This window comes from Suncus etruscus, chromosome 13 (assembly GCF_024139225.1).
Source record: "Suncus etruscus isolate mSunEtr1 chromosome 13, mSunEtr1.pri.cur, whole genome shotgun sequence".
NCBI classification, from domain to species: domain Eukaryota; kingdom Metazoa; phylum Chordata; class Mammalia; order Eulipotyphla; family Soricidae; genus Suncus; species Suncus etruscus.
Genome location: NC_064860.1, coordinates 62,733,484 through 62,877,662, shown reverse-complemented (window position 1 = coordinate 62,877,662; position 144,179 = coordinate 62,733,484). Strand labels below are relative to the sequence as shown.

At 33.6% G+C, this 144,179-nt stretch overlaps 2 protein-coding genes and 1 non-coding gene across 3 annotated transcripts; 1 reads left to right on the top strand and 2 right to left on the bottom strand.

Moving 5' to 3' along the window:
• Positions 1–49,019: 49,019 nt before the first annotated feature.
• On the bottom strand, positions 49,020–70,776 carry LIPI (lipase I). Its single transcript, XM_049785504.1, has 8 exons — positions 70,471–70,776; positions 68,096–68,204; positions 66,258–66,359; positions 65,511–65,600; positions 63,483–63,650; positions 55,836–55,947; positions 53,756–53,932; positions 49,020–49,098 (listed from the first exon to the last, which is right to left on the bottom strand). Exons 1-8 carry the CDS (start codon positions 70,774–70,776, stop codon positions 49,020–49,022), a joined length of 1,143 nt encoding a protein of 380 aa, XP_049641461.1.
• Positions 70,777–75,315: 4,539 nt separating this feature from the next.
• Positions 75,316–92,876, top strand: RBM11 (RNA binding motif protein 11). Its single transcript, XM_049785510.1, has 5 exons — positions 75,316–75,461; positions 80,256–80,418; positions 82,874–82,946; positions 87,728–87,824; positions 92,570–92,876. Exons 1-5 carry the CDS (start codon positions 75,366–75,368, stop codon positions 92,855–92,857), a joined length of 717 nt encoding a protein of 238 aa, XP_049641467.1. The 5' UTR covers positions 75,316–75,365; the 3' UTR covers positions 92,858–92,876.
• Positions 92,877–123,872: 30,996 nt separating this feature from the next.
• LOC126026996 (small nucleolar RNA SNORA51) lies at positions 123,873–124,005 on the bottom strand. Its single transcript, XR_007502176.1, has one exon. It is a non-coding gene; the product is annotated as a small nucleolar RNA SNORA51 (small nucleolar RNA).
• Positions 124,006–144,179: the final 20,174 nt, after the last annotated feature.

The following is a 144,179-nucleotide window of genomic DNA, read 5'->3' as shown; positions in this document are numbered from 1 at the left end:
GGGTATGGTATCTTGTGTGGCTGGGCCCTGAGATGCCATCTTATTTTTTCCACCCTTTGTATCTAAGAACACCTGTGGACAGAAAATCTGAGAGGTTATTTTAAATATAGTAAGATTAAGGCATTAAAATATATTGTTATGAGATGTTTCCGTTGGAGTCAGTGATTTCCCATGGTATTCTTTACCTGTAATCCTGTATAAGATCCTTAAGGGATTATTATGGGCCTTATAGTAGAAGACTGATTGCATACCTGTTCTCTCTATGCTGCTGTTTCTGTTGTTGCTGGTTTCTTTGTGGTATAATGTGTAGTCAAGGGTTTGTGTTGTTCTTCTTTCATATGTTTTGGGCACTACTCCTCGGTGTATGTTGACTGTTACAATGTTTGGAATTTCTACCCTGTTAAACCCTTGTTATTTGATTGTTGAGTATTAGTTGTATATAAGATGTATGTTCTAGGTGCTCCAGAATAGTGCTATCATTCTGTGTTTATCTTTCATCTTCTGACTTACTTTGTTTAACATATGTTCTAGGTCCATCCACATTGCTGCAAAGTCCATGATTGTATCATTTCTGACTGCCATGTAGTATTCCATTCTGTATAGATACCACATCTTAATGATCCACTCGTCTGTTGTTGGACATCGATGTTGGTTCCAAGACTTGGCTATTATACTGAGTGCTGCGATAAATAGTGGGGTGCACACATACTTTGGGATGAATGTTCTTTCGACTTGGGGGTAGATACCTAGGAGAGCAATTGCTGGGTCAAATGGCAGCTCAATTTTGAGTTCCTTGAGCACTCAACAGACTGTTCTCTATAGGCGTGGACTAGGGAACATTCCCACGAGCAGTGGATGAGTGTGCCTTTCATACCACATCCCTGCCAACAGAGGCTGTTTGCATTATATTTGATGTGAGCCATTCTCACTGGTGTAAGGTGGTACCTCATTGTTGTTTTGATTTGGATTTCTCTGTTTATGAGTGAAAGTGAGCATGTTTTCATGTATTTGTTGGCCATCTTTCGGTCTTCCTCTGAGAAGTGTCTATTCATTCATCTTTCCATTTTTTATGGCATTATTTGGTTTCGGGGGGCTCAGCTTTCTGAGTGTTTTGTATATTCTGGATATCAGCCCTTTATCTGATATGTTGAGTGAAAAGATTTTTTCCCAGCCAGTTAACTGTCTTCTTGTGTTATGTAGGATTGCTTTTGTCTTGCAGAAGCTTTTTAGTTTGATGTAGTCCCATTTGTTTATGTTTGACGCTAAAGTTCTTGCATTGGTGCTCCATCCTCGAAGACCTTTTTGATATATAGGTCTTTGAGTATTCTACCTATTTTATTCTCTGTAAATTTTATAGATTCGGGTTTAATTTCAAGGTCTTTGATTCATTTTGAGTTGATTTTTTATAAGGAGTGAGGTATAGGTCAATTTTGAATTTCTTCTATGTGGTTTTCCAGTTGTACCAACACCATTGTTGAAAAACTTTCTTTGTTCCATTTCAATTTCTTGGCTCTTTTGTCAAATATTAGTTGACTGTATATCTGGGGGGTTATCTCTGGAAATTCTGTTCTAACCCACTAGTCTGAGGCTCTGTCCTTGTACCAGTACCATGCTGTTCTGATCACTATGACTTTATAGTATAGCTACAGGTTAGGTAACGAGATGTCACCCAGCTTGTTTTTTAGTTTGTGTTTGGCTATGCTGGGTCTTTTGTAGTTCCAGATGAATTTTATGATTGGTTGTTCTAATTCTTTAAAGAATGATGACTGAATTTGGATTGGGATTGCATTGAATCTATATAGTAGTTTTGGTAGGATAGTCATTTTGATTATGTTGATTCTACCTACCCATGAGCATGGGCTCTTCTTCCATTTCCTTAGATCTTCTTCAATTTCTTTCTGGAGTGTTTTGAAGTTTCTGTGGTATAGGTCCTTCACTTTTCTTGTAAGGTTGATTCTTAGGTACCTCGTATTTTTTGATATTATTTTAAATGGAGTTGTATTTTTGATCTCTCCTCAACTTTATTATTTGTGTAGAGAAATGCTACTGTCTTTTGTGTATTGAATTTGTAGCCAGACTCTTTGCTGTATTGGTTAATTGTTTCTAGAAGTTTTACTGTAGACTCTTTAGGGTTTTCAATGTATATCATCATACCATCTGCAAAAAAAGATAGTTTGAGTTCCTCTTTCCCAATTTGGATTCCTTTGATTCCTGTCTCTTGTCAGATTGCTGTTGCTAGGTCTTCTAAGATTATATCGAATAAGATTGGAGAGAGTGGACAACCTTGCCTAGTTCCTGAGTTTAGTGGAAATGCTTCTTGTTTCACCATTAAGGATAATGTTGGCTGTGGGCTTTTCATAGATAGCTGTAAGTGTTCTCAACATGAAAGGGTGTTGGATTTTGTCAAATGTCTTCTCTGCATCGACTGATATGGTCATGTGATTTTTGTCTTTCTTGTTATTGATGTGAAGTATGATATTGATTGATTTGCATATGTTGGACCAACCTTGCATTCCTGAAATGAAACCCACTTGGTCATGATGTATGATCTTTTTGATAAAGTGCTGGATTTAGTTTGCTAAAATTTTGTTTATAATCTTTGCATCTATGTTCATTAGTGAGATTGGTCTGTAGTTTTCTTTCTTGGTGGTGTCTTTGCCATCTGTGGGAATGAGTGTTATATTAGCCTCATAAAAAAAGTTGGGGAGGATTCCTGTTTCTTCGATGGTTTGGAAGAGCCTGTGGAAAAGTGGTTGTAAATCTTCTTGGAATGTTCGATAGAATTCGCCTATAAATCCATCTGGACTTGGAATTTTGTTCTTAGGGAGTTTCTTAATTATATCTTTGATTTCCTCCGAAGTGATTTGTCTGTTTAGGTTTTCTAGGTCTTCCTTATCCAGGCTTGGAAGATGGTATTTTTCCAGGAATCTGTCGATTTTTACTGGGTTCTCTAACTGAGTATAGTTGTTCATAATATGATCTCATGATATGTTGTATTTCTTGGGGTTCTGTTGTAATCTCTCCCCTTTCATTTGTGATCCTACTGTTTTGGTGGACTTGGAAACTTGCTAGGGTTTCTCTTCGTATCTCCAGATGTTAGGGTTCTCCTTAATTTACCCATATTTCTTTGCATTTATTGGTGTGGTTTGGAGTGCAGTGCCTTCCACGTTCAGCCTGCTTTTGCCCCCTGTGGCATGGGTATGAGTCCCTTCCCTGAGCATGGTTTTAGAGGGGTCTGTTGGGTGAGCTCCCCTAGCTTTGGCTCCTCCTATGCTCTCTAGTACGGCCTGGTCTGTTTTTTTCCTTTTGTTGGCAGCTAGTGCATTTCCCCTCCTGGGCACAATGTTGTACAGCGCTGTTGAGCTGAGCTCCCTGTTCTCCCTCCTTTCCCTGGGAGTCAGCAGAGCTCCACCCCCTCTGAGCCTCAGCTGAGGAAATTCACTCAGCGAAACCCACCTGTCATTCTCTCTTCGCCCCTGGGGGTCCCAGATCCATTCCGGGGGTTCAGGGACAGGCTGCTCTAAGATACCCCAAGGTCCCGGGAGTAGACCAAAGCTCACCCGGTCTATATGCTCTAGCCCTTCCCAGCCGCACAGAGTGGGTCAGGGGCAGGGTTCTCTGGGTGCCCACGTGGGTAGGTGACCTGGTGGCACAATCGCCCTGCCTGCAGTCGGGTAGCGGGTCCCTGGGGGTCTGGCAGTGGGCTGCTGCTGAGCGTGTAAATCTGCTGCCCACGTGGGGGATGGCCGGGTGGCGGGCTCACTCACCCTGCCGGTAGTCGGGTGGGGGGTCCCTGGGGTCTGGCACGGGGCTGCTGTGGAATGCGGGTCCGGCGCCCACATGGGAAGTTGGCCAGGTCTGAGTCTTTTATTCTCTTTCTCTCTATCTTTTTTAATCCTTGAATATAGCCCATGTCCACTTACTCAGCAAATGTGCTAAATTTCTATTCACAATAGATTCAGAATACAGGAAACACATTCTAGCCACTTTTTCTCAAATAAACCTACCCAAAGTACACTCACAATCTTTTTCTTCATTCTGTTTTATGGGGAAAAGTTTGCTTCCAACCTTACAAGAAAGATATATCTCTATTTATGTATTGGCAAATACCACACTCTAGTCTCCCAGAATCATACATCTTATCAGTTTCAGAGGCATCCAACATCCTTTCACATTGAATATCTGCCTATTCAAATGCTAAAACCCAAACAGTAGCATCAATTTTCTATATAACTTTTCCCCAATTCTCTCTGTGATCTTATGGCAGGTGTGATCCTATGGCACAGTGACCCAGTGATTCCTACCTTGATGACATTAAAATGCATAGATCACCTTACCTTCTCATTTTGGAACATCAGTTTCAAGTCCTTCATAACACAGATATTTACTACGTGGTGATTAAAAGCAATGTGATGGAGCTTCACAAGCTTTGGCACTTAGTTCATCTGTTTTCTTCCATTTTCAGAAGTCATCTGATTTGTATGAAGCACCCCACTGTTTCTAGAATAGCCTCTAAAATAACACTGCTTTAGATATAGAAAGCCAGACCCCTTACATAGCTGTCTGTTACCTGTTCTCAAGTTTCACTTAAAAGCAAGAACACAAAGCCAACATAGAAGCTTACTACAGGATCTCTTAACCAGAATTAAGCAGCTGAGAAGCCTGTAGATTCAGGTCACAGAAAATCAATTCTGTAGGGGTCATTATTTGGATACATATATATTTTACATATATACACATATATAATTCAAATATAGTTCTTTCAGTAGCTCCATACTTCAATTTATTCTGGAGTTTTGCCTGAATAGCATAGTGCGATCCTGCATTTGCAAGTAAAATTTCTCATGTACTAAACTGTCATTTACATTTACTTGTTGAATTTCAATTCAAGAATTTGATTCTCACTCCTTATTTATCTAACAAGCTCTCCTCATGAAGTAGACTATATATATATATATATATATATATATATATATATATATACTTCATGAAGAGAGCTTGTCAGATTATTGACTGACTATATATATATAAATATATACATAAATATGTATATATATTTATATATAGTCAGTCAATAATCAGCCAATAAGAAACAAACAAAATGTTTACTATATATGGGTCCTACCATCTTTTTCCTGTTGCTCATAATCCCAAATATCAGCTCTGTTCAACATATCTCATAATGCAAATCTAGGTGACTAAAGGTTATAAACATAATTAAAAGACAAATTCTGTAGTTGAAACTAAAGGCCTTAAATACATTATGATGTTATAAAAATAATATTATTTCTATAATTTCTATATTGTACTCCTATATATCAGAATATGATAATAAAAATAAAAATTTTGTGCATTAAGTTTACATTTTCCTTTTGTTATGTAATTTAATGTTATAAATATTTACTAGCATCTGTACAAAAGAATGGAGGTTCAAAGTGTTTATTGTAATAACTCAAGATGCTTACTTATAGTAAGGTAACCAAAACTAGATTCTTATGTTTCTTACAAAAAAATGAGGGAATAATCTTTATAAACATTAGATTAATTATATACTAATTTATTTGATAAAGTTTGTTTAGAAGTTGTGTTTCAACAATATTACAATTAGACAGTTTAAAATATCAAAATCATTGACCAAAATATATTGTAAATATTCTAATGAAGTTTGTTTTCTTGTATAAAATAATCTATATGCATACTTGACTAATCATGTTTAGATTCATGTCTTTAGTATTTTTAATTTTTTAGAAATTTTGTTGAATAAAATTTTTAAAGAAAATATTTGTTACCAAAACTGTTTTTTAAGAACACATTATATATAATATTGATGAATATTTTGAAGGATGCAAATGGTGGTTATTTTCTCACTGTGATGAATTGTTCTTAGATTTAAATAACATTTTATCATGGCAAAATTTGAAGTCTATTTTCTTTGCCTTCAACCTTCACTTTCTTACCCTTTATCACTTCTGGGACATAAAACAATCTACCTTTTTATATATCCTGTAAGGAGTCTGCCATTCACTCTTCCCAGTGATATAAACTGGAAATGATAAGATATAAGAAAATTACTAAAATTACATTTGACCAATGAAATATGTTTTAAATTAAATGTCTTTGAGATAATATGGTGCTAAGCCTTTTATCTCTAATTGCTGAGTTAGAGAATTTGCTCACTGACCCTTGAAATCTTCTACCTTAGTCAGCTGGAATAAATGATTGAGTTTGGCCAGATGAAAATGCTAATGGTGAATTTCAAGACATTTATAGAAGTAAAGGTGCCCATGTCTTCAGTAAGCAAATTCATTCCTAAACTTTCAAACCATATTTCCTACTTTGTCCTTCCAAACACATAGACTTTTGAATCTCAAAATTAGAAAAACAATGTATTATAATAAGTTCAATATCATTTATATTTATGTTCTCTTCATCTGAAAAGCATCATCAGAAAATATGCAGATAAAGACCAGGGGATTCATGTGTCAAATAGAAAGCAGGTCAACCCTATAATGCAGAGAAAATAAAATGAGAAAGACTAGTTTTTGAAGTTATAAACGTTTCTTCTTATTAATTTGATGCTCTCAAAGAAGTGGGAACCAAAAAAAATTGATTTCTGAGACAATTTTGTAAATCTGAAGAGACAGGAAAAAATGTAAAACTGTGAGCTTATGAGAGAGCTGATGAATTGGATTCATTATAACATTAATGTTCAGTTTTGTGATTTTATTATAAACTTAATGTGGGAGAAGACAGTGTGCTTTTGTAATTTACTCTGTATGTCCAGTTGCTCTGGTCAAAATGAAAATTGTGTGAAAATCTGAGTATAACCATAGTTATTAGAGCCAGTTAACAAAGAGAACAACTACAAGTTAAAGTTATATGTGAGAGATTAACCATAGAGTTTAAGCAGGATAACTGGCAAGACAGAACATTAAGTGAAGGCTAATGCTAAGTTGGTAATAATAATTTGGAGATTCCAGAAAGACTGAAAAAATTTAAATTAGAATAATAAAGGAAATTTTAAAAGAACATGCTCAGGGGCCACAACGATAGCACAGTGATAGGGCATTTGCCTAGCAGGCGGCTGACCTAGGACAGACTGCAGTTTGATCCCCGGTGTCCCATATGGTCTCCCAAAGCCAAGAGCTATTTCTGAGCGCATAGCCAGAAGTAACCCCTTAGTGTCACCGGGTGTTACCCCAAAACCAAAAACTAAGAAACAAGCAGAGTATGCTCCAAGACTGGGTTGACAAAACTATAAGCAAAAGAGACATTAAAAGGAATGGCAATATCTTAATTATTTAGAAATTGTGATTTCTGAATATTCAACACTAAAAACTTGTCAGAAAGGAAAATACTTAGACTTCACTTCAGATCTGTCATAAAATCTAGATAGTTGAACCTGGAAACCTCTATTTTAATTTGCTTTCAGAGAATTCGATATATGAAGTTATTAGACAAATTTTGTAATGTCACTTGTAAAGGATAGTGAACAAGATAGAGTTATGATATTTTGATGAAATAAATATGTATTTGTCTTTTGTCCCTGACTAATAATAATTAAAAGTTCCTGGGTCATATTGCAGAGATGATTATAGATAGATAGATAGATAGATAGATAGATAGATAGATAGATAGATAGATAGATAGATAGATAGATAGATAGATAGATAGATAGATGATAGATAAATAGATAGATAGATAAACAGGCTGGGGAAATTATCATACCATAACATATTTGATCTATTTTCTATTGTTTCTGCAAAGCACACTAAATATTTGTTTGCCAACATTTGACCTTATTTTTATGAGGAATATTTTTCTTGTCTTTGAAATCACAGACCCATGGATTGTCTGTGTAACCTAATTTATTTTCATGTTTTGAGGTCACTTTTGTCATCGTGAATCCCTGTACCTATGTAGATAAAATTGGTGTCCTGTTTTTAATTTGTTTTATGTCATTTTATTATTAGATAAACAGAAGAATCTAAAAGGATGAAAGAAATATGTTCTTCCATACAAAAATGAGAAGATATTAAAGAAATTAATTTTCTAGGGCCAACTTGACTCAGAGAGGTTATCCTTTTTTAGAAAATGTAAGAAATTTTTTTCTGTTTTTTTTTTGAGTCATTTTAAAAAATCATAAAACTTACATAGAGAATTTAGGGGAATGTCAATATATATCCAGCAAGCCAAAAGTAGAAGAAATTTTGGGTTTAGAATGATATTTAAACTAGAGACGTTGAAGGCCAGAGAGATTGCAAAGTGTAAGGCATTTGCCTTCCACACAGCCTATTCAGGATGGATAGTTTTGAATCTCATAAGGTCCCCCGTGCCTGCCAGGAATGATTTCTGATTTCTGAGAGCAGAGTATCTATCTATCTATCTATCTATCTATCTATCTATCTATCTATCTATCTATCTATCATCTATCTGTCTGTCTGTATCTGTCTGTCTATCTATCTACAATCATCTCTGACAATATTGAGCACAGCTGAATGTGACCCAACACTTCCCCACCCCAAATAAATAATTGAACTAGAGACATTGTATAGAGAAGTCTTTAACTTGTGATAACTAGCATTAACTTCAGGTAAATAGTCTCAGAAGACAAATAATAATGGAACATTCATTTAAAATATGGAGAGCTAATAAGTTGCTGTAAATAACAAAACTACACAGCTATTGTCAGAAGTGTTGAAAGTAGAAAATAATTTGATGTAAAACATTGTTAATGGAGCAGAAGAGTTCAATAAATTGTGCAGTGAGGATACACAGTCATCTATAATAATATAGTATTTATATAAACTAAATTAACTGGAAGAAATTACATTGAGATGGAAGTTAAAATTGTTAACATATGAAGGAGAGGTGACTTGATTTATTAAGATTCAATAAATCCTGCACATTAATTCTTAATTATGACCTTCATTTGTCTAAATTTTGAACTAAAATAGTATTTAAGTTATTCCTGTCCCTATTCTAAATCTTTTTCAGTATAAAAATTGAAAAATTTTATATAGCAAAAATATATATAGGCATTTTGCATATATATTCCCCAAATACCGTATAAACCACATTGAGCATGATACTTCCTAGTTTTTAGTTGGTATATTTTTTTAACATTATGCTAGCCATATTTGTTATTCAACTGTCAAGAGTATATCTTATTCTATTCAGTATCATCCCCTTACTATTTAGAAAGGTTACTACTGTTGCATATGTCATCTTTCCTTTAATATTCAGTTTACAGCACCTACTGTTAATGAATCATATATTATTGTTAAAAGATACTGTTTATGGGGCTGGAGCAATAGCGCAGTAGTAGAGTGTTTTCCTTGCATGCAGCTGACCCAGGAACAACCTTGGTTCAATCCTGGGCATCCGATATGGACCCCCAACCCAAAAGCAGTTTCTGAGTGCATAGCCAGGAGTAACCCCTGAGTGTCACCAGGTATGATCCAAAAACTTACTAATTAAATAAATAAAGTAAAAAATACTGTTCATATGTTAAATGTCCTACTTATTTATGATCTTATTTTTTCCATTTTTGGAGGGGTGATGAGGTTTCAACCATACTTTGAGGTACTTGGTGCAATTTCTATGTGTACTCAGGATACCATACATTAATACACTACTAAGATCAAACGAGTGAATAACCTCTGTCTCTGTCTCTCTGTCTTTGTCTCCCTCTGTCTCTCCCCACATGCTCTCTGGGTCACAATTTTATTTGTGATTATTTCCCAAGGTAACTGCCATAGTATGGTTTAGATAGCAAAATCTACTAGTTTCTATTTTATCTTTCACCATTATAGATTGTTATTCTATGTCTCTACATTAAAAAAATATTTTAAAAAGTTTCTATCTTGATGCCTGTTTTACCCTGAAGAATGTAAAAATAATTTGTTTTAAAAGTAAAAATTTCCCCTGGTTGTAAAAAAAGTCCAGTTTCTCTTTTTTCTGTTCAGTAAAATGATACAGAAGCAATATTTTAAGATTCCCACAAACCAGTGTTCCACAAAATTGAATTCCACCAGTTCGTTTTCCCCACATTGTAAACCATGGGATTAAAATCTATTATTTAACCTTTTTAAATGTGAAGATAATAACACTAATGGAAATATAAACAGTGTAATTGAAAAATTAAATCAATCTGTTTTTTGTCAAAAGGTTTATCCTTAGTGTACATGGCATTTCTTTGTGTGATTCAAAATCTACTGAATCTGTACTAAAATCCAGCAGTATAGTTTTTCCTGTACTTAGAAATTCCTTGTCACCTGTTGGACCTACTTTGTTTAAATTCAACTCTGGCATTATCTTCACAAAGATATTACAGATACCAAAGATTAGGACTCAGTTTCTCAAGAATGCTCCCTACATCAGATATTAATCTCAAATTAATTATCTTAGTTTATGACTGTTTGGCTAGTATTTAGTTTTCCAAAAGTGTCACACATTTTCTAATATAATTTTCTAATATAATTTCATGAACCAACTCTTTCCTTGAATTTTATATGGCTTTATAATATAGGAGCTATCAATTAAATCAGAGGCCATTGTTGATGGCTTGATTCAATTTCCATTCTGTCTCCCCTCACATGAAGTCAGTCCCTCTTTGCACAGTTGTTTTCTCTCTTAACCAAACTCTTTCCCATATACACTATCAGGATATTTATAAAAGGTCACCTCATTGACTTAAAATAGCTTATAAGATGCATCCTGTAACAAGATAACAATTATATTTTTGTTCCAAAGTATATTAATAAGAATAGACAAGATAACAGGTATAATAAAATATGTTCTTACTGATTTTTTTCACAGAGGAAATTTTAGAATTTTTGTGCTCTGAATCTGAAACCATGAAAAATATGAATATATAGATTTCTAATAAATCATATTAATAATGGGCCTGAGTACAATCGGTAAGGTACTTTCCTTGAACATTGCAAACTCCAGTTTGAACCCAAGCACCACATATGGTCTACTGAGCCCACCCAGGGTGATCCCTGAGCATGAAGCAAGCTCTGAGGATGGCCAGGTGTGGCTCCAAAACTAAAACAAAATAAAATCACAGTAACATAGTGTCTAAGTAAAAAATTACCTGGAAAATTTAAGACAATAGTTTGAAGATAACAGTTCATCAGTGAGGCTTCAATCATGAAGACTTTACTATATATAAAGCAAGCTAACAACTCTGTTCTTCTCATACCCACATTAAATTAAAGATACAGAAAACCGAGCTACTACCAGGAAGAAGACAGTATCTGTGTACTGCTAAGAAGAGATGAATAAAATAAGAGACAAATTATTTTACTATCAGGTGATCTCCTTTTACTGGCAATAATATCTGAAGGACTTAGGGGCACATGAAATAGACATTAAATGGTCTTAAGTGCTGGGAAATTTTTATAAGTGTCTAATTTCTTTTATGGTAAATCAGGGAACCAATAAAATTGCACTGATAATTCATTAACTGTGTTCTTTCCAATCAAAACTATTTATATTTTAAGCTTTGTAGATATGCTCTGCTTTTGCATTAATAATTATAATGCATTCTATTTGTGAATACATAAAAACTAACTGCATAGCAAGGAAATGTAAATAAGATAGTCCTTGAGGAGGCTGCATAATTTAACAAATGTTTATAAATTCCTGCCCCTGCTGAAAAAAGCATATTTACTAGCTATAATTTAAGGTATTTCATCTTTTAGGAAACTTGACTGTGATATGTGTTTTCTTTTTATACAATAATATTGTACTATATTTAAGCATAAATCACTAATGTGAGAAAAATATTGCTTAGTAACACTTTGTTTTATAGATTGAACCTGTAAAATTAAACATTTCTTTTAGGGACAAAACTACAGTGTAAATTGATTTTGTTCATTTTTTACTCTGATTATTTATTAGAAAAGTACAAAATTTTCACTTAAAAACTATATTTCAGATTAGGTATGTTCTAAGCAGATATTCAGAAGTGCTAAAATTATTATCAATAATTATTGGTACTGACCCTTTACTTATTATAATGTTACTATAATCCAGAGTTAAAAGCTTTAGGCAAGTTTTAGGCATCTTCAACCTTTGGAAAATTCAGTTTTAATTGAGAACAAATTTTAAAATATTATTTATACTCAATCATATTTTCTCACAAAATTAATTTTATGGTGTAAAAGCATGAAAATTTTATAACTAATGGATAAACAGTTTAATATTTACATGCAGCTATAAAAGGAAAAATTATACTAGCACATTGAAAGATTTAGGTGTCACAGAAATAAATGTTGTTGAATAATTTTTTATCTAAAGCAATATTTTATTTATATTTTTTATAAAAATATTTTGGGTTTTTGGACAACACCCAGTGATACCCAGGGGTTTTTCTTGGCACTGTACTCAGCAATTGCTCCTGGAAGGCTCAGGGGACCCTATGGGATGCTGGGGATCAAACCTGGGTCAGTCAGGGAAACATCCTACTCACTGTGCTATTAACTTCATGTTGTTCAAAATTTAAAAAAAAATACTAGATAACTAGTCATTCTTAAGGATAAAATAATTCAGTGTTTCATAAATAAGCTATATTATGAATTGATAATATAAAATCTTCATTTAAAACTCTTAAAGGAGAGGCCAGAGCAATGACTCAAGCAGAAGGCATCTGCCTTGCCTGTGCTAGCCTAGGACAGACAGCGGTTTGATCCCCTGGCATCCCATATGTTCCCCCAAGCCAGTGTAATCCCAGAGGGTAATTCAGGTGTGGCCCAAAAATAACAAAGCAAAACAAAACAAAAGAAAAAATATCTTAAAGGAAATACAGTCAAAATAAATAAGCAAGTTTTAAGTATTATAAGTTTTCACTGATAACCTAATATGAACATATTTATGCTAAAATATATTTATAATATATAAATATCTAAAAATATTTATGCTAAAGATATTTTAGGAAGAAAACATCTCCATAATGGACTCACTTATGCTAAATCAACATATCATGACATACTTTTTTTTTAAATACAGAGATGAAATCTTAAGCTAATCTTGAAAGGAATTATCTTATTAGCTTTATTTAGGTGATTTAAAGAAAAACCATTTAGTACCCCCAAAAAATAACTGTAATATCTCCTTTGTCACCTCATAACTTCCTTATCCTTATTTCTTTTGGTCTAACATATGTCCTTTACATAGCTTCTCAGAGCCTCTTTTTATAAGCTAGATAAAATACTGCCCAGTTTAAATTGATCTTATTTCAAATAAACTCATTTTAATATAGGTGTTTATTTTTATATATATATGTTTATTTTTGAACACAAGTTAAATTAGTCTCTAATGAGGTCCTTTCCTTATGATATTAGTTTTTACTCCAAAGAAAAGAGGTAATTTTAAAGAATGTGTGAAATCCTATACTAACCATAAACTTTCCATGTATCATCTCAAACCAACTTAAAGGACACCAAGTTTGAAAATATCCTAACTCAGGTAGTTAGAGCCTTATCAAATTTGATGCTGTCTTCCTGGACCTTAAGGTTCATTTACATGGGGATAATGTAGCATACAAATTATAAAGGAATGCATTTCAGTTTCACCCTTAATACAACCAACTTCAATCACACCCAATCTAGACCACAGAGGACTGAAATATAGTTCAAAGACTAGTAAACATTATGTGAAACAGCCATGTCTAATCCCAAGAATCTTAGACTTAGGCCCTGAACACACCCAGAAATGAGAACAAAGCTTAGAGTAGCTCCAGAGCACTGTCAGAGTATTCCAAAAGCAAAAAAATTAAAATAAAATAAAACAATAAAATAAATAAAATAACATATATTACAGTTATATACACTAATAGGTGGGTGGTTATCACACTAGTGTTTATAATGGTCTGGCTTGTTATCATTGTGGGTAAATGCAACTTAACTTGGCATCTAGAAAAACTGCAGTGTAAGCAATAACCAATAACAACATTTGTAACTTTAAGATTTATATCTTCAGAGTGACATACTGCGATAAAATTATACCTACACTTAAATTATTTAAAGACAACAGAAGTGGCACCAGAGCAATAAACATCAGTAGGAAGTTTGCATTGTATGCTGCCGACCTGGGACAGACCTGGGTTCAATCCCCGGCCTTCCTTATGGTCTCCAAAGCCTGGCCCAAAAACCAGAAGTAAAAAAAAGACAACAGAAAATAATTTTCCTTAGGATATTTTTCTTCTATCTTTATCATTGTTATTATTATTGTTTTAATGTAAGCAACATGTGTATTATTGACCTTTGTTGACACAGTTTTTTATACAGTTATTTGTATGGCCACCAAGAAACTACCTATTATCCTTATATTACCTCAAATTTACTTCCACATTTTCACCTCCCTTCTTCATGCCACAGTCCACACTTAGTAATCTCAGTTTTGTAATTCAAAGGCTTGTCATCATGCAATATTTTCTACTTGCTACACAGGATTTTTTTTTCAATTTCTTTTTTTATGTGGTTTTAAAAGTGAGTATTTTTTGTTGACATCGTGATATTTTTACTGGAATGTACTTTCAATATGAAAAGTGAGTTGAAATGATGCTATAAATATTATATCATCAAACCTGCAATAGTATTATCCGTAAACTGAATATAACTCTTAACAGGCACTCCGGTAGTCATTTACTCCATTTGAAATCTAAATACTCAAAATGTAAGTAAAATTGTTACTAAATTGGCTTTTTAGGTTTCTCTGCCCAAATCTATAAAATGCGAAGAAACTTCCTAATTGCTCGTAATCTGCTCTATGGAATTGCAACAGATGGAGCATAAAGATGGCTCCATGCTAAACAACTAAATGTGGTAACTACCTTCTGTGCTTTTCTGGTTTATATTTCTATTTTTTAAATTTCTTTTCTGTAGTAACACAAATTTATTTTTTTAAATGTCATAGCCATTTTTTCTTTGTTATAGGTGTCTCTTTAATATGGTAGAGAAAACAGTAAGTCTGGTTTTAGAAAGAAACAATAAAAATAAAGTTTGAAAAGATATAAATGATTGTATTTCCAAAATAAACATTTGTAAGAACTAGGCAAGATAATTTACAATTTAAGATACTTTATAGTATGTATTTCTTAAAAAATTTTAATGGCAATAAATAAAAAACATTTATTTTTGCATGTAGGAGGCCTGGATTCTCAAACACCAGTACTCCATACTCACCTCAATACAGACAGAGAAATGACTATGCACAGAACCTGAATAGACCAAGAACAACATTAGTGAAGATACAAAACCAAGCAACAGCATTCAGTATAGTGATGTTGGACTAGCAATATTAGAGGGTTATTTCTGAACATCTAGTTTTTTCAATATGAATTTTACAGCATTAAGGATTTGTAAAATATGAAGGGAAATTAAATATCTTAGTAAGATGATCACACTGATTTCTCTAGAATGGACAATATATTTTCCTATTGTATTCCACAATATTAGCATAAAAATTAAATATAGATATTATTTTTTGTAAAAAACAATATGGCTAGAGCCTATTATTTAATATATTTAATCTTTCCCCAAGAAAGCTACTGCCTATTTTTTAAAAAACAACTGTGCTACATTTTATAATCATATAAAGACAGTAATAGAGTTAATCCAGTTAAAAATATTACAGTATTAGAGTGAAATTCAACATTAAGTGAAAAACTTTTCAAACATGCAAGTTGATCATTAAATTAATTATTAGAGTCAGAGATATAGAAGAATGAGCAAAGTGCTTGGTTGCTTTGAACCCAAGAGACTTGGGTTAGATCCTCAACATCTCATTTGTCTCCCCTAAAATAACCATAAATAATCCCTGAGTGTAGAACCAGGAATAAACCTTGATCATAGTTGTAAATGGCCCAATAAAATAACCAAAGTAATTATCTATCATGCGATAATTTTTCAGGTAAGGAAAGAAAACTACAAACTGTTGTTAAATATATTTTTGTTCAAGTTACCTGGCATTTTATAAAATAAGTATCTCAAAAATCATGTTCTCTTATAAGAAACACACAAAATTTAATAATGAAAATTATCAGATTATGATCATTAAATAAATTGTTATTTGCACAAATAAATAATAAATTATTATTTACAAATATACTAGAGTAGAGCCACCACAGTAACCCAGGGCTAAAAGGCACATAAAATATTTGGGGAAATAATTATATTGATAAGTGAAAGAATTATTGACTTTCTGATGAAATAATGATTGGCTAAAGATATCTAGTTAAGAAAGAAATCTATGGAGTAAAATCTAACCAGAGGTCATTCTCTCTACTCAATAGAATAGAAACAGAAGCCAAAAAGCAAGAGCTACTACTGATATATTAACTAAAGATCATCCTTCTTGAATAAAATAAAGATAAAAATGAGATAGAACTAAGTATAAAGGACACAGAGGAAATATCTATTTCAATTTCCATCCCATATCAATCAAGTTCATAGTGAAAAGACACCTTCAACATTTAAGTGTTTGAATGAAACTCATTAACATTGCTCTGTAACTTCGCATTTATCATGAGTCAAATAATAGGAGCAAATGGAAAACTTGTATTACCTTTCATTGTATTTAAGTAAATATTTAATCATCACTATATAAATTGATTTTAAATTATTTCTTCTCTATTATTATTTATTTATATTTTATTATTTATTTATATTTATTATTATTTATATGATATATGATATATTTGTTGTTTTTAATGATTTCAGTTCATGTGTTAATTTTATGAATGTTTTATAATACTGAAAGGGCCAGTCATGATTTCTTATGAGTTAGACATATAAGATCACATAGAACAAAAACCAAAGTCTTAGAATTGTTATCCATTCTGTTATGAAAGGTCTATTGTAACACATATATCTACAATTCCTTTATAAAATGTTTAATTATTTTAATCAGAGACATATAAAATATCACTTGAGGGGGTAGTGAGCACTTTTTTCTAAACAAGTAACAAAGGGAATCATTGTCATTAATTTAAAATGAAGTGAAAGTTTTAATTATAAAATGTTAAGATGATGAACACTGAAGTGAAAAATATGGTCACAGTTTTCAAGTAGTTGTCACTTGACTGAGATTACATAGTAGGTAGGTTGTTTGAAGAATATTCAACAACAGAAAATATAAAAATGCATTTTGTTAATACTATATGAAATGTAGATATTTTAGTCCTTCATGTAAAGAATTTTTCAGATTATCTAATAAATAATCAGAGTATGTTCCCCAGAAATTGATCCCAGGAGAAGGGATGGGCAGAGTAAAGAATCATTGGAGCTTCTCATTAAAGTTAGACTGGAAATATCTAGATTGTATAAATCTACCCCTTTTTCCTATCATTTAACAATATAATCTAACTACATTTTTACATAATTTACTCTTAATAAATTATAGCACTCACCTCAAGGAAATTTCTATTATTGTACTCATTTTGAATTTATCCCTTGCCTCTTCAATAAAACCTCTATGGATGCTTATAGTTTCCTAGTCTAGCAACTTATCACTCTTATTCATCATATCATCAATATTATTTACAATAACAATTTAAGGAGATATAAATAGATTTATCTACTAGTTTATCTCTCTTATAACACTGGTGCTCTAATACTATCTCTCCACTATCTAAACTTAGGGTCATCTTTGTGTGCCTTCTTTAAAATTATTTTACAAATTTTATTCTGAGAAATAATTCCTACTATCATCACCATGACTTTAACAAAAATACCTTAGTTATATTGTTATTTTCAAAATTGCATGGCATAGAAAAGCTAAAATTTGTCCAAATTCTCATTTATCCCTGTCTCTACACTTAGGTATCATTCCTGGCTGACTCAGGAGACCATTTGTGATGCCAGGAATTGAACCTGAATTTGCCGTATACTAGGCCTAACACACTGAAATATGATTCCAACCTTATCCACCAAACCGTAAAAGTTTATATAAGGTCAGTCAACAGTCTCAGTAATTGATTAAAGTTACCTTTCCCATACATCTATGCCAGAACAATTGGTTTTGAATATTTATCAAGAATAAAAAATTTGAGTTTTCATAAATACAAAATTTAGTTAAACCCTCATAAACCTCAAGCGTTCAAAAAATACTATTTCAAAAAGCTATCCCCTTTTGTTTGTGGCAGCACTACTTTCAATAACAAAGATCTGAAAGTAACCAAAGTGTCCAGGAATGATGAATGGTTAAAGAAACTTTGTTATATATACATACACAATGGACTACCTCTCAGCTCTAAGAAAAGAGAAAATCATGCATTTGCTACTAGGTGAATAATAGCTGAAGGTATCATGGTGAATAAAGTTGGTCAGTAGAAGGATATATACAGTATAATCTCTCTCCTATATGAGATATAAAAAAAATTAACAAGTGAGCAACAAATGGACAAAGTCAACAGAATTGGAGAGTTAATAGAACTGAGCCTCGCTAGGGTGACAATGGAGTGGTAACTGAAACTTGAGAAGAAATAGGAAATTCTAGAGGTAGATGCGGTATTGGAAGAAAACAGGCATAAGTCTGCCATTAACAGTATTGCAAATTACAGTAACTCAATTAAGATAGGATTTGTTGCTTGTTCATCATTCAAGATGAGTTATGTTCTTGAGTTAGATTTTTGGAACCACATGATCCTTCAAGCATAGCCAAGTACAATCCTAGAGTCCTCCAAGCACTGCATCACTGGCTTGAATAATACCAGCCAAGACAGGACAAAGCTGCATGGTGTTCTCTGAAATGCTTGACTGAGAGTCAATAGTGGGTTCTTGAGAAAGATTCACTTCCTGAACAACATGTAAGAGTTCCCATCAATTTCCTGCATGCAATTTCCTCCATGCAATTTCTCTCTCTCTTCTTTTTCTAACATACAAGTTCAGTTAGAAGCCTAAATTGATCTTAGCCAAAATATTTATTTAAATAGTCTAAGCATTTTTATTCTTAAAGCAGTTTCTATTATGAAGAAGTATAAGCAGAATGCACATTTCAAAGACAGGAGAAAGTACAGGGACCTCTGATTGCATGGGTTGAGTTATTGGGTCAATGAGTAGGCTGACAGTATTATCTTCTACCCTAATACTACAAAAGTCATCAATTAAAAAAGTATATTTATTAATATTATATACATAAAATTTAGACCACTATTAAACATTAAATGTTTATCCTTAATTGAACTAAAACACACTTAATATCAAACTTACATGACATTGGTATATTATTGAGAAAATAAGAGTTATCATTATCCAGTTTTATCCAACATCATCAACAACTAGTGTAAAATTTAGTTGTTCAAATCGTGGTTGAGAGTATGCACTCTGGATTTAAATGCTAGTTCAGCCCCTGAGTTTCAGCATGATTAGGAGAGTTTCCTTAATTGTCTCAGCCTTCATTTTGCATTGCTACCAATTTGTGTTTCTCTCATAAGCTGGAAAACTTATGTTATTCAATTGTTAGAACAGAGCCCAACTTGATTAGACTCTAGTGTCATTTTCTGCACCTTGAGTAGTTCATGGTCCAAAAAAAATCAATGTCATTATGTACAAGTGCTTATTAAAGGCAGCTGGAAGAAATACAAGACCACATAAGCATCTATCTTTTACTGGAAAGAGTATTTGTCTTTTAAATTGAGAAGGGACAAGGAAAACTTCTAAAAATGATATCACAATAGCAAACCAGTAACCAGAAGTTGATGAAGTTTATCTGGACTGTTTTTTTGAATATCCAAGAATTACATGTTTTTACAAAGGAAAAAGGTCATATAATGTTGATAAAGTGACATTTCCTAAAGTCAACGGATATAATATTTAGATATTCAAAAATACAAATGCAGTAAGAGAAAACTATAAGAAGCAATACTGCATTTGAAGCACTTATAAATGGTTAATTTATAAAATATTTTATATTTAAATTATCATTATGATATAATATTACATTTCCTGGCTAGTACTTCTAGCTGCATCACTTAACAATGTGAGATCTATTTCTCAAGCTTCAGAAAATACCAATAATATACAATTGGAAATATAAGAAATTATCTCCCATAGCTAAACTGTCTTTGATAGTAGCTGTGTAAATTTGACTGTTTTCCAATTTGTTTCAAAAATGTTAAAAACCAATGGCCCATCTGTGAACAAAATAAATAAATATCAGGATCAACACATTTGGCTTTATTGGTTCTCAAGCCACAGTATAGTGTAATTATCTATTGGCTTTTTCATATTTCATACTTAATTTTTATGGTAAAAATAATTCTATATTGAAACTTACATTATTTCACCTTGTCTTCACTCTACATCTTTTGAATATGTCATTCACAGACAAGAAGATATATAATATTCTCTTTAATCCAGAATTTTATTTAATCTATGGTAGCCCCCTCCATACAAACTTACCTGCATACCTTTTTATTACTGATTCTGGTTACTGAACCCTGAGACATACCCCTGTCTTTGAGTTATAGATTCAATCATTCTTCTTGAAATCTCTTCACCATTAATCAATCTCCAGTTTCAAAATAATCTCCCAATTTAAAACTGGAGATGTTCTCTATTTATACACTTTTTGAATATGTCATTTATAGGTCACCAGCCTCTTGCTTACTCTCATAATAAATAATTTCTAATTATGTTACTTTTTCATTATACTTTCAACTATTTCTATTATTCCCTCTCACTTCTATTTTTGCTTTTTTTTAAATCTCTCAGCTTCATTGTGGCCTAAGCATACTATGAACTTTTATGATCTTATAAATTTTTATTTTTTCATAATTTCATATATATATTTCATCTTTATTGTTTAGCAGACATCCTTGAGTACAGCCTAAAGAGTCAGTGTAATACCTATATATTGAGACCAATATCTAACAAATACAATAAAAGAGAATGAGCAATGGTAGAAATAGAGATATGCCCATTTTCTGACAATAGTTGTACTATTTTGTCAGTTTTCACAATGCTCTAACAATGTTTCTTGATTGCACTGATTTGGCAATTAAAGTGGATGTAAGATAGACTCATAAATGATACTTACAATTCACATCATATCTTAAGAGAACATTTCTTAAGCTAAATATTACTTTCTCTGATAAAATTATGACACATGGTCAGAAAAGTTCAAGACAATTTTTTTTACTATTTTGATATTAATAAGAAGGTACACTTCCTTTTGATGTCAAATTTATTTCCATATTCTACCAGGTGATCTTCATTATTAATCAACAGATAACTACAGAATCTTTTAAATATTACAGAATTTCAGAAACTGCAGACTATATGATATTAGGTAGACATTGACTCTTATTTCAGATTATTAGAATTGTCAAACATAGTTTTCCTCTGTGGGAATCTCAATAGTCACATCTGTACTGTATATCACTAATTAATTGTTTCATTACCAAGTAATATTATGCAACTTCATGGGAATGGGAAATAGAACATTACCACAAATGGGAACAAGTGTTATGACAATAAAAATAGAAAGCCCAGTAGCAAAAATCAACCATTGTAGTTATTTCACATAGTATCTTCACAGATGACAAACATTTCAGTTTCTCAGATGGTTATTGCCCATGTTTGGTTTCAAGTCATTCCATCAGTTTTGAAAGCATCAGTTATTAATTTTCAGGCTGGTACTTTGAAGTATCTCGAGAAATAGAAAACAGTACTGTGTGAAGTAATTTAGTTGCTGGATGCTGAAAACTTGCTTATTATGGCATAATTTTCCACCCCAAATCAAGGGCAGCAATAGACTATTGCCCACTAGAGAACATTCAAAAGGGAGAGTTGGGCAATAAAAATACCATGGTAAAAGATTGCTACATGCTAAATATGCTATTCAGTCTTCTGCTAAACATGAGTTTGAAATTGATGCAAAGGATAGGTGCCATTCATGGCCCTTAATAGGTCCATATCAATTTTTTCAGCACAGCCTTCTATTGCTAATAATGTTGATGTATGTATAAAAAATACCACTAAAATTTTATGAACAGGCTTTTGATCCCAGAAGTGTCTTTATCATAAGTGTGTGCTCCAGAGATATTACAATGACCCACATATCTTTGCTTGTTTCTTGTTTTATGTTGTCTGAATACTTGATTTACTGAACTCTACAGTAATAACAAGAAACTTCTGTGAATAGTTGCATCTTTCACTTAAATGCATCTTAACTTTTGTATTCTGTGGTCTTATAATTCTTGTTCTTGTTGTTTTACAGAATATATCTAGATATAATGATCAGAAATAGTACTTTTGTTACCCGTAGGACTGCAATTGCTGCCCCATATTATAGACTGCATCTATTTATGCATAAAAATTTTACTAGCAACTTGAGAAACATAGCAATAGCACATATATCCATTTTGTGGGTGACTTCTAAGGGAGAAAGAGTAACTATGAATATGGTCATCAAAATGTTTACAACTTGAACTAAATTCGAATCTATCCTAAGCTTTTTTTTTTTTTTTTTGGTTTTTGGGTCACACCCGGCGTTGCTCAGGGGTTACTCCTGGCTGTCTGCTCAGAAATAGCTCCTGGCAGGCACGGGGGACCATATGGGACACCGGGATTCGAACCAACCACCTTTGGTCCTGGATAGGCTGCTTGCAAGGCAAACGCCGCTGTGCTATCTCTCCGGGCCCTATCCAAAGCATTTACATGCTTTCTCATTAACACATACTATAGAATAAACATCAAGTAAGAAAATAGAGATTTAAGAGAGTGAGACAGAGAAGCAAAATGCCTGCCGCAGAGATAGACAGGGATGGGGGTAGAAGGGAAATGGAGGACAATGTTACTGAGAAAGTTACACTGTTGAAGGGTGATGAGATCAAAGAGACACAAACTATAACAATCTAAACTTAAAATAGACCTGTACTGGCAGGCCAGAGTGAAAAAGGATCATAATATAGGATGCACTCTGGAATCATTGGTGAAGGGAGGTTAACACTGGTAGTGGGATTAGCCCTTCATTGTATGTCTATGAAGGACTTTGTAAATCACAATGGTTTCAATAAAATAAAATTTAAAAATTGAATCACTCTTTAAGAACAAAGAATAAAAGTGTCCTCAATTTTCACTATAAGGTTCAACTAGTTTTATTTTATCATTTTTATATTGATGTCTATTAACCCTATGAAGCTGTAATTCAATAAAATAATATAATATAACAATTTTTTTCTTCTATAGGGTAGAATAGCACAAAATTTGTCAAAACCAAACTATAAATTCCCAAACTTTCAATTTACTTAACAGCTTAGAGTTAAAGCATTTTCCAATATTCACCATTAGAAAACCTATTGAGGGATATTTTCAAGAAGTTATAACAAAATTTTAAAATGAGGCCATAGCAATAGCACAGCACAATGGGTGTTTGCCTTGCATGCAGCTGACCCAAGTTCAATTCCTAGCATCCCATATGATTCCCTGAGACTGACAGGAGTGATTATTTGTTTGTTTTTGTTTTGGGGCCACACCTGATGATGCTCAGGGGTTACTCCTGGCTATGCACTCAGAAATCGCTCCTGGAGTTGGGGACCATATGAGATACAGGGGGATAGAGCCACAGTTCATCCTAAGTTAGCGCACGTAAGGCAAGCGCCCTACCACATGCGCCACTGCTCTGACCCCAGGAGTGATTTCTGAGTTCAGAGCCAAGAGTAACCTCTGAGGGTCACCGGTGTAACCAATAAAAAAAAAATATCAAGTTTGTTCCTTTATCCAAAATATAAATAATTTATTCATTATTAACTACTTTTAATTTTCAAAGAAATAATTATCATTGCTTGTTTTATTTGCATGATCCATATGATGTAATGGATTTTCCTTTTATATGACATATTCAAAATTTTTTTTAGTATACCATGCTTTGAATTTGTCACTAATATGACAATTTTTCATAAAATCATGCCCTTTTAGGAGAATGTTTGCATTATAACAATGATAGTTAGACATGATCACTCTGGACTAGAATAGAACTAAAATAGAACTAGAACTGGGTGTTGAGTAATGGTAAAGTGATATGCATGATACCCCTTCAGTAACAATATTATGAGCCACATTGGCAAAAAGGGAAAGAGAAAAAGAATAATGTGTGTCATAGAAGCAGAAAGAGGAGAAGGTAATGGGAAGGGAAAGGAAGGGGGGAGATGCAGGTAGAAACTGAGAAATTAGTAACAGAAAATATGCATTCATTTAAAAAAGCCCAATTCTATTTGCTACATTTTTCAAATGCACCCCATCTCCAACCCTTTGACTGTACCTTAGGTTTATTTTCTGGAGAAATATAATACGAAGATTACATATGGAGAACAACACATCTCTATCAAACTTTGTTTTAACCACAATTATCTTTGTTTACTCCCATCTGGACAACATGTATATATTTCATCATTATTGTACGTTTTGACTATTTATCATCTAAATCAAAAATTGTTGGAGCCAACTGTTGGAGTCCAAGATCAATAAAATAATAGGAAGTACACTTGATTTTCATGCCACAAACCTGAGTTCAGACTCAGGACTACACTATGTTGCTTGAGGCCCACCAGAAGTGATCCCTGAGTGCATAGCCTGGAGTAAGTCTTCAGCACCATAAGATGTAGCCCAAAGACCCTCCAGAAAACATATAATTTTAATTTTATGTTACTATTAGGATAATAACTTATATTTCACAATTAAAAATTGAAAGAATCTCTACTTTCATGAGATATTTTGTTGTTCTGTTTTTGTTTAGGGGGGCCAGACCCAGTGACACTCAAGGGTTACTCCTGGTTATGCTCTCAGAAATCACTTCTGGTTTAGGGGACCATATGGGATTCTGGGGGATTGAACAGCTGTCCATCCTAAACTAGTCTGGGCAAGACAGAAGCCTTGCTGCTTGTGCCACCCCTCCAGCACTTTTGGCTGTTTGTTTTTTCTTTCTTTCATGGGATTTGTAAAATTGGAGTGAAAGCTTGCAACAGAGAGCTTTATGCATTACATATGTGTCTAATTTCTATTTATTTGGCTTCTTATATACCATTAGCTCAAAAAATTTGGACTGGCTAGTAACTGTAATAATAATAAAAAATGATAGACGTCTCAATCTTCTATAGGAATCTAAATTAAGGAATTCACCACCTTGAGAAAAAAAATTACACATCCTTCAAAAATGAATTATTTTCACTTTTGAAATAAATCACACAACTATCAAGTGTAAGGGGAAATAGAAAAATTGTTTTTCACTTTTGCAATTTTGTTAGTTGGATAGTTTTGCATTTTAGCTTCGTTGGTGTGCTTTAAAGAGAAACATTTTTTTGGAATATTCTCATAAATAAATTAACTGGCATTTACTTAAGTTACTCTTTAACCTCTCCAGAACACATTTTGAGAACTCATTAGCTATACAATGCCATAATGCAATCTAATAATAAATGAAAATAATGGGTTCACTGTAAAGTTTAAGCCAACGATAACTTATCAGGGATTTTAGTTAACCTAGAATGCATAATTAGCTCTAGAGGTGAATTGAAAGACAAAATCATTTCACATTATATTAAAAAAATTTAAAAAAACGTGTAAACTACCACAGTTTTCTTGCTATTAAGAATCAATAAAATTTGTAATTAGGGAACATTAGGAAAGGTTAGAGATGAGAAAACATCCAGTCTGTCTACAGGAAACTTAGATTGCATGTTTAGATTAATGAAACATCTATAAAAGTCATATTAATTAGCGGGTTTAAAGAAGTGTAACTTTTATTTTGTAAATGTCATTATAGAAAGTATTAAAAGTCCTTGCACATCAACTGTGTCTTTTTTTTTTTTTTTTTTGGTTTTTGGGCCACACCCGTTTGACGCTCAGGGGTTACTCCTGGCTATGTGCTCAGAAATCGCCCCTGGCTTGGGGGGGACCATATGGGACGCCGGGGGATCGAACCGCGGTCCTTCCTTGGCTAGCGCTTGCAAGGCAGACACCTTACCTCCAGCGCCACCTACCCGGCCCCAACTGTGTCTTATTTAGTCTACCACAATGTTTATCTTTTCTAATCTGTTAGCCAGTTTTCTCTAATGATGTTAGTTTCTATCACATATTTCTTCATGAGGAAGAAATTTTATTCTGGTATGACTTTGTAGATGATGATGCATAATAAAATCTATATTTTCCCAAGAACTATTAAATTTTTATTAATGGTATGAGATTACATATATATTCTCTTTTCTCTTCATTATTTTCTCAAGATTTTAACCAGCCATTTCTTTTACTTGGAATGCTGTCTAGTACAACCTTTAGAGAAAACAATATGGAGATTCCTTCACAAGCTGGAAATATACCACTCCTAGGAATATACCTGAGGAACACAAAAATACAATACAAAAATCCCTTCCTTACTCCTATATTTATTGCAGTGCTGTTTAAAATAGACAGAGTCTGGAAACAACCAAGATGCCCTTCAACAGATGAGTGGATAAAGAAACTGTGGTACATATACACAATGGAATACTATGCAGCCGTCAGGAGAGATGAAGTCATGAAATTTTCCTATACATGGATGTACATGGAATCTATTATGCTGAGTGAAGTAAGTCAGAGGGAGAGAGAAAGACGCAGAATGGTTTCATTCATCTATGGGTTTTAAGAAAAATGAAAGACATTTTAAACAGTATCTCAGAGACAAGAGAGATGAGGGCTGGTAGGTGCAGCTCATGATATGAAGCTCATCACATAGAGTGATGAGTGCAGTTAGAGAAATAACTACACTGAAATTATCATAACAATGTGAATGAATGAGGGAAGTAAAAAGCCTGTCTCGAGTGTGGGGGGTGGGGGTGGGGAGGAAGGAGATCTGGGAAATTGGTGGTGGGAATGTTGCACTGGTGAAGGGGGGTGTTCTTTACATGACTGTAATCATACAACTATAATCATATTTGTAATCACGTTGTTTAAATAAATATAATTATAAAAAAATAAGAACTATATGAATCCGGAGTGATAGCACAGTCAAAGGGTGTTTCCCTTGCACACGGCCAACACAAGACGGACCCAAGTTCAATTCCCAGCATCCCAAATGGTACCCTGAACTAGCCAGGAGTGATTTCTGAGTGCAGAGCTGGGATTATCCCCTGAGCGCTGCCGGGTATGACCCCCCAAAAAATAAAATTAAAATAAGAGCTATGGAGTGAGCCAGAAGGACAGCACAGTGGGTTGGTTGCCTACCTTGCATGTGACCAACCAGATTTCAATTCCTGGTATCTCGTATCGCCCTCTGAGTATCTCTCGGAGTAAACTCGTAGTGCACAACCAGTAATACAGTCAAATGTATCAAAAACAAAAACAAAGATAAAAAAGAGAGAACTAGAGAACTATAAGTATAAAATAAAGCTTAAGCCATAAAACAAGAATTTAAATATCAAATAATATTTCAAAAAGTTATATGTATGTCTCTACACATTAACACAACTTCATACCTGATGTAACTTCATAACTAATGCATTCCAAAAAGAACTGTACCATGAAAACTTAAATGGCAGGACAGAGTTCCAGATTAACAGACTGAAGAGTTAGGAAATGTGGGTGAATATTTTGTGTCCAATGGTACAATTTTATCGTTTTAAATAGAAGAGTATTATTATATTGAGAATATATAGTATCAGCTCCATATTCACCACTTGTTGACAGGCACAAAATTGAGTATCTATTTGAGTTTTGTGGATAATACTTTTATAAACATATAGGCTCAAAATTACTTTTGAATTGGTGTTTCTCTATATTTTAGATAAATATCTAGTAGCTGTATTCTGGATCATATGGAGTGTCTGTTTTAAGATTTTTTTGAGGATTCTGTGTGGTTTTCAATAGAAGCTACAACAATATACTTACCCATCAAATAGTACACAAAAATCCCTTTTCCTATATTTTACTAATGCTTTTTGTTTCCAATCTTTGTAGTTTCAAGAATTTTAATTAATGTAGTGTGATATATAATTATTTTATTTTTATTTCTCTAAAATAAATGACATTGAGCATTTGCTCTAATAAATTATATGCTCTCCCTGAAGAATTATCTATTCAGATTTTGTCTACTTTTTTTCTGAATTATTCACATTTTGGGTTTTGAGTTGTATAAGTTATCTTTATTTTAGATATCAATCCCTTATCAGTATATAAGGTGCAAAAATATATTCCCATTGCTAGGTTGCTTTTGGTTTGTAGCAGTTTCTTCATTTTAAGCTTTTTGATTTGGTCTTGCATACAGTGAGTAGGGTACTTGCTTTGCATGTAGCCTATCCAGTTTAATCTCCCACATTACATATGGCATATGGTTCCCCAGAACTGATAGGAGAAATTCTTATGTGCAGAGCCAAGAATAACTCCTGAGCATTGACAATTGTGTCCCCCCACAAAAAAGTTTTTTGACTTCTTCATTGTTTTTCTTGTTCCCTTTACCAAAAAGATTCACTCCCTGACCAATAAAATGTATACCTGATTCTTAAACAATGTGCCATTCATATATTTAATGATATTAGTGTATAACATTTAAGTTTTTAATGCATTTAGTTACTTTTGTGTGTGCTTTTAAATAATAATCTAGTTTTCATTTGAATATGTGACTCTTTGATGTTACAACTACTTCCCCCCCTCCCCTGCAACTACTTTTTTTTCTCCAACCCACCTCCCCAGAAACCCCTGCAACTACTTTTAAAGATATTTTTCTGTTTTCATCCTGTTTACTTTCTTATGTTTATTTGCAAGTGGAACAGTATCATTAGTGTTAAAGCCTAGAGTTGAGATTTTCCCACTTCTTGGTCTTTGTCCTAAATGTTCTTTGTATAAATTTAGATTAGATTAGGTTAAAGTATGGCCCCCGAACCTGATGGGAGCAATTTCTGAGCTTAGAACCAAAAGTAACCCCTGAGCGCTGCCGGGTGTGACCCAAAAACATAAAAACTTTTTTTTCCTATATTTAGATGGTGATGGTAGGAGTAGAAAGGAAGGGGATAGCAAACATGTCAATAAAGCATAGAGATTCTAGATTAGGTAGAAATGAAACACTAAGAGGCAAAATTCTACACTTCCGGTCAACTCAGGAGTCGCATGCATTTCCTATCTTGGCACACACACACACACACACACACACACACACACTCACAACTTGTGCTATAGTTACCTAAACTTTTGAATCATATCTAACTCTCTGGCCTATTAAATTCTTGAGGGATTGGAGGGGATTCTGCAAATCCAACTCTTGCTAAACTATAACACCAGGGCTCAAGTTTTAATCCTCAAGTTACTTCTGCCAGTCACTCAGTCATTTATCATGCATCAAAGTACATCTATACTAGGAATTATAATGTCCACAGTCTTTTTCTTTTTTTTATAATGTCATTATTACAGAAAGAAATGGGCAAGTCACTACTGCTAAGCACCATAATGTAAATCACTGCTCAATTCTCACTCTTATAATTCTATATGTATCGTTCACAATTTTCACTCTGCAGTTCCCTTAGAAAAATTTCACTGTGTATTGATGAGGCTTTTTTATATTTTAGGTTTCAAATATATTTTTGATATTTTAGGTTTCAATTTATTTCAATAAATTTATTTCTGATTGACTTCTGTTTGTGATTTAGATGCTTTCTGGTGGGGTTTCTCCAAAAGCAAAACAAAACACAACAAAAAATATACTTTGAAAATAAGTCATAACAACTTAATGATTTGAGAGCACAGTATATTCAATATACTTAATAAATATTTCTATAATCAAAGTTTATTGATAACTGATTCTTTTTTGGGTGGTGGGGCACAACCACAGTGCTCTGGGTTTACTTCTGGCTCTGCACTCAGAAATCCCTCCTGGCAGGCTCAGGGATCCTAGGAAATGCCGGGGATTAAAGCCGTGTTCATCCTGGGTTAGTTGTATGCAAGACAAATACACTACAACTGTGCTATCACTCCTCTGGTCCCTGATAACTGATTTTTTTTTCGTTGTGTTTTGTGTTAAGTTAATTTTATATGCCACCTTTCCACGCTGCCAAATATCCCCAGATAGACTGATCTTTAGCTTTAAAACTTGGTTGTCAGAATGATGGCCAGTGGATACCATCTTTCTTCCAGATAGGACCAGAAGCTGCCATATTTTACATCCTTTGACATATTAACAGTCTGTCTCCACAGCTCCTAGAATGTGAAGTCACACAACACTCCTCCAAATTTTATAGAACTAATAGTCCATTTTATAGTACTAATAGTTCAGTAGGAGCACAGCAAATTAAATGGAAAAGCTTATGAGCAAAAACAATAACACAAAAGGTTCAACCAGCACCAACCAGCTCAATATATCTTCAGTCAATGGTTTTAGTAACAACATAATAAGACATATAAATTTTCACAAATTGATCTGTATTTTGATAATTCCATTTTCCACATTGTTGATGCAAGTAATTTGTAGTAATTCTTTTGTGATTCTATGGGCATGCTATGAGTTTTAAGCTCAGGCTTAAAGTGTAGGTGAGGAGCTGGGGACATTGGTCAAAGTAAGGTCATATCCTAAAATGTAGCTGAAAAAATTTTGCTGATATTTTAAAATCTGAGAGCTAACATTTGTCTATAATAAAAAGCATATGATCCCAACATCAGATTACATCATTGAGTATCTGAATACCTTATTCCTTATTTCATAAAAACATATCCTATGAAAACACAGAAATTGTTTACAATATCATAATTTAATTTTAAACAGCTTAGGTATTTAAAAATTTCTACCATCATCTTTCAAAATTATTTGGTGTACTGATTTTTTGAAGCTTATTCATCTGTAAAGTTCTGTCATAGAATAATAAATGTATCTAAATTCAACTAATAAAGTGATGCTTATTGGTATATGATCTTGTGTTACAAAAACTTTAATATTTGGAGTCCAGTGACTGATTCAGAAGTGGACTACCTGCCTCAAGCATGAAGACACAGCTTCAATCCTTGGCAGCATCCTCATGTTACCTGGTATTATTCTCAGTGTCAGAACAAGCATGTGTTTTCCTCTAAACTGCTAGCATGTGTGTGAGCCACACTTGGTGGACACCACAACTAAGTGTAAACTTTGTTTATAATTTGGGACTATAGAGGCCAAGAGATATTATATTTTGTCCTTTACAATATGCAAATGAGAGAAGTCTGCTCTAACATAAGGCCCACACACCAGGGGACACAGTTTGGAAGACTAATCCCCATTCATGGTCTGCTAAGGAAAGTCTTTGCAGCTGAGAAGTAATACAAAATTAACTATTTCAACTACGTTTAAGCTAAATAGACTAGTGATGGTGTGTGAGAAAAAAAATGCTCTACCAACAATGAAGTGTATAATGTTTAGTTAATACCAGACATTATGCTATTAAAAAAAAGAAATTTTTGAAGTTCAAATAAAAATTAGACCTCTTTATAAAATCACTGGAAGAGGAAAACAAGAATCAGATTAATAATCTAAAAAAGGGGCCCAGAGAGATAGCACAGCGGCGTTTGCCTTGCAAGCAGCCGATCCAGGACCAAAGGTGGTTGGTTCGAATCCCGGTGTCCCATATGGTCCCCCGTGCCTGCCAGGAGCTATTTCTGAGCAGACAGCCAGGAGTAACCCCTGAGCACTGCCGGGTGTGGGCCCCCCCCTCAAAAAAATAATCCAAAAAGATACAATATAAAAAAATTTTAAGAAATGAGAAAAAGTGAATTGTTACACCAATTATTAAAGAAACAAGTCATGAACATGAATCCCACCAAGTTGTGAAAAATGATATAGAAAAATTACTAAGCAAAGTAGCATTTTTCAAAACTAACATAAAGTAGAGCACCAGTATGTAAACAGTCAGTATCTGAAATGGAATAAGTTAAATAAATATTTACTATTAATTTGTATAAGAAAAAGTCTGAATATTCGAAAACCTCAAAAAATAGTCTTGGAAATTACACCAAATAAGACACAAGAACTAAAACAACACTGACCATGCAAAGTCAGGATCATTCTGATTGGTCTCTGATTGTTTTCCAGCTGATTGGTTCCCTTCTTCCCTGTGGAAGAAACTAGGTGGTTTCATAGACTTCAGGGAGTCAGCTGCCTCTAGAACCTACTGACAAGTTTACTAAACTAAAAGCCAGCTTCTTTGCTTTATTTGTATGTCTGATGCCAAGACTCAAAAATATAAAACAAGTTCATCATCTGTGAGCTTAATTTTTGGCCCACTAGTTTCATTTACTTATTTATTTTTGCTATAGAATTTTTTCTTTGTTTTTAAAAAGTTGTATTGTGTTTGAGGTGACCTGCATGTGATGGTGTCAATGTTCACACTTTCATTTAACATTGATCCTGCATCTTTGCCAACATCAAATTACCAAAGAGACCCTCCATCACTGTTAAACAGGCTTATTTTGTTTTTGAAATGTATCTTTTATTTACAATAATACTAATACTAAAGTACACCAAACATAATGAAACCAAGGTTCTACTGTTAGCATAAAAGCAGATTTTCCTGAGCTGGTAGGTTCTTCAGAATTGCACACAAAACCTGGAAGGTTACGAAATTTGAATTTATAGAGAGGGGGGAAGAAAATGCCTGCCACAAAGCAGGTAGGGTTAGGGAAAAGGGATATTAGGGACATTAGTGGGAGGACATATACACTGGGGAAATGAACAACTTTGAAAATCTGTGTCTCGTAATTAAATTGAAAAATAGTTCATTAAAATATTTAGACCTTATACAGTTTAATTAGATGTGTCTATATTCTTCTCTAAATATTACCCATGTTTTACTTCACTGGTTCTACTTGACTCCGGTCTTCCAATATCTGACCTTGATCTATTCCCTATTATGTCCAATGACCAGGTCTTGACTCCCTGCATTAATCTCTGTCCCATATAACCTTTTTTAGTCAGAAATTGTCTCAGGCTCTAGCACAATTGGTCACTGCCATCTTGTCCTGATTTTTCTTAAGGCTCCAACCTGCCACCACATGTCAATGTGTGAGATCCCTGTGCTATAATTGTCTCTGAGTCTCTCTCAAATGTTCCCCAGCAGTTCCTGGGATTCCACCCCATCTATACTTAATCTCTTATCACAGCCATGGTACTCGAGGGTGAGATGACTGGTACCTGCCTGGGTGTTCAAACCCTTCCTGAACTTGAGATTTCCAGGCCATCTCAGCCCTGTTTGCATTCTGAACCAGTGAAGGCCTAACTCTACTTGTACTTAGCCATAACTGTGAGCACCTGAGTACTACCTGATTCTATGTACCTGAAAATGAGAGAGCGAGAAAGAGAGAGAGAGAGGGACTGGGCTTCCTTTATCTCCATCTCTCCCACCCACCTCCCCCTTCCCTTTATACCCCAACATTACATAATCTACCTTTTTTATTAATTTAAAATGATAGACTAAATTTACTGGATGCTCCAAATTTTCACTTCCACTATGTGCTTCATATTTTACTCTTTTACATTCACCTTTCACTCCACCCTCTCCCTTTCCCTTAGCATCTTCAGATCTCAGTTTAACTCAATTCAGATTTAGACCATATTTCAGAGAACAGTTCCATTGCTTTATTCTTGTTCTCATGTAAGAGTGTGATGGCATTTATGTTCTTCTCAGCATTGCCAAGATTTGGAAACTATCAGTTTTAATTTTTTAAATTAGTGATATTAGATAATGAGGAATGTCTTAGATAAAAGCCTTTTGAACTTTCATAAAACAGTAAGCACGTGTCCTGAGAGAAGTAGGAAATGAAAGTGTGATAAGGAAGAATTTGAGACAGGGAATAAATGGATTTGGTCCTGTGATCAAAACTGGAATACACCATAACTGTTAAATTGTATGAAAAAAATAAAACTTAAAGCTCTCTCAATCCCTGTTGTCACTGGTCAATAATAGTACCAGTCAGAAGGGAATAAATATAGCTTAGAGATACGAGTTAGATGGAGTATGATAAGGGACATTCTTTTGGTATTGAAAGATTAAATTATAGAGAGAAGGAAGGCACTAATACCTCCCTTGATAAATAATGAAAAGCTACAAATTTTTACACTACACAGTAAGACCTGGCTCTTTGTTGAACCCTACCAAAGGGTGATAGAATCAGTAAGTAGCTCTTTGTTGAACTACCTGGAGAGCTTGCAAATTCAAAGTTGCTGGAAGAGTTTCCAATTCAGTAAGTAGATAAACCCCAATTGTGCAATGTGAGCCAGGAAATTACAGCACAGAAATTACAGGGCAGAAGGTAATGCTACTGGGAAGAACAAGGGACTGCATGAGGCAACTCCATTCATTTGAAGCTGAATGAGGAAGGAGACAGGCTGGAACAATGCAGCTGACAGTGACTATCTGTCATGATCAGGTCTGAGAACATACCAACACTTATTATAAGTTCCTCTTTATTAAAAATATTCAAATAGGATTCTGATTTTAGACATTTAGGGGGTGAAAGGAAAATCAGTAAATAATCCAATCACACTCATCTACCTTTAACAGTTTCTAGTCTGGATACTTCCTGCTTGCCTTCACTTTCAGTCTGGCTGCTGCCAGTTTGCCTTTGCTGGTTCTTATTTGGAATAGATAGTAAGAGAATTAGTATCTGCTTTTATGACATTTTTGTACATTTTTAATTATCAATAATAAAAACAATGTGTGGTTAGTACTTGCTTGGAGTTTTCATTATTTCTCATCATAATATCACATACGGCTTAAACCATTTCAAAATTTCAAGAAGTGTTTTTAGATTGGGGAACAATTCATGTTAAAAGGCTGCCCTCTGGTGACAATGTGATTGTATGCCACACTGTCAAAATGACTATCCAACTCATATAACATAAATAAAATGATTGAGATTTTTAGAGAACTTTCTTTACTTGGTACCTTTGATTAATGACTAGTCCTTATGAAACCTTTATCTCAAGGTAGTTGGAGATTTGATATTTAATTATTAATTAACTTTATGTGTATAGTTCTAGGATGCATAAGAACAACAAAATGTATATTCATATAGATTGATATGTTAGTAGCACATATCCAAAATCCTATTTACATGAATAGTCATTAACAGTGTTATGAGTCTTCCCCCAGATTGAAGAATCAGTTAATCTTTAAAAAATTACTCATAGGCATGAATTCAAACTTACTGACTCTGAAGAGCTCTTGGTCTAATGTATAATACAAATATAAATTTAAAAATATAAAGAAAAATCACAAATACTATCATACAAGTGTATAAATTAACTTCGTAAATATAAAAATGTGTTTAAATTTAGAGTACCAGAAAAATGATAAATATAGACTATTTAAGTTATTGCTAAAATTTGAAGTTATAGTTAAGAACAGATAGTATAGAGAATAAGGCAATTGCAATGAGAGTTGATCCAAATACGATCTCAGCACTGCATATTCTATCCTCAAAACACCATAGGAATTTGTTATTAAGCATAGAGCCAGGTGGGGCCAAAGTGATAGATAGCACAACATGTAGGTATTTGCATTATATACTGCTGAATAGGTTCATTCAATCTCCTGATCCCATATGGTCCCCATTTTTCATGTGATCCAGGTTATATTGATGTATTTAGAGAAATATCTTCCCCATATTCAGAACAAAACTATCCCTGATACTTCTACATTTCTTTTCTATTAACTGTGGTTAACAGGATGAGGAAAAATATCAATATAGTTCCCTAAAAATATCTCAGAAATTCCAAATAAAATTAAGATTCATATTATCTAGGCAGTATGGGTCACATGGGCACACTCATGAAATTTTTTTTTACACCCCAAGTATGGCCAAACAGAGGTAGTACTTGGAGCTTGAACAGGCCTTACACAAATGAGGGAAAATAGAGAGCTGCTGTATATTACTCTTGCTCTTCTTAACAAGGCTGTGAGCTGCTGCCCAAATACCATCTTACTCTATTATCATAAATAACATGCATAATTATAATAAGGGTCATAATTAGATATTATTTATCCATGATTTATAGTTTCAATTTTATTCACGTAAGTATCTGCATCTACTCAATGGGAAAGGATAATAGAAGATAAGGTAATTACTATTCCACAGGTAATTACTATTCCTACCAAAGAATGTTAATGTGATTTTGAGTAATATGTGATTGCGAGTTAGTGGTCATTTTATTAGGGAGAAAAAGAACATTTCAAATCTATTAAGTTCTTGTCTTATAAACTTAAGTTTATTAAGTAAATAAAGATGCCCTTATTCTGGGGAAGAAATGACAAAGTCATGAAAAATATGAGCCTTAAAAATGTGGATATAACTCATTTAGGATTCTTAGCAGACATGAATCTAGAAAACGTTCTACTAGAAATTCATCAGACAGCAGGTAGCATCTGATTTATTTTCTTTTTTGAACCACATATGTTACTCTGGGTTTCTATTGGCTCCATGCTTAATAATTCCTGCCAGAAGTCATAGCAAAGGTAGAACATTTACCTTGGCCTTGACCAACTCAGATTCCAAATCCATCATTCCATATGGTGCCCTAAATACCATTAGGAGTTATTCTTAAGTAGAGAGTATGGAGAAATCCCTAAGCATCATTGTGTGTGTATCCTAAACAAAACAAAAGATCCCTTCCAGAATTTGGGCACCCAATGATACCAGAAATCAACCCATAGGAGAAGAATGCACATGGCCTTTTGAACCACCTATTTCTTCAACTGCAACATACAGATTTTATCTTTATAGATAGTCACAGTAAAACTACTAATTTCCTCATTTCCCTGCCCTTGCCAGAAGGGAAGTATGTTATGTGGACTTATAAAAAGTACATCTTCTCAATTGTTAATTGGATGTTACGGAGACCTCTGTAGTGGGTAAGAACTCGCTGCATGTAAAAATGGGATTTTTACCTTTGATTAAGTGTGAAGTGGGGTTGCAACATGTTAGAGAAGAGATGGGGAAAATTATGTCACATAAATTAGCCGTGTCTGTATTATTTTGGAACATTCCTTTTGCTTTTGTCGGCCTGTTCCCACAAAAGTTCAATATACCAGTATGTTGAATTTTTTGTTTTCCTTGTTTTCATTTTTATTATCAAATCTCAGAATGCCTAGAGCCTGCAGAGAGGTTGTTAAGCAATTTTACTGTGGTGAACAAGAGATATATCTCCTGTAAAATATAGCATGCTATGTCCTTATCGGATCATCTGATAGCTGCTGCCAGAAATAATTCCTTTTCTATGATGTACAAAACTTTGCATAATCTAACCTGTCTGTAGCAGCAAATAAATTCTCCTTCCTTGCCTCATACTTTACATCTGCATGATACATTTGTATGATACATTCTTAAAACTGTAAAGATGCATTCTTCTTCATACTTTTCTTTTTGAACAAGAGAAAAATCCATCAACAAACAACTCAAGCCTTCTCTAAGTTATTCAAGAAGTTAAAAATGGTCATCTTTGCTACACACAACAACTAAAAAGATAATATTTCTGCCTTTGTCACATGAGTTGGCTACAATAAGGTTATATATGTAGCTTTGGTAACAGAATAAATTCAAACTCCTTGAGTCTAGGAATTCAATTATTTCGCTTTTATAATCTAAATATCTGTCAAGTTTAAAGAAGTTTGCTAAAGAGATGAAAATAATTAACTATATTATGATTCTACTTTCAAATACAACCATGAGGAATATTTGAGTGTTTACTAAATATTTTAAAACTGCAAAAGTTATACTCTCTATATGTATAACACTTGTTATACAATATTGAATGAGGACATTGGATAATTGACTCTAGGCAAATTAAAGATATAATATAATGTAATAAAGATTTTGATTTGGGGGGGGGTTGAGCCATACTTGGTGACGCTCAGGAGTTACGCCTGGTTCTGGACTCAGATATGGCTTCAAGCTTGGGGGACCATATGAGAAGTCGGGGGGTCAAACCATCAGTCAATCAGTCCTAGGTCAGCCACATGGAAGGCAAATGCCCTACCACTTGCACCACCGCTCCAGATCCCAAACTAGTATTTTTTTTCTTTTTTTTTTTTTCGGTTTTTAAATAATTTTTATTTTGACCAAAGTGGATTAGAAATCATTCACAGTAGTATTTTAGGTACAAGCGACTGGTATTTTTAAAAAAGAAAAATTGATCAACAGAGCAGAAAAAGAGCCAGAAATAGACCAATATTTCTAATAAGTTCTTATTTCCAATAAGAACTAATGTTTGACATAGAAACAAAGCAACAGTATAAGAAATATGTAAATTTCTATTAGAAATTTTTTGCCTACATTAACATTTTTCTACTAAAGAAGCCTATTAATTTATAAGTCAAAAACTATTTAATTAATATTTAAATGTACTGATAAATATACTGGATTAGTAACTATATTCACATAATACAATATGTCAGGATTCAATTAATGTTTGTTTTTTTAATATTTTTAATTCAATCACTAATATTTAACTATAAAACTATAAAACTAAAAAGTTGTTCATAGTTAAGTTTCAATCATACAATATCCTTCACTATTACCTTCCAGTCACCTGCAGCAAGCAAGTCTCTAGGAAACATGCTTTTTTTTATCTCTTTTTTCTCCCTTTGTCCCATTTAGGTACCATGGTTTGCAATACTGTTTCTAAATGGATAATATGTTTATCAATAATTCCTTTTAGTTCCAAATTCTGTTCAGAGGGATCATTTTTAACTATTATTGTCATAGCGGTCCTTTCTCTGTCCTAATTGCACTTCCCCTCATCATTTCCATTGACTTTGGATATTATTCCCATACTATTTTTATCATATACTGTAGATGTGAGAACTCATTCTAAATCTATCCCCTTTGTCTAATTAATTTTATTAAGCATGATACTCTCCAAGTGTATCTAAGTGTAAGCAAATTCCATGACTAATTTTACTAATAGCTGCATAATATTTCATTTTTGACATACCAAAGTTTCTTTATCCACTCTTCTGATTCACTCATCTGTTCTCAGACACTTTCTTGGACTGATTGCAGATTCTTTATATTGTGAATAGTGTTGCATTGAATATAGGAATGCAGGTGCCATTTCTATATGTGTTATTGGGTATATTCCCAGGAGTATATTCCCACAAGTTGTATTGCTTGGTTGAATGGATGCTTAATTTCAAGTTTTTTGAGAAATGTCCATATAGTTTTCCAAAAAGCCTGGAAAAGTCTATAAGTCTACATTCCAACCTTTCTTCCTGTTTCCCCACCAGCACTAGTTGATCTTGTTTCTTTTGATGTGTGCCAGTCTCTGTAGTGTGAGATGATATCCCATTGCTATTTTGATTTGCTTCTCCTTGATGATTAGTGATGAGAAGCATTTTTATATGCTTTTTGACCATCTGTACATCTTTGAATATTTTCTGTTCATTTCTTCTCTCTATTTTTGATGGGGTTGGATTTTTTAAGCCCTACCAGTGCCTTATATATCTTAGTTATTAGTTCTTATAAGATGTGTCTTGAGTGAAAAATATCTTCCTTTATGTGGGCAGTCTTTGGATCCTAGTCATTTACTTTAAAGTACAGAAGATTCTCAATTTAATATAGTCCCATTTGTTTATCTTTACCTCCACTTGCTTGGTCAGTGGTGTATCACCCTTGAAGAAACCTTTAGCTTTAATGTCATGGAGAGTTCTTACATTTTCCTCTATGTCCTTTATGGCTTTAGGTCCAATGTCAGTCTTTAATCCATTCTGATTGGTCTATTGTGCATGGTGTTGAGGTTTGAGTTCATTTTTTTACAAGAAGCTGACTAATTTTTTCCAGCACTTGAGAATTAAAATTTTATATATAGTATCTAAAAACTAGAACATATTTTATATATCAAGTAGTTACATATAAAACACATTATTCAAACTATATTCTGAGGGGCTCAAAACTTGAAATTTTCTGAAGATATGTTTCCTCCCATTATTATTTATTTTCTGTTTTTTTTTCTGATTTTATTTTGAGCCAACACTCAGCTGTGCTGTAAACTTACTACTGGCTCTGAGTTGAGGTGCCACTGTTGATGACACTTGAGCATCCATGTATGGTCTTGTTCATGTTCAAGCCAACTTCCGTACTTTCTCTCCAGCCCCTTTCTCTATTATAAGTACTTTTAATAACTTTCCAATTTCAACACTAATATGCAGGTGCTACTTGCTTTAATTTGTGGGAATGTTTGAGGGCTATACCCAACAGTGATCAAGTGACCCTGCACCCAGTAATTACTCCTGGAGCGGAGGGCTTGGAAAACCATATAGAGTGAATGAGATCAAATCTGGGTCGACTTTGAGCAAGGCAGCAAGGTAAGTGCCCTACCTGCTGTACTATCTTTACTTGTTTTAAATTTGATTTATTTTTAAAAATGAATAAAAACCTTTATACTTTTTTGTTTAGTTGTCATGGTCTTTTTTGTATCTTTTCCACTTTCTAAACTTGAAAAATGTTTATGTTTTTACTAAATATGGACTATTTTTTTGTTTTACTCAGAAAATTTAAGTAGGCGTCTGCAAATTTGTGCTTCTTGCTTCTGTGCCAGGAAAGATAGACGAAATGTTATGCCTCATAGACAACCAGACTTTGTGTCTTTTGTCTTCCTGAAGAATTAATTTTTGTTTGTTCTTATTTTAGCTTCACCCACTATTCAAAGGTTGTTTTTCACTCAGTGCTTGAGAGATACTCTCTTGTGAAACCCACAAGATGAAGTTGGCAATCCCAATGATACAGCATGCAAAACTGTACCCCATTATTATTTTTTCCAACTTCCTAAACCGTACTTCTTGCTATTCAGATAGCATGATTTTAAGGTGTTGGCATTTAGGCTTTTGTATATAAAGTTAGGTACTTACCTTTAAAACTGCTAAGTGCCAAGTACCCTCCATCTCTTTCTTTCTGTCACTTTTGGTCTGTCCTTCTACCCAACTTCTATCTCCACCTTAATTTAGTAAGGACATTTATATTATCAGAGACAAAGTTGTTTTTACTGGATACTGTTTATTTCCTTGCTATTTTTCTGTATTCTTTTACAAATAATTATAGTTTTGCTATTATGATTACAATAGTGCTGGTGTTTATGGTATTGGTATACGAAGTCTGCCTTTTCCCACTAACAAAGGACCCAAGGCCCTTCACCAATTTTCTATGTCACTTTGAATTTGCACTTTCACTATCTTTGCTCTTTCCTCTAATGTTTGGTATACTTAGTTTTACTAGTCAAGGTCAAGCATTTGTCTTTGTTCATTTAAGCTCTTTTCCTTGTTTTGTCCTTTTGTCTCTATGCAGCACAGATAGGCAAGGTCACCTGTTTGATTTTTTTCTCCCTCTGATTTATGTTGAGTTTCATGTTACACTCCAGTTCTATACATGTTACAATAAAATGCAATGTTTTGTATTTTCTTCCCAGACATGACTGACATCATTAAACATATGTCTTTTGCCCTGAACATATGTAGCCTACTATAAAACTCTCTAGTTCAATTCTACTTGTGACTAAAAGCAATGTTTCATCTTTTCTTACAGATGAATAATATATCATTATGAATATCTACTACAGTCCCTTTAGTCACTCATCATAAGACATTTGAGTTTCTTCAGATTTTTACTATTATAAATACACTGTAAAAATGTAGGTGTAAATATTTATTGTCTGAGAGGTTTTACAAAGTAAGAAGAAAATTACAGAACAGGAGAAAAATAAAATTGGAAGATAAGAGACAGTGGAAACTTACTGAAGTATGAAAGATAAATATATTAAATTATTCAAGTAGCATAAAATTCCTTACAGTAGCCAAGGATAATAAATAAGACTTCAAAATTAGTACCTGTGTAAAAAAAAACTAGCAAATACAATTACGTAGAGAAAACATTAACTTCTTCTCTTATTGGTATCTTTAAAGTTTGAAACATATCAGAGTCAGAATAATTACAAAAGTATACGGGACCTGCCTTGCATTTGCTGACAGTAGCTCAATACCTGGCACCATAAAAGGTCTTCTAACTAGTGATCCCTGAACACTAATTCAAGGGTAAAGCCTGAGCACTAGTAAATGTGACTCACAAATTAAAATGTCTCAAAAGTTGTGTGTTCAAATTTGAGATATGGATAAAATAATAAGGAAGACAATTTATTATGGTGAAAAGAATAAAGGCTATTTTAATGAGACTGATATTCCTATAACATGTAGAAATAAAATAGAGGGCTATATGCAAGATATAATATACATAACCCCAAGAACCTACTCAATATAATCTCTGAGTGTCTGCCTCCAGGTGAGGCCCCAAAACATTGTCAAACAAAAATATATAAAAATTAAAAAAAAAACAGTTACTATGGCCAAGGGGATACTAAAAATTGGAATCCTCCAATCCTTCCTACAGTTGTATCTCTGAACTGCTGAGTTTTCAGTTTCATTGGTCTCATTCTTATTTCTTATACCTTTATATTCTCTGATTTAAATTTTACCCTTCAGAACTCTGCAGAAAAGGTATAAAAGCCCTTTTTAAGATATACAGACCAATTCCATACCATTGCTTTCTCCAACAGGCTTTCCCTGGACTATATCCCTAACCCCATACTTCTAATATCACTCTCTCTCATTCAGTATCATTTGTCTTACTGCCTTACCATCTTCTGAAACTACAATTTTGTTTTTTTGCTTTTTTTTTCTTCTGGAAAGTAAATTCACTGAAACAAGAAACATGATTTCATTGCCTGCAAAGATTTGTTTCCAATGTATTATTTTCCTGAATGGTGTGCTGCAGATGGCTGGAGCATGAAGTAATGGAGATGACTAGACTATGGAATAGAGCTGTCTTACCTTCAGAAACTAATTACTTTCTAGGATATAAGTATACCTCTGGCCAGAAAATGAAATAGAATCAGTGTAGTGTTACAAATGTTTCCTCATTCTGGTTCTACTGTATACATCAATATCCGATTTTGTGTGGGTTATTAGATTATGATGTCCTCCTGTAACTTGGAAGAAAGTAATTAATGTTTCTAGATTGCAGATACTTTCAAATCTAGGTTCTCTTTAGTCTCTATACTTATACTTATTCAATGAGGAAAATATATGGGTAAATCTATCCATTAGCATAATACCCACAAGCATTTGAATATATTTTATTCTATTTGATACATTTTGTAACCTTCTTTTAGAGATTCTCGGCATTAACCTCTGCATATATTAATCAAATGTGTGGGTTTTTTTCTGAATAATAGTGTGAATGTTAGGTTGAAATAAATTGGGTTCCATTTGTTTTAATGCATTATTTAAAAGAAACTATCTTCTCTCTAGTGAAGATTTCTTAGGGTCAATTTTCCAGGTATTACTATATGGAGAATGCATTTAAGTTGAATATTAAAATATAATATATCCTTAAAATTATAATAATTTTTATTCTCCCTGACCTACTTTCTCTACATACATATTTAAATAGTATTCTGGAATGAGTAAACTCAATTATAAATTTTACTTCTTTATTTATTTTAGCAAATGAATTTTTTGAAATTCATAAAATTCTTGAAAAGTTTTCTATAAACAATTTTGTATAAAACAACTATTTGGCCAAATAGTATAATACTAACAAATACTGGATACATAAAATCTTTGGGAAAATTAATATGTAAGGTTCTACTGACAAAGGTCTAATACTTTATTTCAAACTTTTTGGGAGTGTATTAGAAGGTATCAGCGCAGTAGTATTTAGAAACCATAATTTGGAGTTCGGGGGAATGTGGCTACATACAAGACAAACAACTTACCCACTGTATTATTATCCAGCGCTATGTTTTCTTCTTTATTTACCTTTTACAAGAGACTTATTAAGAAAAGACCTAAAATATAGCATTCTTCTATGTTCATACTTTAATACTTTGACATTTGTGGAAAAATTTTAAATTCAGTTCTAGACATAAATATTCTTAAACACAGTTTGCACGATTGAAAGCGCCTAATAGTAAAACTTTGTTCATCAGTGTTCTTTAAAAAGAGCTTTTGAAGTAGCTATTCTTAAATTTGTTGTTCCTTGAATGTTCTCTGATCTTTAAGCAGAACCAATTGTAACATTTTGTTCTTTTACATAACACATAAGTCTAGTCTCTGCCCACTCTTCTCTTAATAAATTGAACAGAAGTTTAGTGTTGAACTTGCTTGATTTTGCTATTGTCATTCAAAACTATTTATGGAACAAGTGACAAAGGTAAGGCATTTTGTCTAGAAACTGAAGATATAGAGATGTGTAGTACAACATGTCCTCTCTATAGGTTTTCCTTGCCCTAGATCCCCAACCCCATACTTCTAATATCATTCTCTCTCATTCACTATCATTTGTTTTACTGCCTTACCACCCTCTGAAACTACAATTTTGTTATTTTGCTTAAATGCATTCTCCATATAGTAATACCTAGAGAATAGTTGAAAATCTGAGAATTGATAGAGACAAGAGGGTATAATAACTGATGTTATAAAAAGAAAGACGAGAAATTGTATGTCTAGGAAACAGAGGAACCAAAAATCTACAAAAATAGGTGTATGAGAGAAAGATAAAGACAAAAAAATAGAAAATACCAACAAAAGACCTTAATGGGAAAGAAGTGAGGTCCACTCTTATAAAACAAAGAAATCATAGTGTAATCCTGATAGATTCAACAAAGTGAATCTGCATGATAATCTGGTGTTTTGTTTAGACTCGTTCAGAAATATTATGTTCCGTTTAAAGAACTTTAATCTTGACTGCAAGTCTGCATGCAAACACGTGTCCCTATGAGATATGATTTTACCTCTAGCCAAGAGCCTAGCCTTCCAAAAACTTAAGCCATGATACAGAAATCCAAATTCACTTCATCAACACCATCTGCTAACCTGCTGTTCACTTCTCGTATTTCTTTATTTTTTGCAAGTACCACGTGTTCATATGGGGAAAAATTATGAATGAATTTTTTTGGTGCATGAAAGTTATGCATTTCTTAATGTTCTTTGACAATATTATTTATCCCACCTGGAGAATCAGATTATTTTCCAGATAGAGCTCAGGTGGCTGTTAACTTTAAGCAATGTCTTCATTCGTAGATCCTTAAAGCACACATCAGAAAATTCAGCACGTTTCTGTGGATTTTGCTAAGATGGTTACATTCATATCCTTTGGCAGACATGACCAACTTCTCACAGCCAGGCTTTCCTTTTGTCTTATTCTTTCCCAGAGAATTTCACTTCCTGTTCATCCTCTAACTGCTGATTCATTTACAAACATTTGCATAATCCTTTTCAGTAATTATTGTCAAAGCACAACAAAGCATATCTTTGTATATTGTCAGTTCTCCAACGGATTTTTTTTTCTTTTTCCTTCTCCAGTCACTGAAGATAAAAAAAGTGCACAACTTGGGCTACAGAGATAATACAAGTTTTAAGTAAATTGGTTTGACATAGTTAACCCAGGTTCTAGTCTTAACACCTTATATGTTCTACAGAGAACTGACAAGACTGATCTTTGACAACATTGCTGGGAGTAAACTCTGAGTGTGGCCAAGTGTGGCCCAAAAACAAGAGCATCAACATAACAAGTGCATAGGAGCAGAGGAATAATACAAGGATTAATGCACTTCAAATGCCAGGAATCTTACTTCCTTCATTAGCCAGTAAAGCTCCTTTGTTCATTAACCATTTTGTTGGAAAGGGGGTCAAGAACAAAGAAATTAGTATGCTGAAGTTTATGTTACAATATAGAACATAAGCATTTATAAATTCATATCTTCAAGTTACACTTGGTCATTTCATCATCTATGTCAGAGAAATTTAATGATGAGGGTTTGTAGGTTCCTCAACATAATGTAAGCAAAGTCAACTATTGTTTTCTTTCTCATGCAGAGACATAAGCAATCAAGGATATTAGAAATATTTCTCTTTTTATTTAATGTTAAATATTATTAATATTATAAAGTTGGGTTTAAAATATACTGGGTTTAGAAAAGTAATGGACAGATGAGAGAGGTGAAATAACTTGAAGGTTTATGAGGTATTTTTCCAGTATTGGGAGCTTGTGAGAAAATTATTTCCTGACAGAGAAAGGAAAATCATTTTTGTGTACTGATGCTTGAGATTTTTCAGGTGAAAAGTGGCAGCAGAAATTGACTATCTATTTTCAAGTTCTGCCAAATAGGAGAGGCAAAAGTTATACTACTTAAACCTGGGACAGAAAGCAAAAGAACTTTCCACTTGCTTCCTCCTGGAAGTCACATCAATGTTTTCCAGACAGGAGCCAACAATGATCACAATTCAAGTGATTTATTAAGAATAGATCATTTATGTGAAGCTCAAAATTCCTGGGAGGTATGATAAACTGAACTATGTCCTCCAAAATTTCCTATATTGAATACCTGACTCCTACTCCAGCTCCAAATTACATCTAATATATGGATTTGGACATAGTATTAAAGACATGATTATATTTAAATGAGCTTCTTGAGGTTATCCCGAATCACTGATGTTGCTAAATGCATTTGTTTTTTGGGGAAATGGGAGATAAGGTGAAAAGGGGGACCACACTGGACTGTGTTCAGAACTTACTTCAGGATTTGAGCTCATCCTGGTGGTGTTCTTTGTGTGATGATACATAGTGCAAAGCAAAGATCTTTACCACTGTTATATCTTTCATCCCTAAAAAAATGCTAGGCCAGAGAGATAGCATGGAGGTAAGGCATTTGCCTTTCACGCAGAAGGTCATTGGTTCCAATCCCAGTGTCCCATATGGTCCCCCGTGCCTGTCAGGAGCAATTTCTGAGCATGGAGTCAGGAGTAAACCCTGAGCACTGCTGGGTGTGACCCACCCCACCCCCCCAAAAAAAGAAAATGTATTCTGGGGCTGGCGAGGTGGCGCTAGAGGTAAGGTGTCTGTCTGCCTTGCAAGCACTAACCAAGGAAAGATTGCCACCGCGGTTCGATCCCCAGGCATCCCATATGGTCACCCCAAGCCAGGGGCAATTTCTGAGCACTTAGCCAGGAGAAACCCCTGAGCATCAAACGGGTGTGGCACGAAAAAAAATGCTGACTCTAAGAAAACGCACTTTATGCTAGGGCAAGGAGATATATTACAATGGATGATGTGATAGACTTGCAATTTGCCAGTTCAGTTCCCACCACCTGTATGATCACCTGAGTGCCAACAGGAGTAAGTCTTAAACACCACCAAGTGTGTCCAACACCAAAACAAACAAACAAATACAGCAACAACAAAATAAAGAAAAGATACCATGCTAAAGGAAAGCCATTTGAAAATAACAGCAAATATATGGCCAACAGTAAGTGATAGAATGAGGCCTCAGAAAATCTTAAACACACTATCAGTTTGGTCTTGGCTATCTGACATCCTGTATGGTAAAGTATATACCTGCTGCTTAAGTCATCCTGTATGGTAATTTGTAGCCTTAGCAAACTAATATAGTAGGAAATCAAAAACATAAAGACAGTTGGAAAACAGATTTAGATACATACATTAAAATAAACCTTGAGTTTGTTCACACGTAAGTGAGAGATAGCTGAGGTCTAGAAATTCCTGAACTGCAAAAGTACATGGAAGGATGTCCAAAATCTTTGGGTTATTAATTTTCAGGAAATTATTTATAAAGACAGCTTCTAATAGGTTAAATGCACTGTACATTGAAGAATCCTATAACTATGGGTTAAAAATATTTAAATACATGGACCCAACAATCAAACGTTTGGTTTCACTTCTACACAAGGTCAACCTCTTAATACTTGTGTATATGTGTTAGCTGTCATTGATTTTATTTTAATTAAAATAAACAACTACTAATCAAAGTATTAATCAATATTCTTGGGTGATTAAGAGATGAAAAACATGAGTCACTAACTATACAGCAGAAAGCTCGCAATCTTGAGAGGAGAGATACCTTCCCAAAGCTATGTTTGCTGCATCCATCACCAAGTGTCACCATTTTATTAATGGCCTCAACTCACTGCTCCTTTACAATTCTTTTCTGGGAGACCAATCTGACCATACTTCAGGTACAGTGGCATTTGGACTGATCACCATGGCTTTTTGGTGCCAGTATGAGCACCCTTCCCACTTGCATCCTTTTTCTTCCAGGAGGACTGGTAGCTGATAACATGAACCACAAACACTACAATGTCAGTAATAGTGATTTGACTTGCTGGACTTCATTTATTTGATATTTTCTTCCCTATAGAAACACAGAAATTTAACAGAAAATAACAGCTAACAAGAATTTACTAAACCTTCTGTTATTTTATCATTGACCTCATTAGAAATACAGTAATGTTTACAAATGTGTTTGCTACTGTACTTTTCTTTTCTTTTTTAAAATATTACTTCTTATTATTTTTTATTTTTTTCCCTTCTTTTTTAACAACTTTTATCCCACTTAATTGGAAAAATGTATTATGGTCAGTTTTGTCCACTATGTTACGCAATTTCTTTATATAAAGTAAAAAATATTTGTTTATAGGATGTGTTAGGTAAATTAATTACATAAAATACCCAGATTGACTATATATTTTACAAATGCAAAGATTATCAGCTTTTTATTGAAAAAATTTTAAGGCACGACAAAAATAAAATAACTGAACTGAGTAAAAAGATTTATTTATGTTTATAAAATTTATAATTATTTAAGAAACTTCTCTAAATAACACATTTACCAAAAATATACTCTATTTCAACTGTAGAGCTATTATAAAATGGAACACCTTAAAAAGTATTTTTTTTAAATTAGCTTATCTTTTTTCTTAATAATATAACTGTTAAAAATTAAGGGAAATAAGCCATAAGCATTTGATTGAGAAGAAATTGTAAACAGAAATAAACAAAATTTAGAAGATATTCAGAATAATATTGTTTACATTTTATATTTTTCTTTATTTTTATTTTTAAAGATTAAAAAGTAGAAATATTGGTCTACAATAAGTAAAGAACATGAAAAGCAATATCGATTGCATTATTCTCACTTACAATTCCTTGACAAAAACATTAAAAAGAAGAGGCATTTTATATTTTCTATGGTACACATTTAGTTGGACTAAGAAAGATTTCTTCTCTTTCTTTAAGTAAAAAATTGTAGTTGCAAAGTGGAGGTCTGTCAAAAATAAAGAGAAAAATGTATTAGCAAAAGTTTTTTCTCATGAATTCTAAAATTTATTTATAGCAAGGGCAGAAACCTAAAATTGACTTATTTAGTTTTCTCTCATTTATCTAGATAAAAATAAAAATCAACACAATGCTGATGGATAAAGAAAATATGTATCATCTCTCTTAGTTGCTTCATTAGGAATACTTATATTGAAATAGCTGAAATTTGAACTTGATTGTTATTATTGTTTGTACTTTTCCAACTGGCATGAAAGTGTTGAGTTAAATTTCATGGGAAAAGATTTGCAACAATTATTTAATCCTCAAAAATCAAAACTAAACAAAATTTTAAAAATGAGCATAGATTATTTAATGATAGTAAATACTTTAAGTTGAAGAATTCATAACCAATACAAACATACTACCAAAAGAAGAAAAACATTAAATAAATACCTCTAGACAAATGTCAAATTACTTTAAACAAAAATATGCATCTAGCACCAGAGAATTCCACGATGAGCTTATCACATCACTGCATATGGAATGCCACGGTTCAGTCCCTGGCATAGCAAGGAGTTAGCCCCAAGCACAGAGCAAGAGGAACCTCCAAACATTACCATGTTTTGCAGCACAAACACACACACTCAAAAGAATATATTAAAATGTATAAGAATTATAAATGCAGCAGAACATATAACTACTTTAGTGAAGGTATAAGCTTTTCCTAATTATATGTTTTAATAGATTAACTCAAATAGAAATATTTATTGTTGTGAGATGCTCATATTCATTGAATAAAATTTGAATAGTAAGACTCATTTGGAAGCAGATTATAGGACAGATTCCAGACATAACTACAAAAAAGAGACAATAAAACCACAAAGGAGTTAAAATAAATCTACAAAATAATTCAATATATCTGAAACATAGCAAACAAAGAGGAAAATGGGGGAAATGGATGGCACAGGTGGAATAAAGCAAAAAAAAAAAGCAAGATTAGACCCTAATCACATTAATAATTCTATTTAGTCAAAAGACATATTTCTTCAATTACATGTCAGAAATTATCTATACCTATGTTTTAATTTGAGAAATGTAAATTAAAGATACAATGAGACACAGAGGATAGATCAATAGCTAGAGCACATGATTTAACTGCAGGAGACTAAGGTTTAATTACTCTCATCACAGGTCCCCAACACCTACAAGAGTGACATCTGAACACAAAACAGGGAGCAATACAAAGCAATGCCAACTATGGTCCCCAAAACATAAACTTTAACCAAATAGTAAGATTCCAAAGAAATAGCCTACACATTCTTAATATAGTAATGTAAATTAAAAAATAAACAATAATACTTTTTAGGAGGTACAGGAAAGTCATGAAACTCCCATACATTGCTAATAGGAATGCAAAAAATATTGTTACTTTAAAAAATAATCTAGATCCCAAAACAATAGTACACCAGATAGGGCATTTGTCTTGCCTCACTGTGTTAGCTCACTATCACCCTATCAGGTCCCCTGACCACATTCAAGAGTGATTTCTAAGCACAGAGCCAAGAGTGTGCTCTGACAGTGACTTGCCGGCTTGGCTCAGAAACAACAGCATTATAGCAGCTTTTTTTATAATCAACGTAAACACATAATTTGATCTCTACCTCACTTCTAGATTTTTATTCAAAATAATTGAACATTGCATTCATATAATAGCTTGCGTATAATATATATGTCAACTTCATTTATATAAATTAATTTTAATAAATTATAATGCCTTCATCAAGTTAGTGGGTAAACTATAATATATTCATACAATGTAATTAGTAATATTTTACTAATCTAAGCAGCATAATTTTAAACATTGAAGATAAATGTAAGAAGCCATACTTAAAAGGCTTCAGACAATACAATGTACTTATATAATGTTCTGGCCAATGCAAAGTCAGGGACAAAAATTCTAAGGGAGAGGGAGTGTGAACAGATTAAAAACAAAGGTCAGCATAAAACAGATATGTGACAGATGGACATGTTCCATATCTTAATTGTGATGATGAGTACATGTAAAAACTCATAAAACTTTATACCAAAAAAATCAGGGTAGACTCAGAGACTCAGATATCACCTTTTTTTTTTTTTTTTTTTTTACTTTTTCTTCTTTGGTATTGGGCCACATGGTGCTACTCAGTGCTATGTGCTCAGAAATTGTTCCTGGCTTGGAGGACCAGATGGGACACCAGGGATTGAACCCAGGTATTGACTGGGGTCAGTCGCATGCAGAGCAAATGCCCTATCGCTGTGCTACAGTTCCAACCCTGGTAGCACTTTAAAAGTAACGGTTGCCCAACTTTTCTCGACAAATCAACCCACGTATCTGCATGTGCTTCTCAGCTTCTCAACTGGAAGCAATGACCTAGCAGAAATGCCTAGAAGGAGATCTACTTTGCAGTCTTTATTGGTTTATTATAGAGAGATAATTACTTGTTGAGTGCACACACAGTTTAATTGGACCATAAAGCGTCACATTTTTATAACTCACATTCTCAAAATTGTTGCAGTACTAATACTCATTAATTGTGCATTATCTGTATGGACAGGTCTAAATAGGAAAAGCAATTAGAAATGTTACGGCAATTATCTAGGTAATTAAACTGAAAGTACACATTTCACCCAACCATCTGTTAGCATTCCCAACCAACAGGAAATGATAAAACTTTTTCTAAGAAAACATATGTGCATTTCAGTAGTTTTTTTTCTAGATAAAAACAATTGTATCTAAATTTTATAAATTTCATAAATTTTATAGTCTCCTTATATTTTATATAAAAAATAAGGGTTGCAGAGATAAAAAGTACAGTGTGTAGTGTGCCTCCCTCTTATACAGGCCAACCAGGTTCAATCCCAGGTGTCTTATATGGTTATTTAAGCCTAGACAGGAAGCCTAGACAGCCTCAGCATAGAAGAAGCACAGGTAAGTGTGGTCCCAAAGTCAAAATGAAAAGAAAATTAAAATTACACACATGATTTATTAACTGATGAATGACCTATTTTTAACTTTGTTCTTTGTAAAACATGATTATGGATATAGGGAGTCAAAGATAATAATAAATTCATCTGTTTTTTTCCTTTATTTCTCCTTATAATAAGTAACTTTAAAAAGAAAAGGCATAGGGATTGGAGCGCAGAGGTAGGGCATTTGCACATGGTTGACCTAGGACGGACCGTGGTTGGATCCCCCAGCGTCCCTTATGATATCCCAATCCAGGAGCAATTTTTGAGCACATAGCTTGGAGTAACCCCTGAGCATCACTGGGTATGGCCCAACAAAAGAAGAAGAAGAAGGAGGAGGAGGAGGAGGAGGAGGAGGAAGAAGAAGAAAGAAGGAAGAAGAATGGGGCCGGGCGGTGGCGCTAAAGGTAAGGTGCCTGCCTTGCCTGCGCTATCCTTGGATGGACCGCGGTTCGATCCCCCGGTGTCCCATATGGTCCCCCAAGCCAGGAGCAACTTCTGAACGCATAGCCAGGAGTAACCCCTGAGCGTTACCGGGTGTGGCCCAAAAAACAAAAAAAAAAAAAAAAAAAAAAAAAAGAAGGAAGAAGAAGAAGAAGAAAGAAGAAGAAGAAAAGAAGAAGAAAAGGAGGAGGAAGAGGAAGAAGAAGAGGAGGAGGAAGAGGAAGAAGAAGAGGAGGAGGAGGAAGAGGAAGAAGAGAAAGAAGAGGAAGAGGAGGAGGAAGAGAAAGAAGAGGAAGAGGAGGAGGAAGAAGAGAAAGAAGAGGAAGAGGAGGAGGAGGTACGTAGAGACCAAAGACTGACTAGTAAGTACCAGCTCCATCCTATATCAAGGGCTGAGCATCATGTGTGAGGTGGAATATTTGAAAACGATCTTCTTTTGATATTCATTCAATTCAAATAGAACAAGGAAATTGTTCTAAATGTCTGTCCATACAGTATTTATGAGAAATAAACATTGAGGTGGAGAAAAACCAAAGTACCTAAATAAAATAGTAAAACTATGTTGCACTGGGCCTAGAGAGGTAGTAGAGAGGGTAGGATGCTCAACTTTCATGCAGCAAGCCCTGATTCGGCTTCTGACATCCCCTATTGTCCCGTGAGCACCACTAGGACTGATTTCTGAGCACACAGCCAGGAATAAACCCTGAGTTATACCAGGTGTGGCCTGAATACTAAACCAATACAAAACAAAACAAAATTATGTTGCATTATCTGCAAATGATAAAATATATCATGAACTGTAGTTAGAAAGAAAAATGTTTATAATCAAGTTTATAAAGTTACACAGCTCTAAAATATCATAAAATACTAATTCATACAATTCAATTATCTTTTGATTTTTATATTCTTTTCTTTAATTCTTTTTGTTTCAGGGGCATATTTGACAGTGCTGAGGAACTACTTTTGACTATGTGTTTTAGCAACTCTAGCTCTTGAAAAATGACTTTTAACCATATAACATTCTCTTTTATAAAATGGCAAGAGATAATGATGCTAAAATTTCCAATCTAAAATGCTCATCCATTTGTGTATTTTAAGTACATCAAAACAACAAAAGATAGTAAAATAACCTTTATATTCTTCTGTCCAATGTCATCCAAAAACCAAAGCAAAACAAGTATAAAATGTATAAAAATTTAAAAAAAATGTCTTACCTTTCTGGGTACGTAAGGGATTTTAATTTGAGACGATAGATGCTGTATTTACATGTAGTGCATTGTCGATTTGAGCTCTGATTATATTTCAAACCAATGCTTGAAATATTTACAACATCATTTAAAAACTGAGCGAGAATCTTGACTTCTTGAAGTTTATAAAATAATTTGTTTTTCCTAAAATATTAATATCCTCAGCACTTTAAACACATAAAAATTACTTAAGTCAAATATAATTTAAGTTAAATGTAATCCTAAAATGTAGAGAGAAACCAAGTTTATAGGAAAAACAACCAAACAACATACTTGTAAGTTATTGAAAAATTAATTTAAAACAATAAAATATTAAATCACATATGTAAAAATTGGAAAATTTATTTATGTCTTTATTTACACTCTTGAATAACTATCACCAGTTATTAGACTATTAAATTATTTAAATCATACTTCTTTGATCATCTATGCAATTTGATCAAATATTTGTGAATTGAAGTAATTATAAAAGCCTAAGACACAACATAAAAAAGTTAAGCTTGTATTTGATAATTATAAATTATGATGGATTTCTTATTTATATAGAACTATAATAAAGCTTGATAAATTTGATCTTATTTAATTATTTCAATTCATTTTACATGTAACTATTAGCATTATCATCTGATAGATGATGAAACTGAGTAGCATTATCAATAAGAGACTTTCCTAACTCTAGACACCATTAAATGCAAAGTTAAATATTAATTAATACAGCCATGTCATCAATCATTTCTCTACTCCTCATTTTTATCTCATACCAGAGATGTGTCATGTTGAACTATCTGACTCCAAAAGGAACTTAAGAAATAGAAGGGAAAAAAGAATAATGTAAAGAGAAAGAGGACTAACGGGGAAGTATAGGATAGGGAGAGTTAAAGAAAGTGGAGGGGATAGAGAAGAAAGGAAGAAGTGAAATTCAATTTGATAACATCACAAAAATCAAACATTTAATATTCAGACGTAGAATGTTTTCAATAATATTTTCCTATTAACATATGATAAAATAAATGTGCATTATGTATAGCAAGAATAAAGAGGAAGAAAGGAAGGTATTTGTGGAGAAATAGGTAGTGGAATGGTTACAAATTAAATGGGAAATGGGAATATCTTTATATATATTAATTATTTTTACAGTTTTATGTGATACCTTTTTCTTGTGATATTCCCATTTTAATACTGAAATTAAAAAATATACATCACTTAAAATTCTGATTTCAAACTGTCATTTTTTTCATATCAAAAACAGTTTATATCCTCAAACTTAATTAGATGTACTAGCAAAGAATTATTTATAGAAAAACAATAAAGCTATTGGCCAGAATTAGAAAGACAGATTTGTCATGCATATATGTACCATATTTTATACTCCTTCATAAAAAATACAATAATTCAAGAATTGGAATAAAATGCATCAATATTTTAGGACATATGGGAAAAGAAATTGAGATGCAGTTTCTTCGCCATCTGAACCAGTCTGAAAAATAGTTCTAGGAATTTAGAGTGAGCTAATACTTAAACATTTACCTCCCTTTCAAATACTAGTTTGATTTCTCTCTGTACTCTCATAGCATGTTAAGTGTTTCAACATAAAATGTATTACTTATAATTTTAGTCTACTTCAGTATTAATTGTATCCCTGAAAAACATAATACATATTAGATTTACTAACCAAACTGGTTAAGTGAAACATGTATATATGTTTAAATATACATATGTATATACAGCATTGCATGATTTCTAGGAAGTGGAATTTTAGTGGACATTTTTATTTTATTATAATTTTTAAAACATTCAATCCAAGCTTAAAATCACAGTAAATGAGTTTAAAGGCATCTTTTATAAGAGATGAACCTTAATTTAAAGGAAGAACTTGGATTGGAATCAATTTTTGAATCTTTGATGGATTCTATTTCTCTTCTTTGAGTGACCAAAGAATTTATAAAAATGCAAAAACACAAGAATAGCTGGTACTAATTTATTACCAACTTCAACTTATATTCTTAATAACATTCAATTTATGAGAAAAATACTTAATTATACTTACTGATAAAGCCTTGGTTCTTCAATCATTCCATGCTGGTTTAATAATTTAAATGAAATATACCCTTCCTTCATGGTTTGATCCCGAACAATTATACTAAGAACAAAATAATAGGCTACAAAACAAAAATACAGAACCGAATTTATATGTTTCACCTTGCTTTAATACAGATGTAGATATGATTGCATGCATAAAATATTTTAGCTACTCAGTGTAGATATAAACAATAATTACCAAATGCAATACTTTTGTAAACAAGTGACAAATTTTATTTCTTGTAACTTTCTAACTAGTCTTGAAAATATTGAATAAAAATATCTGTTTCAGTCATTGGTAAGGTGAAATAATTTTTAAGTACTAATTATACTGCTAGATCAGTTTTCTTTCAGGTTTTTTTTTCTGAGACAAAATGAGGCTATAACAAACCACTGATCAATATTACATAATCAGTATGTAAAGCTCTTACCGTGATTTTCCTAATAACGTTCTAACAGAAGAAAATATGTGCACATATATAATTACATATGTTGCAATTCAACCCTTGATGGGGCTGGAAGGTAATGGGATGGAGAGGCCTTTCTCCTCCTGCTCAGGCCACTCATCTGCAAACCCCTCCAGCCACAGGGTCTGAGGGTTCAGGACAGAGGCCGGTAGAAAACTCACAGGCAGTCAGGCTTCAGAGATATCAGCTTTATTCAGTAGATAAGGCTGAGAAATCCCTCCCAGAATGACCCCCACTCCCACTCCCCACCTCCGCCTTCCTCAAACCCTTGCTTTTATAGACAAGAATCAGGTACCACCCTAGAGTGGGAGCAGAATACCAAGTAAGGAATAATCCAATATACTATCACCAGAATATAAATGAAGGGTAGTAAGCTTTTGTATTCCTGACTCCGCCTTTAGCCAAAGGCGAAAACCTTATATTCAGGGAGGAGCAGATATTGGGTTACTGATCCTACCCTAATCAATAATTGTGCCCCACTGTAGTGAGTGACCTGGTGATAGTATACTGGATTATTCCTTACTTGGTATTCTATTCCCACCCTAGGGTGGTACCTGATTCTTGTGTATAAAAGCAAGGGTATGAGGAAGAAAGGGGAGGAATTCCTCAGCTTTATCCACTGAAAAAAGCTGATATCTCCTGAAGCCTGACTGCCTGTGAGTTTTCTACCCGCCTCTATCCTGAACCCTCAGACCTGCTGGCTGGAGGGGCTTACAGATTCATAGCCTGGGCTGGAGGAGAAAGCCCTCTCCACCCCATCTCCTTCCAGCCCCATGAAGGGCTGAATTGCAACAACATATACTAAAATTACTTCTTGGCAAGAGTAATATGCCTGACATCATAAGCTCAAATAACATAGTGTGTTTGTTACTGACCTTCATCAAATAAAAATTTAGTAGATATTTCTTACTTTACAGTGACTGACTTCTTTTAGAAATAAAGTAACATCAGCATTCTTCCCCTTCAAAAATGTCACTTCAATTTCTTTTAAGAAATTCCTGGTGATCAGACATCTGGCTTCCAGTTTCCTCTTTGATTCTGGAGACCAGCTCTTGCCAGGTATGGGGTTTGGGGAGACCCCATACCAGAACCTTTCTCCCTAGCCTGGGGAGTGCTGGGAGGCTTGGCAGGCCCCCAGCCATCCTTGTCTTTTTCCCCTGACTCCAGGCCTTCCCTGGGTGCCAGCTAGATGGCCAGAAGTGGGTTCAGGTGGACTCTTCGTGGTCCTCAGGTTCCCCCCTCTCTCCATACTCCAGGGGGGAGGTGCGTGGGGAGGAGAGCAGGCAGACATCTGGCTTCCGGTTTCCTCTTTGATTCTGGAGACAAGCTCTTGCCAGATATAGGGTTTGGGGAAGCCCCATACCAGAGCTTTTCTCCCTAGCCTGGGGAGTGCTGGGAGGCTTGGCAGGCCCCCAGCCATCCTTGTCTTTTTCCCCTGACTCCAGGCCTTTCCTGGGTGCCAGCTAGATGGCCAGAAGTGGGTTCAGGTGGACTCTTAGTGGTCCTCAGGTTCCCCCCTCCCTCCGTACTCCAGAAGGGAGGTGCATGGGGAGGAGGGCGGGAAGACATCTGGCTTCCGATTTCGTCCTTGATTCTGGAGACCAGCCCTTGCCAAGTATAGGGTTTTTCTCCCCTGGACTTTAGTCTCTCCCTGGACACTGATCTAGGTGGACTCTATAGGGGTCAACAGGCTCTTCCCCTATCTCTCCCTACACTAATGGGAATGCACTCTGGGAGGAGGGCAGGCTGTTCTAGCACTGGTTTATATTGGGACAGTTAGTGGAAATTTTTTCTCTTTTTTTTCATATTGATATTATTGTGTACATATATTCTATATATCCATAATATCCATCTTGTATTGGGACCTTGATACTGCCCTACAAAGCTCATTTCTAATATTTTACTGCCTCAGTCCCAACCCTTACTTCCCCCCATGAAGGTACAGCTAATGACATGAAGCTCACAACATAGAATGATAAAGTGCAGTTAGAGAAGTAAATACACTGAAAACTATCATAACAATGTGAATGAATGAGGGAAAAAGAAAGCCTGTCTCGAGTACAGGTGTGGGTGGGGTAGGGAGTGGGTAGATCTGGGAAATTGGTGGTGGGAATCCTGCACTGGTGAAGGGGGGTGTTCTGTACATGACTGTAATCATACAAGTACAATTATATTTGTAATCACGGTGTTTAAATAAAGATAATTTAAAAAAAATTCCTGGTGGTGTTATCTAGTGAAAGGCTACAGAATTAGCAGTCCTCTAGTTACAAATACAGATGACTGACTAGAGTATGAAAAGAGGCTGAAAATTCTAATATAGTTCAGGAATAAGATTAATGATGATATAATGAAACTAAGGTATGTCTGTGGCAGGGGAGACTTTCATATCTCAAGTTGTATCAATAATTATTCATACAGAAAATTCATAGAGAAAACCAACATAAAACAGTAGTCTTAAGTGATGCATTGAACCAATTGGATGTAAACATAAACGTATATTAAAACATTCATCCAAAAATAGATTATATTATCCAAAACTATAAATTATATTATTTCCTATATTATTATATTGAAAAATCTGAAACTGGATTCTGAATTTTTTTTTAAATTAGCAATATGGGGCTGAAAAGATAGGTAGGTCAGTGGTAGGGCATTTGTCTTGCACGCAGCTGATCAGGGACGCACGGTGGTTCGAATCCCGACATGTCATATGGTCCCCCTTGCCTGCCAGGAGCAATTTCTGAGCACAGAGCCAGGAGTAATCCCTGAGTGCCATGGGGTGTGACCCAAAAACAAAACAAACGAAAAATAAATCAGCAATAGCATATGCGATCTTTTAAATTGCACATAAAACAGTTCCAAAAAATCACATTAGAACATAAAAAACAATATATTTTAAATAGTAAATTATGCAAATTAAAGTTTACTTAAAGTTTAATGAATGTCTTGGTGGGAATTCTCACATTTTGTCACTTCTAGTCATGTGCATGCCAGTGTCTTTGCTCCACAAACTAATAGGAAGTAGGATACTAAGTAAACCATCATAAAACAGCCTGCCCAACAACTTTACCAATGAGAAATGCCACACTCAGCCAATAAAAACCATCACCATTCTGAATTCTGTCTCACCTCATAAATGTTGTTCAGAATAGCACCTTCCCAAATGGCTATTATTTGGCATATAATAGAATATATTAAAACCATGCATCTTTTGTTTAAATTCAGAAGATCCATACCAAGCCTCTTTCAAAATAACTGTGGTTTAAAGATAAATAAACCACAAGAGAACTAAACTTTATTACATATAAAGAATAAATAATTTGTCAATGAGAAAATCAAGAAGAAAGATTTTAAAGGAGAAACAAACTACAGATATGAACTACTGGAATCTATGGAATGTATCAAAATTAGTACCTGCTCAAAACTAAGAAGAAAAATATAATTAGACAATGAGTGAAAGATGCTGATACATATTTCACCAAAGGGACATAGAGAAAATATACTTATCTACTTAAATCATATATTCAATGCTACTTATCTACTTCTACACTGAGCAGATTGAGTAGCATTGAATATATGATTTAAGTTAAAATATAATGTGAACATAAAACATAAGGAAATGAATAAAACAAAGCAGTCTTCATTAATGTCAATATCATAGTTACAATATCATATTATTCCACAGTATTGTAAAATTTTAATTTTAAGAGAAACTAAATATGGCATACATAGGATTTGCTTTCTATGCAATGTATATGTGAATTTAAATTTAGCTCAGTAAAAAATCATTTTAAAATTTCTTAGGCCTACTTCTATAAAATGGTACATATATACTTTTAAAGAACTTGATAGCTGAGAGTTGAGTGACTAAACATATTTATAGTAAATGACATAAATATTTTAAATATAAAATCTATTTTAAATATCTCTCCATCAGCAACACAATTCAGCACATTAATTGGAAAGTTCTTTTTCTATAAAATAAAATAGAATTTATTTTAATTCATAAACGACTTTCATTTCTATATCAAAAGATGAATGATTTTTTGTTATATGTTAATCATTTATCATGTATGATCAATAGTTCTAAGATACTCTCTTTGGTCTGTTAAGTGCTTTCTTATTTAACTCCATAAATACCAGGAAAGCTATTATTTACTACTCTTTTTGATTTGTATAGCTTACTTTAAATTTCCAAATAAATATTTATAGTATAGAAATATATCAATAAAATTTGTAGCCTGTAATATGTTAATATAAGCTAAAAATACAAACATTTTAGAGAAAATATCCAAGGAACTTGAGGAAAAGTATCACCAAGAATCATGTTTATTTTACCTTAAAAATAAAATCCTTATTTAAATGTGTATATTAGGCCCCATAAATGTTAACGTTCCTTGAAAGTACCTTACTAAATTTGAGTGGATATCAAGAATAATTTTATAAAACAAATGAGTATATAAAACTATTAATTTATTTATAGTGTCAACTTACTACAAAATGGATTTTTGCCAGTAGTATCCAAAAACACAGTTTTCCTGAGTGATAATTTTTCTGTTTCTTCTATTATAACCTCTTTCCATAATTCAGCCTGATAACCTGAGATTCAAAACATATAATATAAAAAGGATATTTCAGTCAAAGAGCATTCAAAACTTACAACTTACTAAAAGTAAAAGCACTAATGTAGTGAGATAATTATAAAAAACATCATATGATTAAAAACAATATGTAAATTTTATAAGGGCTCTTTTTTAGTTTGCATTTTATTTATCTTTCTGACAACAACAAAACATTTATTTATTTATTTATTTATTTTAGGTGCACAGGTGTTCAGAAGTCTCACCTAGCTCTGTGCTCAAAGTAGTACTCAGAGAACTTTATGTGGTACCAAGATTCAAAGAAGTTTGCAGCTGCAGCTATATCCTAGGCAACCTTTGTATTAGACCTTTGTACTGTCTCTCCAGACCTCTTCAATACTCTTAGGTTCAAGATTCAAAAATAAGGGGGCTGGAGAGATAGCATGGAGGTAAGGTGTTTGCCTTGCATGCAGAACAGTGATTCCAATCCCGGCATCTCATATGGTCCTGCCAGGAGCTATTTCTGAGTGTAGAGCCAGGAGTAATCCCTGAGCGCTCAGAGTTTAGCATATTCATATAGCTATAATTCACAATTACCATATTTGCTATCATTTTATGTAAGAATTTATATTTCATGCTTTTATAAATTCAACTGAATTAACTGATTAAATAAAACTTGAACACAGGGGTTGGAGTGATAGCACAGTGGCAAGGCATTTGCTTTGCACCCGGCTGACCTTTAATCAACCTGGGATGGACCTGATTCAATCCCGCCTGCCAGGAGTAATTTCTGAGCACAGAGCCAGGACTATTCCCTGTGCACTACCAGGTGTGATCCCCCAAACAAAAACTTGAACTGAAAATTTATCTCCATGAGTACCTTCTCCCCGCCAGAGTTAGAGCAAAATATGCTATGTATGCATATTCATTTAATATGTATATCTACATATAAATAATAAATAGATGTTTATGTAGACAGTATTTTGTTTATATTATGTGCATAAAATGCATCATTTAAATATATTTGTGTAGACATAGAACTTGTATTTGTACACACATATAAAAACACAGAAGATGCCTCCTACTTCATGTGTTTTTGTTTCCACAGTCCTATCTCCTAATTTGAGACATATATAATGTAGGAATACTGAATTAAGTACTCAGCTTCCATTTTAGTTCTTATTATACCCTGAAGCAATCCAGATGTTTATGCTTGCATCACAAATTTCTTATGTATCTAGAAAAGTGATTGAATTACAAAAGCAATACTCAGTACAGAGGCTAAAGAAAATGAATCCCATAAAATATATTCAGGGCAAACAAGGAGAAAGCACTAGAGTTAGGGTCAACTGACCCAGGTTTATCTTTGGCTCTGTATCATATCAGATAATTCACAACAAGGATTATTCCTAAAGGCCCCCCCTACTTCAGTAGATCTCTTCATCCCTGAATGTGGCCCTGGTGATTTTCAAGCATCTTCAAAGCCCTAGCTAGCATTAAACCATTCTCATCTGAGTGGTCAAAAGGCCTCTTGAGCACACTACAGATTTTATCCTAATCTAACCCCGCCTCAAAAATAAGTCTTGTAAGCAGAAGGGATTTTATGATACAATGAAGCTAAAGCCTACATAGTGCATAGCCTATACCAGTAATTTATATGTATATTACCTTACGCCTACTCATTGACTTGCTCTTCAAGTCTGCAATCTCTCTTGAACATGTATATTGCTTATTTGTCTTATTTGCTTGTTTACCTATTTGCTTTTATAGTCAAGTAAGTTTCATTCAGGAAAACACACACACAAGCCTACACTTATAAAATAAACTAAGTAAAATAAAACCTTCTAAGATGTTATCTCTTGATGCCTTTGTAGTTGCTCCCCCATTATACTGAGTACTTAGGCTTTAAACATATTTCTTGTCCACTCCTGTCATGCTATTTCTCATATGCCTCCATGTTCAAGGTTGGTGTGTAGGTTTCTCACTCTAAAGAGCCTCTGAGATGCTTTTTAGTGTTAACTTTCAATTTTTCAGTGAATTTTTTTTTGCTCTATAAGTTCCTACTGGCAACCTAATTATCAAAAGCTACAAAATTTAACTGCTCTTACCAAGTTTTATCAAGTTAGCTGTAAAGCATAAATGATTCAGTTCTACTTGTTACCAACAAATGAAAAAAATATAGTTCACATTTTTTCCTGAAAATATCATTAAAATTTTTCAGTGCCACTAAGAGTGCATCTGTCTCTTGCTCTACATGGATATGGCTGAGATAATTTTGTATATTGGAAATAGTGATAACCTTGAGACTTCCAAATTTTCTCACTATACTGTGCATAGAAAGGCACTCTATTAATTTTCTGCTCACTAAACGTTATGAAAATATTTTATAGGATTTGTACTATTTTCTTTGGTGCTTCCAGAAATAATTTTTCTATAAAATTCAACATATTATAAGTAAATATGAATACTTACAAAGAAGAAAAGACCATTTTAGACGGACATTTTCCTAAAAATATTAACATTTATGTTATTCATTTTAACGAAGAATTAAAACAAATATTTTCTTACCGAGTCTAGGACATGATTTTTCCTTAAAGCCATCACAGTCCATGCAAGAACCAACCTTGTAATCTTTGTATGAAGGACAGGGAAAGGAAATAAAATTGCAGTTTGTTTCCAAAGCTGCCATGAACAAGTAAACTGCTCTTTGGTGATCACATTTGATAAATTCAAATCCTTAAAAGTTAAAGATCAAACAATAACTATAGATATATTAAATCATTTAAGTAAATTAAAGAACAATTAAATATTAAGATCTACCAGTATCATGAAGCATATGAATAACAAAGTATTCACTATAATATTGTTTTATTTCAAGCAATTAAATGAATGGCACTATGAAGAACTTATTTTAGTATGTTGTCCACATGAAAATACAATTACATTTTTCTAATAAAGCTAATAAGTTTGATTTAAATTATTAAAAAATACTAGATCTGGGGCCGGCAAGGTGGCGCTAGAGGTAAGGTGTCTGCCTTGCAAGCGCTACCCAAGGAAAGGACCACGGTTCAATCCCCCGGCGTCCCATATGGTCCCCCCAAGCCAGGGGCAATTTCTGAGCACGTAGCCAGGAGTAACCCCTGAGCATCTAATGGATGTGGCCCAAAAAACCAAAAAAAAAAAAATATTACTAGATCTATAAAATTATACATAATTTTTTATTCTATTTCCATACTGCTAACATTTCTATCCAATACTGGAAATGATCTTTCCAAAAGATCCATTTTCAAAATTGTCTTTTCTATTTTATTGCTATTAAAATGTGATCAATAGAAATCTTATAACAATGGGACAATATAGTAGAGTAAATGTGACAGCAGTGGAGAAAAGCAGGCACTCTGGTGGAAGATATGGTGCCGGAATATTTTATACATTAAACCCTACCATTAATAATATAGTAAATAAAAGTGTTTAAGTCAAATTAATTAAAATAATTTTAAAAGAAAATAATTTAATCTTAATCTCCTCCTCATAACTACCTTTCCAGTCCAAGAATTGTCTAGAATTTAAACTTATAACATAGGAATATCAGAACAGGATTTAATACTTTCACTTTACATTAAGCAATGAGAATTTTTACATATGTTCCACAAGTTTTCCATACAACATAGGTAGACATATCTATAATACTAGATATATTCTTAAATGATAAATTCACAACCAAATAAAAATTATATTTCTTTAATATTAAAAGTTTAAATTTAATATTAAAATTTAACTTAGAATACTAAGAGTGTCAAAATTTAATGTAACAATAAATATTTACAAAGCAAAAAACACAAAAGCATTATCACATTCCTTCTTTTACCAAATACTGAGATATTTTTTCATTGAATTAAAATTGTACAGCAGTAGTAGCCATAGTAACTGTTACATATTACTTAATTAGTTATCGTGCTAGGTTTCAAATTACTTCTTGTCATTCTGAAACGAGTCAAATTCAATTTCTTTAACCATATATTTAACCATATATGCACAGACAAAGCATGTATGAATGTTTATAATTTTGTGTAATATTTTATTGATGATAATGATGAAATTCTAAAATCAATGTATGTTATATGATAATTAAGCTACATCTACTTCTTTGGTAGCATACGTTCTCTTAATACAAAAAAAGGTTAAATTAAAAACTGTTGAATTTTCCAATGGATTAGGTTTCAACCAAAAGAAATAACTACGAACACTCCTAAACTGAGAAATATCAAATTTAGCTTTCTTTTTTTTTAGAGTTGCTTTATTAGATGTGAGCAGCCATAAGTATATCACATATTGTATACATATATATATATATGAATTTATACAAGTTGTGAGAATATTAGAGCATGAACACGAGATCATCTGGGATCAAATCTAGGCATTGACACCTATAAGTCATTTGCTATACATATTTAGCTTTCTTATACCATAATACTCCTGAATCCAGAGCAATGATGCTTAAAATACTGCTCACAGGTTAATAGGAAAACCTGATATATTTATTTGTATTTCTTACTTGGAATAATATGAAATTTATTCAAAACTACTCTGGAATACCTGAAAGAATTGATTTTGGACAGCCAGGTTGCTTTCTTCCTCCATTTGGGTAAAAATCGATATGTCCCAATGGTTCATTAATACCTAAACCTGTAAAATAAAAGCAACCAATAATAATAAATTGAAGATAATCATCAGGTCAGCAATATTTGTAGTAAACTATAAAATCTATTAAAATTAAATCTTAAAATTTAAATTTAAATAAATGTTTTAAATTAGATATTCTTTAAAGGAAAAGGCCTGCCAGGAGGTGCTTAGGTAGAAGAGTTGCCCCTATTAGCAATTTTCAGTGAATTAGGCCTATAGTTCAATGTCCAGGCCAATGAATGCTGCTTCAGGCCTTGTAGTATAGAATTTACCTGATGCTGTAGTATTTAGAGATTCCAGGGTTGAACCACTGATGCTCGTGGACCATGTGGTGTGAGAGTCAAACCTGAATTGACTACATGCAAGGCAGGTGTGTGCCTTTACACAATCTCTATGGCCCCAGAACTAATTTTTAATCAACTTTCAAACTTTAGGATAACTTGATATCATCATATAATTAAAAGAGAAAGATTGAAGAGAAAGAGTATAATTTGGTCCTACAAGAAATCAATAACTCCAAAAGCACTCTTAGTAGGAAATTAGTCATGTAAATGTGGACATCAACTTTATGTATTAGTATCTATTCTCTGTGTTCTCCATTCCACCATGCCTATTTTTCCTTTTTCATTGTCAATTAACCATTACATTCTGTATTGTTACCATTGGCATTAGAATGGATGACATCCACAAACTTTGCATCAGTGTAATCTAATCTGTCATTTGATGGTTTTCCAGCAAATTTGGGCCCAGCAGGGTCAAGGCCTGAAATATAGAAAAAAATATCAATCAAGACCTCTGCCATTTTTATTAGGTCATATATTTGCAATATTACTGCACTATATATATAATAAGCCTATGAAAAGTTTTAAACATAAACCTGTCTCATTCCATCTGTAAAAATAAATTAAATTGAATAATTAAAAAATTATCTGGAAGGGATAGGGAGAAAAAAAATATCTCCTAAGTGTCATCTGAATAAACCTCTCCTAAATTGAAAATATTGTAAGTTAAAAATTAATTTAACACACCAAACCTACTTTAAGTATGCTTAGAACACTCACATCTGAATGAATGAACAAAAATTATTTAACTCAGCCTATTTTGTAATAAACCAAAGAATATTCATATCATTGACTAAGGAACTAAATGCGACATCAGGATAACTGTATTCTGCAGAATTGCAAGGAAGGGCAAAATCCAACGTACAATATCTACTAAATGTGTATGTATTTCTTACAATTATAATGTTGAAATCATGAATTGAAACATTCTACATTAGTGACCATCTGTATAGAAGCAACACATTACCAATCCAGTTTAGAAATGATCTTGTATTAAGCTATGGTAAAGATATCTAAACAAAATAGTATAGTATTTGAGCATTTTTACTTATGAAGAAATGAAAAGTAAACTAGTAAAAAACTTTCAATCTAATAAAAATTCATGACTATTAATCCTACAGGGGAAAATGAGTAATCTTGATACTGTTTTAAACTATGCCTCCTTAGTTCTTCTTTAATCTATTCACAGGTAAGTGTAAAATTATGTTTAGATCTCAAAGGCAATTTGAGCTGTGAAATAAAGCTTATTTATCAAACTCTCATTTCTCACAATTGTTTTTTGTACACACATATAAATAAAAAAAATTTTTTTTTGGTTTTTCGGACCATACCTGTTTGATGCTCAGGGGTTACTTCTGGCTAAGTGCTCAGAAATTGCCCCTGGCTTGGGGGGGCCATATGGGATGCCGGGGGATCGAACTAAGGTCGTGATCTTTCTTTGGCTAGTGCTTGGAAGACAGACACCTTACCTCTAGCGCCACCTCGCCGGCCCCATAAATAAAATATTTTAAAAGTACCAAAGAGTATTACTATTATTTCTGTTACAATTGAAATTCTAAATAAAATTATAGTCTCATTACTATCAGAATAGTGTCAATAAAAGAAGATTGTGATAAAATAAATAAAAATCAATGCTTTGAAACATCTTTAAAATGGAAGAAACAACCATATATAAAAGTAAAATAGCACATCTTGAGCTCCTCACTTATCCCTAGTTTATTTAATTCATTTGGCTGAAGAAGAAAACTTCTCATATAAAACCACCACAGAAAGGCTTGCTGGCCTTTTAAACCTCGAGGATTTCTTGGCATATGTGACCATTCAAATTCACTAATGTGTAAGTAAACACAATTTCAAACTGAGTGTGGAGCTAGAAAAAGAATGGTCTTTCTGTGCTAGAGACTTTTCTATAAATACTGACTCATCTCTTACAACCTACTCTGTTTAAAACTAAACCAAATGTCAAAGTCTAACTCACTATAACAAAACACTTGCATTTTGAGTATTGAAATGTTACATGTTAAATACTATACTTCACATGTAATATAAAAAGTAGTCGTGCATATATTCTATTATTTATTACTATGCCTTTCAAATAAAAGAGGAAGAAGTAACATTTCAAGTGTCCCAAAAGTAATTTGTGAGGAAATATTTTACCTGTTATTCTTCCAAGTTGACCTTGAAATATCTTTCCAACAAATCCACTAATATGAGCCCCTAAGCTCACACCTATAAAATGAAAAGTTTCAAGAGATGCTCCATGCTTCTGAAATTAAAAATACAATGTTTTATGTTTTAATTTTATAAGGTAACAAACAATTCCCTATACATCAATATTTTATTTAATTTCATTTTTATCTTAATTATTTATTTATTTAGGTTTGGAGCCACACCTAGTGTGGGCTAGTCAGGGCTTACTCCTGACTGTACTCTGGGACCACTATTGAGTCTGCTAATTGGAGAGCAAGTATTCAGTCATCCCAGTTGAGTTCTAAATACCTCTTAGGGTATTTTTATGAGGTATGAAAGATGGATAGAATCCAAGTCAACTATATGAAACAATATTTCTTTACACCACACTGTCTGGCTTCATAGTGATACATTCCGAACTTTAGAAAATGTGGAACATTTACTACTAATAAAAAAATTGTAGATTTGAGAGAAGGGTGGAAGATAGCTCAAATGAATCGAGTATATGCCCCTGAATGCTTGAGATCTGGGATGCAACTTGGATCCCTGGTTCTATACAATCCCTACAGCATCACTGGATGTGACCCTGGATCGCCCTGAACTCTGATGAGTACGGCCCCAGATTTCCTGCAACCTAAACAGCAGAATATAATCATGTCTAATTAGTGAGAGAACTTGCCCAGTTGGCGGAATCTCAGCCTTAAGCTTATGAGCAATACATGGGAGATCCCCCAAAAAACAAAGGAAGAAAGAATCTACATTCAGATTTTGGAAACACAAGCTAATCGTTTCCAAATTTCTCACAGCAACTCAAAGAGGTGATTTCTTGTTTTATTTTTTTAAATCATTATTAAGAAGTTTCTGCAAGCAAAAATAAAACTAATGAAAATTCCAAAACCTTTATAGATATATCTCACCTTCATATTTCCTGCTCTTAGAAGAGCATTTATTAATTAGAGAAATATCCACTTGCATAAACTTACAATATATAGAGACTATCAATAAGACCATAAAATTCATTGCCAACTCTTTCTCTAAGACTGATGATTTGGATATGTACAACTATGAAAATGTGAACATAAAAACTAGACCTGATTTTATTCAATGATAGTTCTTTGATTTGTATAAGTTACAAATTATTTTAATACTTAAATAAATACTAAGATAATATAAGCTTTATTGCCTAAAATCTATAGCTGTAAAAATAAAGCAGAAAAACATTAAAAAGATTGTTTACACAAGTGATAAAAGATAGATTTAGACCCTGAACCTTTGGGTCTGACTTGTAACCAGTCTATTTAACTATATTTTAGAAATGTTTTGCTTATTGAGTTTCAGCTAAAGCTTAAAAGTTTAGCCAACACAACTCAAAAGATTTTCAAGCACAAGAATGACTCAAACCAGGTAGCATCATCATTCTTTCTTCAGAAATGCCTGTAACCACTAACTAACGCTCTTAAACAACCTGGATTTCTATATGACTAGTCTTAGTTACCAGCAGCACCACCCTCACACTCACCACAAAATTAAGCATACAGATGACCTAGAACTAGCTTTTAACTTAATTGACACACAAAAATCACGACCTAATAGTTAAAGAAACCTGAATGAACCTAAACATGCCTCAAGATTAATTGGCATATGCCCCCTTTACAGGTTTCCCCTCACTTTTGTCAATTTACAATTGATTAACTGTAAACATTTTAGACACAACATAGAAAATATAGTAAAGGATCCAATCACTAAACAGTTTATATTATTTCTCTTCATAATCACTACTTTCTACTGAAGTTAATAAGTGTAGTATAAAATCGTTTATTACTTTGAAATAATAAGACTGGGACAGGAGCATTAGTACAGCGGGTAAAACATTTACCTTGCACATGCCCAACCTGGGTTCAATCCAGGGCACTTCATATGGTCCCCTGATCCCCACAATGAGTGATCCATGAGTGCAGAACAAAAATAAGCCTAAACACACAACTGAATGTGGTACAAAAAAGGGGAACGTTGGTGGCAGGAAAGTTATACTGGTGGAGGATGGTGTACATTCGATGACTGAAACCCAACTATGAACGTTTTTGTAACCATGATGCTTAAATATAAAAGGAACTTTTTAATTATTACTATATAAAGATAAAATACAATAACTAAAGCTTTAGGTATTTTTTCAATAAAATAGACCATGTACAGATATAAAATGAGTCATTAAAATGAAGAAAAGATATCTGCATCTTTAGTCAAGCAGAACCATCAAAGCAATAATTTTTAATGGTTATGAAGTAATAGATGGTATTACACAGAACATCACATATTTATCACACGTAAAGTTCCAGACTTACCAAAAGATTGTGAATGCACTCTCCCAAACCCACAGCAACTTTCCTGGTATTTTTAACTGCTCTATTGTAAAAGAAAGTGGTAGCACCCCTATTCCAGTCTACAACAATTACATTAATGTCATCTTGATTCAATAAAATCCTTAGAAAGTTGTTAAGCCATGCAGGAGTGGAGCCCAAGGGTCTGTATCCATGAATAATCCAGACTGTCTTCTTATTTATATTGAAATTAAGGTTAAGTGACTTATTCTGCTGAAATAGGGGTTCAGCACAGTTTATATTGTTCCTTGTATACATCATCAAAAACATCTCTGTTTGGGGAATGAACAAATCTTTAAAGGAATCCTTTATACTTAACTGAGAGAATTTAAGGCATGTTTTCTTATTACCTAAATTACCTGAAACAAAAAAAAGTCCATCAATTGAATATTGGGACAATATTTGATACAATTCCTTCAGTATTTTCTAATATCAGAATTACCATAAGAAGAAAATTATTTCATTACCTAACTCAGCATAATATAGAACAACAATGTTTAAAGCATTTCAGTGAATATGTGAAAATATTCTTAGAACAAAATTCATAAGGAATGAAGTAAACATTATATTTTTCTGTAAAAAAAGCAATGGTGTCACTGAACTCATCATACAGTTAACAAAGTATTTTATATACCTGTAAACCAACAAAATTAAGTCAATAAATTATAAAATTTAACAGATACTTTGCAGGGGAATACATAGGCATGGACAATATATATTTCATAAAACCTATGATGACATAAATTTATGTTAAAATAATAAATCATTTTCTTTCTATCAAACTGAACAAAACAGAAAATATTTTAACCTATATTATTTAAATATTTAATAATATTTTATACACATGAATACTGAGAACATGAGTTAATGTAAGACACCTTTTAACCTTTATATTTGTATATCTACACAAATAAAATCACTATACATAATCTTTAACACATTAAATATTTCTGATTTCACTTCAATATCCTCATTATTCTAGTTAATATGAATCAAAAATGAATATATATACACATTAATTTGAATTTCTATTTTATTTTAATAAACTTTTTAATCTGTCTAATCATTTGCATAAGGTTTATTTTTTAAAGCTATATAGAGGCATGCAAAAATTTTTAGATGGAAGTATATGAGATTTCCTTTAAGATGAATGATTCAGAATTCTTACTGAAGAATTTTATCCTAGTTTGAATACTTTGAATACAACAAACTTATATCAAGCAATAATAATTTTTAAAAAAGAAAATGCATAGAATTTTCAAGGGTTAAGAGTATTTTGGGAAAGTACCAAATCCTTTACTTTCTTTATTTTCTATTTCCTATGGTTAATATCTAAAAGTTCTGCTATTATAATTTAATCAGTGAAAACAGGAACATACCTAATAAATAGATCCAATTTTACTTTATTTAAAATTTAGGGTACTGCTTAACTACAAAACATTAATCGCATAAAATTTTCCAGATAAATTTGTTATATAAAATATGATATTAACTAGATATATATTATATATCACAAAGCTTAAGGGATCTAAAACTAAATTGATCTAACTTTAAAATTAAAATGACTAAATAAATAAAATAAAATAAAATATAAAATAATTTTTATTTTACAAGATAAAATAAATAATAAGTAATATAATAATAAATAAAAAATAAAATAGATAAAATAAAATTTTATATATAAAATATAAAATAAAATACTACTAAATAAAATAACTAAGAAATTTCAAATGAATAAATGTAAATAATAAACTATTTACACACTGATTTGAATTTAAAACTCCAACTAATCAAAATATTTGATTAGCTCAAATATCCAATTCAAAAGAATTCAAAATTCTAATCTCTACATGCTATGTTAATATATTAGTCGTGCAATCAAGAAGATTCTAATCTTTTTAGAAACAATTGACTGTAAATTTTTTAATTATTGCATTTCTTATTATCTTGAAGTAAACCAACAAATAAGAATAAATTTCTACATTATTACAATATCCAGTTTAATTTTTCTTTATGCTTTGGCAAAATAAAAAAGTTGTAAGTTTACTTTTATTAAAATAAATAAATAACTTTGCTTAAAATTTCCTTATATAAACCTGTTATTTGAAAACCTTATGAAAGTCTAAAGATATTTTAAATTAAATAATAAGAATATTTTAAAATATTGATTTAATTTCTTTATTCTTGAATTATTCTTATTTAATATTCTTTATATTGTTACACCTACTAATATGTAAAACAATGACAGGAATATTCCATACAAATATATACACAAATATTCAATTAAATAAACTATATTAAAATAATCCAATCTAACAGTTTCATATCCATAGTATATTTTATGCCATAATGTCATAACTTCTATATTCCAAAATACAGACCAGATTGATTGATTTATATTTAACTTTTAACTAATTCAAATTATTATTAAGTATCTTACCAGATCTTGCAAGGCACACCAAACAGAGAAAAATATATATTCTCATTTGCAATATATTTAAACTAAAAGAAGTGTTCAGATTCACCACAAAAGAAATTCTGGAATTCATTAAGGTTTCTCTTTGGTAAGATTGTCACAGTCTGGTAGGTTTTAATGTAAAAGGTTTCTGACCTTTTGCTCCTCCCTGTTTGTTGAAAATGGTTATTTTCTTCTTTTAGTTTGTGGTTATGAGAAGGATTTTTAAATCAGGACTCTAAATAGTCACAAACGTTCAGCTACACCGCTTGAATTTAAGGCAAAGAAGAGCCTAATTATATACTTTTTTTATTCCTCTTAACCAAGGAATTTCAGAAGTGGTCAAGAGAAATGTAATATTAGAAAATGCTAGAAATGGAATCAGAAAGAGTTGTGGTTTATGTTCATTTTGATGATTAAAAACTATGATCTTTTTATACAACATCAAATCAATGATGAAATCTGTATCCATCAATGTGTAAAATATGGCCTTTTCATGTTTATGTTCTTTTGCAACCCAATCCAATGCCTATTTCTAACTTAAAATTCTAGCTTGTCTCTTACAAGCCACAATTTAAAACTTAAAATATATTTTTGTTTTATGGTGACAAATTTTAATGTTTATGTTTTCTTATCACATGTTTCTTTAGTTATTCCTTGATTTTCCTCCCTAAAATGAATGTGAGTAGTCAAGAAAAATAAAGAATTCTTCTAATTTTGAGTTCAAAATTAATACTTTTTGCAAATTAAGGTCTGTAAATTTTAAAGATATTTTTATAGAAAGAATTTCACTTTTCATATCATACATAGTCTATGGCTAAGAAGATATTTCAGAGAATCTATACAAAAATTAGTTATTCTTTTCAAATGATCACAACTAACTGCTGATGAAACCCCATAGTTTAATCTCTGAAACTTTTGTTATAATTTATTTGTTGAGCAATGATAAGGAATGTTCTATAGGAAGGTTTATTTCCCCAAGCAAACACTTTATCTCAAATGCAAGAGTCATATTAGAATGTTACATCAAAACAAAAACAAGAAACACATCTTTAATTTGAATGCAAGTTTGATAAGCTGTGTGGCAAACTGTCTCAACAAATTTTGCAAAGATGTGGTTTATTTATGTTTTGTTAGAGATGCAATTGTTTAAATAATAGGAAAACCTAGATTATTTGGTGATCTTTAACAGAATAATTGTAGTCCAGCTGAAACCTCTGTTTCCATTTTCAAAGGCCTCTTAAAAATCACTTCTAAGGTAAATAGACCTAAATTTTACTATTCTTTTTTTTTGTTTGTTTTTTGTTTTTTAATTTTTTTATTTAAACAACTTTATTACATACATGATTGTGTTTGGGTTTCAGTCATGTAAAGAACACCACCCATCACCAGTGCAACATTCCCATCACCAATGTCCCAAATCTCCCTTCTCCCCACCCAACCCCCACCTGTACTCTAGACAGGCTTTCTATTTCCTTCGTACATTCTCATTTATCTACTTTCATGCACTAACATGCATAGATTCTTCCCAAATAATTCTATAAAGAATATTCTACTTTCTAATTAGCCAAAGAACTTCTGTAATGCAATTCAGATGTCAAATTATCTTTGCAGGCATTTTATTTAAAATATTGAATTGAACCCTCTTCTGTATGTGAGGCTATAAAAGAAACATTGTGAGGAATTGACAAATTATCAACATTACTGCAACTGGAGTTTTTGTCTTTATAACTGAGTTGGCATGGAAAGGGAAAATGGGAGGAGTTCTAGAGACCCTCGTGGACGGAAACAGTTGCTCCGGTGACTATGGTGTTGGAATGGCCTATACATGCAAAGTATAATCATAAATCTAGGTAGCTCAATAAAAAAATGCTAAAAAAATATTAATCTAAAATAAAGAATATAATGAGTACATCTACGTCCAGAGAGAATAGACAAACGCAGATATTTGCCTATTATTCAGCCTACCAAGTCTTAGCTCTAATCCCAGAGAACAGAGCTATAAGTAAACTCTTAGCACATAGCAAAGTATTGCCCCACCCCACCCAAAAAATAATCAAGTATTGAATACATAGAAACCAACCAAAAATGTTCATGCTAATAAAATAGAAGATCCTTAAAAGCAAGAGGGCAAAGCTGCTAGCCCATTAATCTTGCCTTGTACTTCTTCCTGCTTGGCTCATGACAGGTGAAATCTGGGAGAGGAGGAATAAAAACTGGAGAGTGGCGCTGTGGGCGGTCACAGGGGTCATGGGCGGGGTCAGATAATCACCACACCCCCGTTGTGGGCGGGGTTTCCCTCTGGTACCGCCCCCACGCCCAGGCCCATTTGCACAGCTGAGAAAAGTGGTCGGGACCTTGGAAGCCTGGAATCCTCCTCCATCCTCGGGCGGAAATCAGAGCAATGTTCCCTGTCCAGGAAGAAGCTGACCGGACGGTGTTCGTGGGGAACTTGGAGGCCCGAGTCCGGGAAGAAATTCTTTATGAGCTGTTCCTCCAGGTACCGTTGGCCGTGAAGGGGCGGCGGAGGGGCGGGGCGCATGGAGTCGGAAGTGTCAGCGGAGGGGCGGGGCTCACCTGCATCACCCTGAGCTTGGCTTCTCTCTGCCCGCTGGGGCGCCGGTGCCATGCATGGGTTTTGTTTCTCTTGGGATCACCTACTTCCAGGCGGAGCAATGAAGTGTCAGGAGCTCCTGGACCCATCCCTTTACCCACTGCAGCATCCTGCGAGGAGGCAGAGTCTAGCTAGACTCCCCAAGCTCCATCCCAGAGTTAGGGCTTCTCTCCCCCTGCCTGGGTGGTGCCTCCATCCAAGGCTTATTAAATAAAAACTGCTTTATCATTGTTTTCTTCCCTGTCTTGGGCGTTTTCAAGCCTTCCATCCCTGGATCTGAGAGAGAAAAATGAATATTCCTGGTAACAGGGGTGGAGGGAGGACCACACTGATGGTGGGATTGCCCCTCATTTATTGTTATTATGTACCTTAAATATCACTTTGAAAGATTTCTGATTTACATTGGCCAAAATAAAAATTAAAAAAAAAAGTTCATTGATAGACCACAAAAAAAAAAAAAAAAAAGAATATTCCCTTTGCATGCTAGTCTCTTCCACAACCACCACTGCCTCCCTTAACTGTGACAGGTGTTTGTGACTCCAGCAAGATCAATGCTATTTGAGATGAGTTGGGCCATCAGAGCTTGACTGTGACCACTTACTTGCTTTTCTGATTCTTTCTATTTTATATAAGGAATTCCTTGAAACTTTTAAATCGTGGGACAGCCCCCGCCCTCAAGATTAAGCGTCTTGTCTTCTGTAAGCACTTACCTCTACATGCCTGAGACTCACATGCTAAAAAGATACATATTCTTTTATAGCCATTAACCCAGATACTCATGGGAAACTCTGGGTGTTGGCTCTGCAAATTAAGGGCCTTTTGGTGGTTCTAAAAGCACATTGAAAAATCAATTACCATGATTTAGGGTAAGCCAAGAAAGAGGGTGTACTAGAGTCTTTACAATGTGAACTCAGATGTCAGCTAATTTGGGTCTTTTGGGCTCTCACAAAAAAAAAAAAAAAGGAATATTTTAGTGCCTCAGTTTTCTAGAATGTCAATTTGGAGCACAGGTGTATCTCCAGTGTGATGTGGTCTAAGGATTAAATCATTTGAGTAAAAAGAAAAAATAAAATAGAGCTGAACTTGGCATTTAGGAAATACAATTTGTTTCTTTGCTTCTACTTTTAGGTCATTTTTGGCACAAACTTTCCAGAACAGTAGTAAGTGAAAGTAAAGAAAGTTTAATAGAACTCACTGCTGCTGAGAGGCCTGAGCAACCTTCACACATAAAATATACTCTTCCTTACACAAGCTAGAGTAGAACAGTCCACATTCCTACCTTACCTGAAGCAAAGCAGATGTGCAGAAGCAAAACATGGAGGTTAGAACATCCTGACAAGCTTGTGACATACACCGTTTTTTTCTTCTACTTTGACGGAAGGCTCTAAATTAGGCTACCTGTTCAGGATTGTCCTGTTCAATGCTACTTGATACTTTTGTAGGACTGTCCTGTCTTCCTGGACTGTACTCTCTCATACTACAAACAGCAGTGCTCTTGCTATTAAAAAAATGCCTAGAAAGTGATTTTTTCCCCTCACATCTTAGAAATAATCAGATTGCTATATAATCCAAAGTGTTTATTCCAAAATAGGAATTTGAGCAACAGGCTATTTTTGAGCAGGAGTGTGGTTTCACTGAGCTCAGACCATTTGTTTGAAAATTTTGGATTGACTGACAGGACTCTTCAAGCTTGAATATTGCACCGTAGGCTCTTTTTGTGACAGTCAACAGTTATGGGCTTCCTGTGTCTTTTCTGATGATCGATAAGAAGAGAATGAACAATGTTATTCTTAAATTATCAATAAGGGGAATTCATAAGTGGATGCATTTTACTGACCCCTGGTAAGGAGCTGAGTCAGGCTGCTTGCCTTTCACTTAGAAGTCTCCAGATGAGCTCTGAGACAGAATGGAGTCAGATGGACTAAAAATAGTCCGATCCAAGAATTTATGTCAGAGAAAGGACAGGTGCCAAGGGAGACAATAGCAAAATTCAGTTTAGGTAAGTTGAGTACCAGAGTTTGAAAAGAGTGCCTATATCTGTCACTAAAAGCCCCCCTCGCCTTGACCTCAATTAATGGTAGACCAAACCTTTTGATAGAATCCCTTCCTGGAGCACAATTCCCTTTTCTTATAATTAATATATTTGTTGTTGGAAAAATATAGCTCTCTTTAAGCCTTTTTCATTGATCCTAGTTTAAAATCTTTGTGGTTAGTTTGGGGAGTTTTGTGGGGGTGGATCAGAAACTCTTCTTACATGCAGAACAATGTGGCTCTGGTTCCATCATTTTTAAAATCATTCTTAATATTTTTTCAGAATTTCTACCAAAATAAAATTTTATATCAGGCAATGAAGAGTATTTTTTTACTAAGTTCTTCTTATTCTGAATGTATTTTCTAAAGTGCAGTTTTTATTTTGTTGGTTTTTTTGGTTTGTTTATTATTTCTTTTAGTTGTGGGGCCACACTGAGTACAGGGCTTACTATTCCTGGCTCTGTGCTCAGGGATCATTCTTGGCATGCTCAAGGTCATCATATGTGGTATGGAGATCCAACCAGGACTCCTACAAGTAAGGTAAACACCTTAGCCCATGAACTATCTCTCTGACCCAGTGAGGTATCTTCTAAAATTTTTTTCAGTCAATTAATAAAATGTCAAAAATGGGATGCACAGATGGTGCAATGAGAAGGGCACTTGCCTTGCATATGACTAAACTGTGTTTGTTCCTGATATCCCATTGGTCCCCCAAGCTCCCCCAAGAGTAAAACATTAAGGACGGCCAGGTATAAACCAATACCGCTGCCAGCCCACCAAAAAGTCAAAAATGGAGCAAACCCTGACAACTGAAATACTATCCACATATTTCATTCTTAAAGTTTTAAGATATAATTACTTCTACAAACAAGTCTGCTATTTGAATGGTACCATTAAAAGTAAATTAAAAATTTAAATTAGTATTTAGAAAACTCAAAATTTTATGGATAGTTCACCCCTTTGTGATATTATATATAGAATCAATCATTAGTTGGAAAAGTGCCAATTACAGTTAGTTCTATAATTTTACCAAATATCTGATTATACAGTGAAGTTAGATGGCTTAGTATCTTTACACTTTAAAATAAAGAGACTATAGGAGTGCAAGTTCAAGAAGAAAGAAAATGAATTCAATAACAAATATATTCAATTTTAAGTAGTCATACAGAATTCCCTAGGAAACTGTATCCATGAAAAAGGAATGTATAAAGAAAATATATTTGTTTATTTTTTGGAGGGGTGGGGGTCACACCCAGCTGTGCTCAGGGGTCAGTCCTGGCTCTATGCTCAGAAATTGCTCCTGGCAGGCTCGGGGGACTATATGGAATGCCAAGATTCAAACCACCATCCTTCTGCATGCAAGGAAAAATGCCTAACCTCCATGCTATCTCTCCGGCCCTGATTTGTTTATTCTTGAGCTTGAAGGGAGTTTGAGCCAGTTCTGAGAAAGCAGAGAATGAAGAGTAGGTCAAATCTTTAAATATATTGTCATTTTATAGATGATAATGATCATTTTTCTTTAGGAACAATTTTGTAATATATGCTTTCTGTGCTACAGAGAAAAGCAATTATTAAAGCACAGCTAAAGAATAAGGATCTAAGTAATAGTATAGGAGCTATACTTATATTGTAAATAGTAGATTCAGGTTTGAATTCTAAACATCAGTGTTCCCAAGTATTCTCAACGATCAGCACTTAATGGCCCCAGCTACCGTGAGCACTCCTTTCCCCCCCACACACACACCTACACAGAGTAAGGGGCCAGGATTATGACTGATAAAAAACATTCCTCTCTATTGGAATTTATATTGTATTATACCGGAATATTTATAGTGGATATACAGCCCACTGTTTTGATTTCCTAGCATACAAAATAATTAGATAAATTAAGCATGAACCATTTCACTGTTAAAGTTAGCTCTTTGTCATATCTCTGATTATTAGATTAGTGGACAAATTTTTTCATAGCTATAACATATTTAGCAATATTTAACTACTTCTTAATTCTGTTTTTTCCAACTTACAGGTTTTACAATTCATATATACTGAGTAATTTTCATGTCATACATTTTATTCCTTTCCAATAATATACCATGAATTAATATCCTGCAATTGTGATATTTAGAGCCTTCCTAATTTTTTAATTTTATGTAATAATGTAAAACTTGAACATATTAAAACATTTTTGCTTTGGGATTATTTCCTGAGTGAATATATAAAATCAAAAATACATGGGAAGTTTATTTTCTCTTACAAATGTTTAAATATTTCTGACAAGAAATTGATATAACATTACCAATTTTATTTATAACTCACTGCAGTGGCTGTGTTTATTAAATTTAATTTATATAATCTATTTATTAACATAGTTATACATCGTAGTATATATAGAAACAAAGCAGTATTTTAATATTGAATTAAAAAGTTCTCTAAATTGTTTCCTTTAATTTTATTCATACTCCTAAAAAGATATTTGTTAAGTATATTTGTTAAGAAAGTACTTTATTGCCATAGCTATTATATAAAAGTATTGTTAACATATTTTAGTCTGAAATTGATATACCTTATGATGTGTATATAGTTGATATATATGAATATAAAGAAATCCTCAGATTTATAAGAAAATAATTTTGTTAAGTTGTTTTACAGGCTGGACCATTAACCAAAGTGACAATATGCAAAGACAGAGAAGGAAAACCAAAATCTTTTGGATTTGTCTCCTTTAAACACATGGAATCAGTGTCTTACGCCATTGCTTTATTGAATGGAATTCGTTTATATGGAAGACCAATTAATGTGCAGTATCGATTTGGTAGGTTATACTCACTGAACAATCTTTTTATTTTATTTTTAAACATTATTTAAATAACTATGATTAACAAAGTTATTGATAGTTGAATTTTAGGTGTGTAATATTTCTTTTTTTATTTTCATTTTTTATTTTGATCAAAGTGAATTACATATTTTTCACAAAAATATTTTAGGTACATAGTGATATTGAATCAGGGGAGCTCCCACCACCAATGTTGTCGTCCCTCCACCTCTGTTCCCAGCATACATCCCATATCCCCCTCTTTTACCTCCCAGGCTGCTATTATAAGTGGTCCTCTCTGTTCCTAGTATGTTGTAAATTGGGTATCAATTCTGTTGTCATTGGCTTTGGATTTGGTGTTTAAGTTTGATCATGTTTTTATTTCTACTTAATATTCATATGACTGTTTGGTCTTGGTACTCTCCATTATTTCCACCTCCATTTGAGGGGTGAAACAAGATGGTTCAAGTTGTGTGGTTCTGTTTGAAGGAAGGAGTAGAAAAAAAAAATAATAATAAAATAAAATGGGGCAAAAATCAGACAAGCAAAAATGGGAGGAGTCCTTCTAGAGGCTAAGGTGTGTAATATTTTAACAACAATCCCACCACCAGTGTCGTCTCCCATCTCCAGTGTTCCCATACTCTATTATCCCCCAGTTTCTGCCTGCTACCTTGACATACATACACATTATAAAGTTTGGTTGTTGCAGCTTAAATCAACCTTGACCCTAGAGCTTAGGGAAGAGAAGGACATAGAAGAAAAAAAATGTAGGCAGGAGGAAGAAGATGAGAAAAGAAATAATGGGAGAACAGGGAGGGGTCAGAACATTGGTGATGTGGGAAGAGGTATAGCTAAAATCTAAAGCACAGACACAACAAAACTGAAAACAAATGATTCTTTTCAAGTGTGATTTGAAGTTTGTCCTTAAAGTTGCAACATTTAATTGTTTTTATAACATAAGACCAAAAACATGCCCAGATATTCTTTGTAAAATAATTTCAGATAGTTGGGGCCAAAGCAGTAGTAGGGCGTTTGCCTTGCACACAGCTGACCCAGGACAGACTGTAGTTCAATCTCTCAAGCCAGGAGCGATTTCTGAGCACATATCCAGGAGTAACCCCTGAGCTGACCACTGGGTGTGGCCCAAAATAAATAAAAATTAAAAAATAAATTAATAAATAAATAGTTTTATATAGTTTAATATAGATATGGGCCAGAATATAGCACAATGGTAGGGCATTTGCCTTGCATGCAGTTGACCAGGGAGGAACCTGGTTCAATTCCTAGCATCCCATATGGTCCCCCAGCCTGCCAGGGGCAATTTCTGAGTGCAGAGCCAGGAGTAACTCCTGAGCACCACAGAGTGTGACCCAAAAACAAATCAATCAACTAATAATACATAGTTTTAAAAATAAATTAATTTATATAGATATGCATAAAATATTACATTAGATAATTGATTTGTCTTGCCAATTACATTACCAAACCTATAGAATCTCTTCTATATTGAAACTGATGATTAAAAAGGACTGACAGTACAATGGTTAAGATGTTTCCTTTGCATGCAGATAACCTAGTTTTGATCACCAGTGCTTCTGATGGTTTCCTGAGTACAGCAGAAGTGACTTCTGACCACAGTCAAGTATTACCCAATAACCTGCTTATCCACCATCTCAAAAAAGGAAAAAAAATCAACATGCAAATATATAAATAAATAAAATTGATGGGAACAAGTATGGGGTTCAGTGATATGACCCATGTTTCACATTCATAAAGTGCAGGGTTGGCCCTGGCATCATAATATAAACATAAAAATTTCCCCCTTTAATTTTAACAAATAGGCATAATACTTGCTATTGGTCATTTCATATTAAACAAATCTAAAATGTGAATACATTCATTTTTATTCAACATTTACTACCTACTTTATATCTAATGTCTTTGCCAAGAAAAAAGATCTGCATCATTCTCTCGAGTACTTGTGTAGTTGGTCCATGCATATTGTAGAATAAGCTAGAATATTTTCTGTCATATGGATAGAGTCTACTCATACTCTATGTAAAATTTTATTGTCTTTTGTTGGTACAGTGTAGAAAACTCATACCTTCTATATAAAGAGTAATTAGAACTATTTATTTGCCATATTTTATTTACAGATATATATAATATTAACATGTATCATATATGATCCCATTTAGATATAATTCTTCCATACATCTACAGCTTTGTACAAATTTGATTAATAGTATTGTAAATTATCTCATATTACCTGTATGCATGTTGTAATTTATTACTATAATTTAAATTTTATCTGATAATTCAAAAACATATACATGTAATTTAGATAAGCATGAAATTTTAATTCCTATTAGCTCACTGCAGTTTGATTTATTATTTAAGAATAGAACAAAAAAATTATACCATGAAGTAACTTATTATTCTGTTTCTTTTAAAGGAAGTGCTCGCTCTTCTGAACCTGCTCACCAAAGTTTTGAAAGCTGTGTTAAGATAAACTCATACAGTTACAGGTAATATTTTTTTTTTATTAAATGTAAAGCAAATAGGGCCAGAGCAGTGGCGCAAGCAGTAGGGTGTCTGCCTTGCACAAGGTAACCTAGGACAGACCGTGGTTTGATCCCCTGGCATCATCCCATATGGTCCCTCAAGCCAGGAGCAATTTCTGAGCGCATAGCCAGGAGTAACCACTGAGCATCACTGTGTGTGGCCCAAAAACCAAAAAAAAAAAAAAAAAAAAAAAGGTAAAGCAAATAAATCAACTCTCATGGCAGGAAGTTTTCATATGCACTGGCCTATTGAAAATTTTACATTAATAAACTTTTTTGGGGGGGGTTTGGGCCACACCCATTTGATGCTCAGGGGTTACTCCTGGCTAAGCGCTCAGAAATTGCCCCTGGCCTTGGGGGACCATATAGGACTCCGGGGGATTTAATCTCAGTTGCTAGCGCTTGCAATGCAGACACCTTACCTCTAGCACCACCTCGCTGGCCCCACATTAATAAACTTTTAAGGAATAATATTTCCTGAAAATATGAAGGGACTGAAAATATATTTTAAGCAATTTTTAAGTAGTAGGTAAAAGACTTTTAATAGATGGTAAATGATTTAATTACTCATAATCTTGCTTGATGGACTGTAGAGTTAGTAATATACACATTTCAGATCTGAACAGTTGAAGATGTGGAAGATAATTAATTTACAGTCACAAAAGTTACAAGATTCAGAACTAGATTTATAGCTCCAAGGCAGAGCACAAACTTCATATGTATAAGATCATGGGTCAAAAGCCTGGTACCACACATACCTTTGTTACCCCAGAAAGCAGTAAACTCAAAATGATGAAACTGGTAGATTTGAGATTAAACCTTGTGACATTATACCACAAATTATTTAATTTTTAATGTTCATTATTTCTCAATGATTAATTTTTAATTATGTAAAAATGTTTCAAAAAGTTATTTAATTCAATAGCAGCATTGAAGGACATTATCAAGCTTCTATTTTACTAGTGATACAACAACAAGGTTCTCAAATAAAATTATAATGCTTAAACCGCATAGATTTTTATTCTAGTGAAAGCAAGAGAAAATATACTAGAAAAGTTAAAGCTTAGGCTTATATATAGTTGGCCATTAAGAAGGTCAGATTAAACATGTTGCACTACTTTTGATTCACCCTCTTTTTTTTGTTTTTTGTTTTTTTTTTTGGGGGGTGGGGTCAAACCTGGCAGTGCTCAGGGGTTTCTCGTGGCTCTATGCTCAGAAATCGCTCCTGGCAGGCTCGGGAGACCAGATGGGATGCTGGGATTCGAACCATTGTCCTTCTGCATGCAAGGCAAACACCATACCTTCATGCTATCTCTCCGGCCCCCATTTTCTTATAAACATCAGCCTTCCTAGCTGATAATATGGTCATGAGGACTAGATTTGAGGTTGACATCAGGTCATCAATTTGTATGGAAGATTTCCGGAGTTACTTTCATTCATTTATACTCTCAAAGAGTTAGAAGCAGTTATACAAACCAAAGAAGTAGCTGGATGCCCACCACTTGACAATGTTTCTTTATATTTTTTAATTGAAGCAACACTGTTTTACCATTACATACATTTGTGATGTGCATCACTGAAATCAGTAGATGTATATAGTACTACTTAAGGTCCAATTGTATCTTCTTCTAGTCACTTGTCCTCTGTATGCCAATGTTTCTATCCATTATTCTTCCACCTTCTCTTGTGGTAACCACTAGTTGACCTCATTGTCCTAAAGTTTATTATATTTCTTCAGTTCATTGTTTGATTGTTTTCTCTAACCAAATGTGAGTGAAATATTATGACATTAGTCTGACTCCTTTTAACTTACTTCAGTAAACAAAGTGCCTTCTAGATTCATTCATGTGATCACAAAAGACAGGATTGATTTTATTTTTAATTGAAACAATTGTGATCTAGAGTCCATCATAGTTAAATTTCACATATACAGTGAGTCAGGCCATTCCCATAATCAGTGTCAGCCTCCTTCCACCTCCTTCTACCAACAGTCCGTTAGTACATCCTATACCACCACCTTTTGCCCCCTGACCTGCCTGTATAACAGGCTGCTTTAAGTTTAAATTGTTAAAGTTTTAAGTCCCCTAATTCTATTACCATTGATTAAGCTTTTTAAATAAAGTTCCATTGTATGTTTAATTATATATGTATTGTGTGTATAAGTACATATGTATATAAGTACACATACATATATATGTTGAAGAGAGATAATGCATAGACACTTAAGATTGTTTTTACCTTATTGCTATTGTAAATGCTGCAGTTATATGGAGGTACATACCTCATCATATCAGAACTTTCTTTTTAAATTTGAATATCAGAAAAAAGTTCCCCATTTTTTACTACTGAGGTATAATATATTATAATATTTGGGGGATCACACCCAATGATGCTCAAGGGTTACTCCTGGCTATGTACTCAGAAATCGCTCCTGGCACGGGGAATCAAACCAAAGTACATCCTAGGCTAGCGTGTGCAAGGCAGATACCTCACAACATGGACCACCACTCCAGCCCCCTTTATAATATTTTTTAAAAATGTCTTCTATATGCTTTATAAATAAATAATGTTATTATAATTATTAATTAATAAATAAAATTAACAACACATAATAGGTATATAAAATAAACTGTCATCACTTGTATTTGAAGACAAAGTATAAAAAACTGAATACATTAAAATATTCAAGATACAATCACTCTTTACCAATAAAAATTCCAGACTACAAAAATGTTATTAGAAACAAATAGAAATCTAGTAAAATGGCATATTATCAAAGTAATATACAAAATTATATTACATTTCTGTACTCAAACAAAGAACTAAAAATATAGCAATCAAGAACACAACTCCATTTACAGTCACATTGAAAATTAAATTTCTTGGAATAAATTTAATTAAAGATAAGAAAGATCTCTCAATTCAAAATTATCTGAGTTTCTTAGGCAGAGTAAAGACAAAAAATGAAGCATTATTAATAGCTCAAAGATGTATCATAAGATCTTAGTATTCCCTCCCTGAACTGTATATATTTTTATTTGTTCCATTATATTTTCTAATGAAATTATCTACTTGTGGCATATCTTATACTTACTATCTAATTTATTACCTCTAATATCTATTGTGAATTCTGCCTGTGCCTCCAAGTCAGTTGCTCACTCTAGCCCTAACACAATTTTGTTAATGTCTCATAACTGACTATGACTATAACTGACTATCTATGCTTATTAGCATAGATAATTTTATCTCACCTATTTGTTTTCTTGTCTTCTGTAGAAGAATTGAATATGCTCAAGTAAACTACAAAAGCTGAGTCTCCAGACTGGATCAATAGTACACAGGTTAAGGTGCTACCCAAATTCAATCTCTGGCATCCCATATGGTCCCCTGATCACCAACAGGAGTGATTCCTGAGTGTAGAGAAAGGAGTAAGCCCTGAGCACTGCCAGCTGTGACCAATAAATAAATAAATAAATAAATAAATAAATAAATAAATAAATAAATAAATAAATAAATAAATAAATAAAGCTGAGTCTCTTTTTCCTGTTAATCAAATCAGGCTCTGAGACTAAGGCCCAGCACTTACCAGGCTTTCTTTAAGAAATGTTGCTTACCACGTAAACTCAGTGTATTCAACATCTTTATCCCCACCCCACCCCACAAGTACATTTCTCAGTGAAATCAGGTGAAGTTGAGTATGTAGGTACTGAAATCAAGTTATCTAAATATAAATTCTTCCTTTGCTACTTTTTAATGGTCTGGTCTTAGACAGGTTATCTACCTCATTCTGTGCCCCATCACTAAAAAAGGTCTTTATTAGTTTGATATTCCCTGTTATTCTTCTACATTTCTTTCCCTATACCTGCCTTGATGAGGTCACTCTTGTGGAAAGTCTATCCAAATATAAAAATGAGGAGTTCTATTAAGATTAAATTTATGTGTATTGAGGAGTACCTACTCTAAGACAAACTATAGAGTTAGCCAGTATTTGTAACATTCAAATGTATTGAACGTACCTATAAAAATAAGTGTTGAACTTAAAATGAAATTTTAGAACAGCTTTTAGATTAGAGATTTTTTTATTGTCTTGATATGGTAGTGGGGGAATAGGAAAATAATTGCTATACATATATTCATGTTAGCATAGCATTCTCTTCAGCATAAATTTTATGTTTAAAATAGTTCAGAAAATTTTTAAAATAAATTAAGAAAATTGTCTCCCTTTAACTTTTTTAACCTGTAATCCAAGGAATTTACCCTGGGTAGTTATTAATTACTTACTTTGTTCTTGTAATAGCTATGTGTTTTGAGGCAGATTATGGGGATGAGGGATTGGCCACACCCTGCAGTCCTCAGGGTTTACTTAAGAATCATTCCTGGTTAGGCTTAGGGAAACATAGGAGATGCTATGAATTGAATTCAGGTCATCTTCTCGCAAGTCAAGCACCTTACCTTTGTACTATCATTCTAATACCAACAACTAAGTGTTTTTTTTGTCAAATATAACTCTTGCCAAATATTGCATCAATAATTTCATCACAAAGTCAAATGTGAGCATTGGAAATATAATAATGAGATTTAAAATGCTATTATGCTACCACTTTATCATATAATAGATTGTTCTGTATGTTTCAGGTTATCATAAATGTAACTCAAAAACTTTTTAATTATGAAAAACTATTTTTAAGCAAAAAATGAGATTTGGATGTAGCAATTTTAACATTTATTACTTCTTTTACCCAAAGAACTGAAGAACTTGTGGGCAGGTCTGCATTTCCCCTGCAGTTCTTTCCAATTAATAATGCAGCTTTACCTCAGGAATGTTTCTCCTTTTCAAAGATGGTAAGTTTGATATGCCTTTGGTTCACTTTATAATATGACACAGAGCAATGTTAAGATTGCAAGGAGCTTATGATGCTCAAACTTAAGCCTAAGTATAAAAGCAATAGCTGCTATGAGCCCTGTCCTCAATGGCAGTGTATTTTAGTCATGGTTCAGTACAGTCATCTTTATGATGAGGTTACATAGACTTAGTATTTATTATATACTTAATATGATATATTTATGGTACTATACACTTAGTACCACAGCAGAGGCCAGTGGTTCAAGAGAGGTGCATGGTAAGGACATTATGGTTCAAATAAATCTTAACTAAAGGTTTTACTTTCTTTTTCTATATTTCTTCTTTTTTTTACTTTTCTACTTTTGGGGTAGTGACCTCTCAAGCAATACACAGTGGATTAAAAGGTGATGCCAGAGGGCCAGTGGTTAAACAGAGGTGCATGGTAAAGACATTGTTGTTCAAATAAATCTTAACTAAAGGTTTTACTTCTTTTCTATATTTCTTCTTTTTTTTTACTTTTTTGGCTTTAGGGGTACTGACCTCCCAAGCAATACTCAGTAGATTCAAAGGTGATGCTCAGTAATATTCAGCCAAGCAAGTGAGCTAGAATAGAACCTAGTGGTCAACACTAGGACCAATGACAGTACTTTGCTAAGGACAAACAAAGTTCCAAGGGAATTGGAGTCACACCTCGTGGTGCTGGTAGAGCAGGGGGTCTCAAACTCGCGGCCCGCGGGCTGTTTGCGGTCCTCCGTACAACATTTTGTGGCCCGTGGCCGGCCTTCAAATATCACAGTATTCGCAATTATTTGCTTACCGAATAATCACAATAAAAATCTCATTAGTAAGAAAAAAATTGCATTAAACATTTGCATACCCCGAGCAGTTCTGTTCAGGGCATGCAAATGTTTAATGCAAATGTTTAATGCGATTTTTTGCGATTTTTTTCTTATTAATGCGATTTTTATTGCGAATATTCAGTAAGTGAATAATCGCGAATACTTTGCGCCTAGTGCAGACATCATTTCTGCTGCTCCTGCCCGCTGTCCCTTGCATTATCGGAGGCCTAAGGGAGAGAAGTTTATTACATAATTAGATTTTGTCATACCTTCATCATGACTTCATCAAAGCCTGCAGATTGATGATGAGCACAGACAATTTCAGGAAAAGTGGGAGATGCAGTATTTCTTTGTTGAGTACAGGGGCATCCCCACATGTCTTATTTGCTCAGAGAAAGTTGCAGTGCACAAAGAATACAACGTGAAATGCCTTTATTCAACTAAACATGCTGAAAAATGTGCAAAATATCAAGGAAATGAGAGAGCCAAGCAGGTTGCCAATCTTTTTTTTTGGGGGGGGGTTTGGGCCACACCCTGCAGTACTCAGGGGTTACTCCTGTCTGTCTGCTCAGAAATAGCTCCTGGCAGCCATGGGGGACCATATGGGACACCAAGATTTGAACCAACCATCTTTGGTCCTGGTGCTATCTCTCCGGGCCCAGGTTGCCAATCTTAAAGCATGTCTAATTAAGCAACAAGATTTCTTCAAAAAAAGCAACCAAAGAGAATATTGCAACAGTCAAAGCTAGTTACATGCTTAGTGAAATGATTGCTAAGGCAGGGAAACCATTCACAGAAGGAGAGTTTGTTAAAAAATGCATGGTATAGGCTGCAAGTATTATCTGTCCAGAAAAGAAAGGTCAGTTTAGCAAAAATCAGCCTTTCTGCCAACACTATGGCAGAGCGCATTTCTGACATGTCAAGTGACATTTCTTATCAACTGTGTGAGAAAGCCAAATGTTTTGATGCATACTCAGTTGCTCTTGACTAGGGCACAAATATAACAGACATTGCACAGCTCACAATTTATGTCCGTGGTGTTGATTGCAATTTTGAATTGACAGAGGATCTGCTCACAATAATTCCAATGCATGGCCAGACCATCACTAATGAGATATTTCGGCATTGTGTGGGATGCCATTGAGAGTGCAGGTTTTCCATGGAAGAGCTTTGTCAGAATAATAACCGATGGAGCCCCATTGATGACAGGGAGGAAAAATGGACCTGTGGCACTTGTTCAAAAAATACTTGAGGAGGAGGGTGTAAAAAAGGCCATTGCTCTTCACTGCATAATCCATCAGCAGGCCCTTTGCAGTAAATGCCTGCCATGTGATAATGTGATGTCTGTTGTTGTGAAATGCATCAACCAAATCAGATCCAGGGGCTTAAAGCACAGGAGGTTTCGTGCTTTTTTAAAGGAAATGGAGTCAGAATATGGAGATGTGCTCTATTTCACCGAGGTACGTTGGCTCAGCAGGGGAAATGTCCCGAAAAGATTTTTTGAGTTGAAAGAAGAAGTGAAAGCCTTCATGGAGAAAGATGGGAATGCTGTTTCTGAGTTGAGTGATCACAAATGGCTCATGGACTTAGCTTTTCTTGTTGACATCACACATAAGCTGAATGTACTAAACAAGATGTTACAAGGCCCGGGGCAGCTTATCAGTGCTACCTATGACAACATGAGAGCATTCTCCACAAAACTTGTGTTATGGAAATCCCAGTTTTCTCAGACAAACCTTTGCCATTTCCCAGTATACAAGGAACTTATGGATGCAGGCATACCATTCAGTGGTGAGAAATATGTTGATGCTATTTTTAAGCTAGAGAAGGAATTTGATCACAGATTTGCTGTCTTCAAAAAGCACAGAGCCACTTTCCAAACTTTTGTGGACCCCTTTTCCTTTGATGTGCAAGATGCCCCTCCTGTGCTTCAACTGGAGCTCATTGACTTGCAATGCAACTCTGATCTCAAAGCCAAGTTCAGGGAGATTAGTGGAAAAGCAGACATGCACGGACAATTTTTGAGAGAATTGCTCCCCAGCTTCCCTGAGCTTTCCTGAATGTTCAAGCACACCATATGTCTTTTTGGGAGCACATATATGTGTGAAAAGTTATTCTCCACATTGAACTTCAATAAGTCAAAGTACAGGTCTGACTTAATGATGATCATCTTCAAGCCATACTGAGGGTCTCAACTGCTTTCTCTCTAAAGCCAAATGTGATTCAGATTTGTGAGAAGAAGCGCTGTCAAGTCTCTGGCAGCAATGAATAGGCAAAAGATGCCATATTCAGAAGAACTGTTCATGATCTTCACTCAATGTTCTATTCATGTTCAGAAGAAATAATTAAAACTGTGAATAATGATGTTTGAGGACAGTTTTTTGTGAAATCCCTTATGTGGCCCTGCCTCACCCCAATTTTGCCTTCTCAGCCCCCAGGTAAATTGAGTTTGAGACCCCTGTGGTAGAGGGATAGGAAGGAAGCTCAAATCATATCCTCAGATATACTAGCCCCTGAGCTATTTCTCCAGCTCTTAAATGACATTTTTAATTTATTTTTATAATTGAATAATTTTACTTAGAAAAATATTTTTAGAAATTGGTGCCAAAAGAATAAAAGGGAAAGGAACAAACTCAATTGATGAACCACAATATTTCCAAAAACTCAAAATGTGTTTCTAGCCTCAAAAGCACAGTTACAGTCTTCATTGTTAAAAAGGCTCTTAAGATTTGTTTTTTTTCTTCTTCATCTAACTCCTTATTATGCATAAAAAGAGTTAAGGTCCAGAGATCTTACTCAATGGATCACAGATCACAGCCTGTCAGTTATAGATGTGAAAGTTTAAGTCAGGTATTTTTAGTCACAGTATTTAATATTTACAAATATCCAAAATATATCTGAACTTCAGCTTTTCTATATTGCCATTTTCACTAAAACGTAAGGAAAATTGATCAAAGTTTGAAAAAAAATGTTCCTATGTAGAAAAGTCACTCCTTATGTATTATAGTACTATATCTCTAATATAAATAATTGTTTTGAAAGAATTAGAAACTTGTGTTTTAAAATGGTTTAAAATAGGGGCCGGCACGGTGGCGCTAGAGGTAAGGTGTCTGCCTTGCCTGCACTAGCCTAGTACAGACCGAGGTTTGATCCCCCGGCATCCCAACCCAGGAGCGACTTTTGAGCGCATAGCCAGGAGTAACCCCTGAGTGTCACCAGGTGTGGACCCACAAGCATCAAAAAAATGGTTGAAATAATGGTTTAAATAAAATAATTCTCTAGTAATTGACAATTCTAATATTAAGGATCTGTGTTTAATTGCATTGAATATTGATCATAATAATAATTTTAAAATATAAATTTGTTTCTGTTATTAGAAACTTCTGTTTATTTGAAAATACTTAATTATGTTAATCTGTTTCTTAAGCTCAAATTTTAAGTAAAATTTAGATCAAATATTTTCAATGAAAATTTTACTTCCAAATTGAGATATTCTGGGAGGATAAAATGCAAGCTTTCAAAGACAGCATGGAAAAACAAAAATGAAGTATCTGTCTGACATTATTTATATTGGCTATTTTGTTGAAGTGAAACTTGGCATTTTGGCATTAAATAGAATATTATTCATTTAGTTGTGCCTCTTTCCTTTATTTTCCTGTATTCCCTATATTATTCATATAATATTTAATATATCATTCATTTATTAGAGGATTAAAACCACATATACAACTTGTATTAAATTTTTATAGGTTAATATTGTACATAACCTTGAATCCTTACATTAAGCCTTTTTAAAATTGCAATCATGAATTTGCTACTGTGAAAAGTCATAATTCTCATTTTATTTGTTGTGCTCATAATTACTTGCTAGTACATGAAAACTACTGACATTCTGTTTCCCACAGCAATGGCAAACATATAACACAATGCTGCAACTTCCCTACTATGAAATGACCACACCGCTTCCTAACAGCCCATCCATGTCTTCCTCACTGAATCTTGCTACAGAACTAGAGGCTGTACCAAGCTCCTATGAGTGGACTCATCAACAACCAAGTGACTCTGTCTTTCATCCGCTGAATAAGCGAAAGAGGCAAAAACAAACAAGTGATAGTGATAGTAGCACAGAAAGCCAAAGAGGAAGTGAGCATAGTCAGAAGTTCCGAAAGTGTAAAAAGAAGAAAAGACATTAATAATTCGATCAGTTGGAAGTTCAGTACATTGATGTGATGTGAACCTCTGTAAGAAAGAATGTGTATTCTACAGTATAGCCAAGTTCATGGTTTTCTTATCTTTTTTTTTTAAGCATATGACAGGATATTTTGACTTGCTATTTTATTTTTGTCTTAAGTGGCAAAAATTTAAATATAACAGATTACTTTTTGTATTATAATGGAAATTTGACTCACTGTCAACAAGGAATACACTTAGAGCTGCTGAATTTTGAGTGCCAATGTTCTAAACTATTCGTGAAAGGTTACCTACAGCGCATGGAATTCTATGGACAAGGCACCAGGTTGTCTTAAATTGTTGCCTATAAAACTAGTGGTAAATTTTCTAATAAATCAATGTAGATATATTTGGTAGTTGCATGTTAAAGTTAGGACAAAGTGAATAGGTTTTCATTTATTTAATTTAGTAATATTTCCTGTTTATAGATGTTGTCACTGAGCCTTCTCTACTTGTTTATATTACATAAAATATGAATTTATGATAATACAAGGCAAAGGTGTTTACCATTGGTCTAGTTTGGTATCATTTATGTTTTATGAATATGTTCAAATTCTGCCTCTACTTCTCATTATATTTCTTGTAAACAAATTGACTACATCAGTATTATCCACTTCCTTTGCCAACTTCTTTGAGAAGATATATCTAATATATTTCTTTAAATTTTATGATAAACAATTAATAAAAACATATTTTACCAATATATGATGTATATTACTTATTGACAAACCAAGTTTCCTAAATATCATTCATTTTTTAGAAAATAAATATATGAAATATAAAATGGTCTATTTAAATATATTTCTTAACTTTATAGCTTGTAATTAATAAGAAAGTTGAAAGTATTTATTTATTGAAAGTATTTATTAATTGAAGAGGAAGATCAATGTTATAGTAGGTAGTAGCTAGGGTACTTTGCTTTTCAGTTCAATCCCCAGTACCTCACATGGACCCCATACCCTACCAGATATGATCCAAAACCAAAGAAATTTAAATTAAAAACATTATGCAGTTTCTACTGGGAATTAATCATAATTCATAGGTGAAGCTTTGCAAAAATGTTTATTTTTCATCTATCTAGGACTGTTCCATTTAAAGTATAAATATTTTCAAATAAAATGAGTAACTAGGGGCCAGAGAGATAGAATAGCAGTAGAGCATTTGCTTCGAATGCAGCTGATTCAGGACTGAGGATGATTTGAATCCTGGCATCCCATATGGCCCCCTGTGCCTGCCAGGAGCGATTTCTGAGTGCAGAGCCAGGAGTAACCCCTGAGTGACACTGGGTGTGACCCAAAAACCAAAAAATAAAATGAATAATTAGATTTTTACAAATGTGTAATACAATAGAGTTATAATATAAATTTTATCTTTCTCCATTTATTCAAAATAAAAACAATTATTAATCTAACTTTATCTGTATATCTTAATATTCTGAATTCAAATTAAATATGATAAAATATTTTTTCTAAACTTACATTTCTGTAGTTACTTATGTAATGAAGAGATAAATGTTTCTGTGAAAATAGAACATGATATATCTTTTAACATATTGATCACCCCCAGCCCTTTCAATTCTTAAGCCTTGTAGACTACCTTCCTTAATTGTATTTTAAAGAAATAAGTCTTATAAGAAATATGTGCATAAGAAATATATCTTGGGGCCGGGCGGTGGCGCTAGAGGTAAGGTGCCTGCCTTGCCTGCGCTAGCCTAGGACGGACCTCGGTTCGATCCCCCAGCGTCCCATATGGTCCCCCAAGCCAGGAGCGACTTCTGAGCGCATAGCCAGGAGTAATCCCTGAACTTCACCGGGTGTGGCACAAAAACCAAAAAAAAAAAAAAAAAAAGAAATATATCTTAGCAAATAATAATGAAATATTTGTAAGAATATCTTGAAAGTGAAATATTTGTACTATAATATAAATGAGATATTAGTGAGACTGAGGTTTTTGTAAGTTCTTGAGTAAAAAACTTAGAACTGCAAAAAATTATTACAATTGCTTCATTGGCAGGAATTTCCTCAATAGTAACTTTAGTAAGTCAATTAGTTAAAAATAGAAAGCAAATTCACATCTTTATACCTTTCATTAGTAGAAATTTATAGATTAATTTGTTTATCCATTTATCAATGTTATGCTTTTAGTTAAGAAATATTCTAATTATTTGTCATAGAGGATTTTATTTTTCCAAATTTAATTTTGTTTCTTTAAAGTTTATTATTAAATATGTTCACCTTTTGCTTCTAACATTTAAAAATGCTTTAAATTTGAGAATAAAATTAAATACATTTGTACTCTCAATGAAACCAGCTCAGAGAGATTTAGGAGCTGGACTAATTAAAATTCTAAAAATCATTTTTTCAGGACCTAAATAAAGTTTTTCTATCTTTTTTTTCCATTAGCTTATATGAGGAAGACAGCATTCTTATACACTGGGACACTTAATCAGAAATAATACTTTATAATTAATAGAATGTAGAATTTCTATATAGTCTAGCTTACAAAGAAATTTATTGAACACCCTGGCACCTATCTGCAGTTGTCCCTTTCTAAAAATATTTTGAGTTCTTGTAAGTATTCAGTCAAGGTAGTGCTCTGGGGGCTAGAGAAACAGTACAACAAGTAAGGTACCTGCCAACCCTGATTCCTGGCACTGCATATGATCCTCCAAACTTCACCATGAGTGATTGCTGAGCACAGGCCTGAGAGTATACCTTGAACACAGCCAGTTGTGGCCCAAAAACTAAAAAACTAAAGGTTCTCTAGAATATGAGTCTGTCATTAGCCATCTGATGGACTATTAGGTCCCTCCTGTACCATTGGAATATGGCCTTCATTTTTACATCTTACTAATTCATTTTTAGTGAATTTTGCAATGTGCCAAGGAGTGAAAAGAAAGAAATGACTAGAAATCAAGTTGTTGAAATGATGCATGTAAAAAGCTCATTTGAAATCTTTCCTCAAATGGCACATTCTGATCCAATATTTTGTTAAAACATCTTCATAGTCTTAGTACTAAGTGCAATTTTTATTATAGAACTAGTTACATAACCATTTAAAATTATTATGATGGGGCCTGAGCAGTGGCGCAGTGGTAATGTTTGCCTTGCACGCTGCTGACCTAGGATGGACCTTAGTTTGTTCTCCCCGGCATCCTATATGGTCCCCCGAGCCAATTGTGATTTCTGAGCACATAGCCAGGAGTGGTATGGACCAAAGTATAAATATAAATTGATTATGAAATTTTGACTAAATGTATCTGGTTGCTTGTTAAGAGAGAAAATGCAGGCAACATGTACCCAAGCAACACGTGTGCAGCAGTGATACATTGAACAAGAAATATATATGTGCATCACTTTTATTCCAAGTGGGTTTATATAAGGTTTTTCCCACCCTACTTCAGGTGGGAGCTTTTTAACAAAGTAAGGGTTTATTGTTTGGATGATTTCCAGTGGAAAGGGTTGGAAACAGTTGAGTATCTTTTGTCTTCCTTTTCTGGCCTCTATAACTGTTGGAGCTTCTCTTATCGATTCTTAGTTCCAGTGTCCACAAGGTGATTCCTGGTAAGTCTTAGGGGCTCTGACAAGGGTAATTTCTTCAAATTCCATCTCTTGGTTTTATTTGTCTCCACAAATTTTATTTTACTCCAAAACTCATTGACATAGAGGACTGAAAGGATGCCTTCCCTACCTGCATGCCTGTCTTAGAAGGCAATAAGTTTGCTTTTTAAAGAGATGCCACACCCCTCAAACTCCAAATAAGGACAGTCTTTTAGTTCTTCCTAACATGAGTGTCCTAAATTTTCATGAGTAAAGAGAAGGGGTAAATTGCAAGACATTTTGGCAGAAAAATTAAATGAGATCCAAAGATTGTCTCCTAAGTACAGCCAACAGCAATGTGAGAACTACCAACGAAGTGTAAAAGGCACATTGAAATTCAGTATCTTTCCCGAAGAATTGTAGTTCCACAAGAAAAATGTTATTAGTTATGTCAATAGCTGTGAACAGACACTGGAGTAAAATCTACTAACCCTCCAAAGAGTCTTTAAAATTAACTTTATTTCATGAAAGGGACTTGAAACTGGATGGAGAATATCCTTTAGTAGGACAATTAAAATTGCTCAGGAAACTAAACTTTGGTAAAGTCATCTCCCTTTATATAGAGATATTTTTTGTGGGTTTTTTGTTTGTTTTGTTGTTGTTGTTTTTTGTTTTGTTTTTAGGCAAAAAAATTGGCAGCACTCTCGTTACACATTTGGCACACTCTGAGCACACATTTGGCAGCACTCTGGCTCTGCACTCAGATGTTGCTCAAGGCAGGCTCAGGGAACCATATGGGATGCCAGGAATCAAATTGGGGTCCATCCAGGGTTGGTTGCAGGCAAAGCATATGCCCTATCACTGTTCTCTTGCTCCAGCCCCTAGAGATAAGATTTGATTGCTGCAGGCATCCTGCATCTCAGCAATTCTAGTGGGTCATAGTACTTCATGAGAAGAAAGCGGGAGCACGAGTGGCCAAACGGAATAATATTGCAGAAATGATTACCACACACGAAATATGGGGACTCACGTCTGATGAGCGTGCGGCAAGTTTAATTTTTTTGAGCAGGGTAATTTATAGGGGTAAAATTAGCCAGAGGTAAAGAATAATTATAATCACAAAGCATAGTACAACAGTAACAATACCTGAACTATGGGTGTGACTAAAAATTCTAGGATACAAAAGAAGGTCACAACTCCAGGCAACTCTTTGCAAGCTTACTTCAAATGCAAAATCAGGATTAGGAGGAAGTAGGAAATATCTAGAAACTTGATTTTCCTGGGCTGGACTCTATTGTTTTAGAAGTTAAGTAAAGGGAGGAGCCAAATCCCCAAAATGAGTTTCTCTAGTTCTTAAGGAGGGTTAATAGTCAATAGCCAGGATCTGCATTTTCTGGTTACGCCCTTGATTACCAGAAAATGCAGCTGCAGGGACATATTTGAAAAAGAAAAAGTATTGTATTTTCTTTTAGGGCTGGCTATTATCTAGAGAAGGGGTTCTCAAATAAACTTTGGTGCTGGAATTTCTGAGCCAAATTATTTGATAGAGGCCCTAATTTTGCCTGATATTTACAAAGGAGAGATAGCCAAATACTGACTGAAAATGTAATGCCAGGCATCTCTTTGGAAATTCCTCAGCCATCCACGCAGGGGAAAAAGGCATCCACAGCGGGCCTTTTGAGGAACCCCATGGGAGTTAAATTAGTTCTCCCCACCAGGAAAATCTGAGGATACCTCTGGTAGGCTGAGCCCCCCTAAAAGTTTAGGTATGCCCTGGCATTTGATCTCTCTAATTAATCTACCAGGATGGCTGTCACAAAATCTACAGAATGGTTTTCTAGGCCTCTCATTCCTCCCATCATTTTTATCTTAGCTAGATTTAGTGGCTAAGGAAGTTTAATCTTAATGTTAAGAAAGTGTTTAAGTTAAACTTGTGGTTAAGGAAACTGAATTTCTGTGAGACCTGGTATTTTTTATGCATTTTGGGGCTGGAGAGATAGCATGGAGGTATGGTGTTTGCCTTGCATGCAGAAGGTCAATGGTTCAAATCCTAGCATCCCATATGGTCCTCCGAGCCTGCCAGGAGTGATTTCTGAGCACAGAGCCACGAGAAACCCCTGAGCTCTGCCAGGTGTGACTCAAAAACCAAAAGAAAAATAAAAATAAAATAAGGTATTATTTTAAATACGTTTAAGATCCATTAGGGTATTATAGCTGGAGCACATACTCAGTTTCTTGTCCTCAGGCAGTCAAGATTGAAAGCAAGGGACCAGCGATCAAAAGTTAAATTCAGAAAAGAACTTTAGGGAAGTGGGGAAAGGACGGAAATGAGAGGAAAGAAAGAGAAAAGAGATAGTATAGTGGGTAAAGCATTTGCTTTCCATACACTCAACTCATATTCAATGACTGACACCACAAATGGTCCCCTAAGCCCTGCCAAGAGTTATCTTGAGTACTGCCAGTTGTGGCCCCCAAACAAACAAATCAAAAAGTTTTAAAAGACATTCTAAATATGCTAAGTAGAGTTAGTGTTAGGATGAGAGTTAGGGTTAGAAATATAAATTATTGGGGACGGAGCAGTGGAGTAGCAGTAGGACATTTGCCTTGCATGCAGCTAACCTCGGATAGCCGTGGTTGGATCCCCCAGTGTCCCACATGGTCTGCCACGCCAGAAGCGATTTCTGAGCAAATAGCCAGAAGTAATCCCTGAACATCACTGGATGTGGCCCAAAAACCTAAAAATGAAAAGAAATATGAATTATTGGATACTTTCTCTTTAACTAGCCTGTATGAATTATTGGATAATTACTCTTTAACTTATCTTTACTGGGGGCTGAGATAGTATAGGGTTTTAGGTACTTGCCATAGAGCTTTGTACCCCAATTTGGTCGCCCATAGAAGTAGGAGTGATCCCTCAGATAAAGGTAACAGTAAGTCCTTGATTCTCTCAGGTGTGATGTGACCTCAATAGTTTAAAAAATGTCTTTTCTTATTAACATCAGAAAATTCTGTCTTCCCACTATGTATCTTTCTCCTTCTCCAGAATGTCCCAGTTTCTTATTTTCAAGTATGGTTGACAAATTAGGTAAATTTTGAGTCTATATTATAGTCATTTTTTTCTTTTATAACAACTTTATTGGTAAGGGAAATATTGTTTTCTTTTGTTGTTTTTGCTTTCCTGTAAACTGTTTCTATATAAACAGCCTCAATGATAACTATTAGGAACTAGCATGTCTATCCAACGATATAGTTTAAAATTACTTCTGTACATCAACCAAATGACTAAGTCAGACAGAAATGGGAAGATTCTTCTGGCAAATATTCTGAGGCTCTGTACTTAGTAAATTTAGCATTCTTTGGAATGCTTATAGCATGTTACCCAAAAGCCTTTAGAATATTCTACTTTTTTCTTAATATAAAGGTTTTCTTTAGCCTAGCTGACCTCTAAAGAAAGTTTCTCTAAGGGAACCATCCTAGCAGGCCCCAATTCAATGGGTCATTACTTTCTAATTTGTAGGAGTACTTAGGAAAATATAAACATCTGTTTCCTCAGCAAAGAGGAATCCACCCCTCACCCCACCCACCATGGAACCATCAGTCTTCATGAGAAACTTTAGCTTCTCCAAAGAAGAAAAAGTAAAGATTATACAAATCTCAGAGATGTAGGTTAATCTCCAAGATGGAGAATTGGAGAATGCACACTTGCCTTTACAAAGGTGGTTTTAAGGTTTTCTTTTTTCATGGGAGAAGGGTGATTAAGGGCCATACCTGCAGTGTTCAGTGCTTACTCCTGACTCTGCTTAAGAATCACTGCTGGAAGGCTTGGGAGACAAACTGAAATACTGGGAATCAAATCCTGGTCAGCTGCTTGCAAATCAAATAAATGCCTACTTGCTGTATTATCTCTTAGACCCTACAAAAGAGATTTTGCATAGGTCTTTTATCAAAACACCTCATTTAGGGATTTTATTACTAGGATATGTGTAAGGGAAAGAGTCTGACTCTTTCTGGTCTGTTCCATAATCATATAAATTTCTTCCTGTTCTGAAGCTTCCTTTCTGAGAGGGAGTCTCTGTGAGGTACCTTATTTTAGTTTCTGCATCTGGATGCTATCTTTATGCTTTGGGGCTACTTCAGGGCTGGTGACTTGACAACTAATTTAAACCACATATGGATGATATTTATTCCTGAAAAATCATTAACCAGATCCCCCTCACTACATACCTGAATGTATGAAAAAAAAAGGGGGGGGACAATCTTACTCAGCCACCAATTTTAATTTTCAACTCAACCCAAAGTCCTCACGAAAAAAATTCTAAAACTAACAGTTAACGAAGTATGTGGAGGCTGGAGCAGTGGCACAAACAGTAAGGCATCTGCCTTGCCAGCACTAGTCTAGGATGGACTGCGGTTTGATCCCCAAGCGTCCCATAAAGTCCCAATGCAAAGAGCAATTTCTGAGTGCATAGCCAGGAATAACCCCCGAGCATCACTGGGTGTGCCCTTCCCCCAAAATATTATGTGAACATCATGTGGCCTGTTAGTGTTACACATCAAATTAACTATCAGATAGATGACATTTAATCACATACATGTAAGACACTTTATAAGGATCTCTCTAGAGATAGTGGTAGCTATTCACCTATTAACATAACCAAAAGAGGTAGTTTTAGGCCTTTAATAAAAAAGTGTGGCAACTTCTATTGAACTTATTGTCAATTTTTATTCAAGTATTAATAAATAATTCTTGCAGCTTCCCTAGTAATAGAACCCCACAAGGAAACGTGAAGAACTTGAACTCTTACACCCTGTTGCTAAGGATAAATCTTACTCTGAACAGAAAAATTGTTTCAAAGGGGTTCATGGATATACTTAAACCAATAAAGGAAAATTTAGATAAGATTTCTTACTGAGGCTGCTATTTTTCAGATATTTTCAGTTTAGAGACATACATATGTCAGTATGATCCACTTAAACTATATATGTTATGAATTAAGATGATTTTTACTCCACAAACATACCATGAGGTATATGCACAAACAAGCGTACTGTGTCTAAATGCCTATATATTGATTTGTTCTAAAACTCAGCATGTTTCTTTAACTAAATATCTTTAACTTAATTTTTTAAAGCTTTAAAAGGTGACTAAAATATCCTGTGCTAAAAATATATATATATATATATATATATCCTCTGCTTATAATTTCATCCCTAGTTTATAGCCATGCTATAAGATTTTTAATGTCAACTCAGACCAGCCCTTTTACTGAAAGTCCTCCAGTTGAGTATGTGCACCCAAATCTAATTTAAATTAATATATTTTTTCAATAAGAAGTTAAGAAGGGGACAGGAGCAATAGCACAGTGGCAGGGCATTTGCCTTGCAAGCTGCCAAACTGGAACAACCCGGGTTCAATCCCAGGCATCCCATATGTTCCCCCAAACCTGCTAGGAGCGATTTCTAAGCACAGAGCCAGGAGTAACTCATGAGTGCCACCAGGTGTGGCCCAAAAACAAAAAATAAAAGAAGTTAAGAAGCCCCAATATATTAGTTTATGGGCTATATGGACAGGAGAGAGGCAGGTATAAGCTAAGACTTTGTTGAAAATGGTGTATTTTCACAGTAATAACAGCTTCTATTGATAGATTATTTACTGCCCACTCAGCTCCTATTTATAGATTATTTACCTGCCCACTCGGCAGCTTCATCTGCACCCTGTTCCCCATCAAAGAAGAACTAAGACAGTCATTCTGATCCACTGTATCATGGCACTGAGAACCTTACAAAAGAGGTGTGCAGGAAACCATAATGTACTTTTCTGTAGAACACTAAAAATAAATTCACTGAACTACTTCAAAGAACTCACTTTTTAGGCAGTAAGATAAAAGAACATTAATCAAGCTTGACTTAGTTTTGGAAATTTTCATTGCTTGATTTTTAAGATTAGGAATGAATTAATATATTAATAAATAAGAGGTAGATGCTGGAGGAATCTAATAAGCGCAATAGCTAATATTCATTCAAGCCACTAGATGCTATAGAATAGTAATTCTTGAAAAAGCAACCTATAAATGAGGATCTAAACCTCATTTACCTGACACATTTTTATTTTCACCAGAGAAACTGTAAATATCCTGAAACTTTTTCCAGTCTTTAAAATATATTACCATTCTCTCCATATATAAGTTTGACATGCAGCAACTATGGGGACTAATAGTGTTTCTAATTAAAATATATAATATAAAAATGATAACTGTGATACAATTAACACAATTATTTCTTTCTGGTAGTGACTTCATTATCACTTCCAGAAATGAACCTGGGCCTAATAATTGATGAGAATGAAAATTAGACAGTTTAGCCATTGCTATCACTGAGTATCAATTTTTGTAGGTATTATAAACCTTAAGTAAATTAAAATGAGTGTTTCTAAGATTATCTTGTACTAGAGACATATTCTATGATATTTTAAATGCAATTTTAAAAATTTTATTATTTGATGCTATTCTTGATGCTCTTAACATCATAATTAGAAAATGCCACGAAAATCTTGAAAGGATTTTATGAAGTGTCTGTAGTGCCTGGGGATAGAAATAGGTAATATGGGTATGTATATAAAATGATAGGCATCAATAGCAAAGAATATTTAACTCATAGAACACCATGTCTCAAAAAAGTGAGTTGCAGACAAATGCCACATTTTTCATGATTCTAGACCACATCAATTTTTGATTTGACTTAGTTAAACTTTAATGTCATTTAAAGAAATATGAAATTGAGCCATATGAGCTTCATTAAAATTAGAAAGAAAGGTATAGGAACTCTGCTGAAACTCAGATGCCAGCACCCCTATCTGCCTGTCTTCTGTGCTGTGCTGCATTTTCGGCCTGATTTCATCCTGTGTGTGGCTCACCTGTGGAGGCTCGCCTTCCCTGGAGCCTTCCCTGGAGGTGAGTTTACATGCCCAGAAAAGGAGGAGCCAGAGGAGCACTGCTGCTCTGCTTCGCTTCACTGCTGTGCACATCATTTAGCCAATGAATACAACCACAACACGTAGAAAAACCCACAATACAAGTGTGACAATGGGGAAACAACGTAGGCCAGCACCAGACATAGAGAATGACGATGGCAACTCTGATGACTTGAACATGACCAAACAACTAGTCAGTCCTCCGATAAGGAGTTTAGAATCGCAATATTGAAGATGTTCAAAGAACTCAAAGAAAGTATAGAAGAGAACACTAATAAGAATCAAGAGAATATGAAGATAGACATCAGAAAACACCAAACTAAAATTTCAGGTCAAATATCAGGTCTGAAAAACTCAGTAGATGAATTGAAGAAAAACATGGTTGAGCTTTCCCATGGGTTAACAGCAGCTGAGGATAGAATTAGTACACTGGAGGATGAGATGAATAACAATTCCATGCAGCAGAAGAAATTGGAAAAAAGCCTTAAAGCAAATGATCATACAATGGAAAAATTACTCAAAGAATGGGAACAGATGAAAATAAGAAGTCTATGATAAGATCAACAGAAACAACTTAAGAATCATTGGAGTCCCAGAGACCCAGGAAGAAAATCTCCAGGAAGAATCAAAGGTCAAGAACATCATTAAAGAGAAACTACCAGAGCTAAAGAATACATGAGAAAGAAAGGTATGAAAAATAAAAGGAATTGTTGTCTAGAAAAACGAAAAGCTTCTGAAGAGTGAGCTTACAAAGTAGAATGATTCAGTTTCATAGAAAGAGCTTGGTCTTCTTTGTTGAAGTTCAGAAATCTTGTTATATCTGCATAAAATTTTGGATTAAATATTATCACATTAAACATGATCAGTTAAAGACCACTCTTACCATTATCTGCATCATAGCAGTCATTTTATTAAAAGTAGTTAAATATTCAAAACAAAATAAGCAAAGCTCATCAGAGCCTCTTTCTTATAACTTCTACTTCAGAACAAAAGATGTGTCCTAATTCCTGATTTCTTTTAGTGTTGCTCTGGCATTGCTCAACACTCGGCAGTGCTCAGTGTCAGGGATCAAACTCAGTCTTCCAGCTTGAAAAGTATGTGCTCAGACCTTTGAATTATCTCTCTGGTACTTGGCATTTGTTCTGATGTAGCTCAAACACGGTTTGTTCTGAAAAATACAAAAGTGAAAAAGTCTGATTGTGTATAGAAGATCTAAATATAACTCTAAAGACTTCCATCTTTCTCTCATGAGGAGAATTCATTAAAAATAGATGAGCATAAATATATAAAAATATATTATAAATATATTTTCTGTGTTTGTTGCTTGCAATTTTTCTAGGTCTATTTGAGCTAGACAGTTTATAGTTGATATTTATGTCTACTATTTTCTTCTTTATGATACCTGCATTGATATCATTCAGTAATATGACTATGAAACATTCAGTAATGTGAATGTTTTAATTATTAAATAACATTATCTTTGGTATTTCATGTCATGTTTGGCATGCAAATGCATAATTTATTTAAATAATGATATTGAATGAAGTCTTATATATGCTATTATTTTTGCTCAAGTGATTAAATTGAATTCTCTATCATATAGTAAACTCTAACATCTGTGATTCTATGTTATTTAATTTCATTGATATATTTTGCTTTACAGAAATAAATACAATATGTTGTTTTAAATTATGCTAGCTTCAGGATATTAAGTACTGTCTTCAAAGAGATTGGCATAACAATAGCCATTTAAATATATAATTTTTAATATTAGCCCAAATTTGTTTTTTTATTTTAATAAAAAGTAGTTTGATTTCTAGAACTACCTTCTTATAATATTTAATAAGAAACCTGGCAAAATAATCACAATGCTTAATTTTACTTTGATTACCTTTCTCTATTTTTTGTAATGTAAGTTAAAACAGTTACAGAATTCATTAAGTCCCTGAAAATACATACCAAAAATATTGTATAAAGAAAATGCTCTCTTGTGACTATGTAATTTACGTTTCTATCAATCATACCAGTTATATGCAATCTCTCCTTAGATATTAGGAGACAAAACAGTCACATTTTTATTGGGACTATATCTAACCATCAAAATGAGACTCTTAGACATTTTAGTCATGTGCTATGCTACTTAAAACAACTTAGATGTTCAACAACAGACGAGTGTATCACGACTATGTAGTACATATAAACAATGACATACTGTAAGGAATGATGTAATCATGAAATTTGCAGCAACATGGATGGAACTGGAAAATATTACGTTAAATGAAGTAAGCTAGAAGAAGAAAGATGAATACAGAATAATAACACTTACATGTGGTATTTAGAATAGCTGCATGAAGCAATGCAATGATCTAAATGGGAGTTGTCTTGAATACCATTGGCCTCAGAGTATAGTGAGGAGAAGAAATGAAACTGAGTGGAAGAGGAGAAACACAAGTGTGAAAGCATGGGGTTCAGAGGCCAAGCAGTCTCTGGTGCTTGATGGAGGTGAAAAAAGGACAAAACTAATTATCCAAACCAAAGTCAACAACAATGGGATCAAGAGACCCAAACTCTAACAATCTAAACTTTAAATGTCCTGTAATACTGGCAGCCTGGTGGTTCAGATATACTCTGAAATATTAGTAGAGGAAATTGACATTGGTGGTGGGATTGGCCCTGAGTCATTTTATGTCTGAAACCCAATTATGAAGTACTTTGTAAATCACAATTATTTCAATAAAATAAAATAAAATTAAAAAAAACGCAGTTTCCTAATTCACAGAATAAATATTTACAAATATTTATGAAAATGTATCATTAAAAATAAATAAGGGAAAGTGAACAATTCAATTCAATATCATTCTCTGTCTTCAATTGCTAGCTCATAACATGAGGAAAAAGTTTGCAAGTTCTCCCACTGAGAGTGGTGAGTTTAGTTAGAGAAATAATTACACTAACAATTATCATGATAATAGTAGTGAGAGAAAGTAGAATGCCTGTTTCGAATACAGGCAGGGGTTGGGGAGGAGGGAGATGGGAGCATTGGTGGTGGGAATATTGCACTGGTGAAAAGGGTTGTTCTTTTTATAAATGAAACCAAATACAAACATGTTTGTAATAATGTGCTTGAATAAAAATTTATTAAAGAAAGAAAAGAAAAATGTAAATGCTTTTATTCTTAATTTTATAGCTATAAACTACTTTTAAAATGACTAAATGCCCCATAATTCTTTTTTCTTATTTTTTTTAAATTTACTTTGACATAGAGTTAAAATGTTGTTGGTAGTTGATTTTTAGTCATACAAAATTCCAGCAATCATCCCTTTACCAGTTTTCATTTCTGTTCAATTTTTCCTTATCCTGCTGTTCTTCCAACCCCACCCCTAACCTGCCTCTATGATATGACACTCTCTCTCTCTCTCTCTCTCTCTCTCTCTCTCTCTCTCTCTCTCTCTCTCTCTCTCTCTCTCCTCCAATATTTATTAGTTTAGAAATTGTGGTTTACAGTGACTGAAGGGGTACCATGCATATTATTTTACTTCCTTTCAATTCTCAGTTCCTGTCCAGAGTGATTTTTTTCAACTATTATTATCATAGTGGTCTTTATAGTGTTAATAATAGACCAGACTTTCTTCTTGGAGAGATCTTTATCAGTTTCCCTCTAGAGTCCAGAAACTAGAGAAGCTAATGTGGAATTCATATGACCTGACCTCCATCCAGCTCATAGATAGGAAACAATTGTTAGTGAAGAGAGTCATGGTGATACAATTATTAGATGTGGGTATGCAAAAACTGACTGTCTTAAATAAGTATGCATATAAAAGTAATTGAATTCAAGACTGAAAGAGGGACTGTTCTGAACATATCAGAATTACTTTTTTTCTCTAGCCACAGGTAGCTACCTGGGCAATAAAATCACCAATAGCAGCCACATCCCTAAAACTGCAGATGAAAATTCTTTTTGTTGAAACAAGCAGGAATGTTTTCTATGTATAACCAGTGATTCTAAATATAGGCGATAACATCCAAGGGAAATGTTGGGAAGATCCAAGTAGAGTAATGCCACCTCTGGTTTAGGAATGGGTGATTTCTGATTGTTTAAACAAAGTTTATTTTCCTGAGCCTGGTAAGCATACAGCACTATAGTGCAAGCAGTAGCTGTATTGCCATTACCACGTTTTCATAGTTGGTGATACTGAAAAATAGATGAGAGTTCCAATTTGTACTTAATGATCTCACTGCATGTCATCTCAATCCTACCAAGTGGTAATTGAGATAACAAAAATATCTGCTATGAACAGACGTGCTAGTGAACCAATTTTAGACCTCTAAATTAGCCCATTTGCTGAATGCTACCAAGTAACCTTATTCAACACCTAAGGGATCAGAAGAATTTCACAGATGACCCCAGTCTAGACTTCTGACCCATGTATTGTGAGATATAATAAAATATTTAGATTTTATATCAGTAACAGATCACTAGAGCATTTTAATATGATATAACTTACAGTCTGCATTTATTGGTCTATGGGAGAAAAAGCACTCATAATTTTAATATGGAAAAGAACACCTCTTGGTCTTCTTGTGGTATAATCATCTTAAGTTAGACCTTCTCTGTTTCCATTCCAGAAATTTCACTAGCATTATTCTGGCTGAATTAGTATGGGGGGGGGGGTTTGGGTCACACCCGGCAGCGTTCAGGGGTTACTCCTGGCTCTACACTCAGAAATCGCTCCTGGCAGGCTCGGGGAAACTTATGGGATGCCGGGATTCGAATCACCGACCTTTTGCATGCAAGGTAAACACCTTACCTCCATGCTATCTCTCTGGCCTCTGAATTAGTCATTTTTAAAGTAAATTTGAATACCAGTAAAGGGATATTCATTGATTGTAATACCCAATTACACTTTTAGATTTTTTTAAAAAATCATTATTTTTGACCTCTAGCTGCCACACTTTTTCTTTCCATATATTTGGAATTCAGGTAGAAATACCAGGGTATAGTTTTTTCTCTCTTTCTAAAATACTCCTGTAAAGCACAACTTTCAGAATAATATTGCAATCAGATTGAATTATTTTGTTTTAAGTAGCAGTGAGATAGGAAGGAAAGAACATTTTTTGTCATGTTTCATTAACCAAGGGAAATAACTCTCCATATGCTCACTGCACAATTTAAAATACATTTCTGCATATCAACTTGCCCTTAATCTTTTTGCAACATATCAGTAAATTGTGCTGTTTATAACTGTATGGCCCCTCATTCCTTATGTTTAAAGAGTAAATAATATTACAGAGCTTTAATCCTTTGTGTCAACCTGTAAAGTTTTCACTGTTCATTTAATTTTAACCGTAAAAAACCTCATTTAATCAATTGCTGCATACATAAACAAATAAGTTGAAGACTTTTTTAAAAAGTCTTGGGAAATAATTTGCATTAAAGCTGTTCTAAAAATTTCCTATTTTTTAAATTTATGTTTACATTTTTTCTGAGCTGGCCATGGGGTTATCTGTGTTGTTTTTAAAAATTTTCACTGTTATAGCATAGTTATTATAATAAATTTGACATTGTAAGATTAGTGTACAAAGTTACTGCAACTTCATCACTAACTAGTATAACCAAATTTCCAAGAAAACCATGGACAACTACTAAAACTTTAACTTCTTACCTTGTACTTAAACATCAACTAATGGAAGTCACATAATTTAGAACGTTTTAAACTGAATTTAATATACTCAGGTCAATTTATGTTATAAAATTTATTTCAGTAATTTTTTTACATTTTATTAAGGAAAATAAAATACTCTCTTCCTATATAATCTTTTAAAACCCACCCTGTTTATTCTAAGTAAATGTCATGCAGATTGGATAATTGGTTTAATCCAGTAAAATAGTAGTATAGTGCCAGATATCCCATCCTGTGACCATAATTTTATGAGTAAATGGGGTTTCATCATTGTAAATTTTTGCTTGTTTTGTTTGAGGGGCCATGCCCAGTGTTACTCTGAGCTCACTCCTGGCTCTGTCCTCAGAAATGAATCCTGGTGATCTCAGGGTATTTTATATGGGATGCTGGGGATCAAACCTGGTTTGGCTGCCTGGACGATTGATGTACTACTATTGCTCTTGCTCTTTTCTGACTTTTTAACAAGAATCTCACCTTTATTCTATCTCCTTACCTCAAACGTTTATACTCACAACTTCTCCGTCACAGTTTCCTTAAATAGCATAAATCAGACTTCTTATATGAACTGTATTTTGCTGTACTTCAGTTGCTTTGAGAAACACATCAAATCCTTCCTCATCTCTGAAACTTCATGGGGACCATGAACTTCTTTCTCTGGAATTAAATTCTCTCCTGAAAACATTGGTTTCCTTATAGCTCTTTGAGGTGGTAGCTATATGCTCATAGTGTATGACCTGGATGAAAGGAAGTTGTCTCTTTCCTTCTCCCTTTTCTCCAGAGGAATATATCACTGGCCATACTTGCTCATTTTTTTGAATTTAATTACCAATTGCCCTCAATTTCTCAAATTTATTTTTTCCAAATTTCACCATGATTTCTCCAACAATTTAGCTAATTGGTGCAAAACATTGATGTCCTAGTATCTTAAATTCTTTTTTTTTTTTTTTTAGTATTTTAAATTCTTAAGTATTTCAGTTTTCACCTTAGTTCAGACACTTCTTTGGAAACATTTTAGACCTTGATCCTATTTAGGACCAATAAATAAACTTACTGGAAACTTTTCTGTCTGATACTGTTATCAAACAAATATCAAATTCATCAATATTATCAATATTGCTTGATATTAATGAGTTATTTGTTTTGTCTTGAGAATTTAGGATTTCATAACATGTATGGAAAAATATTTAGCATCTTCCTGAAGATATCTTCAACAATTTAAATAAATGACAAAATCAATATATATATAAAGGAATTGAACACTGATTTAGACTATTACAAGTGATGTTTAAAACACGAATCTTTAAAGACCGGTATATATATAAGGTTGAAATTGTTATTTAAGAAAATACCTTGAGATGCCACCAGAGGGCAATGAATATCAGGAAATTAGGAAACTAAACGTTATCAGCTATATAGAAATGAATAGAATGGTGTCAGAACAAAAGAGAAAAAAATGGGAGAAAAGCAAAAAGAAAAAAAAAGTATAAAGCACCACAGAAAAGTGAACTTCTTTTATCCCTGTTTTTCTGATTCCTTATTCCCTTCTCTCTGCTGATGCTATTGCTGCAATACTCGGGTCCTGCCTACAGTCTTGTTTGTGGCACTTACACTTTTTCAGTTGTGGAGCTCCAGCTGGTTACACTCTTCTTGTTTTAGTTATGACACACACACAGTGCTTCTAGTGCTGGGCAGTGGAGGAAACAGTGGTGCTCACATATGAGCTCACTAGTGCTTAGAACCATTTCGTTGCAGTTTAAACACACATGCTTGTTGTGTAGGTAGAACTTGCTACACGTAACTGAAGCAGCTGAATTGCAGCCCTCTTTTTTTAGTTCAACTCACAGTCTCACACCTGCAAGGCAAGTCATCTCCCAGGCAATTTTTAGTTCATTTTAATGGCCTCCTTTGGCCTTCTGTTCACAGGTTTCTGCTGTCTTTAATAGTCCTGGAGTTATTTAACTTGGAATTATGCCCTATACCTTATATTTAGTATTAAGTCTGTTTCCATTATGTCCAGCCATAATGGCTAACATGGATCACCAAAGGTGATACACAGACGTCAAATTACGACCAAAAAAAAAAACTTTTTCTGAGGTCAGGGGGGGAAATTGGACCACACCCCTGTGATGCTCAGGATTTACTTCTGGCTCTGTGCTCAGGGATCATTCCTGGCAGTGCTCAGGAAACTATATGGGGTGCTTTATATTGAATCTGGGCCTATTGTGTGCAAGACAAACACACTACCTACTATGCTAACTCTTCAGTCCTGAAAAGTCAAAGATGCTAAGGCTCATTAAATGGCAACAGCTTTCTGGGCATTTTCTAAAAGGAATCAAGTTGGTACTTAACGTGACCAGCAGGTGGAGTACAAGTAACGTGCATAGTTACTTGGCAACTCAAAGAATGTTCCAAGGCAACATTTGCTCTCTGTTAGTCATACTTTTCCTTAGATAAGTAAAGTTAGCATCTGCAGTTGGTAACACAAGTTTAATCACCCATCAAGTCTATATAGGAAGTGAAAGTAATTTCTTGCCTTACTTTGGATGTTGAAAGAATAGACTTGTATTAAAATAAGGTCTATGGAACTAAAAAAGATGTTGACATAAAATCAGAAAAGACTGGTAGCCACAGAGCAAGACTTTATAACTAAATAGCATCTTTTTGGTGAGAAGTCACACTGGAAAGATTTTTTTATTCATGATTTTATTCCATGGTTTTATTCTCTTAAACTTATTTGAGCTTTTATAGAGATCTTCTATCAACTGAAACAAACGTTAACATAAAGGGTTGTAAAGGGTTTCCATATTGATTTTTAAGACTACAAATAACCAGAAGCACTTACTAAAAATATGTAAAAAGGTTACAACATAAAATTTGAGATTTGTTTATTTTGAGAATAAGTGGTTGACAACTTGGGTTTTGTAGCGAGACAACCTGCATTCAAATAAACACTTGGCATGTTACAAATAGTTCAGTGCTTCAGGTTTTTTTTGAAAATAAAATAAAGATGGTTACAGGTTTTTTTTCCTTACAGTTTTTCTCTGAATACAAATAAAACATATAAGACATGATTAACATATGAAAATAATACATAAATAAATAAATGTCAATAATTGTTGTTTTTATTAAAGAAATTTAGTAAAAACTGTTGAAGTTCTGAGCAATCGAATAATTGTTTTTTCTTATTTCTATCAAAGTCTTTCTCCATTATTTTTTCTTTTTTCTTTTTCTCTTATTGATATCATTGTGCCCATTGTGAAATATCAGTTATATATTATATAATATATATAGTATAATATATATATATATTCAGGCATATAATGACAGTAACTTAGGGCCATTGCCACCACCAGTGTTGACCTATCTCCACCAGAGTTCCCAGCATGCATCCCATACCTCTACACTAAGCCCCCTGGGCTTCTAGTGTAACAGGTTTATTTATATTGTTATAGTTTGGTTCTCTTGATTCCATTCTCATTGACAATGGCTTGCAAATTTAGATTTGACCTTTTTCTTTTCACACACTCAATGTTCCTGAGACCACTTGGCCCTTGGGTCCCATTCACTTTTTTTTCTCAATTTGTAGGGAGACATAGAAATATGAGGCAGAACAAAATGATTCATGTTCTAAGATTTCTACGTAAAGGGCAGGAGCCCCAATCTGAAAGATATAAATAAAATAAAAAATAAAAGGAGGGCACTCCTGACGTTTTCTAATTTGAACCTGCCTGATTTATTTTTGCTCACAAGAACATTAAACATGAATATATTTTAGATGAAAGGGGACCAGAGAAGTAGTGCAGAAGTTCAAACATAAGTAACCCAACCCAGATTCAAGTCCCAGTACCAATAATCCTCTGATCATCACTAACATTTATCTTTGGGTCCTGTCATTAGACTATTTGCATATATGCCCAGAAATGGAGGGATGCCACCATGATCTCCTACTCTGCTTTGAGGCTCCAAAATAGAATAAAAATATAAATAAATTTAGATTTTTCTGAATATATGTCAAAATTATTGCAATAATTTATATTATTTGGACCATTTATTTTGGTAAGTTTACTCATTTCTTTCTCATTGAAATATTCTTTGAAATCAACTTTATAGAATTTCTTATTATTTTCCACTTAACAATGCTGTCATCTTCCATTTAAGTAGCACGACATTCAGGTTATAGTTAATTAAATTTAAATAGATTTCAATTAAATTAGGATTTAATTCATTGGAATGAAATGCCTAAGTTTGTATGGATATCATTCTGAATAAATACACTAATATTTATACTCAATAATAAAGGAATATTTAATAACTTTTGGAATTTTATTTTTACCCTATATATTTCAACTGTCTTCAATTCAATATAGTTACATCATTCTTTAGCTACATTTAGTCATGAAATTTTTGGTACCTATAAGAGTGTTCAATATGGAACTAGACAGCTAGTAAAGCAAGTAAACAGCTTGCTTTGCATGTAACCAACTCAGATTTGATTCCTTAGAATCCCTTACGGTCCCCCCCAAGTCATGCCAGGAATGATCCCTGAGTCAGAACTAAGCCAACTAAGCATTGTAGGCTGTGGCTCCAAAATGAAAACAAAACAAAATAAAACAAACAAACAAAAAAAAGAAAAATACAAACCCAAAATACCCAATATGGACCAGAGTACAGTCTATGAGGCACTCGTCTTGCTTGTGTACAGCTGAGTTCAATCCATGACATCACTCCCAAGATTGATCCCAGAGGATAGTCAAAAGTAAGCCCTGAGCACTCGAGTATGATCCAAAACTAAAAATGTATTAAATATGACCTTAAAAGGGATAGTAGAGAATTCTGATCTTCCCAACAGTCTTATATATAAAGCTACAATTATTACATTAAGAAACAACCAATAGTCAGGCCAGTGGCGCAATGGATAACGCGTCTGACTACGGATCAGAAGAAACAACCAATAAAGTCTTAAATATGTTTGCTTATATTGAAAAAGTGTTAACATTTTTGCCAATAACATATGTTATTAGCACCCTTCTACTTCATACACTTATCTTGTCATTCAACAAGATAGTTCTTGAAATTTCTGGTAAAAACAAATTGCAAGTCTGTGAAGTAAGAGTATAAGCTAAACAAAAAATCAATTTTGTGGAGACGAGAGCAATATATTACAGTGAGTGAGAGGTTCTTGCCTGAGTTAACCCAAATTTGATCCCAGACATGCCATATGATCACTTGAATTATTTCTAAGTATTTCTAAGTTTTTTCTATCACCTTAATAATTTCTAAGTTTAGAGCCAGGAGTAAACTAACCCTGAGCAATGCCAGATGTAATCCAAAATCTAAAAATAAAAACAAAAAAACAATGTTGTATCAAAGTAATGAAGTAGCCAAACAAGGATATGAAATCTTGGCAATGAATTCAAATGAAATGCCTGAATTTGGCTGAAATCCATTAAGGAATGATTCAGCAAGCCTAGCTGATAAGCAATCCCAAGGTGGGTAGCTTTGAAAAATCTCTATGAATCAATTTATAGGCTCATACTGTCCTGGTCACCCACACCATGCTACTCTGGGTAGGCAACTTAATTTCCTTTACTTTATGTGTTGCAGGCATTCATTGAATATTTCCCAACTCAATTAGCATATTCACTCTTTCTTTTTTGTCATGTCTCTGCCTTCTCACCTGCTCTATCTCTCCCTCACCTCTCACATTTTCTACAAGAAGTACTGAGCTTATTAGTCCAAAAATAATAAGTAATAATAATAATAATAATAATAGTAAAGTGAGTAGGCACTAACCTAGTGGGCAGCTCACCCAGGTCTTATCCCTGAACCACTAAAGATCCTTTGAATCCTATCAGGAGTAAGGTCTAAGAACCACTAGGGATGGCCCCAAAACAAAAACAAAGAGCAAGAAATAAAATACAAGTTCAGGTTAAAAAAAATGATGATTATGTAACAATTCTATATAAATGGCTTGACTATTATCTGGTATCTTTTGAACTAGGCAAGTTTGTCATTATTTTGCTAACATCATCACAAAAGTTATTCATAGAGTTAAAAATGTATAAATAAGTACAATCCTAGAAACTAAGTTAGTCATATGCTTTTGCGAAATTTTGCCAAAAGCTAACTAGAGCTACTAAAGTATATAAACCTCACAAAACTAATAAATCTTGGTGACTGAATTTAATAAAAGAAAGTATATAAACACAATTTCTACACTGAAGTATGTGACTAGGGCATTAAAATCTAAAATTTAAAGAAATGATGCTGTTGCATTAATTTATGCTGTAGTCATAAAATAAAGTATTGGAATTATTTTGAAAAAATTAGATGATTATACAACAAAAGATTATATTTAAATAAAAAAAGAAAGAACAGAATTATAATCCTGGCAAATTAGTACTTAAATAAAATAACAGCGCTTACAAAGAAAACAAAATCACACACAAACTTCTCTAATAGGAAGATAAAATTCAGGTGATTATTTTCATTTACTCACTTTGAAAACTTTTTTTTATTTTTGACTTTTTAGGGCCACACTAGGCTGTGGTCAGGATTTTCTGCCTCTGCACTCAAGATTCACTCCTAACAGGCTTAGGGATGCCAGAAATCCAGCTCAAGTCACAGTTAGGCTAAACAAGCTCCTTACCTGTTATCCAATCTCTCTGGCACATCATTTTGAAAACTTTTTAAGCTTTTCTTAATTAATAAAATTGTATATAATACACTTAGGTTAATATTTCATTTTTAATTTTCTTTTTTAATATCTTTATTTAAACACCTTTTATTACAAACATGGTTGTAGTTGGATTTCAGACATATAAAGAACACCCACCTTCACCAACATTCCCATCACCAATGCCCTAAATCTCCCTCCTGTGAATGAATAAGCGAAGTAGATAGGGGTGGGGAGAAGGAATATTTTTAATTTTCATTGAAACCATTGTGATTTACAAAGTTCTCCATAGTTGGATTTCAGACATACAGTTTTTCAGAGCGAATCTCACCACCAGTGTCAACCACCCTCCACTAAAGTTCCCAGAGTGCATTTCTTGCCAGCCTGCCAGCATAACAGGCCCACTTTAAGTTTTGATTGTAAAAGTTCAGGTCTCATGATTTTATTGTTGACTCTTGCTTTGATATTTAGTTCTAGTTCTATCCTTTTTTTTTTTTTTTTTGGGTTTAGGGGCCATACAAAGCTGTGATTAGGGGTTACTCCCTGTGGGATCGGGGATCATATGGGATGCTAGAGATCGAATACAGGTCAACCCCATCCAAGGAATGTCCTACATGCTGTATTATTGCTCTGGCCCCAGTTCTGTCCTTTCTTAACACCAACAATGCACCTGAGACCTCTTGGCTTCTGTCTCCTATCCTTTCATATTTTTGTTTCTCCTTCTCCACTCAATTTCTTCTCCTTGTTTTACAATGGGACCTAGAAGGTTATTTTAAAGATTATTTATAATGTTAAATGTGTATTTACTTTACCTTTTTTTCTAATTTAAAAATATTTCTTTCATTTTAAAACTAACTCTCAGTACATCATCATTAGAGTGAAAATCTATATCTAAATTTTGTGATCTACTAAGGTTAAGGATACACGATTTTAAGTCATTGAAAAATCTAGGCCTTTCCGTTTACTAATGTGCAACTGCTTTACTGCTGAGCCATAATCCCAGTCCTTATTTATGTTTGTTTTGTAGAATTTTATTTAATGTACTTGTTTCTTTGTAGCTTTCCTCATGACTCTATAATCTGAACTGAGCACCTAACCAGCGTACCTAGTACAGAAATATAATCGATACTTACTAAACACAGTAATTAAATAAAGGTCAACATGTAATAACAATTGAATAAATAACTTTTAAATATTTAATTTTGAGCATTAATCATGTGCATACAACACTGGAATCCAAAATAAAATATCACAGAGTATGACTCTAGTAGAATGAACAAGCAACTAGTTACTTCGAGTAAAATGAAATGAGATTCCCATTTATTTCCCAGATATGCCCATTTATATGGCTAAAATAAGATTAACATCTCTCACGGGGACTATTAGTTAAAATTAGACCTTTTAGGTTGCATATTTGAGCATTAGCCTAGGTATGACCTTGTTATCTTTTGCCCAAGGCCTAGGACATAATTTATGGCCTTGAGAAATGGTGGACTCCCTAACTTAAGGAAAGCCCTGGGAATTACAGGAATTTTTAGAATGCAGGATAACAGCTAAAATAGAGCCACTCAAGCAGCTGGAAAAGGGAAATAAAAGCTACCACTTTTATAAGGATCTGATTATTTTCAATTGGAAAATCATTTAACATGTTTTAGAAAATATGCTTATGTTAACATATTTGCATATTAAATCAATTAACTATAAAGTTCATAAGATTTAAATTCTTTAGTATTTTATTACAGCTATTTTCAGTAAGAAATGAATAATAAATATGTATTATAAAATAACACTTAAATATTGTTAGACCTTTAGGTATTCATTTTTATGATAAATTTTAAAACTTTGCATTTTATTTTAACACAGTTATATCAATGCGTTTTATATATATTAACTGACTCAAATTTTGTCATATTGATATGATTCAATTTTCTAATTTCCACTTTAATAAACACTGACCAAAACCAAATTTTTATCACTAGAGCAGGACTTCACTAATATTTTATGTTTGTTTATTTATTAGGCCACACCAGTGATACTCAGGGGTTATTCCTGGATATGAACTCAGAAATCACTCGTGGCTTAGGAAACTATATGGGTCACAGGTGATCGAACTCAGGTCCGTCCTGGATCAGCCGTGTGCAAGGCAAATGCTCTACCGATGCAGTATCGCTAGGGCCCCAGAATCATTTACAATTTTTATATTATAATTCTTTAATTCATTCTTTAATTAATTCTAATTTAATTAATTCTAATGTAACACATTCTTAGCACTTCTCACTTTTTTGTGATTTTATTTATTTCTGAGTCACACTTGACATTATTTAGGGTTATTCTTGGCTCTGTGCTCAGAAAGCATTCCAACCATTCTCAGGAACCATACTTAATACTAAAGATCCAATCCAGATCAACCTTGTGGAAAAGAAATTAAAAAGAAATTCTTTATCTTCTGTGATATTTTTCTGGCCCTAATTTAATTTGAATAATAGTATGATGATAATATTGATAAATATTATAAATGGACATGTTTAAAATTTTTTAAATGTTTGATAAGTATTCATGAACTTAAACATGTAAAAACCCTGAGTCCATTAATAATGAATAATTAACAATGTAAAATTAATTAATAATGAAACATACAGTCAGATGTGACCCAAATACAACAACAAAAATTAAATAAGGGATCAGAAAGAGAGAGTTCAGTGGGTAGGGTCCTTGCTTCACATGTAGTCAACCTGGGTTCAGTGCCAGTCATATAAAGTCCTCCAAGCACAACCAAGAGTGAACCTTGAGGTTAGTGTTAGAAATAAGTCCTGAGTATTGCCTATGCAGCCCAAAACAAACAAAAAATGTGGGAAGGAAGATATTCTAATACAATGACTTTGCAGCAATCTACTACTCAAACATTTATTTAAAACATGTGAAAGAATACCACAAAGTTTTCAGTGATAAAGAAATATCTGAATAATTGTATAGAATTTGAACTGAACAAGAGTTGACATACAGATAGGGTGAAAGTTCACAGGCACTTTTGTATTGGTGATGTTCAGTAATTTAATATACATCATATCATAATGTTAAAATTATTGTAACTATATTATATAAGTAATAATTCAAAAATGGTTTAAAATTTGGATTCGACAGGTACTTAGACCAAGTACCTAAATTATTATTTACTAATATCAGTTTTTATTATTATATAAAAACATATTATTATTAGTGTTTGATTTATATACCCATTTTACATAGCTATATATCCTGGGCTATGATAGGGAAAGGTTTAAGCAATCTTAGATTAAAATAACCTTCAATAGTGGCTTTGGAAGACAGGTGAGAAAGCATCTGGCTTTTTACTTAGCCTCTGAATCTATCAGATGTTCTGTGTTATGATTGAGGTCAGGTTGGCTGAGCTCTACTTAAACTCTCATAGGCATATGCAATCATCTGGAGAGTTGGCTATTGCCTTGATAATCTAGGACAATTTTACTGATATCTCTGGCACTTTTCAAACTGTCTGTCAGGTTAACAGGTTGTGTCAGATGAGTATCTTGTTTCTTTTCCTCTACCTGATCTGTCATCTTCCAGAAGGCTAGCTCCAACTCTGACACATACATGATGTATTTAGGATTCCAGCAATAGCAAAGTACTGGTGATAAAGAGTTGGAGCTGCACCTATTTTATTCCTGATATTTTCTCATCACTAAGACCCATCCAGATTGAATAGGTAGGAAATAGATTATACTTCTTGAGGAAAGCCACAAAAATTTTTTAATCATTTGCAGTTTGCACTGAAGTGTACTTTTTTGGGTAACTGTCAAATAATCTGATTGGAAACTCCCTATGAGACTTGAACAGATGTTGTAAAATGTTAGAGGTAGGTTAGGAATTTTTTTAGAACATTTTCTCTAATTATAAACTTATTTTGGAAATCAAGTTTTTATAAAGTTTAGATTATCTTATTCAGCCTATGGATAGTCCAATAAATTTTACATATCCTCCATAAATATAATATATTTATTTCAACTTGGAGAAAGATTTGATATTGAATAGCATTCTTTAGCTTCTATATCCATAGCACTTTTCTCTACAACAAAAATTTTATTTCATTCATTCTTTTTAGGACCAGATATTTTTTTTTTTTTTTTTGGTTTTTGGGCCACACCCGGCGGTGCTCAGGGGTTACTCCTGGCTGTCTGCTCAGAAATAGCTCCTGGCAGGCACGGGGGACCATATGGGACACCGGGATTCGAACCAACCACCTTAGGTCCTTGATCGGCTGCTTGCAAGGCAAACACCACTATGCTATCTCTCCGGGCCCAGGACCAGATATTTTTAAATGTGGTAAACACTATCTTTTTTAAATTTGAGGAGGAAATCAGACCCGGGTTAGAAGGATCAATGTAAAAGTTGTTAAAAATGGGGAATTGATGGTAATCAGTGTGACAATCAGTTTCACTTTCAAAAATACAAAGAGAATAATGCTGACTCATAAAAGTGGAAGATTATTATTCTTGAGGTCTGACTTTTTAAAATATTCTTCTTTTGGTTAAATACACTATTTCAATGGAAAGTATAGAAATGTAATAACATTATTAAATAATATTTCTGTAATGAATACATATTGATATGTATATTTATGTTTATACCAAAAATAAAATTAAATGCTTAAAAGAATTAAATGAAATCCTATCATAGTCTATTGGCATAAAGACAAATTTAATATTAATTTTATAATTACAGTGCTTTAGTTTAGAATGCATATGTGGATAAGTTAAATTACATATGCAATTTGTCTATAGAGACATATATTTATTATATCTTATATTTAAATTCACCTAGCAAACCATTACATACTAATAAATTTAAGAAATTTTATGGAGGTTCATAGTTCGTTCTTACTTTTCCATCTGCTTAAAAAGGTATTTCAAATATAAATTAAGTTTCCTTCATACACTATTGTTATATTTTCTCTTTTAGAAATGCAGTTCAGAGACAGGTACTTCATTCTTCAGTAAGATTTTATACTTCTAATTTAGCAGATAGGAAGTTTACAAATTGCTATTTATCGTGCTCAAGAAAATTCATAGATAATTGGCACTAAAATGTTATTCCTTTTCTGTATGAATGCATATTTTTTGCAAAAGGACTATATATTCTTCTCATTTATTGCATAGAAATTATAAGTAATAATTAATAAGTCTGTGTATAATATTACTAATATTATCCAAAATAGCTGTCCCTTTGCAAGATTTATATCCCTGTTTTCATCATGGAAGGACAGAAATATGAACTCTGTGTTTATCACTAACTCCCTGCTATGTACTAAATATATAATATGAACTATTTTTTAACAAGTCTTTCAGCTATATTTAAGGTACATAGTGAGAGTGAATTAGGGCAATTCACACACTAGTGTTCCGAGCATGTATCCCATACCTCCACACTTAGACCCATGGACTGTTACTGTATCTGTTTCCTTATAGGTATATCTTGGGAATTTTGTTTGCATTTTATGGGACTACATCCTGTGGCATTCAGGGATTACTCCTGACAATCACTCAGAAATTACATCTGGCAGATTCCAGTGACCATATGGGATACTGAAAATCAAACCCGAGTCAGCCAAGTGCAAGGCAAACATCCTATACCCACTGTGCTATTGCCCAGGCCCCTAATATGAACTGTTTTTAATTTCTAGTTGTGTACCCCAATGAAAAAGGCATTTGCTGATAGCAAGATTGGGTCTCAGGGAGAGAAAATAAATTAGATATTTTTAAATATACTTCTATTAATAACATGCAATCTTTTTTATAACACATATATGCAGTTTGTATCACAGAATACTTTATAATGCATGGGAGTTAAATCCATAAGTTAAATTCAAATAATTAATTTAGTAATTTGTGTTTAGAAAATTTCTTTATTAGACTAATTGTTATTCTTCCACAATGACATTTTTAATGTGAAACTAAATTTTTCATATTAACAGTGTGCTACTTGCTCTATAGTTACTAAGAAAAAGTTGCTCCATTTGATCTAAAATATGTTCTCAAGAATAGATCTGTTTTTTTGAAAATAGTTTATTGTGTAGTAAATCCTGCTCTCTGCTAGCCTTTAAATATATGGAGAAGTAAGTACACTGGTGATAGGTCTAGTGTTGTAATTATCTGCATGAAAATCCCCTATTATTAGTATTATAAATCATAACAGAAAACTCAGTCATTTTTTAAAAAGCTTTAAAAAATTTACAAAATTAAAAATATAAAAATAAGTGATTGCGTTCTTGTATTTTAGAATTTCATATTAGCATTCAAAAGATTAAAAATTAGGTAAGCAATTTTCCTGGCAGCAAAAGGCAATGTAAATAAGCTGGAGAGAGTAACACAACTTCTTAGGAGGGTTATTTAAACACGTTTGCATTACTAAGGAACTTTGTAAAAATAACTATGCCTTAAGTAGTCACTTAAAGGTGTATAGAAATGAGAAGGTGACATTGACCTCTGCAATGAGATATTTAACTCCATTCACACTGCAGAATTTTGCTACTGCCAAAGAGAAAGATTACTGATTCTTTAGGACATCCTAAAGGTATACAAAGTTGGTTCATTTTTGAAAACAGAAAGTGACATTTTTGTCATTCTGTTTGTCATCAAAAAAATAAATGGTCCTGTTTTGAAAATATGGCATATGTATTATGTAAATTAAAATAGAGAGAATGGTTAAGTAGGGTCTTAGGAAATTCATAGTCATAGTATGAACAATGGTAATGATAAAAATGGTGATGAAGAAGGATAAAGCCCAAGGGCTCTAAGAGACACTGTTAACTGGATAAGGAAATAAAAAAAACTAAGAAAAATGCAGAATAAGTCTAACATTCTTGCTCATATAACTGAGATTTTGGTGTAATGAAAATGTGAGTTTAGTTTAGGGAAGCTTTGCTGTGTAATGTTCGGCACTCATCCTCATAAATATGTCTAGCAGATGTTTATATGTGTAGTTCTCAGTTTAGGATAGAACTATCATTTTGGATATAGATCTCAATGTCATTGACTACATGTAGGTTAGTAGTTGAAGTGATTACTATGAAGGAGATCAGCACAAAAATATAGCGTATTTAATGGAGTGAACAAAGGAAGCAGTAATTTTTTTTTATTTTTTCAATACGCAAGTATCGTCTACAAAGAAGTCAAGTAGATGGTTTCAAAAAGATAAAAGATAAAATAGAAAAGAAGTGTGATGGAAAAGTCATCATATTGTTAAAACAGGAGAAAAAGGAACCAGAGCGATGGTGCAGTGGTAGGGTGTTTGCCTTATAAGCGGCTGACCCAGGACAAAACTGGGTTTTATCCCCGGCATCCCATATGGTTCACCAAGCCAGGAGCAATTTCTGAGTGCATAGCCAGAAGTAAATCTGTGAGTGTCACCGAGTGTGGCCCAAAAAGTGTAACCCTTGAGCACTGCTAGATGTAGCTTAAAATTAAAGAAAAATAATTTAAGGTAAATAAAAGGTGAATTTAATATTCAAGTCAAATTATAAAAAATTTAAAAATGCATTAATTTATGGGGGTTTGATTTTGCAGGGGCTGCTGCCTGCAGCCTGCAGTCTGCAGTATTTGCAGTGTTTGTTATCATGCTCACCCTGAAATGGCTGAGTCAGGCAGCAAGGACATTGCACAAGAAACCAGACAGAGTTATGGGAGAAGGTTCATTAAGTACAGGGGGTGTTGAGCAGCCCCTTGGATCTTACTAAGACAGGCAAGATTAACTGAGCTGCTTTCCCTGGCACTTTTATTAGGCAGACTTAACAAAGGTAACTCATCTGAGGGTCAGGTTATGTAGTTAGGGTACTTATGTTAATTAAACCTAGAAGGGTCCCTAATTTTTTCCCAACTCAAAAAGAATGTGAAGAGGAAAGAAAAAGCAGGTGTATTCTAGGAATTAAAGATAGATGACTACATTAGTCCAAAACCTTGAAGTTAGTATGTAAAATCAAACCAATAAAATCTGATTATTGAATTATTGCATTTACATTCTGCATAATTGTAACATTTTGTATCTAGATGGAAAATATTTTCATAACATACAAATTTCAAGAACATGAAGCTAATTTGATTTTTTTGTCCACCAATTCACAATACAGACCAGGCAAAGGGCCTAGGTTGAGGTGTATATGGGTTGCATTTACTGTACCTCCTCTTTCTATATAGTCAGTGTAAAGAACACGGCCTGTGGTAAGAATTGGGAGGCTTTATCTTTACTTTTATGTATATATAAACACACAAAAAATCCTTCACCAGTGCAACATTCCCAAGACCAATATCCCAAGTGTCCTTTCTCCCCACTCCACACAGGCCTGTACTCTAGGCAGGCTTTCTACTAGTTTGATTTTTATCTGATGATTAAACAATTGCAGCTAAAACGTAGTTGTTTAAATGATTTCTCATTAAAAACTATTGTCAATTGTGTTCTTACATAAATTTGTTGAGCTGCTGAACAAGGTTAGTAATTATTTTTCAGGTCAAATCTGGGTTCTCACAATCATATGAATAATTCAATTAAACTGTACCTAGTTGATACAAATAATTAGGGAATCATATGATTATGAACCTTAATTCCTAAGGCAGTAACTGTCTAGATCATTTTGATGATCAAATAATTGTGAAGCCTTTATTAGCAAATAAATTCTGTCACCAGTGTGCAATAATAACAGTCATTGAAAAATCCCCTTGACATATATGAGAAAATCTAGTTAAGGTTTTTATAGGTCACAGTTGAACCATTATTCTATTTAGGGATGCACAATACAATTAGTCCTACCTTTTCCTCACATATTAATAAAAGTTGTCATTACATGATTTTTCCTATCCTACAAGATTTGGACAGACAAACTTCTTTCATCTTCCTATAACATACAACATTCCAGAAATATTTTAGAATGTAATTAATCTTATACATCTACAAAATTTATATTTCACCTAATGTTCCTAGCCAATCAGCCAGTTGACACTGATTTGCCACACTAATCTGAGCTGAATGAGCAATTTATAAATACATAGTAGTAAACTGAAAATTCTATTTAAGACAATAGCTTTGAAAATGAGTGAAAATGTTAAAACTTTAGTGTCTGGTTTTGTATAATCAAGGTCTGGTTTACATTACATTTAAAATTCTGTGACCAGTTTTCAAATTTCTATTATTTGGTCAATAATAAAAAAAATAAGAAATTAATACTGATCTACCTATTTTCTAAGGTAGTGAGGATCAGCTAATATGTGAATGGCCTTTGAAAAGAACTAGTAATAGAGAAAATATAAGGTGCAAGTATGACTCTTATTAAGTTTATAGTGATTCATGCTAAATTTCACTTTTTGTTTTAGTTCAAATCTAGAAGTTTAGATATATACAAATATTCCTCTCTACTTAAAGGGGCCCAACTCCTATGACACTTGCCCTTATGTTACTTTCTGCTCTCCTTTTCTGATTCCCCTTACAAATCTTTTTCTTTCCTTGGCATTTTTGTTCCTATAATTTAGAAACAGTATTTTTACCCACCTTTATTACCTGCCATTTACTAGACACTATTTTATGTGCCACAAATTAGTGAGAGCATCCTATGTTTGACCTCTTCCTTCTGACTTATTTCACTTACCTTTAGATATTCGAATTTTATCCATGTTGCAGCCAATTGCATTATTTTCTCATACTCTGTGACTTAGAGATTTTCCATTGTGTATCAAAATCTCAACTCTGTTATCCATTGTTGGCACATGGGTAATTTTCATAATGTGCCAGTTGTCCTAAGGGCCCAGTAGACACTGACTATGGCTGTGTATATATCTTTTCGAATGTGAATTTTTGTGACTTGTAGGTAGTTACAAAATAATGGGTTTACTGAGTGTTGCTCTCTTCTTAGTGTTATGAGTATCTACAAAATATTTTTCCACAGGTCCAAATTAGACAATATTTTTACCAAAAATTCATAGCATCTATTTGTCACCATGTACTCCTAACATAATGTTCTTATAATTTCTCATATATTCTATTCTCACTGAATAAGTTGTGATCTCATGGTTGTCTTAATTTGGGTTTCCCTGATATTAATGTTTGTGATCATTTTTCCATATACCTAGAGGTATTCCACCTGTCTTCTGAGAAGTATCTATTCAGTTCCTTTCTTCATTTTTAATGTGGTTATTGTATTTATTGAAGTTTAGCTTTATGAGTGATTTGTATATCATGAGTGTCAATCCTTTATCTGACATGGTGTGTACAAATTTTTTCTCTCCATCATTAAGGTATCTTTTAAGTTTTGCCAGTGTTTCTTTCCTATGCAGAAACTTTGTGTTTCTTATAATTGTTTCTTCCATCTTTGCCAAATGGAATTGTGTGACTGAAGTACATTTGAGGTCTCTTTTTTGAGTTATCTTTTCAGTTCTACTGGCTTCTTCTCACCTCAATACTTAAAGAAGCACCACTTCTTTGCCTGGCTTCTTATATATGAAAGTAAGATTGGCCTGAATGGTTAGAGTATTGAATAGAAGTAGAAAGTACACACCTGGGAAAAGAGAGTCCTAGTAGTTAAACAGCCGAGCCATGTGTATCACAATCAATTCAACTTAAGTGTCACTTTCAGATACTGCATTATTTGGAGACTCAGCATGAAAGCCAGGGGTCACTTAGCCCTGTGAACCAAAACCGCTGAGTTTTGCACAGTTCTAAGTCAAAATGCTGATGCAGGATATGTTATTAAGAATGCTTCTGTGAAAATCAATGCAATCTTATTTTGAAAATGAATATTTATTTTATGGAATGTAATAAAAGGACTTAATCTGACATAAAAGTAGCTTATTATGTTTTTAAAAGTGCATCTATAAGAAAATGTCCAGTGTAGTTGAGCCAACAGAAACATAATTGCTGAAGTTTCTTTCATATTATATATAAATCTTTCTTGTTTTGTATGCAGATTGGTGTTGTTCCTTTTGTTAAATATGAATTGTATAATGATATTATATAAAGAAAGTAAAATTGAATAGAGTGGAAAATCTGGTGACCACAAAATATAAATATACCCTAGGGTGGACCAATTTAAATTATTCAGTAAAATGGGCAAGAAAAGTAGCTATAATTTGGACTGTAAATACTTCTTATAGTTACTTGGACAAATACATTTTATAATGGAGTGAACTGAGGAAATAGAATAATAAGTTTGGTTTTAAATGTAGCTTTAATTTCTTACTTAACAGATAATGTCACCAAACTCATAAAATACAGACTAATTCACATCTCTTAGAAGTGTGTTGGTCTCAAGTAACAGGATAGCTAAATAACAATAGCCTAAATTAGTAGGTATTTATCTGGGTAGGAAGCCTGGGAGTAGACTGGTGAATTGCTTCAGAAAAGGGATAAAATGTTTACCTCTCTTTCCATTTTCCATTCTATTGTTATTTGTTTACCACTAAAGTTAGCAAAGATTGTTTATCATCAATTTCAGGCAAAAAAAAGGAGAAAAGTAAAGGCTGACATTTTTTAGTGAAATTTGGTGCCTTCATTTGAAAAATAAAAACTTCACTGCAGAGGTAAATTTTTTGTTTAAAGATCCCAAATTATAATTAATTGTATGTTTACTATCAAGAAAAAGTTAAAAAAAAAAGAAAAAAAAAAGAAAAAAGTTGATTACTTCCCTGGACTTGTTTTGATCAACCCAATTTATAACTCTATGGTTGGGTTATCTTGATTTCAAGAAATTTTCAAAAAAAAAAAAATCCTTGTTAGTTGGAAGATGGAAAGACATATTGAAAGACAAGTATAATTCACCGTCTGCTACAATAAAATATATGGTATGTCAAGACTAAGTATGACTAGTTGTTATTACAGCCTGTGTTTGCCATCAAAATTTTCTGCATCCCTTTCCTTTAAAATTCAGAAATGAGTGTCATTTGTATAATCCTTTGCTTCTTTGCTTTAAGTTCTTTTCTCACCCATCAAAATAGTCATAGTTTCAGTAAATCAGAAGTTTTATCTGTTGACCAAAGTCAACAGTAAGGTAGCCAAAGACAACAAAGTTTAGGGAGTAGAAATAAATACTCTTCACCTTATATTATATAGTTACATATTATTTATGCTTCCTCAGAAGATAATTTGAATATCACATTAATGCATTGGATTTAAAATTCATAAACACTTTTGTCTATATATACCACATGGGACCATAACATCAAATGGTCTGAAATCATACAACACCAATAATATGGGTCATATTTTTAATATTAGGTGAATTTACCTCTTCCTTACTGCTGTATCATCTTTGAAATAAGTTACTTTTAGTTAATGTATATGTTTACATGTTCATGTATCTAAATTTACACGTTTAATTTGATCTAATTTTCCATATTTGTAAATGTTTTTTATTTTTAATTCAGTAGGCATCCTTTAATAAAGAGACACAATCTGAGACACTTTCTCTATTTAATGCCTATGGAACACTACTAAGTTTTCCTGATTCAAATGGCTTTCTTTAAAGTGTCAACTGATATGTTGTCTTTTTTCAGTTCACTAATCATGAAGTTATTTTTCCTCCTCACAAATAAATGAAAACAATATAATAAAGAAAAAAGGGAGAGGGCTGGAGTGATGGTAGATTTAATAGGCTCCTGGCCTTGCATGTGGCAAACTTTGGATTTGGTCCTCAGCATGCAACATGGAACCCTGTGCCTGCCAGTCATGATCCCTCATCAAAGAGCCAAGAATATGCCCAGAGCACCAGCAGGGACTGTGCCTCCCCACACCACAAAAATGTAATGAGGCTCCTTTCTGAACATTTTGTTTAAGATTTAAACATTCTGTTAGATTGCCAGTGATGCAAATATGAATTGGGAAATATAGTAAATTACTTAAGCTAACCATGCCCTGAATTGTTGTAAAATTTTTTGTATCAACAATCTTATAAAATTTTACCATTTTATGAAGCAGGAAGTAGGATTCACCCATCACAACAATATCAAAATAGGGGTTAAAGTAACTTAACTTGCCTATACCTATAAATGCCAGACTTAATCATTTGAATATATATATAGTAGTAGTCTTGCAGTGAAGAATTCATCCGGCAGGTCATGCAGTCTTTTGGGAGTTCTATTTATTGAGTGACCTTTGGCAAGTAACTTCTCAGTGTGGATATACAATGAACATAAGTTTTAGTGACTATAGAGATTCCTCTAGTAATTCAGAGACAGTGGTAAATATTTGTTTTTAAAATAAAGTTTCAATAAAGTTATTATTTTGAAGTAAGTATCTAATAAAATTACTCAGGCAATACACATTACTTTTAGTTTTTACCTGGTAGCTATCAGGCTGTCAAAATGATCAAATGTATAGTTTTCATTTTTAACTTTAAAGAAAGATGTAGACTCAGAGAAATGAGGTTTTTATCATAAAACATAGACTTTCAATATTCTTCAGAAACATTTAAGTATGGTCTTATATAGTTAGATATGTTTTCCTTTCATTTCTAATGGCCTATACATTCTCTCAAAATGACTAGCACAATGACAAAGCACATTTTTACATTTCAGCTTCAGAGCGAAAAGGTTAGATTTTCTAAGCATCGAATTTAACATTTTATCTAACACCATCGCACGAAATATTTAAATAAACCAAAAATAAAATCTGCACATAACATATTTACTCATTGTATCTTGGAAGTAGATTTTATGCCCTTCTTTTCACCTTTATTGATGATGATTTGTAATCTTTTGAAATTGTTATTAGTAGTTCATCTTGTTACATTGTTAGTACAAAAATGTAGTTTAAAAAGGATGCACCTATGAGAAAATCACTATAACATTAACTGTCAACTTTGCATTCTAAGCTCTATTTTATTGGGGGGAAGCGATCAAGTGGTACTCAATGAACCCACAGGCCTTTTGGGCCATCCATGTTTTTGTGGCTGGTAGTTCAGTGTAGGGTGAAAGGGTGCAAACAGAACTCCTTTGATCTTGCAGTGTCAGACACCACGGAGGCAACTTTTATTTATTCTAGTAGTACAGTATGGGTGGGTGGTAGGGGAGCACCTGATCTATCCCTTGATTGGTAAGCCATGTAATTCTGGGTACTGTGCCCCAGTAGGAAGCCCTGAGCACTGTTATTCAATCCTCTCACCCACATTTGATTTTAAATCAGTACTGAGTTGAAAACCAAGAATCAAACCTGACATCTCTGACTGGAAACACTGCCACTGTCCAGCAGAATCACACATTGACTCTAATGAAGATAACCATGTTGTCGTCAATTTAAAAGAAAGCAGGAAAGTATTAAAGGAGAAAAATATTGCGCCTGAAAGAATCATATTCAAAAAATGCAATTCTTTTAAAAAAATAAAAAAGGACCCCAGAGAGATACTAAAGTGAGCAGGATGTTTGCCTTGCATGCAGCCAAACTGGGTTAGATTCCTGGCATTCCCTAGCAGGGGTCTCAAACTCAATTTACCTGGGGGGCCGCAGGAGGCAAAGTCGGGGTGATCCTTGAGTGCAAAGTCAGTAGTAAGCCTTGAACATTGGGGGGTGTGACCCAAACAACTGAAACAAAATAATACAAAAAAAAAAAAAAAAGATTGCTCTAGGGCAGGGCCACAAAATGTTGTACGAAAGGCCATTTGCGGCCCGCGGGTCGTGAGTTTAAGACCCCTGTGGGGCCTATGGTCACCTTAGCACCACCAGGTGTAATTCCTGAGCACAGAGCCAAGAGTAAACCCTGAACACCACTGGGTATGACCAACAACAACAACAATAACAAAATAGGTTTACGTGGCATTCTAAGATATTTGATACTTGTTACAATTGTTTTGAGATACAATATACCTTATTATACTAAAATATTTTAAATATTGTGTTTCAACTATTATAATAGTTAAATGTATCACACCATAATCTCATTACTTGATGAGATTATCATATGAACGAGATAATAAAATCTTACCTAGATCAAGAAAAGCAACTGTTGGTTCTATATTTTTTATAATCTTGGATAAAAATAGAGAATGGTGTGAAATTCTGTAAATATAGAGAAAAGGAAACAAATTAGAGTGTGTGTATGTGTAACCCTAGTATTTTGACAACACATAATACTCTTAAATATTTAAGTATTCTAAATACTTACTGTTTTCTTCTGTTATCAATTTTGATGAATATTCAGACAGTTGGTTGTTTTCTGTGGACATAGTTCAGATTTTGGCAGTAGTGACTATGGTAATGCACTGGCACTTATTGTCGCTGACTTTTTACAACAAAAAAGACAACAACAAAAATATTATGGCCCATAAGCACTATCAATGTTTTACCATGCTTAATTTAGCAAAAATTAAATTAGATGTAATTGGATTGGTTTACAAAAAATAATTTTAAAAATTTCTCATTTCTAAATGAAAGATTCACTAATATGCTTTCAATATGGACTAAAAATAAGGAAGGAATTTTCAGATGTTCTTAGAGTGCCCTTTGAATATTCATTTGTTCTTCTTTAAAGGAACTTTGAGAAACTATCATGGATTACATTTATTGTTCTATTATCTTTACAACCTTTAGTCAGTACTGCTCTGTGAAGAAAATTATGTTCTTTATATGCTGCTATTCATTTCCCTTGCTCAGAAAGTATATGGAATTTAATTTTATGGCCATTTATATAATGAATTCATTTACAATGAATAAAATTTATTTTAATTAAATTTTTCTTAAACATACTAGATATTTTATATCCTCTTAATTATTTTCTTTGAGTTTTTACACCAAAACCATATTGTTCTCCCATGCATTCTATCCTGTCCAATTTAAAATTTGAGTAATCCTTTTTACCTGGCATAATCTCAGAATTTAAATTTTGTTTTTCTTGAATACATGATTTAAAAGATAACTTTTTGTTATAATTTACAAATTGAACTACTAATAAACTTCCATTCTCCTGAACTCATCAGTGTTTTCAAATTGACAGGCACTCTTTGCTTTCTTGTCTTCTACTTCTTTATAAAATGGTCTTTAAGATTTGGAATAGAAACTTACTTTTCTATTATACTTTTATCATGTGAGACAATGACATATTTTGGTGAAAGACACACTCTTTTAATTAAATAAATAAGATTCCTTTAATAAATTGAGTGGGGGATATAAGCATACTAAATCAATACCTGGAATTACAATTTCTTGGCATTAATTGTTTTTGGCCACATCTGATAGTGTTTTAGGCTTGCCTTTAGCTTTCTGCTCAGGGTGAACTCCTGGCTTTTGGCTCAGGGATTATTTTTGCTAGTGCTCTTTAGACCATATAAAATAATGGAGATCGAATTCAGATAGGTCTGCACCCTAGGCAAGTGCTTTAGCTGACTGATCCTAAATCACCATTTCTTTTTTTTTTTTCTAGAAGGACTCCTTCCGTTTATTTGCTTGTTTGATTTTTGGATCAAACATATATTTTTTCTTATATATATACTTAACACTTGATTATATACATGATTGTGTTTAGGTTTTTATCATGTAAAGAACACCACCCATCACCAGTGCAACATTCCCATTGCCAATGTCCCAAATCTCCCTCCTCCTCACCCTATCCCCACCTGTACTCTAGACAGGCTTTCTATTTCCCTCATACATTCTCATTGTTAGGATAGTTCACAATGTAGTTATTTCTCTAACTAAACACATCCCTATTTGTGGTGAGCTTCATTTGATGAGCTGTAACTTCCAGCCCTCCTCTCTTTTGTGTATGAAAATTATTATTGCAAAAATGTTTTTCATTTTTCTTAAAACCCATAGATGAGTGAGACCATTCTGCATCTTTCTCTCTCTCTCTGACTTATTTCACTCGGCATAATAGATTGCATGTACATCCTTGTATAGGTAAATTTCATGACTTCATCTCTCCTGACAGTTGCATAATATGTATATGTATCACAGTTTCTTTAGCCATTCATCTGTTGACGAGTATCTTGGTTGATTCCAGAGTCTTGCTATGGTAAATAGTGCTGCGATGAAATAGGTGTAAGGAAGGGATTTTTGTATTGTATTTTTGTGTTCCTAGGTTATATTCCTAGGAGTGATTAGCTGGATCGTATAGGAGCTCGATTTTCAGTTTTTGGAGGAATCTCCATATTGCTTTCCATAAAGGTTGAACTAGACGGCATTCCCACCAGCAGTGGATAAGAGTTCCTTTCTCTCCACATCCCTACCAATACTGCTTGTTCTCATTCTTTGTGATGTGTGCCAATCTCTGGGGTGTGAGGTGGTACCTCATAGTTGTTTTGATTTGCATCTCCATGATGATTAGTGATGTGGAACATTTTTCATGTGTCTTTTGGCCATTTGTATTTCTTCTTGTCAAAGTGTCTGTCCATTTCTTCTCCCCATTTTTGGATGGGATTAGATTTTTTTTTTCTTGTAAAGTTCTGTCAGTGCCTTGTATATTTTGGAGATTAGCCCCTTATCTTATGGGTATTGGGTGAATAGTTTCTCCCACTCAATGGGTGGCTCTTGTGTCCTAGGCACTATTTCCTTTGAAGAGCAGAAGCTTCTCAGCTTAATATATTCCCATCTGTTAATCGCTGCTTTCACTTGTTTGAAGAGTGCAGTTTCCTCCTTGAAGATGCCTGTAGTTTCAATGTCCTGGAGTGTTTTGCCTATGTGTTGTTCTATATATCTTATGGTTTCGGTCTTATATCGAAGTCTTTAATCCATTTGGATTTAACCTTCGTACATGATGTTAACTGGAGGTCTAAGTTCAATTTTTTGCAAGTGGCTAGCCAGTTGTGCCAACACCACTTGTTAAAGAGGCTTTCTTTGCTCCATTTAGGATTTCTTCTTCTTTATCAGAAATTAGGTGATTTTATGTCTGGGGAACATTCTCTGAGTATTCAAGCCTATTCTACTAATTTGAGATCCTGTCCTAATTCCAATACCATGCTTTTTTGGTAACTATTGCTTTGTAGTACAGTTTAAAGTTGGGGAAAGTAATTCCTCCCATATTCTTTTTCTCAATTATTGCTTTAGCTATTCTAGGGTTTTATTGTTCCAAATGAATTTCAAAAGTGCCTGACTCACTTCTTTAAAGAATGTCATGGGTATCTTTAGAGGGATCACATTAAATCTGTACAATGATTTGGGGAGTGTTGCCATTTTAATAATGTTAATCCTGCCAATCCATGAGCAGGGTATGTGCTTCCATTTCTGCACATCCTCTCTTATTTCTTGGAGCAGAGTTTTATAGTTTTCTTTGTATAGGTCCTTCACATTTTTAGTCGAGTTGATTCCAAGATATTTGAGTTTGTGTGACACTATTGTGAATGGGGTCATTTTCTTAATGTCCATTTCTTCCCTATTATTATTGGTATATAAGAAGGCCATTGATTTTTGTGTGTTAATTTTGTAACCTGCCACATTGCTATATGAGTCTATTGTTTCTAGAAGCTTTTTGGTAGAGTCTTTAGGGTTTTTTTTAAGTAGAATATTATGTCATCTGCAAACAGCAAGAGCTTGACTTCTATCTTTCCTATCGGTTTTTTTGATAATCGTTACAGTAAGTACTTCCAGTACTATGTTGAATAGGAGTGGTGAGAGGTACAGCCTTGTCTTGTGCCAGAATTTAGAGGGAAAGCTTTTAGTTTTTCTCCATTGAGGGTAATATTTGCCACTGGCTTGTGGTAGATGGCCTTAACTATATTGAGAAAGGTTCCTTTCATTCCCATCTTGCTGAGAGTTTTGATCAAGAATGGGTGTTGAATCTTATCAAATGCTTTTTCTGCTCCTATTTATATGATCATGTGACTTTTACTTTTCTTGTTGTTGATGTTGTGTATTATGTTGTTATATTTATGGATGTTAAACCATCCTTGCATTCCTGGGATAAAACCTACTTGATCGTGGTGGGTGATCTTCTTAATGAGTATTGAATCCTTTTTGCCATGATTTTGTTGAGGATCTTTGCATCTGTGTTCATCAGCGATATTGGTCTGTAATTTTCTTTTTTGTAGCATCTCTGTCTGGTTTAGGTATCAAGGTGATGTTGGCTTCATAAAAGCTATTTGGATGTGTTCCTGTTTTTTCAATTTTATAAAAAAGTCTTGCCAGGATTGGTAGTAGTTCCTCTTGAAAGGTTTGAAAGAATTCATTAGTGAATACATCTGGGCCTGGGCTTTTGTTTTTGGGAAAACATTTGATTACTGTCCTAATTCCCTCAATAGTGATGGGCATGTTTAGATATGCTACATCCTCTTCATTCAACCATGGAAGACTATAAGAGTTCAAGAATTTATTCATTTCTTCCAGGTTCTCATTTTTAGTGGCATAGAGTTTCTCAAAGTAGTTTCTGATTACCCTTTGAATCTCTGCCATATCAGTACTGATTTTTTCTTTTTCATTATTAATATGAGTTATCAAGTTACTCTCTTTCTCTTTCTTTGTTAGTTTTCCAGTGGTCTATCAATCTTGTTTATTTTTTCAAAGAAACCAACTTCTGCTTTCATTGATCTTTTGGATTGTTTTTCAGATTTCCACTTCATTGATTTCTCTTCTCAGCTTTGTTATTCCCTTCTGCCTCCCTATTTTTGGGTCCTTTTGTTGAGCACTTTCTAATTCTATGAGCTGCATCGTTAAGCTATTCAGGTATGCCCCTTCTTCTTTCCTGATGTGTGCTTGCAAAGCTATAGATTTTCATCTCAGTATCACTTTTGCTGTGTCCATTAGTTCTGATAGTTTGTGTCTCTATTGTTATTTGTTTCCAGGAAGATTTTGATTTCCTCTTTGATTTCATCTCGGTCCCACTGGTTATTCAGTATTAGGCTGTTTAACTTCTAGGCATTGAAGTTTTTCTCCTGTGTCCCTTTGTAGTTCACATATAATTTTAGGGCCTGTGGTCAGTGAAGGTAGCCTGCAAAATTTCTATCCTCTTGATATTATGGAGGTATGTTTTATGTGCTAGCATGTAGTCTATCCTGGAGAATGTCCCATGTACATTAGAGAAGAATGTGTATCCAGGTTTCTGGGGGTAGGGTGTCCTATTTATATATCTAGTAGGCCTCTTTCTTCCATTTTTCTTTTCAGGTCTAGTATATTCTTTTTGGGCTTCAGTCTGGTTGACCTATCAATTGTTGACAATGCCGTGTTGAGGTCTCCCACAATTATTTTGTTGTTATTGATATTATTTTTTAGATTTGTCAAAAATTGTATTAAATATTTTGCTGTCCTCTCATTCAGTGTATATATGTTTAGGAGAATGTAAATCACCATTTTTTATGAACTCAAATAAGGAGGAAAAACACAGTCATTCTACATATTTAAAAAAAATTCTCAAGAAAGGAAGTTTTAAAGTAGAATTGAATAAAGAGGTAGAATGTTTAAGCATAAGGAAATGTAATTTGGGTTGAACTAGGACTTAAGCTGCATATAAGTGTAAGGAAATGCGATTTGGGTTGAGCTGGGTAGCATAGATTATGGATCCATTGGATATATTGAACTCAAATGAGCCATAGATTAATTTTAGAGATCTATGTAAGATGCTGGACTAATTGAGCCAGGTCATATCGACTGAACACGAAGCTAAACTTCCTCGTAGAGTCCAGCCTAAATACAATATTGCCCAGCTGTGACATTCAAATTTCAAGGAAAGATATCAAAGGTTTTGAGAATTGCTAATAAAGGTTCATCCTTTTCTTTTATATACAGTTCATGTAAACAGGAGTTCATTCAAGAATTGGAATTAAGACATTGTAGTTTGTATACAGGAGTATGAATGAATTTGTAAGCAGAAAAGTGTAAGCTATAATAGAAATTGGAACAAATTGTCACAAATATAAAAAAGAAATCAATCACTATGGATGCATCTATTGCAAGGGCAAAGAGACTCTAGAGATATTATGACAAAGAAACAGTGTCTATAGGATAAGACCATATGTTCCTTAGAGGTTGTTTAACAACAAAGGGCATTCAGGGATCTAAGAAGCAATTAAGCCAGTTCAGTGGCTCCTGTGAGAGAAATTGTGGTTTTAATTTAAATTTATAAAACCTGCAGCAGAAGAGTCTTGTCTTGTTCTGATGCAGTACCGTTGAACTTAGAGGTGGCTCTTATATAGGACATATCTTCTGAGTCTCTTCTTATCCTATTTTCACCTTTCAGAGGGAGTATTGCTCTGCAAAACTAATTGGGGTTGTTAAATTTTCCATCTAATTCCTGGGCGTTAGGATCCTAATTTCTATCACATTTAGTTATCTTTGTGAGTGTAAATGGCTTATAGTGGTACCAAAGGACCCATCTGCGGGAACTTGCAATTTAGAAGACAGTAAAGCAGCTCTTAGACCTTTTCTTGATGAGAAGAGGTGGCATCTAGAAATATTATCTGTTCATTCACATGACTGAATAGAAATTAGAAAATATTAAGAATAATTTAGCATAAAATATCTGTGCTAGGGACCACTCCTGGCAAAACTTGAGGGACTATATGGATTGTCAATGTTAAAAATCAGGCTAGTACAAAGCAATGGTTTTACATTACTTACTAATTCTTTAGCCTCTTAGAAGTATCACATTTAAGGATTGTTGGAAAGAACTCATGTCTTCTTTCGATTCTATGGTTCATAAAGTTCACATTTTGTTAATCCTTGACTTTTTAGATTCAGATACCCTAAGAATTCTTAAGGATGAAGAAACACTAATGAATTATGAGTTTTTGGTGAGTAGTTTGGGAACATTTCTCCATTAAGCTGACCTCTTTCCTGGTAGCTGAAGAAATGATGTCCATGTGGGAGAGGTTGGGAGAAGTAGCTGCCATAAATAAAGTGTAATAGAGTATGAGTGCTTCCCCCTTTTGATCCATTTCAGTACCAATGAGAAATGTCTGAGGGTGGAAGGATGTTGGTCTACAACTATGCTGTGCACCAGAACAACATGGATGTGAGGGTCCCACCAGTCTCACCAAAACTGCTGTCAGGCTCCATTTAAGGTCCACTGGATCTAGCTGAATTTCTAGGTAGCTATGGCCACAGACTAGAGAGAGACAGACTTCAGAAAAAAGCAGTCTTAACAACTTACATGCAGGTTGTCTGTCCACCCTGGCTGAAATGGATTGAGCACAGCGAGTAAGGCATTTGTCTTGCATGACCTGTGTTCCATCTCAGCATCCTATATAGTCCCCCAAACCCTACTAGGAGTGATCCCTTAGCATAGAGTCAGGAGTAAGTTGTGAGCACAGCTGAGTGTGACCCAACCCTTTCACCTACAAAAAAAATACATTTATTAGGTGGATATTAAAGATACATATTTGAATAAGACAAAGCTAGAACTGTATTATTGTAGCATTACTATCTTTTTTCTTCTCCCCTCTCCTCTTCTCTTTTCCTCTCCTCTAACTTTCCTCTATTCTCTACTGTCTCCTCTTCTACCATCCCTTTCACTTTCCTTCCATTTCCTTCCTGCCCTTCCCTTTTCTATATCTTCCTTTTTTTGAGACAGTTGTAATCATTCTTTTTTATCATCAGTACAGTCATCTTTATCTGGAATCCAGGAAATTAAATAAGTATGTAATATATCAGTAGCTTTTTAGTATAGAAAGATTTAGGGATTTTATGAAACTTCCAGTCATCTGCAGAATCATTATTTTCCCATCCCACGTTGCTCTAAATTCCTCTGTGGTAAGTGAAGAAGTGACACAAATTTCACTTAATGATGGTATTGCCTATTTATAATCACTATGAACTTCTATTTCCTTTGACTAGAATATACTGATTAGATTTTTCAGTTAATCAATGTTAGATAAATATATTTATTGAATATATTTTGAGCACCTTATTATCAGTTGTATACAACTTTCAATCTTTATTTAGCTTTAAATTATTATAGTAACTCCATAATGTTTTGAAATAAAATGTATCCAGCTTGTTTTTAGTAAAAATATAAATTTCCTAACACATTTAATGTTATTTATGCATTTCATTGGGAAACTTAATTAGTAGAAAATACATAAATTAATTTCAGATATAAGCTTTCATAAAATGTTTCTGATAATTAATCTTGTGGGAATTGAGTGTAATTTGCAAATATTAGATAATATCCACTGATAAAAGTATAAATTGAACCTAGAAAAAACGATGGATTTCCATCTGTTCCATGAAGCCTTTTCAGTGCTCTTATCTCTATGAATTCCCATGACTCTGTGTGACTACTATTTTACTTACAACCATTCCATATTGGGAGAAGTAAGTACTTCACAACTTGATTATAATATCTTTGATAAGTTGGATTATGTTATTTAAAAATTTCTGCATTCTAAGCACAAGTAATCAATCACCATGATTAATTAGATATTCAATTTATTTATTATGTGCTTGTTTTGTTTTGTTTGGGGTCAAACCCAGTGGTGCTCAAGGGTTACTCCTGGCTCTGTTTTCAGAAATCACTCCTGACTGGCTCAGGGTATTATATGGAATGTGGGAATCAAACCTAGGTCAGTCCTGAATCATCTGAGTTCAAGGCAAACACCTTACCACTGTGCTATCTATCTGGCCCCCTCATTTATGTACTATCTATTGATAAATGTAAAGTGTTTAAAAGCATTACAGTTTTATTTTTTTTTTAGTTTTTTGGACCACACCCATTTGATGCTCGGGGTTACTCCTGGCTAAGCGCTCAGAAATTGCCCCTGGCTTGGGAAGACCATATGGGACACCGAGGGATCGAACTGCGGTCCTTTCTTGGCTAGGGCTTGCAAGGCAGACACCTTACCTCTAGCACCACTTCGCCGACCCCAGCATTACAGTTTTTTACAAAAACAAGGAAACATTAACACTACCAATCTAAGATTTTTTTTGGAGGGTGGCCACACCCAGAAGTGCTTAGTGTTTACACCTTGCTCTGAGTTTATCAAGATTTCTTAGGAGACTGTATAGGAAGCCAAGGAATGAACCCAGGTCAGCCATATATAAAGCAATTACCCTACCTGTAGTATTGCAATACTTGTAGAATTGCTCCAGCCCAAGGATAGATTGTTTTATAATTTTGCAAATAATAGTAAAGGGTTCTTGGTGAATGTATTTGGTGCTGAGTACATATGCTCTCTATTGATATACAGTACAATTTAAGACCATATATTTAATCAATAATAGCATTTTCTAATCTTTTTATACTATATGGAACAATAACATAAAATATTTTATATTTTCCTAAGTATATTTAAAACTTTATAGTTGAACTTTCCAAGAAAATGCCTTATGATCGATAAAACTGATTTTCTTTGTTTGTTTATATTTTTGTTTGTTTATATTTTTGGATTTTGGGGGCCACACCCGGTGACGCTCAGGGGTTACTCCTGGCTATACACTCAAAAATTGCTCCTGGCTTGTGGGAGTATGTGTGATGCCAGGGGATCAAACCATGGTCAGTCCTAAGACAGCCTTGTGCAAGGCAAAGCTTATGCCACCGTTCCGGCTGCTATAAAGCTGAATATTTTGCTTATCTTTTCCTAGGCATAAATTTTATTTAAAATTTATTTTTAAAAGTTTTCAACTGGAGAAATTATTAACTTAATGTCTACAGATGTCTAGCAACTCATGGACTTGACAGCAAACTGTATCCTATGGTCAGCCCATTGTAAATTCTGAAGCTTGTTCCATCAGCACTAACAAAGGTCACAGTATTTGTCTTTGTTGTATTAATAAATGCTTTAGTTGTAACTCAAGTTAAAAAGCTAAATATCTTAGCCAGAGTGATAGAAGTACAGCAGGTAATGTGCTTGCCTTGAGCTCATTGACCTAGCTTCAATCCCCAGCTTCAAATATGGTCCCCCAAGACCCGCCAGGAGTGATCTCTGAGTACAAAGCCAGAAGTAAGCCCTGAGCACTTCATGTTGTGTCCCATCCAAAGAAATTTTAAACTGAAGCTACAAAAAAAAAAAAGGATGTCTTGTGTTACATATATAAAACAGAAGCTTATTTTTCCACCTTTTTATGTCTTTTTTTATTTCTTTATTATCTTTATTTAAACACCGTGATTACAAACATGGTTATAGTTGTATGATTACAGTCATGTAAAGAACACCCCCCCTTCACCAGTGCAACATTCCCACCACCAATTTCCCAGATCTCCCTCCTCCCCACCTTAAGCTGACAATAACTGGTTCTCTCTGTGTGGAAAAGACTGGACCTAACTTAAAATGCTATTACTTTATCATTCTTTCATGCAATTTCAATTTGTGGGCATTTAAACTTTGTTAGGCATAGACCCAGATGCAAAAAGTAGAATAGTGAAAACTTATAGTGAGATAGTGAAACTTATAGAAGTTCTATTTCTCCATGAATTCAGGAAACAGGCATCAAGGAAGTTGTAATTAATTTATGTAGGAATAAAGTTAATTTAGATAAGCTAATAAGAGTTTCCCTTTGATTTGAATGAGACTCTTAAGAAGTAATGCTCAAGCAATATATTTCAAAATAATAAACATTTTTAATTTTGAACATAACATTTGAATAGTTTGTGCAAACTATATTTACACATATACTTTTGGATAAGTATAAATTTCAAAGTGCAAACAATAGCTTGTTATCTTCTAAAGTTATAGAGCTTTGTTTTTATTCTTGCATGGATTCTTTATAAAATATTTATTGGTGTTATCTATGAATTAAGTGGTATAATTTATTAGTATTTTTATTTTATTTATTGGTATTTTATATTATTTATTTTTATATTATTATATCTTAAATTTTAATTTTATAAATATGTATTGATATTTTATCTATATGTGTGGGTGGTATTACATTTCTTTATTATATAATTTATTTTATTTAAACTCCTGGGTATAATTTTATTACTATGTTTTTATATTCTATTATACTAATTAAATTAAATTATGCCTTTAGAATCATTTAATTAGGACAATATTGCTATATACTTCTTAAGCTTTAAAAATTTTTTAATGATTTTTAATATGATTAAGAGTTATTAAATGAAGGTCAAATTTATAAATTAAATAAAAATAAATTCTACAAAAGCATATAGAAAACAACTTAAAATATTACATGGAATTAAGGTGATAAATTAAAAATAACATTTAACTTAGTCTTTAGTTTCACTATAGAGGCTATGGAAAACAATAAGTAAAATAGAACTATGTAAATGCAGGTGTTTTCTTTTTGTCTCTGGTTAAATACAATATTATCAAAACCATAAAAGATTAATATTCTTAAAGGACTAAATGGAAAAGATGAAATGAATCAGCAAGACTGTCAGTAACATTGTCATCAGCCAGTGTGAAAGGCAGATTTATTTGAGAAAAGTAAAGTAATATAATTCAGTATATAAATATTGACTTGTGCAGGTAGAATTGAACCTTGGAATAAAAGATACATTTCTTTCTAAGCTGTAAATTTTCCAATATTCTGACCTCTGAATTCCCATGGACTTTCTACTTTTTAAAAATTTACTTTTATTTGGGCCACCATAGTTTACAATACTGTTAATGGCAGGGTTTCATACATAAAATATTCAACATAACCCCTGCAGTTGATATTCATTTCTGTCTGCCATTATTCCAGTATTCCCCAGTTCTATGCCTTCACCTCACCTTCTTAAGCTTCCTATTGAAGACTAGTTTTCAGTTTCTGTTGTTTTAGGGCATTTGCTATTCCTCTGATATGTTGTGTGTTTTTTTTTTTTTTTTTCTGTATCCCATATATGAGAGAGGTCATTCTGGTTTTGTACTTTTAATTAAATGCACTAATTTCATTTAGCATGGTAATCTGAATATCCATGTTTTTTCTTAGACATTCTTAAAGAATAACTTTTTGTGTGTATAAACAGCCTGCCTGTACTGGGAAGGAAAGAGGAATCTACAAAAATATCAAAACTTGCTTGAGAATTGAGAATTCACAGTTTTTAATATTTATTTTAATAAAGCAAAATAGTTTATATTGAAAGAAATTTATTTATGTATTTATTTATTTATTTTGGTTTTGGGGCCATACCCAGCAACTCACAGGGGTTACTCCTGGCTATGCACACAGAAATTGCTCCTGTCTTGGGGAGACCTTATGGGACTCTGGGTAATCAAACCATGTTCCGTCCTACGCTAGCTCGGGCAAGGCAGATGCCTTGAGGAGAAAGAAAGTGAAAGACATACCATATTTTCCAGTGTATAAGACGACTGGACATATAAGACGACCTCCTACTTTTCCTGTTAAAACATAGGGTTTGGGCTATATTTGCCATATAAGACTACACACACCAAATGGAAATTCAAAAAACCTAAGAAAAAAAGAGTAGAACCCTCAAAGGTTAACAGTATATGTTCAATAAAACTAGACTTTGGAGTGCCAACAATCATTTTACATTTGTCATTTGTAGTGAGTAACTGTGTTTTTTTCATTGTGATCTACATTGAGAGCAGGGAGAGGGGCTCCTCCAAGGGCAGCTGGCTGGGGTGCAGTGAATAATAGGACCACTAGAGGAAGACAGCACATCCTCTGTGTCCCATAAAAGCTGAACAGAGGACTGAGCACCAGAAAGCTTTATACCAACTATGACACCTGGTAGCTGGATGGGATGCAGTGCTAAGTAACTCAGCTCCTCTGTGTGCCCTGAAAGATGGATCAGGACAAGCAAAGGACTGAGTGATGACACCTGGCAGCTGGATGTGATGCAGCTGCAAGAGGGGCAGATCACTTGTCCCTGAAGCTGGAGAAAGTCTCAGCATGCCGTACACTGGCATATAAGACGACCCCTGACTTTTAAAAAGTTTTTCATTGGTTATATGTTGGAAAATACAGTACTTGTTCAAGAGAGAATATGGGCTTTCCAGGGGAATAAAAACTTATTTTTTATTTTTCACATACAAATTTTACTTTATAACTCTCATAAATAAAGCATGCCTTTATGTATTTTTAAATATTTTGCCTAAATTTTTGAGTTTCATTTCAGCCCTAAGAATTCTTTACTTGTGTGATTAATTCTCTTCAAGCAAAACCAAAAGTTTACTACATGGAGGTAGGAAGGGCTGCAACACTTATTTAGTGTTTTTTAAAACATACCAGTCGAGTCATACACATGTTTTGTTTTATTTCTGTAGCAATAAAAAGTTACTGTTCTCATTTTATGAGAACCAAAAGCCATCATCGTTTAGAAACATCCTCAAAGATATAGAATTAGTCTTTGGTGGTAAACTGAAGTGAACCGAGGTCATTTTCTTTCTATCACACCATGTGAGCATCTGGAACTCATGCTGTTTAAACTAGAGCATAAATTGCCTTGAGGTGTGAAACAATAAGCAAAAGCCAGATAAGCAGCCCCAGCCATACTGAAGCATCAATTTTAATCAAAGTTGACAGTCTTGTTAATGATGGGATCATATGTCTTCCTTGTTGACCATTTACATGATTTACATAAACATATGCATATTGTGAAAGTCAG

Excerpts from the sequence above, each read along its gene's own strand:
- LIPI (XM_049785504.1), bottom strand. The coding sequence starts at position 70,776 with ATGTTTTTGATGATGTATACAAGGAACAATATAAACTGTGCTGAACCC. Across the intron at positions 65,601-66,257 it reads CATCCATTCTAATGCCAATG|GTTTAGGTATTAATGAACCA; the intron begins GTAACAATACAG and ends TTTATTTTACAG. Across the intron at positions 49,099-53,755 it reads TCCCTTACGTACCCAGAAAG|ACCTCCACTTTGCAACTACA; the intron begins GTAAGACATTTT and ends TATTTTTGACAG.
- RBM11 (XM_049785510.1), top strand. The coding sequence starts at position 75,366 with ATGTTCCCTGTCCAGGAAGAAGCTGACCGGACGGTGTTCGTGGGGAAC. Across the intron at positions 80,419-82,873 it reads TAATGTGCAGTATCGATTTG|GAAGTGCTCGCTCTTCTGAA; the intron begins GTAGGTTATACT and ends TTTCTTTTAAAG. Across the intron at positions 82,947-87,727 it reads ATAAACTCATACAGTTACAG|AACTGAAGAACTTGTGGGCA; the intron begins GTAATATTTTTT and ends TTTTACCCAAAG.